We start from the raw sequence: 144,179 nt of genomic DNA, 5'->3' as shown, positions 1-144,179 counted from the left end.
TTGTTTGGATGCTGAAAAGGCCTTTGATAACGTTAATTGGCAATTTATGTTACAACTGAAAGGATGAAATGTGGTGAAAATTTCTTGAGAGCAATAGAATCAATATATTCTTCCCAAAGAGCAAGGGTGATGGTGAATAGTGAACTAACAGAAGCAATTAATATTCTGAAGGGGACAAGACAAGGCTGCCCACTGTCACCATTCCTTTTTATTTTATGTTTAGAGATATTGAATAATCAGGTAAGAGAAGATACAAGTATCAAGGGAGCGGTCGTAAAAGGCGAACAATTCAAATTGACCTAGTTTTTATATTAGAGGAACTGATAGACTCAATAGACTGTCTTATAAACAAGATAACTCAATTTGGTCACTGGGCAGGATTGAAGATCAACTACCACAAAACAAAATTTTGACAAAGAATATGACAATAGAACAAATTCAATCTTTTCAGCAAAAATCATGGTTTTTGTATGAGAAAAGAATCAAATATTTAGGTGTACTTATTTCAAATAAGTGTAGCAGTTTAAAAATGGACAACTATGATAAACTAGTCAAAGAAATTAAAAAAGACTTGGAAAAATGGCATCATTTGAATTTATCCTTAACGGGAAGAATAACTTCAATAAAGATGAATATCCTCCCAAGACTATTATTTCTATTTCAAACTATCCCAGTATTCTTAAATGGTGGGTTTTTTCAAGAATTAAATAAGATGGTTTCTAAATATATTTGGCAAGGCAAAAAACCAAGAATCAAACTAAAGATACTGCAAGATTCTAAATTGAGAGCAGGTATGGGCCTTCCAGATTGGTAATTGTACTACAAAGCTTCTGTGCTCTTGTGGGTAAGAGACTGGATACTATTGAATGATAAGAGGCAATTGCTGCTAGAGGGACATGATCTTAATTTGGGCTGGCATGCATATCTATGGTATCAAAGACTTGAAGAACATTCTTATTTTAAGAATCATTGGTTCTGGAAATCTTTGTATCACACATGGTCATGGTTAAAAATGAGAATTTATCAGAAAATTCCAAGATGGGTATCTCCAGTGGAAGCATTCACTCATCCAAATCTTTTAAAACCTAACCAGAGTTATAGATATGATGACCTGCTGGGAAAAGACAATCAACTGAAAACCAGTGAAGAGTTAGAAAGCATGGACATTAAAATGAATTTGTGCTTGAGAATGCAAGTCGAATCTAGGTATGTCAAAGACAAGATGATAGGCTTCAACACAGAACAATATCTATTTGATAAAATTTTTCTAGCTCCTCAAGAAAAGCTAATCTCCAAACTATATGCATACCTACTACAGATGAAGATGCAAGATGAAGTTGTAAAAGATTGTATGGTCCAATGGGCGAAAAACTTGGGTCATAATATTATGTTAGAATAATAATAATATAATAATAATAATAAAATTTTATTTATATCCCGCCCTCCCCGCCTAGGCAGGCTCAGGGCAGCTAACAGCATTCATAAACATACAATACAATAAATATAGAACTTTAAAATTAACATTATTTAAAAACCAGTCAGTACATAATTAAATTTAACTTAATCTGACAGTGGCAATGGTATTTCTGATGCTATTTCTGTCAGTTTACATAGTAACACGGGCCCTTAAACAGAACCATATTGGCAGGTCCCATAGAAGAATGGGAAAGATTGTGGAAATTCAATATTAAATTAACCAGGTCAGTAACCTTTAAAGAAAACTTGTAGAAGATGTTTTATAGATGGTACATGACTCCACAAAAGTGTCAGGCTCTGTAACTCTATCATACTGAAATTATAGAATACTAACCAAATGGACTCTCCATAGTAACCCACAACCTTTTGTTATATTGTAGCTAGCATGCATATCAAAGGGGGGACGTTTGAAGTGTTAACTTTGTTTAGGTTGTAAAGGGAGCAAAGGCATGTGACCGTTAATAGATACCACCGCTGGCTAGCATCTTCCCAGAGGCAAAGAGATAAGCAGAAGCTCTCATGTGAAAGTTTGCACCTTCACTCCCTGTTGTTTTGAGAATAGTGTCTTTGTTTAGATATCGCTTTGATGTAGAGTCATAAGACTAAGAGACTCCCATTCCCAGGTATTAGTCTCAACTTTTGTTTCCAGCTATGAGTTTCCAATAAAGTATTACATTGTCTCAATGAATACCGCCTTGAGTCTCCATCGCCTGACAAAAAGTTGTGTAAGATGTATACTAATATGTCTAACAAATGCTGGAAATGTGCTAAAGAGGTGGGTTCTTTTTATCATATGTGGTGGTCATGTGAGATGGTGAAGGAATATTGGAAAATGGTTCATGAATTACTACAGAAGATTATGAAGAAACAGATTCAGTTCAAACCAGAACTATTTTTATTGAACATATTTCCTAAGAACTATTCCAAAGAGATGAGACATTTGTTGGCACATTTCAATACAGCAGCCAGGATTCTTTTGGCACAGAAATGGAAACTTCAGGAAACTCCCAAGAGAATAGACTCAGTGGGGAAAATTCTGGAAATAGCAGAGTTGGATTTTTTATCCCAGGTGTTGGCTGGGAAATCTAAGGAAGAAGCAAGAAAATATTGGTTGAAATTCTATGCCTGGCTAGATACTCAAGGCTCTTAAGATTCTCTGGTGTGAACTGATATCTCTTTTTTCCTGTATTCCATATTATAAGATTGCTTCTACTGGAAATGTTAAGTCCAATAAGTGTTTTAACAAGAAAAATTGTGATATAAAATATCAAAATGTTGATGATGTAAAGATAAGAGATAATAATATGTGACAATCCATATATTTTAAGAAAGTATAGCAGATGCAGATGTATTTTTTTTAAAGTACACTCTATGCAGATTAAGACTGGTCTGTAACCTTTATTTCTTATCCCTTCTTTATCCCCTATTCCCAATTCTTAAAGCTAATAAAAACTTTTAAAATCCATAATGCATCTTTCCTGTCAAGCAAGCTGGGTGCCTGTTACTGTCCTAGAAAGAGTGTCCATCTAGTCCTCCCACCCTTCTGCTGTTATTTGGTGCATTTGGTCAGTGAGGAGGGGCCAAACTGAAGAGACGATGAGTGCTGCAACAAGCCTGAGGTATTTGTTGGAAATCCGTAACTGTCCTGCATGTCTTTGCAATGATCTAAGTTCCAGTCATTATAGGGTTAAAATGTTTACCTGTTCTCTATTGTCTGCCTGACCTAGGAAGATGAACTTGGCTGTCTGCCAAAGAAGAAAAAGCCATGAAAGGACTGTTTGTTTGTTTACACTATTGGTCAGTTAGTCAGATGACTTCCTTTGTCTAGGTAGAGAGAGGTCAAGAAGAAGAAGAATCTCCATTAGCAATGTGACTTTCTTAGTGATAAGATGTAGCTGATAGTGTTTTTTATTTTCTTCCCGGGTCCCCATCCCTATAGAAATGTTTTGTTTTATACTAAAGAACTCCCAATCTCATTTTGATCCAGCAATCCATTGAACTGTTTTGGGATATATAACCCTCTTCCGGCTGGCCTATGACTAGCTGGTACAGGAAATCCAGGTGTAGTTATATTAGAGGTTGCTGTCCCTAATGTTTTAAATGGTTTAAAGGTTTTATAATTTTAAATATTTTATAATTTAAATGTATTAATTAATTTTAACTGTTTTATGCTTAAATGTTACTATGTGAAATCTTATGCTGTGAGCCGCCCTGAGCCACTTGTTGGGAAGGGCGGGATATAAATAAATAAATAAATAAATAAATAAATAAATAAATAAATAAATAAATAAATAAATTGATTTTTCAGACAAATATTTCGAACAAATTGGTAGCAGAGGTGACTGCACCTGGAGAAGCCTGCATGCTGACTCTACTATCAAATGCAATCAAATGCAAGACTGTGATCAGGCAGGCAAAAAGGGACTATGAGGAGCATATTCCATTATGAACACAACATCGTCTGCAAATGCCTTATATTTATAAGAAAATCCTCTAATTCTCAGTCCTTCTATCTCTTTATCATCTTGTATTTGCATTAACAAAATTTCAAGAGTCATTATAAACAACAAAGGTGAAAGCGGACATCCTTGTCTTGTACCTTTGTTTACCTTCATTAAGGTCTGCATTTATACATAATTTTGCATTTTCATCCGTATATATTGCTTTTGTCATTCTTATAAAATATTCTCCCAAATTTATTTTTTCCATTACTGCAAACATAAAATCCCAGTTCAAATTATCAAAAGCTTTTTCTGCATCTACAAAAAATAATGCCGCCTCTTTTTCTGGATGCTTCTCATAGTATTCTACAATATTTACAACAGCTCTTACATTATCAAAGATTTCAGGTTTTCACGGCTGGTAACATCATTAGGATTTGTAGAATCTTTCGGTCTCAAGTGCCGTGTTCTACTGGAGAAAGTTCTACTGGCGAAAGCTCTTACATTGTCTCTTATTTGCCTTTTAGGGAGAAAACCCGCTTGATCTTTCTTTATAAAATTGGTCAAATATTGCTTAAGTCGTTCTGCCAAGATTCTTGTATATATCTTATAATCATTATTTAATAATGAAATTGGTCTATAGTTCTTTACATTTGTGAGATCTCTTTCCAAGTATTTGGAATTTCCCCTTTTATTCTTATCGTATTCATCAATTTTTGCAATTTTTGTATTATCTCATCTTTGAGAATTTTATAAAATTTAGTTGTATATCCATCCGGCCCGGGAGCCTTACCTACTTTCATTACATTTATTGCCGCTTCAATTTCAATTTTTTCTATTGGATCATTCAAAATCTTTTTCATATAGTCAGTCAGGGGTGCTATTTTAATATTTCATAAATACTCTTCTATTTTTTCTTTTTTAGTTTTCACACCTTTAAATAAATTTGTGTAATATTTAAAAAATTCTCTTTTGATTCCTTCTTGGTCTACTATCTCTTTTCTGCTGGCCACAATTTTATTAATAATTTTCTTTTCTTTCTTTTTCTTCAGTTGCCAAGCTAAATATTTCCCAGGTTTATTCGCACCCTCAAACAATTTCTGTTGCAAACTTTTTAAATTCCATTCTAATTATTCAACAAATGTCTTACTTGAGTTTGTAATACAGTAATTTCCCTTATTAATTTCTTTTTCCCTGGTCTTTTTCTTAATTCCCCTTCTTTTTTCTTTATTTCATTTTGTATGTCCAACATCTGCTTTTCTTTAGCCCTCTTATCTTTGTTATTCAATGTAATCAATAGACCTCTCATTACTGCTTTGTAAGTATCCCAAACCGTCTGGAATTTTATTTCATCAGTGTCATTTATTTGGAAAAACGCTGTAGTTTCTTTTTCTAAAAAAGTCACAATATCTTTGTCTTGTAGCAAATCCTCATTTATTCTCCATCTTCTTATTTTCCTTTGCAATTTTGTAGTCCAAAATATTGGATTATGATCTGCACATATCTTTGGTAAAATCTCCACTTTTCTAGTTATGAGGCCCAAACTTTTAGAGCCCCATAGCATATCTATTCTGGAAAAAGTATTATGTCTTGCTGAAAAGAAAGTATAGTCTCTTACTTCAGGGTTAAATTTTCTCCAAATATCTACCAAACTTTTTTGTTTAACCAACTCAAAAAATGATTTTGGCAGTCTCCCTTCTTTATTATTATTCTTTTTGCTAGACCTATCTATATTGTTTTGTATTGTACCATTGAAATCACCCTTCATCAAAATCTGATCATAAGACACTTCATCCAATGTCACTTCATTAATGTCTTTTAAAAAAGCATCTTTTGCTCCATTAGTCCTAACAACAACATTTTCTTTGCATCCATCATCACTTCCACTGCTATATATCTTCCATCTTTATCTTTAAATATCAATTTTGGTCCTAATTGTTCCTTAATGTAGAAGACCACACCCCTTTTCTTTTAATCCGCCAATGAAAAAAATTCTAATCCCAATTGTTTATTCCACAAAAATTTATAATCCTTTTGGTGTATATAAACTTCCTGTAGACAAATTATATTACATTTTTGTTTTTTAATCCAATGAAATGTTGCTTTTCTTTTTTGTGGTGAATTTAGTTCATTTATATTCCAAGATAATAATTTGTACTCCATTATGATGCAGTCTTTATTTTCTTCGAAAAAGCTACACATTTCCTGCTCATTTCTTATTGTTATCCTTCTTCCACGTAACTCAAAGCCCAAACTTTTAGGTATTATCCATCTGTATCTCGTTCCCTCTGCACGTAACCTCTCTGTTAACCTCTTGTATTTCTTCCTGTCATTTATCACTTGTCTTGGCAGTTCTTTCATTATTTTTACTCTGCTCCCTTCCACTATCAAAGCTTTTTGAAAATTTTTATTCACAATTTTTCCCGCCATGTCTTTTGTTCTTAGTTTTATAACTATATCTCTTGGTAGGCCTTTGTCTTTTGCATATGATGAATTAACTCTATAAATACTATCAATCATATTTCTGGACCTTTCAGGATCTTCCTCTAAATAATCAGCAATTATTTTCACCGTATAGTCCATTAAATCAGTTCCCTCCCCTTCAGGTATTCCTCTCAGATGCACTTGAGTTTCCATTAATTTGCAGTCATAAACTGTCACCTTCTCTTGAAGCTTTAGTAAGGTGGAAGCATGCACATCAACTTTCTCCTCAACCTCCTTGACTCTGTTTGTAACCATACCCAGCTCATTTTTAAAATCTTCAACTTCTTTTTTAAGGTCTCCAATGTCCTTCTTGAGTTCTTTTTTGCAAGCTGTTAACATCTTCTCCACGCCTTTCATAATCCTGGCTTCCATGGTATCAAACTGACTTTGCATTTTGTCCAAAGAATGAGACCTTGCACGAGTAATCTTTCTTCTGACATAAAAAAAAAACCCTCCAAAAAATCCAAAGACTCAAATTCTAAATCCAGCACCAAGTCCAGTAGCTTAAAACTTGCTGTTTAAAATAAGACTAATTTCGCCTTTCTCCTACCTTCCTGGGCTGAGATATTGATTTTTAACAGTTTTTGGCACTTTTCCCTTTTTCAAAATGGCGATCACAATTTCTCTATGGCTAAAAATCCCTAGCCAAGACCTTCTTCTTGCTCCTCTCACCTTCAGTTTTTTATTTCCTTGTTCACTGAGCCCAGTTCACGTTCTCCAAATATCGCGTTCTTTTGCCAGTGCACCTCCAGCTATTACTTCCTGGTTCACTGAGCCCAGCTCTCATTCTCCAAATATCGCAGTCTTTAAAGGCTTGTTATGTTAATTGCAAGTTCGCAGCCATAACACCACAGCCTACGTCAGTGACCTCAGATATTCAAAACAATTCTTTACTTTCCCAAAATCTATCAAAGTCTTTAGTTTAACAGAGTCCAAGTTTCAAATTTCCTTTTCCACCCCTTCCTTTCTTAATTATTCAAGTCTTCCAACCTTCCAATGTTATTTAGATTAGTTTAGAAAAGTCACAGAGTGATAGATTAAGATCAAAGTACCTTAACGGCTATGCCTCTTAACTTCGGTCTTGATGCTTCTCAAAAGTTAATCAGTCCCAAAAGAAAGTGGGTTCCAAACAGGCTTATGCCAATTAAATGGCTCTTAATCCTTTGTAGATGCTGAACGACGCCACTGTCAAAGCTTCAGAAAGATCCCCTCTGGGACCAAACATCAGCTGAGATCACACGGCTCAAGTATTTTGCACATAATCCTGGGCAAATCTCTATCTGAGAGATGCAGGCATGAAGTCTATAAAAGCTTCTTTCTACCCCGAACAAAGAATTAAGTTTTCTCCTTGTTCAGGAGATGACAGCTCTGTTGGAATCTCCCACCAGAAGTCCTCAGTCCATTAATCCTGATTAAAAAGTAGCTCAGAGTCTCAGATAGCCCGTCCTCAGTTTCCTCCAACTGAAGTTTTAGATGTTAACTTATGAATTTCAGATCAGACAACAAGGAAAAATACCTCTAACAGGTATCTCATCTTAGATTCCCACCAGTCCGGCTTTCGTCCGGGTTATGGGACGGAGACCATGCTGGTCGCCTTAGTAGATTACCTCCAGCGGCATCTGGATCGAGGCGGCGTGGCGGTGCTGATGCTGTTAGATCTGTCAGCTGCGTTCAACACGGTCAACCATCAGTTACTGACCTGCCGGCTTACTGACGCAGGGATTAGGAGGTTGGCCTTGCAGTGGCTTTCCTCCTTCCTTGATGGATGGGGACAAAGGGTGGCAATTGGGAGAGAGCTGTCCCAGAGGCACTCACTAGTGTGTGGAATCCCGCAGGGAGCAGTTCTCTCTCCGATGTTATTTAACATCTACATGCGCCCCCATGCCCAGATTGCCCGGAGATTTGGGCTTGGGTGCCATCAATATGCAGATGACACCCAGCTCTATCTACTAATGGACGGTCGGCCTGACTGTATTCCGAAAAATCTGGACTTAGCATTGCAGGCTGTGGCAGGATGGCTCAGGCTGAGCAGGTTGAAGTTGAATCCAACGAAGACAGAGGTCCTTTGCTTGGACCGCGGTGCCCTGGGAAGGGAAATCCCTCTTCCGGTTTTTGACGGTGTGCCGCTGAAAGCAGCCCACAGGGTCAAGAGCTTGGGGGTTCTTCTGGAGCCTACATTGTCAATGGAGGCACAGATAGCAGCCACTGCCAAGTCCGCGTTTTTTCATCTTCGCCAGGCAAAGCAGCTGGCCCCCTTTCTTGAGCGCCGGGACCTAGCAATGGTGTTCCATGCAACGGTCACCTCGAGATTGGATTACTGTAACGCCCTCTACATGGGGCTGCCCTTGTGCCGAACCATGCGGCTGCAGCTGGTGCAGAACGCGGCGGCTAGGCTGTTGTTGGGACTCCCGGGATGGGAGCATATACGGCCGGGGCTGCGCGAACTGCACTGGCTGCCAGTGGTATACCGGGTTCGTTACAAAGTGCTGGTCATTACCTTTAAAGCCCTATATGGCCGAGGACCTGCCTACCTGAGGGACTGTCTCTCCCCATATGAACCCCAGAGAGTGCTGAGGTCAGCTGGAAAGAACCAGTTGAATATCCCTGGGCCAAAGGAGGCCAGACTGAAGACTACCCGGGAACGGGCCTTCTCTGTCACAGCTCCACTACTGTGGAACCAACTCCTGGAGGAAGTGCGGGCCCTGCAATGCTTGGACCAGTTCCGCAGGGCCTGCAAGACCATTCTATTTAAATTGGCCTTCACTTAATGCTGAGATAAGATAGATACGCTGAAGATGTTATTAGCCACTAAATTTCATAAGATCTATGTTATAGCACCTTAATGTTAATTTAATTTAATATAAGCTGTTTTAAATGATGCTTTTATCTAAATGTATTATTATGTATTATGGTTTTATTGTATACTGTATTTATGTGTTGTAAGCCGCCCTGAGCCTGCCATGTGGGGAGGGCGGGATATAAATAAAAAGTTATTATTATTATTTTGTTCAGACTGTATTGCAGCCAAATAATAGTCTAATAAATATCCAATTATGATCTGGGTCGATTTAAATGTCCATATTCCGATTAATTCAAATTGTTTTCAGTATTTAAAGGTGTTCTTTGACTTTCCACGGCCTCATTCACAGGGAAATTAGAGATATCGATCTCTTTCCCTTCCTTTGAACTACTAAGTCATTAGAATGTAAAAAGGACCTATTAGCCCTTGGCAATTGGAAGCAAACTTACTTTCATTGCAGATTTGTCATGCTTGGGATAGAGGGGTGATAGATCAAAAGCTTGTTAAAGAAAAGAAAGGCAAGCAATCGAGCGTTCGCCTCTTGCTACTGTATTAGCGGTCGCAACGGGAAGAGCATCAGAGGACACAGAAGGAACAGGAGCAACTGCTGTTGTGCCCCCATTCCACTGTGAAAGCCCCATGCCTAAGAGACCCCCCCAGGGTCTCTTTGGGGGTGTCACATCTGTGGCACCCGTCCCCCTGCCCAATCAGGGGGAGTTGCAAGCAGGAAAACTCACAAATCCACCTGCTAGCAAGGCGATGTAGCCTGGAAGTCTCCGATGCTCACTGTGTGTTTAATCTCTGGGCCATCCCTCAAAATGTGGGTGGAGAAACTTTGTTAGGTGGCTGCACTTCAACCTTAGTGTTGTGCAATATCAGGTCTATGAAAAAGGGCCGGTAGCATTTATTCTCCATGAACATTTATCTGTCACTAGGTACCTGGTACAGACAAGGGCTGGTTTTGATTGTATGTACCTTGTGTTGAGCATGAGGGACAAATTAGGGATCCTGCTGGAATACCATCCGCCTAGTTTACAAGCAGGACCTCTGGCTAAGCTAATGGAGGCATTATAGGACTTGGTGATTGTCCTTGGGGGACTATACTTCAAGACAGACAGGCTCAGGACCTCATGGCACCATGACAACTATGGGTCTGTCTCAGAGTAATGAGCCCAACATGTGAAAAAGAACAAGAGCTGGACCTTCTTTTCTGCACTTTTCTGCTAGTGATCTGATTAGGGGGCTTATCATGGTCAGATCACTGTTTTCTGAAGGTATGGTTGCTTTTGTTGTCTCCTCCCTGCAAAGGCAGTGGACTGATTCAGATGATACACTGCCTTAGTTTCCAGGTGGCTCTGGAAGATTTTGAAAGCCTCCTTACTGACTCTATAGAAGCCCTTATAGCTGTAGAGAATGATGGGCTGACTGGGGCTATAAACAGAGTTTCTTCTTGGCATCCTTTCCACACTCTGTGAGGTCCCCAGCTCTTTGATTTACCATGGGTGACATGAAGTGGACTGGAAGACAACTAGAGCAACATTAAGAGAAGACTCAGGATGAATCAGAGCAAGTTATAAAGCCAATTTTCAGGCCCATGAGGTGATGGTGATGGCAATGAAGGTTTTCTTCTCTGACACCATTGTGTTAGCAGACTCTCATCCCACTCAATTGTTTGAAGGGGTACATGACTTTATAACACCTCAGTCCAACCCTGCAGGCAATGAAAATTTGGCCCTCAGCTGTGATGTTTTTGCAAGACTCTTTGCTAACAAAATCTCTTTCATTTACACCAACACAGAGGCCAGGTTGAGGGCAGATCCAAGATCTGAGGTGTCAGAAGCATTTCCTTGTCCTTTTGTTATGGATAGTTTCAGATTGATCCTGCCTTTGGATATTGACATGTCCTTGGGAGTGTGTTCTGGACTCATGCCTATTATGGCTTTTAAAGTCTTGCCAGGAAAATGCATTGAAATCATTAGTGAAAATCAACTCCTCTGTGACTAAGCAGGCTTCCCTTAACCCTTTGAAGGAGGCAGTTATTAGATCTCTGCTAAAAAAAATCAGTTGTTAGGGATAAGCTGGCCAATTATAGGAGAGTCTCCTGTTTGCCTTTTCTATGGAAGTTATATAGAGTATCTGGTGGCAGAACAACTCTAGGGTTTCCTGGATGACATGTCTGCCCTTGATACCTTTCAATCTAGTTTCAAGCCTATGTTTATACTGAGATGGCTTTTATCATACTGTTTGATGATCTTCATTTTAAGTTGGACAGGGGACAATCTTCACAAACCCTTCACAAATTAGGGTCCACATATTTGAAGGATTATGTCCTTCCATATGTTCCCTGTGCGCCAGTTATGGTCATCAGGCAGACATCTTCTGGCTATCCCATGACTTAGGGTGTCCTATATAGTACTGACTAGAGCTTTTCCAATCCTGACTTTGGCTGTTTGGAATGGGCCAAGGAAGGAGGCTCTCTCACCTCTTCAGGGAGATTTTTTAGAAGCAATGCAAGGCCTGTTTGTCAGGACATTTTAGTGGGTTTGAACTGCAACAATCTTTTAAGGTGGGGAGGGATTTGGGGCTTGTTATTTTATCTTTAGTTTTAGCTGAGGATGTTTTAATTATGATTGTAAGCCACCTTGAACCAAGGAGAATGCCCCCCCCTTAAAAACAACTACAAAAAAAATCCACTTCAGTTTAGCCCTAAAACTGGATCAAAACTTTCATGCATAAGCAACCTTAAATTGCCATTTTCAACACACTGGAGAGGTATAGTAAGAAGGAACTGGAAGAAGGAGATGACAAATAATTATCTCAGTGATGAAAAAGACTTCAAATGGAATGGGGTAAGCTGAAAACTCAAGTCGTAAATAGCTAAACTAATATATAATATACCTTGAACTATACTGTGGCCTTAAAATGTAAAGCCAATTGATAATGTCTTGGCATAACAAATATTTACTTTTAAAATATTCTATTCATTATGCCCATGACTTTCAGGAAGATTGCTTGCAAAAATCTGTTGCCTTGGGACTGATTAGCTGTATTTAGCAGGGCTGCATGTTGTGTTGTCATTTTTCTAATGTGTTTAATACTTTACTGAGTTGGCCAAATGCTGTTAGAGTGCTCAGATCATGTGCATGCTGGCCATGAATGTTTTCTTTGTCTTCACAGTCAAACCAGCAAACCTGATAGAACTGCTTTTCATTGTTTCATTGTTCAGCACAAGTTGTAATAGCAAAGTCATGCTCAATTTAACATGTCTTGATCTTGTTCTTACTTAATAACAGCTAGCAGCTACTGAATATGATAGTTATTAAGACAGCATGTATTATGAAAAAGAAGAAGAGAAGGAGGAAGAGATGGAGCGGATTGGATTTATACCCTGCCCTTCAATACCCCAAAAAGTTTTATAATCTCCTTTCCCTTCCCCTCCCCACAACAGACACCCTGTGTGGTTGGTGGGGCTGAGAGAGTTCTTACAGAAACCGCTCTTGAGAGGAACAGCTTTGCTGAGAACTTGTGACTGACTCAAGGTCACATCAGCAGGTGCATGTGGAGGAGTGGGGAATCAAACCTGTTTCTCTCAGATAAGAGTCCGCGCACTTAACCACTACACCAAACTGCCATGATGAACCTACTATCTAAACAAGAGGCATAGTTGCAGATAAGCTGTTCTTTGTGTACTTCCTTTGTGTGTTATATATTAGTTTAGCTATTTCTATGATTCTATATTTCTATGAAGGTGGCCATGATAAAGGACAAAAACGGTAGGGACCTAACAGAAGCAGAAGAGATTAGGAAGAGGTGGCAAGAATACACAGAAGAATTATGCAAGAAGGATCTCAGTGTCCTTGACAACCATGATAGTGAAATCGCTGACCTCGAGCCAGACATTCTGGAGTGTGAAGTCAAATGGGTCTTAGAAAGCATTATTAACAACAAAGCGAGCGGAGATGAGCTATTCAAAGTCCTAAAAGGCAATGCTGTTAAAGTGATGAACACATTATGTCAACAAATTTGGAAAACGCAACAGTGGTCACAGGATTGGAAAAGGTCAGTTTATATTCCAATCCCAAAGAAGGGTAATGCCAAAGAATGTTCAAACTATCGCACCATTGCACTTATTTCACATGCCAGCAAGGTCATGTTAAAGATCCTACAAGCTAGGCCTCAGCAGTATGTAGATCAGGAACTACCAGAAGTTCAAGCGGGTTTCAGAGAGGTAGAGGTTAGAGGTTAGAGATCAAATTGCCAACATTCGCTGGATTATGGAGAAAGCAAAGGGGTATCAGAAAAACATCTATTTCTGCTTCATTGACTACGCTAAAGCCTTTGATTGTTTGGGTTAAAACAAACTGTGGCAAGTTCTTAAAGAGATGGGAGTACCAGCCCACCTCACATGTCTCCTGAGAAACCTATATAAGGGTCAAGAAGCAACAGTCAGGATATAGAGCAACTGATTGGTTTAGAATAGGAAAGGGGGTTCAACAAGGATGTACGTATATTGTCACCCTGCTTATTTAATTTATATGCAGAATACATCATGCAGAATGCTGGCCTGGATGAAGCACAAGCCAGAATTAAGATTGCTGGGAAAAACATCAACAATCTCAGGTATGCAGATGACACCACTCTAATGGCAGAAAGTGAGGAGGACCTAAAGAACCTCTTGTTGAGGGTGAAAGAGGAGAGCACAAAAGTAGGCTTGAAACTCAACATCAAAAAAACTAAGATCATGGCATACGGCCCCATCACACCTTGGCAAATAGAAGGAGAAGACATGGAAGTCATGACAGACTTCACATTTCTGGGATCCAAGATCACTGCAGATGGTGACTGTAGCCATGAAATTAAAAGACGTTTGCTCCTTGGGAGGATAGCTACGGCAAACCTGGATATAATTAAAAGTAGAGACATCACCCTGCCAACAGAAGTCTGTATAGTCAAAGTGATGGTATTCCCAGTAGCAATGTATGGCTGTGAGAGCTGGACCATAAGGAAGACCGAGCGTAGAAGAATAGATGCTTTTGAGCTGTCGTGCAAGAGAAGAATCTTGAGAGTCCCTTGGACTGCAAAAAGATCAAATCAGTCATTCCTAAGGGAAATCAACCCTGACTGTTCCCTGGAAGGTCAGATGCTGAAGCTCAAATACTTTGGCCACCAAATGAGAAGGGAGCACTCACTGGAGAAGACCCTTATGCTGGGAAAGATAGAAGGCAAAAGAAGAAGGGGACAGCAAAGGATGAGATGGCTGGACAGTGTTACTGATGTAATTAACACGAATTTGAGCAGACATCGGGGGATGGTAGAAGACAGGATGGCCTGGCGTGACTTTGTCCATGGAGTTGCAAAGAGTTGGCTCAACCGTGCGACTGAACAACAACAAAACAAATATTTCTACTACTGTTATTATTACTACTGCTGCTGCTGCTATTACAAGATGGTGGTGATGGGAATCGAACCATGCCTAGATTACATCTGAGCAGGGGTGAGAGTACACAGGTATAAGTTGGTACAGAGTAAAGCCAAAGTCAGGGCTTTTTTGGTAGCAGGAACTCCTTTGCATATTAGGCCACACACCCCTGATGTAGTCAATACTCCTAGAGCTTACGATAGGCCCTGTACTAAGAGCCCTGTAAGCTCTTGGAGGACTGGCTACATCAGGAGTGTGTGGCCTAATATGCAAAGGAATTCCTGATACAAAAAAAGCCCTAGCCAAAATGGTAACATCTTCTGTCAAGAGCCCCCCCAAGAGAGACCATATTGGTAAGAAAAAGTTACTTTCATCTCTGCTAGAAAGTGAAGAGTATCTTTGTGAAATAGTCTCATGAATCACCCCTGCTTCACCAGTGAGAGATAATAAAAAGCCCCCTGCTTCTTGTCATGATGAAGAGGTAAGAGAAGATGTGCCCTTGTTTTCATGTTGGATAAATTATATAAAATGAAATAGAGCCCCATGGCACAGAGTGGTAAAGCTGTAGTACTGCAGTCGAAGCTCTGCTCATGACCTGAGTTCGACCCTGGTGGAAGCTAGGTTCAGGTAGCCGGCTCAAGGTTGACTCATCCTTCCATGTTTCCGAGGTCAGTAAAAATGAGTACCCAGCTTGCTGGGGGGAAAGTGTAGATGACTGGGGAAGGCAATGTAAAACACCCCACAAAAAGTCTGCTGTGAAAATGTGATGCGACCTCACCCCAGAGTTGGAAACGACTGGGGCTTGCACAGGGGACTACCTTTACCTTTTTTAAAAAAAAACCCTGAAATGTACTAAGATAACATATGACATTGCAATTTGCAGCTCTCTCTTGATTTAGTATTGGTATATTTACTTGTAAAAAACGAAGGAATTTATACTTTTTAGTGCCTTAAATATGCCAAGTCATACAATTGTACATACTTATGTTATACATTGTGCATTTTATATTAAAGCAGCAAAAATAAAGTTAGGTTTGTTAGAAAAGTGGAAGCAGCAAAATAATTTTAGGCTTAATATGAAAGTGAGTATTACATATATTTCACACACACCCCATTCCATTTCCCTCTCTGTCCCACATCTGCAAGTTCCTTCAAAAATCTAAGTTGCAGCAACATCATTTCCAGGCAAAGCAGTTGGTGTTTTTGCTTGTTTACAGTATTTGCAGTGTTTGAACTATGTTTCCTTCATAACACACACACCTTTTGCCATCTTGTTGGGTGAATGCTGAGTGATTCTTTTGTAATACTATTCTTTAGCTTTTGCCAGGCGCTAACAGTGATCTAGGTGTTGATATCTAAACAATTTATATAGTAATACAGCACACACATACCCATACTCTGTGGCACAATTTTAACTTACTTAAGTGCAACAGTTGAATAAACATTTTAATGTGTGTTAGCATTGTGTGTTTTGTTGAAAAAATATTCTTGTCCCTGAATTGTTCTGCAGAGCTGGGGGGAGGAACATCCCTCCCATAAAAATCAACTACCTATTCCAAAAAACAAATCTTAGATTGTGCATGTTGTATGTGTTTAAGTATTCACACAGCTGATAATTAGATTGCAAACTGCTTTAGGCTTGTTGCTATCTTCCTTGTCCTTCTCTGAAAGCATTATCAGTGTTAATATTTATTTATTAAAAACCCCCAAAGAAATAACAGATAACAGACATTACATACAGTACATACATACTAAAACTTCCTTCCTTCCTTCCTTGTTTGCTTCCTTCCAGGTCTCAGGTATATATATATATATATATTCTGTCAGTCTTTTAAAAGGCATTAGTATGTAATCTTCAAATGTGGTATGAAATTTTAATGGGATACCATCAGGCCCTGGTGATCTCCCTTTCTTCATAGAGGATAAGGCTTTAATTTCTTGTATCGTTATCAGGTTATTTAATATCTTTCTTTGGTCTGCATTTATGCTAGGAAGGTCCTGGGTTTGTAAATATTCAATCTGATCATTCACCTGAATCTCTGTTTTCCCATACAATTCCTTGTAGAAGTCTTTAATTATTTCAGTCATCTCACTATTTTTAAACTTCTCTTTACCCTTTTTATCTTTTAATGAAAGTATTTGGCTTTTCTCTTTCTCTTTCCTTAATTTAGCTTTGACTGTATATTTAATCTTTTTTGCCATTTCATCTAGGTACAAGAAGTTCATCTGGTGTTGAAGGAATTGAAAACAAATCAGCCAGTATCATAATGCCTCTGTATAAATCGATGGTGCGGTCTCATTTGGAGTACTGTGTGCAGTTCTGGTCGCCGCACCTCAAAAAGGATATTATAGCATTGGAGAAAGTTCAGAAAAGGGCAACTAAAATGATTAAAGGGCTGGAACACCTTCCCTATGAAGAAAGGTTGAAACGTTTAGGGCTCTTTAGCTTGGAGAAACGTCGACTGAGGGGTGACATGATAGAAGTTTACAAGATAATGCATGGGATGGAGAAAGTAGAGAAAGAAGTACTTTTCTCCCTTTCTCACAATACAAGAACTCGTGGGCATTCGATGAAATTGCTGAGCAGACAGGTTAAAACGGATAAAAGGAAGTACTTTTTCACCCAAAGGGTGATTAACATGTGGAATTCACTGCCACAGGAGGTGGTGGCGTCCACAAGCATAGCCACCTTCAAGAAGGGGTTAGATAAAAATATGGAGCAGAGGTCCATCAGTGGCTATTAGTCACAGTGTGTGTGTGTGTGTGTATATATATATATATATATATATATATATTTGGCCGCTGTGTGACACAGAATGTTGGACTGGATGGGCCATTGGCCTGATCTAACATGGCTTCTCTTATGTTCTTATGTTCTTATGTTCTTAAGGAGCTTTATCTCCTTCTTCAGGTTCTTAATATTAGGGTTCTTTTTAAGGGAAAAAGGACCCCCTTAATTTTGACAGCAGCGCATAATGCTTCATATTTTTTCTTCTTCAGTTTCTTCTGCCATGAATTATACTTAATCGCCAGTTCTCTAAAATAAACTTTGCTGGTAACCCAGATTATATTTGGCGATGTCTCCTCTGGCGTGTTAGTTTTAAAGAAGAATCTCATTTCTTTTCCCACTTCAGAAACAAATTGTTCATCGTGCAGCAGTAAAGTATTTAACCTCCACCTTGTATTTCGAGGTTCGCCCTTCCACCTTAATAGCAGAGGGTTATGGTCTGCAAATGTTCTTGCCAAAATCTGGACATCTAAAAGATCTCTCATCATTCCCATAGTGAGTCATGCCATGTCAATTCGGGGCCAAGATTCATGCCTTTCTTGAGTAAAACGTGAAATCTCTTGCTGACGGATTCTGGGTTCTCCAGGCATCCAACATCTTATATTCTTCCGCCATTTTCATAAAATTTTTAGATAATAATTGACCTTTTGTCTTTACTTGTCTACTGTGCTTTCTGTCTTGATGTTATCAAAAACAGCATTAAAGTCCCCTATTACACAAATATTTTCATAATCATACAACTGTAATACTTGTTGCAATTTGCTGTAAAAAGGTTTCTGGTTTTCATTTGGTGTATAAACATTTACAATCAGTATTTTTTGCTGTCCTCTCTGTAATTCAACAAAAAGAGATCTCCCATCCTCTGCAGCGTAGACACATTTTGATTCAAATCTTTCATTACCATATATGGCCACCCCTATTTTTTTCTTTTTAGGGTTCAATGCCATGTGTATTTTTCCTATTTTTTTGTTTTCTAATAGGTGTTTATCCTTTTCTCTAATATGTACTTCCTGGAGGCATATGATATCAGCTTTCAGTCTAGAAAGTTGTAAAAATGTCTTCCTTCTTTTCTGTGGTACATTAAACCCATTGATGTTAACCGACAAAAGTTTCAATTGGCTACTCTCCATTATGTCTGGTGCTCTTTATTACCGTTTATGTTCGACTTCTTCGTCTTTTGCAGTCTTGTTTCCATAGATCTGCATGCTCCCCTTTCTTTCTCAGAATCTTTTCCCTCTTCTGATGATTCTTCTGTGAAGCCTTGTCTCTCTCCTTTCTCCTGCCCCTTCTTAGTATCTCTATGAGTCCTTCCCTCTTTGTACCTGCTCTTTTTAATGTTGTTTCTATCCATAAATTCCTCTAATTTAAATATAGAGTCAATTTTATATCTTTGTTCTTGGTATGTAAATAACAGCTCTTCTGAGAAGAACCATCTATAAGATATTGATTTCTCTTGCAAGAACTCTGCCAATTGCTTGTAGTCCTGTCTTCTTTTTCGCACCTGCCATGGGACTTCTCGTAAAATTCTCATGGCTTTTTCCTCTACTTTTAAATCTTGGCCTTTACAGACATTCCCCGCCTGCTTCGGTGGGGAGGGCGGGATATAAATAAAATGTATTATTATTATTACTATTATTATTGTCTCTTTGACTTGTCTTCTGTTGAACCTGACATGAACCTCCTTAGGGAGTGAGTGATTTTTTGAATAAACCGTGCTGACCCTCTGTACATGATCTATTTCTTTTCTAACTCAGAGGGCTCTAGATCTATTACTGGTGCCAATGCGTCACACATTTTGCATGTTAGATCTTCAGATTTTTGTTCAGGAACATTTTGGAATCTTAGGACTAAGGCTGCACTGTCAAGCTCTAATTTAGTTATCCTGTTTTGTACTAGTTTTTGTGTGGATTCCACCATTTCCAGCCTTTTATTAACTATCTGGTCAATTATATTACTCTGTACTTGGTTTAGTGCTGCCATAAAATAAGCCTGCATGTTACTCTGCATTTCCTTAAGAGTGTCTTGGGATATTGAAGTCCCTACTGAGGCCCCAACTGATTTTTGTGTCCCAGGGGAAGGGACTGGCTTATTAGGTTTGCTCATTTTAATGGAATGATTAGGTCAGTATCTCTGATTGGAAATATAAGGGGCTTAAGCATCTCTAGGTACCCTAATTACCAGCTCCAAAATTGCTTCAAATTCTCTGTCAGGTGACAGTATATATTTAACCACCAATATGTACCAATATTGTTAATATGATTACCTTTACTGCAGTAATTCAGAAATTTCAATATTTCACCGGGTTTCAATATTTCAGATAATCCAATATTTCAATATATCCATGTATCAATACCTCAGCATAGTTTTGGTATCTGTTTTATAGCTCACCAACTCTCAAACTGTGCTTATAAGCATCTCTAGCTCCTCTGACAATTCTTTCAAAACCCCTTAAACAGTCACACACACACAAGAGAAATAAAAGAGAAGCAAAAAACCCCCAGAAAGTAGTAATGGTACCAAGACACACCCACATTTCTTATCTCAGTCTTCGTCCCAACCTTGTCTCAATTTCTAATTACTTTCTTTTACTTCACGTTCCAGTCTCAAATTTCTTTCTTTTTTGTATGATCATGTATAATAGAAAAGAAACACTGTGGTATGCAGCCAGTCACGAGAAAAGGGCTGGTTTTTACAGAACTCAAGCGGTAAATTCGATTTTACCATACATTGCATGATACAAGTTTAAATGCGTTGCTGCCACATTTTATACACCTAATATTCTTTTAATATAACTTGCATGTCCTGATGTAGTAGATTATGATTCTCTCTCGGCTTGACTTCGCGAACGAAGATTTAAGAAGGGTGCAGTAGTCCACGTCTGCTGCAGGCTCGCTGGTGGCTGACAAGACCAATGCGGGACAAGCAGATCCGGCCACAGTGGCTGCAGGGAAAAGTCTGATTTGGGGTTGGTGCTGTAGCAGTGCGATTCTTCCTCAATCTCCTTTTGTCCTCAAGACCAGCTATGCGTGCTTTCTCAAAGGAAGAGACAGCCTGGTGGATGGTGTGCCTCCATGCTTTGCGATCTGAGGCTAGGTCAGACCACTGGTGATGGTTGATGCGACAGGTGCCAAGGGATTTCTTCAAGGAGTCCTTGTACCTCTTCTTTGGTGCCCCTCTATTTTGATGGCCGGTGGAAAGTTCACCATACAGAGCAATCTTGGGAAGGCGGTGGATTTCCATCCTAGAAATATGCCCTGCCCAGCGCAGCTGCGTCTTCAACAGCAGTGCCTCAATGCTTGTAACCTCCGCCCTCTTGAGGACTTCAGTGTTGGTCACAAAGTCACTCCAGTGGATGTTGAGGATGGTGCGAAGGCAGCGCTGATGAAAGCGCTCAAGGAGTCACAGGTGATGACGGTATAAAACCCATGATTCGGAGCCGTAGATGAGGGTTGTCATCACAACCGCTTTGTAAACATTGATCTTTGTGCACAAAAGATTATGATTATAATACAGAAAGGGTTTCCCTGTCCCAAACCTTCAGCTGCCTCCTACCATTCTCTTTTTAAAAGCAAGCTGGGAATTTGGCAACCCTTATACTAAGCAAACAGAAAAATTATAAAGACAGCACCATGTTGGATGCTGACTACTTTCCAGCCCAGTTAAATATATCTAAATGCTATAACTTTCTTCCCCCCCCCCCTGTTTCAAACAATTATATTAGTAACATATGGTAATATATTCAATTTCTTTCATCATTAATAACTACTTTTCCCTCTATCCCATATATTATTTTCTACCCACCCCTCCCCCTGTTACTTGACCCCCGCCGGTGTACTATACTTAAAATATTTGTATTAAAGGTAACCTTAATTAATAAGAACCAAAATTCATATCCTCCTTCCTCTTATACTTAATCATTGTCAAAAATTGTCCAATGTCCTTTTATTTTCCACTCTTTTTCTACGTATCTTCTGAACTTTTTCCACTCCATCTTAAATACTTCTAAATCATAGTCTTAAGGTTCTTGTTAACTTGTCCATTTCACTCCATGTCATAACTTTAACAATCCAATCCCATTTCTCTGGTATTTTTCTTGCTTCCACAACTGCACATACATTGTCCTAGCAGCTGAGAGCAAGTACCAGATTAAAGTCCTATCTTCTTTTGGAAATGTTTCCATTTGTAATCCCAACAGAAAAGTCTCTGCAACTTTGTTAAATTTGTATCCCAAGATCTTAGAAATCTCTTGTTGAATCATCTGCCAATACTTTTTCACTCTTTCACAAGTCCACCACATATGGTAGAAAGAACCTTCATGTTTTTTACATTTCCATCATCTATCTGGCATCTTATTATTCATCTTTGCCAACTTTTTAGGAGTCATATACCATCTACACATCATCTTAAAACAGTTTTCTTTGATACTCTGACATGTTGAGAGTTTCATAGAGTTCTTCCACAAATATTCCCGTGTATCCATCTGTATTTCTTTATTTACATTAATTGCCCACTTAATAATTTGAGATTTCACTACTTCATCTTCCGTAGACCATTTTAAAAGCAACATAAATTTTCGAAATTAATTTTTCATTATCTCCAAGCAGAACTTTTTCCATTTCTGTGTGTTCTCGTCTTATTCCTTCAGTTTTAAGATCACTTTCCACCAAGCTCTTTGTTGCATTTGAAACCAATCATACTTATAATTCAACTCCTCAGCAGTTTTCAACTATATTTTACCGCTTTGTATTTTTAGTAATTGATTGTATGACATCCATTTTCCTTCTAACTCAGCTGGTATTTTTATTACTTCTGTAGGCACTATCCATAGTGGTTTTCTCTCATCACCATGTTTCTTATACTTCATCCAAATATTTAACAAGTTATTTCTTATGTAATGGTGAGAGAAAAAACCTCCATCTTTTTCTTCCCATAGTACATATAAGCATGCCAGCCGAATTTATTTCCATGACCTTTCAACGTTAAAAGTTTTTTATTCAATAACGTCACCCAATCTTTTATCCACATCAAACAAACTGCTTCATGATATAGTCTTAAATCTGGTAATTGGAATCCTCCTCTTTCTTTAGCATCTGTTAAAACTTTCATTTTAATCCTTGGTTTCTTTCCAGCCCTTATAAATTCTGAAATCTTCCTTTGCCATTTATTAAATTGTTTGCTGTCTTTCACAATCGGGATAGTTTGAAATAAATACATTATTCTCAGCAAAATGTTCATCTTAATTGCAGCTATTCTCCTAAGCAATGACAAATTAGCTTATTCCACTTTATCATATCTTCATCCATTTTACGCCATAACTTTTCATAATTATTTTTAAACAAATCCATGTTCTTCATTGTTATTTCCACACCCAAATATTTTACTTTAGAGGTAACCTCACATCCCGTTAGCCTCTGCAGTTCCTTTTGTTTATTTACTTGCATATTTTTACATAAAAGTTTTTATTTTTCTTTATTAACATAAAGTCCCGCCAATTCTCCAAAATTTTGTATTTTAGCTAACAACAAAGGTGTTACTTGTATAGGATTTTCATTTATAAACATTATATCATCTGCAAATGCTCTATATTTATAGGTAAATCCTTTAATTCTTATTCCTTCTATTTCTTCATCATCTTGTATTTGCATCAATAAGTTTTCAAGAGTCATTATAAACAACAATGGCGAAAGCGGACAACCTTGTCTTGTGTCTTTGCTAATTTTCATTTCATCTGTAAGATCTGCATTTATACATAGCCTTGCACTTTGTTCAGTATATATTGCCTTTATCATTCTTATAAAGTTTTCCTCCAACTTATTTTTTTCCATTACTGCAAACATAAAGTCCCAGTTCAGATTATCAAACGCTTCTCTGCATCTACAAAAAATAATGCAACTTCCTTCTCTGGATATCTTTCATAATATTCTACAATATTTACAACAGTTCCAATATTGTCTCTTATTTACCTTTTAGGGAGGAAACCCGCTTGATCTTCCTTTATAAAATTTATTAAATATTGTTTAAGCCATTCTGCCAGCATTCTTGTGTATATCTTATAATCATTATTTAATAATGAAACTGGTCTATAATTCTTTACATTCATGACATCTCTATCTTCCTTTGGAATCAATGAAATTACAGCTTCTTTCCATGTATTGGGTATTTTCCCATTTAATCTTATCGCATTCATCAACTTTTGAAGTTTTGGTACTAATTGTTCTTTAAGTATTATAAAATTTTTTGCCGTATATCCATCTGGTCCAGATGCCTTCCCAATTTTCATTACATTAATCGCTGCTTCAATTTCTATTTCTTCAATTGGATCATTCAAAAATTTTTCTATATATTCAGTTAACGGCGCTATTTTAATCTTTTGCAAATACGTTTCGATCCTTTCTTTCTTTACTTTAACACCCTTAAATAAATTAGCATAGTACTTAAAAATTCTCTCTTTATTCCTTCTTGGTCCACCATCTCTTTTTCATCAACCACAATTTTGTTAATAATTTTACTTTCTCTCTTTTTCTTCAATTGCCAGGCCAAGTACTTTCCAGGTTTGTTTGCTCCCTCAAAAGATTTCTGTTGTAATTTTTTCAGATTCCATTCCATTTCCTTATTTAACAAATGTCTCATTTGTGTTTGCAGTATTGTGATCTCCCTTATAATTTTCTTTTTCCCTTGCCTTTTTCTTAATTCACCTTTTTTCTTAATTTCATTTTGAATGTCCAATATCTGTTTATCTTTTACTCTCTTATCTTTGTTATTCAGTGTTATATATATTCCTCTCATTACTGCCTTATAGGCATCCCATACTGTCTGAAATTCTGTATCTTCTCTATCATTAACTTGGAAATAAGCTTTAGTTTCATTTTCTAAAGATGTCACTATTTCTTTATTTTTGATGTAAGTCTTCATTTATTCTCCATCTTCTTGACTTTTAAGACAATTTTGTAATCCACATTATTGGGTTATGATCAGCTCCTATTTTGGGTAAAATCTCTATCTTTTTTGTTATAAGTCTCAAATCTTTGGTACCCCACAACATGTCAATTCTAAAAAAGGAATTATGTCTGGCTGAGGAAAAGATATAGTCCCGTACTTCAGGATTGAACTTCCTCCATATATCCTCCAAATTCTCTTGTTTAGCCAACTCAAAAAAAGATTTTGGCAATTTCCCTTTTTTGTCAATTTTTTTCTTCCCAGATCTATCTATTGTGTTCTGAATTGTTCCATTAAAGTCCCCCATCAACAAAATTTGATCGTAAGTCATTTCATCAAGATGTTGTGTAATATTTTTTAAAGAAAATGTCCATTGCACCATTTGGAGCATAAAGTCCCAACAATAAAGTTTTTTTAGCATTCAATAAAATTTCCACTGCTATGTATCTTCCATCTTTATCTTTAAAAATCAATTTTGGGTCTAATTCTTTTTTAATATAGAAAATTACTCATCTCTTCTTCTGTTCACCCAATGTATAAAATTCTAGTCCCAATTGCTTGTTCCATAAAAATTTATAATTCCTTTTGTCTAATATGCACTTTTTGTAAACAAACTATATTACACTTTTTTTTTTATCCAATGAAATGTTGCCCTTCTTTTTTGTGGTGAATTTAGTCCATTTACATTCCAAGATATCAATTTGTAATCCATCATGGTGCAAATTCTTTATTTTCTCCATAAAATCTACACAGTTCCTGTGTGTTTGTAATTGTAATCCTTTTCCCTTGAAGTTTAAAGCTCAAACCTTCAGGTACTATCCATCTGTATCTCATTCCATTGTCACGTAGTTTTTCTGTCAGTTTTTTATATGCGTTCCTGTCAGTTAACACTTGTCTTGGCAACTCTTTCATAATTCTTATTCTACTACCTTCCACTATCAATGTCTTTTCAAATTTTTATTCATGATTTTCCCCACCATTTCTTTTGTCATAAATCTTATGACCACATCTCTTGGCAGATTGTTCTTTTTTGCATAAAGTGAGTTCACTCTATACATATAATCATACATATTTCTATTCCCTTCAGGATCTTCCTCCAAAAATTCTGCAACTATTTTTATTATGTATTCTTTCAAATCAGATTCTTCATCTTCTGGTACACCTCTCAGACGAATCTGTGTCTCCATCAACTTGCAGTCATGTATTATCACCTTTTCTTGTAATTTTAACAAGGTGGAATCATGTGTTTTCACTCTCTCTTCTACCTCTTGTACTTTTTTTGTTATCACTACAGTCTCATTTCTGAGATTCTCTATCTCTTTTTTAAATTCTTTTTTTGAGTCTTCAATATCCTTTCTTATTTCTTTTTTAGAGACAGTTATCATTTCTTTCACCCCCTTCATTATCATGGCTTCCATTGCATCTAATTGGATTTGCATTTTCTCCATTGAAGCAGACCTAGCACGAACTTGCTTTGGATATGACATGTAAAAAAGATCAAAATTTTTTATCTCCCCAAATTAAATTTGGACCATCAGGTTTAATAAAGTGAAGCTTGCCCTTTCCAATGAACCCAATTTCACTATCCTCTGGGCCTCCCAGGCTCAGATATTAATGTTTAAAGTTTTTATTTTCCCCAAAATGGCGGTCGCGACTTTTGCTTCACTTTAAAAAAAATTCCTTCTTTTCCCTTTATCCAATTCAAATCTTCTTTACCACTGTCCAATAGTCCTTATTTTAAAATTACCAACTCAATTAACTCCACCAATTTTTATTGTCCCAGTCACTTTAAAAACGTTGTTAAAACTTTGTCCTCCCAACAATAGCCACCAATGTTTCTCTCTGATATTATAATCCTAGAGTAGGCTGTTTACTTCTCTTCTCTTCCTTCCTTCTTCTTCCTCTGGTACTTCCTGTTTTTCCTGCCACTAAGTCTCATTTCACTGGTAGAGAAATCTCGCGATGTCTGATGTACTTCCTGTGTTGACTGTGAGTGCTGCAGATCTATGATGATAGGGCTACTTCCTCAACCGCAGATAGATTAAACAATAAATTCCTTTCTCCTTTTAGCACAGTTTTTTAGATTTACAAAGTTCAAATTTAGCCCCTTTTCTTCTCCTTTCAGGCTTCCATTATATCCAACTCCCACCTTTTAATTTTGTTTTGTTTAGCTTTAATTAGTCCTGGAGTGAAAAGATAGCGATCAATACCTTCTTTTTGTAGTTTATCCAAATCGACACCAGTCTTTTGTAGATTAGATGTTTAAAGTTGTAAAAGAAGACTCGGATTCTGTTGAGCTTAAGTCAAATAAATGACTCTGGAAACTTTTGTAGATGATGAAGATGCAACTTCTCTCTGGAGATCCCTCAAAGGAGCCCCTTCCGGGACTCCCTTTCAGCCAAGGTAAGTCTCCTCAAAGTATCTGTGCATATCTTGGACAATTCTCTAGCTGAGAAAAGTAGGCAGAAGGCAATAATTTGCCTTTTACTACCCCGAACAGAAGTGCCAGCCTGCCCCCATTAAGGAAAGCAGCTCAGCTTGCCATTTTCCGATCCCGGAAGTCTCAGTCTCAAATTTCTTTCTTCATCCACCTCCCATCTGCTTTCTCTCTACTGCTAAATCTCCGTCCTTCATCTTCTCCTTTCCTTCTTTCTAATGTTCATTCTCATTTTAAGTGTTTAAATGTCAAATGTTAGGTTAAATGTTCTTTCCTTCTCTTCTTCCAACTTTCGGCTCCACTGTCTTCTTCCGCCGTTGCATCTTTCAGCTGCTTTTTCTTCTCCGCCACTGCCTCCTCTTGCCTCAGCTCACACTTGCCAGCTTTGTCACCAACCCCCATGCCTCTCTCCATCTCTCTCCGTCTCTCTCTCTGTGTCTCTCTCCGTCTCTACACTCCACCCCAAATAACTGGATTGGCTCGAGATTTTATGGAAGCATGCAGAAGAAACAAAAACAAACAAAAGACCATGAACAATTTTAAAGTAAGAAAAATACTATATATCTCCCCGTTCCCCCCCCCCCTCCTGCAATCGCATCTGTTCACTGAAATGGTGTCCGCCCAACCCGGGCACGGGGAAGTGGAAAGGGAAAGCTCAGTTTGTGACTCCCGTCACAATACTTGCCTCCCCAAGCAGCCCTCTGCCTCTAGAAACCCCCGACTGGGTTTCAAATGGGTTTTCAAGTTCCTGAAGACCCCCAAAGTTGAGCGGTCCGGAGCGTTCTCACAGAGCCCTGTTGAACACGTCTGTTTGGCATCACGCTGAAACCGGAAACCCCCTTCCTTCTCTGAAAGCAATGCTGGGAGGAAAGGAATTTTTAGGGAACTAGGAGACTGCTAAGCAAAACTAGTTATAGGCAGCTTCTTCAATAACTAAAACAGACCATTTTCTTCCTCACTAGCCTCTTTTCACTACTCTATCACTACCTTTCATCCAGTATACATATCCAGTACAGTATGTATTGATTAGAAATCAAGATCTGAATTTCACAGTTCTTTGAAGACAGGCAGTGCGTTTGACTTGGTACACTGCATGTTAGACATGCTGGTTATTTGCACCCCTGTCGGAATAAAGAGTCAGACAACCAAAAGTTGATAAATTAAGGGTCACTTTATTTAAAACTCAATGGCAAGGGTAAACATTAATTGGCAGCATGGTCAAGGCCAGAGGTCATTCCTAGACCCCTCACTTGCTGAACAGTTGATGAGACACCTTGCCACAGAGTGGAGCCAACTCCAAGTGGCTCTTGTCCAGCAGACACAGTGCTCAGGATAAGCCCTAGAGATCCCCCCAACCCCCCCCCCCCAGCTTAAGTGGAGATCTATCTTGGCCATCCCAAAGGACAACCAATTAGCCCAGGTCCTGTCTACTTTATGCCTCTTCACCTTCTCCTTGTCCTTATCATCTAACCAGGCCTCAGATATAATGGGAGCTCACAGGAGCACAGCTTTTGAACCTTTCTGAGAGTTCAACCCCCTCCTTCTGAGAGTTTCACCTCCTTGTCCATTGAATAATATGTGCAGCTGCATAACAATCCCTGGATGAGCTCGACCACCTATTTTTCTACAAAACGACCCCTGCATCTAAGTCATCCTTATTCTTCTTTTCCAGCTCATGGTACAGAAGGAAAACATGTCAACAAACCCTTTACAATTTTTTTCCTTGCTTGCAGGCAATAAATGATCCCCTAATGGTAATGCTACATCCCCCAAAAGCATGGCATTAGCTGGTACTGCCACATAAGGGTTAGTCCAAGGGGTGGGATAGCTCCAAGCCTCCCAAGTTTGGTGTAGTGGTTAAGTGTGTGGATTCTTATTTGGGAGAACCGGGTTTGATTCCCCACTCCTCCACTTGCAGCTGCTGTTATGACCTTGGGTCAGCTGTAGCTCTCACAGAGTTGTCCCTGAAAGGGCAGCTTCTGTGAGAGCTCTCTCAGCCCCACCCAGCTCACTGGGTGTCTGTTGTGGGGGAAGAAGGTAAAGGACAGGATATAAATCCAATATCTTCTTCTTCAAGGAGCCATTGCTGGTGGCTAATTAGGAAATCCATCCCAGGGTGCTGGGATGGCAGGCAGTGAAGGGCCCCAAGTCCAGGGCTGCCCTGTTCCCATAGCGTTAGATGTTGTGCCAGGTTGACCAGTGGCTGGAGACCTGGAGGCAGCAGTCTGACCTGGCAATGATTTGGTCCTGTTGTTACTGAGAGGTGCTGCCTGCTACAAACAGAGTACCCCAGTGCAGAAAAAAAGAGAGAGAGGGTCTCCTATTTTCTGGTAAACTAAATGGAGTCCGACCAAAGACAGGCCAAGACAACATTCCATCTAAAAGGGTGGAGTGGACCCCCACAGAGAGCTTGTTCTGGTTGGCGCCTGAATTCTGTCTCTCAGTGTAATCTCACCCATTCCCCCTCCAACACCTCTGCCCAAACAGGATGCATAATAACATGGGAACTGCTGGTATGTATTGTTCACACCCTAATTCTCAGCTACTGATCAATCAGCCACCTCCTTGGCTCTTCCTGCAACTCAGTTTCTGTTTGTTTACTGCTATGGTAATGTCTGATATTTGGGCAGATTCTTTGTCTTCTATGCTGGCCTCTCTCCAGTGGGTATCTTTGCTGAACCGCTCAAACCATTAATACATATCCTGACCTTTTGTAACCTATTGGGACGACATTACTAAATCAGCCCCACTATTGTTACCTGAAGATCCATCCATGTGACCAGAGTCTGCTCTACTCATTGGCTTAAGGTGGGCACCCAATCAGATACCCAGAATAGACTAACCAATGCCCACCACACAAGCCAGCCCCTTTTCTGGGTTGGTCTCACCCCCTCCAAAGATTATGTACAGGACTGCAAGCTATGCTTGCTCTCTTTCTTCCTGCCTGGACACCATGTAACCAGATTGTTCCCCCTCCATTACCCTAAGTAATGGGGGTGGTGGTCTCTCAGTCATGGCACATGGCTGTGCATGCCTTCATCTACAAGGTCCCAAATGGACCTCTGCACATCTGGGAAGGTAGTATGCCCTGTGTGTTTTCCCTTTGACTCTGCTATATCTCACTTCTTTATTTCTTAGGTTTTGTGTGTATGCTTATATTATTTATGTGTAAAGGAATGATTGTATTGCAACACCTACATTTATTTGAGTAAAACATTATAAAATACAATTGCTTGGACTATTCTTGGCTGAAAACCTGAACTCCATATTATTGAAAGCAAAGATCTTTGCTCCTAATTCGCTCTACCAAGTCTCTTAGCTAATTTCCCCATAAAAATAAGAGACTTAAAAGCATTGCCGGTAACACTGCAATGCATGCCATTAATGCTTGCTTTGAGCCTCATCATTAAAGCTTTTTTTTGAAGCAACCTACGGAGCTTCATGATTGAACTTGGGCAAAACCTTACACCAGAGGTGGCCAAACTTGCTTAATGTATGAGCCACATAGAATAAATGCCAGATTTTTGAGAGCTGCAAATAGGAAGGAAGGAAGGAAGGAAGGAAGGAAGGAAGGAAGGAAGGAAGGAAGGAAGGAAGGAAGGAAGGAAGGAAGGAAGGAAGGAAGGATGAAGGAAGGAAGGCAAATAGATGTGTGGAAGGAGGAGAGGTGAAAAGAAAGCAACTTTAACTTTAAATGCATTCTCCAAGCTGCCAGCTGGCTTGGCTTGGAGAAGTAACATAAAGAAAAAAATGCCTTCTCCAAGCCAGTTGATGATGTAGTGAGGGCTTCAAGAGCCACACAATGTGTGTGAAAGAGCCAGTGTGGCTCCCAAGCTGCAGTTTAGCCACCCCCGCCTCACACAAACAAGAAAATGGCTGCTACTTGCAGGAAAATGTGGGAAGGAGCACCACCAGCCTCATGGCCGCTGCAGCTTCGAAGAGTGCCAAGAAACTAATCACCATCTCCACAGAAAGGCTTTAATGTGGGAAGTGGAGCGTGCTGCCCCAACCCCCCTCCCAAGAAACCCAGGGTCCAGAGGGAGAAGGTAACAGACCGTCAAAGAGGGAAGCTTTCACCAGCACTGTCCAAGCCTATGCCATGAGCTGTGCCATCCAAATGGGTCCACAGCTGCCACAAGCCTCCAATGTGATCTGAGCTGCCCAGAGCCTTCTGCCACTGAGCACTCCCTGCTGACTCAGACAGGCTTTCCCTGATGCTCCTTATGTCCCTACTTAGACAGGAGGAGAGAACTGACTTGATCCTTGCTCCCTCTCAGTGCAAGCATGAGGCAAGAATGAGAGGGTGGGGGCAAAGTCAGCTGATTCAAACTGGCTCCTCCCTCTGCCAGGACCCGGCTGCAGCTTGCAGCTCTGCTCTTCCTCCTTCCAAGGAAGGTAAAGGTGGCCCTCCTGAAGCACGACGACGATGTCCAGCTTCAGGTAGGGGCCAGATTTCCTCAGTGTCTTGTCTGACTTGGCTCTGATACTCTGTTCACTGCTGAGCTGTTATATCTGTTGAATTTTAGTACGTCTTTATTTCCTCATATTGTAGGCTCCCATTTTCTATTACCATGGTTAGCAATCTTCCTTCCTTCCCCAATACTGAGATTTTGAATGCTGAAATTTCAAATTTAAATCTTGGATATCTTGGCAAGCTTTAATGATATAATTTTCCCATACTGACAAAATTTTCTAAGAAACAGAGACTGCTGTTTCATTCAACTACAAAATGCAGATTCAGTGAGAAATGTGCTTTTGATAATATCTGAGCCATGGCCTTCATAGAGATGATACTGTATTTCCTCAGATTGGTGGTTTTGTTTCAAGCTTGTTGACAGTTTACTGCCATTTTGGAACTCCATTAATCAATGTTTTTATAAATCGTTAATTATTATGCAGGAAACGCAACATTAAAGCATGCATGCAATTTTTTTTTTAAAATGTTTTCATTTCTTGCAGAGCTCTGAAGTTCATGGTAGCATCCTCTGTTAGATCAGCGGTTAGTTATCCTTCTCACTGGTTTTAGAGCAGAGGTGTCAAACTCATTTGTTATGGGGGCCAGATCTGACATAAATGAGACCTTGTCAGGCTGGCTGGGCCATGTGTGTACCTAATAAGATTAAATAGCAGAGATATAAACTTTATAAATGACACAAACACAATTTCTTTTTTTTTTAAAAAACACCTTAAAACATTAGCGCTCGGTCTTAAAGGTGCTTTCTTTGTGTCTCTCCCATGGGATCCAGGGAACTGGGCAGAGGAAGCTCTGGCTCTTTCCTTTCTTCCCCAGGGGACCAGGAAAGGAAGGAGCCTCAGCCAAGGTTTAAGGTTTATTGGATTATATTCCACCCTCCCCGCCAAAGCAGGCTCAGGGCGGCTCAAAACCAGTAAAATCATAACAATTGAACAATTAAATAGTTAAGCAAAGCAAATGAAATAGTTAAAAACAGTTAAGAACAATTAAAACAGTCTTGGGCTAATCATATTTCCAGAGGAGATCCGGAAAATTACAGGCCAGTCAGTCTGACTTCAATACCGGGAAAGTTGGTAGAAACCATTATCAAGGACAGAATGAGTAGGCACATTGATGAACACGGGTTATTGAGGAAGACTCAGCATGGGTTCTGTAAGGGAAGATCTTGCCTCACTAACCTGTTACATTTCTTTGAGGGGGTGAACAAACATGTGGACAAAGGAGACCCAATAGATGTTGTTTACCTTGACTTCCAGAAAGCTTTTGATAAAGTTCCTCATCAAAGGCTCCTTAGTAAGCTCGAGAGTCATGGAGTAAAAGGACAGGTCCTCTTGTGGATCAAAAACTGGCTACTTAATAGGAAGCAGAGAGTGAGTATAAATGGGCAGTTTTGCAGTGGAGGACGGTAAGCAGTGGGGTGCCGCAGGGCTCAGTACTGGGTCCCATGCTCTTTAACTTGTTCATAAATGATTTGGGTTGGGAGTGAACAGTGAAGTGACCAAGTTTGCAGATGACACTAAATTGTTCAGGGTGGTGAGAACCAGAGAGGATTGTGAGGCACTCCAAAGGGATCTGTTGAGGCTGGGTGAGTGGGCGTCAACGCGGCAGATGAGGTTCAATGTGGCCAAGTGCAAAGTAATGCACATTGGGCCCAAGAATTCCAGCTACAAATACAAGTTGATGGGTTGTGAACTGGCAGAGACTGACCAAGAGAGAGATCTTGGGGTCATGGTAGATAACTCACTGAAAATGTCAAGACAGTGTGCAATTGCAATAAAAAAGGCCAACGCCCTGCTGGGAATTATTAGGAAGGGAATTGAAAACAAATCAGCCAGTATCATAATGCCCCTGTATAAATCGATGGTGCGGTCTCATTTGGAGTACTGTGTGCAATTCTGGTCACCGCACCTCAAAAAGGATATTATAGCATTGGAAAAAGTGCAGAAAAGGGTAACTAGAATGATTAAAGGGTTGGAACACTTTCTCTATGAAGAAAGGTTAAAACGCTTGGGGCTCTTTTGCTTGGAGAAACGTCGACTGCGGGGTGACATGATAGAGGTTTACAAGATAATGCATGGGATGGAGAAATCAGAGAAAGAAGTACTTTTCTCCCTTTCTCATGATACAAGAACTCGTGGGCATTTGATGAAATTGCTGAGCAGACAGGTTAAAACGGATAAAAGGAAGTACTTCTTCACCCAAAGGGTGATTAACATGTGGAATTCACTGCCACCGGAGGTGGTGGCGACTACAAGCATAGACAGCTTCAAGAGGGGGTTAGATAAAAATATGGAGCAGAGGTCCATCAGTGGCTATTAGTCACAGTGTGTGTGTGTGTATATATATATAATTTTTTTGGCCACTGTGTGACACAGAGTGTTGGACTGGATGGGCCATTGGCCTGATCCAACACGGCTTCTCTTATGTTCTTATATTTAATGTTTTCTTGCTTTAGATGGCGTTCAGTATGTATTAGATATATTGACTCTGTAGACCAAGGCTACAGGATAAAACAATTCATAGTAACCAAATTCACAGCACTATGAAGAAATGTAAGTCAGCACTTTGCATTTTATCTCTGCTGGATATGAGAGACTGAGCAATGTGTCTTAGCACCAAGCACACCAGTACTTATGGTCAAGGCCAGCATGTCCCAGTAGGTCAGGTAGGCAGCTGCCTAGGGCACCACCTGGCCACAGGGCTGGCTGGTGGGTACCCCTCCCTATCCCACATGCCCCCTGTCTCCCCCAGTGCCGACTCCCCATCACCACCATGCTTGCCCTTGCTGCCCACCTCTCCACCACCCTCCTCTGCCTTGATGCCTACCAGGGTGGGTGGGCGATAGTGGGGAAGGGACACCAGGGGCAGCAGGGTGGTGGGTGCACTCTGAGGCACTCAGGGCCTGCCCTCCCTTGCTGTGGAAGGCTTCCGTGGCAGAAGAAGGAAGACTTTGAGCACCTCTGAGCGCATATGCCGCCCCACTAACCCTGCTCTGCCTTCCCACATCTGTGCTTCCAGCTGAAGGAGCAGGGGTGGGGGAGGATCTAGGGGCCTAGGGCACCAAAAACCCTGGTGCCAGCCCTGCTTATAGTAGCCATCCTCCAGAATTACAACTGCTCTTCAGACAACAGAGATCAGTTCCTCTGGAGAAAATGGCTGCTTTGGAGGGTGTACTCCATTGCATTGTACACTGCTGAAGTCCCTTCCCTTCCCAAAGTCTGCTCTCCCTCAGGGATCACCCCCAAATCTTGGCGTCTCATTGACTCCTATAGAAAGCAGGCAAGGCTGCTTGCAAGATGGGGAAAGTGAAATCTATTTCTCAGACAGCCTGGCCTGACTTCTTGAGAATGGAAACTAAAACATTTCCCAGACAGCCTGCCATGGACAATAGTGGGGATAGACAGCTCATTGTCCCCTGATTGGAGTTGCCATGGTTTTGGTAGGGGAGAAAGGGATGGGTGAGAGCAAAGCTTGTGAGTGATGTCTGTCTGCACTTACAAAATCCTGGAACAGGCACAGACGCTGGAAGGTATAGTCACATTGGTCCTTTCCAACTGAAAGGCAGACATAGCTGTTTATATTATTCACCTGTTATCGCCTATTTGTCGTGGACCTGCATGCTGTAACAGTGTTCCTTTCTATGCACCTCAACCTACTTTTGATTTTCTCTCTGCTCCTTAATGTATATTACGAATAAAATAGATTAAATATTTATTAGGAATAAAATAGATTAACTTTTGCATCTTTTTTGGAGGGGGATACTTTTGGGTAATGGTTTTAATAATCTGCAATCACTGCTGTACATTGATCCTCACAAAATGAGCACTATTTCCTTACCAGTGATACGCAGTGCTTTGTCTTCTTCATGTGTTGGACAAGTTGTTTTCCTCTATTTAAAAATAGCCCATAAAATACCATGATTAAAAAAAAAAAGATATTGCATATATGTTATTATAACAGGAACCAGGTTAGGTGGCAAATTAACTATTCCAATTCACCTTTCTTTTTTGGTTTCAAAAATAACACACATATGATCAAGATGGGTAGCCATGTTAGTCTGTAGCTGCGGAAAAGAGAAAGAGTAGCACAAATTTTGTTATTCTTTAAGGTGCTACTGGTCCCTTATTCTTTCACCATGTGATATGAGTTTTTGCCCCTGCCCTTGGTTGTTTCACTTGATTCTCCAGATTCTCACAGGTGTGGTAATGCAAGATATTACTGTTTCCTCAAATGACATTTAATCTCTCACTTGACCACCTTCAATAAAAAAGACCAACAGGAGCCAAGAGTGTCTTGACATAACCTGATTAATCTTCCTAATTCCTTCAGGAATTCCATCTGGACTTCAGCTTCATTAAGATTAGATGAATGATGTTTCAAAGCTTCGTGACTGTGGTTTTATTCTGGATCATTCTTTTTCTTGAACATGCTCCTTGTTTCGTTTCTATAACAGCATCATCTTTTTGTAGCAATTCTGCCACCTAATGCTCCTTAGGTTTGTTTATAGTCCCTTCTCAGTGTTACAGGGATATTGTTTCCTTTTTTATTGGTTTTTCTTCTTCTAAGGAACAAACGTTTGCACACATCTTGCCAATGTTAATATATTATATTTCTTGTTTCTGAGTGTTTCCTCTCACAATTGGCTTTGAATTTAGTATCAAACTGTAAAACAAGGGACCCCCCCACCAATGTTTCCTCTAATGTCCACAGTGTTGTGAGCAAAAATTTTACCTCATGAGCAAAAAAAGTTAGTAGCATTAAAGTGTGAGTCAGCCTACATTTGACTATCGCATACATTAGTTTTTAGAAGTTTATTTCTATAACCTTGTAAAAATTTCAGAATGAATTCTTTTGAACTATATTTTAAGAATAATTTAAATATTATAAGAGAAAACAGAATCCAGTCAAATTTCATTACTGAAAAAGTTGTTCTCTCTATGTAGTAGACCAGGCCTCGGACCTTTGCCCTGTGCTGAGCCTTAAAAAACGTATCAGCGCTTGAGGAGGGAGGAACTCTTGCAATCCACTGTTTTGAAATGTGAAATATGATAACCAACATTACAGGTAGTATAACAGAGGAGGAACAATCACTGAAGAACCGTGCATAAGATAACAAGCAAGAAGTTGCTTAAATGTTGTCAACCTACTCAACCTACTATTTATTCAAATATTCATATCCCACTTTCCTCTGTGACTCAAGGCAGCTTACAAATCATACTGAAAAGCCTAATAGAAGTACGTAAAAATTGATTTTCCACAGCACCATTGTAGCCTATGGGCCTCATAGGCTATAATGGAGAATTGATCCAATGTTATCTGGGGCTCTGGGGGCCTGTTTTTTGAGGTCAAGGCACCAGATTTGCAGCAAATGTGTTCCTGGTGCCTCTCCTCACCCCCCCCCCCCAGTTTAAAAAAGATTGAACCAACGAGTCCAATTCTATGGCCCCCAGATGGAGGTGCTCCCATCCTCCATTTTTTTCAATGGAGTGGAAACTTGTGGGCTGAGGCAAAAATCCTGTGCTGCCAGCTAAAATTTTGTGTGCCAGCACCCCCTAGCACAGCTTAGAGAAAACTTTGCCCCAACATTGTTCTAGTAGTATATAGCTAAAAATACATGCATCCTGCCTTCATTCTTAAAAGGCCATACATACACATTTTGCCCTTGGGTATTCTGCAGTACCCACAGTAGCTTAGGACACACAGTAGAACCCAATTATGTTTTTGGCCTAGAAAAGTAACCTCGGGAGAGGTGTAGAGTTGAGACACTAAGGGTGATTAACCCTTCCCTACATAATTTCCTACCCCACCCTATTTATTCTAAATTACTTCCTCCTAAAGAGAATTCAGTCTCATATACCTCAAAGGAATGTTGTGAGGATATAATGTAGAAAAACAGAACCATGTACATAACCTCTTGGTGAAAGGGCAGAATAAAAGTGTGGTGGACAGATAGAATTTCGAGGGCTTGTATTATTGCTGGCGTTTGAGTTATATTATCGGATATATTAACTTTAATTTGTTGGGTTTATTGATACTAAATCTTGTTTTGCTTGAAGTGTTTATTGGTCACCTACAGGTCATTAAGGCTTTCTACTTACTTTGGAAGTAAGGCAGGGTACTAACATTTTAAACAAATATCGTGTGTCATTCTTGTCGGGTTATACCACACTTTTTAAAACAAACAAACAACCAGATGCTCACACCACAATGTTGTCAACTGAGCTACCGGTTCACCATCTATAAAATAAAATAGTTTATATAGATCTTTACAGCCAAATGTGGAAAAAAATCAAGATGTAAACAAAGACAAAAGGTAGTCTAGTAATAAAAGAACATTCTTGTATTACAGGAGCTAGAGCTTTCCACACCAAAACAAAAAACTAAAGCAACATCATACTGTAAGAACAAATTTATCTGCATCAAAAATGCAACATTTCCCTTTTGCAGCACAAGGACTTACAAGTTGCAACCATACAATTCTGTAGTGAGTTTGTTTAAAATATGGTTCTCTATATCAGGTCTAAAGTTATACATATCCCACCCAGTTGGACATACTAGTTTTAGTGTCTTCTCCTGAAACATCTATTTTTCTTTGCAGCTTGCTCGTCTGTCTGTAGTGTCTGGGTTTGGTTTATCATATTCTGTCTCACTGTGCGTAGTTTCTACACTGGTTAATAATATCCCATTTCAGACCACAGCATCTAAAAACAAGTAGCACTAACACAAGGTAAAAAATGCATCCATATTTCCTTCATAATTTAAAGGCTGTCACCTACATGCAATCAGCTTGGCTTTGGAATATGTTTGTTATACAGTTACAAGCTCAGCTGCTCTACAAAGCAACTCTCTCTCTCTCTCGCACACACACACAGCCTGTCTGAAAACAGACTTCCGCAAAGCTGCCTCACAGAGGGACTCAGAGCACTCAGAGAGACAGAGTAGCTGCTGAGTACTTGCTAATGGCTGACAAGAGCTACATTGAGGAATCTGAGCCCTTGCCTGAGAAAGAGGAGACTGTGGAGTGGGGCTATGAGGAAGGTAAGAGTCTGTGAGCTGCTAGAGGTCTGAAGGAGGGAGATATTTCTTTGTGTGAGACAGAGAAAGTTGTGTGAAGGTAAAGTACACATTTATTCTGGCCATCAATGCATTTTGGTAATGCTGTCCTAGTGTCAGGTGTAATTTGAGCATATCAACTTGTATTCTATTTATGTTAGCCACAATGTGCATGTTTTGTATTGAGGTAAAAAAGATTTGAAAGCTATATAACGGATTCCTTTTTTAGTTCTCTCTTTCAGAAGGTAAGGCAAACAGTAGCTTTTGTACAAATAACTTACACATTCCGTTGCAGTATTTGAATCTCAAACACTGTTGCTCTGAGAACCTGACAGTGCTACCATCTGCACACACACACAAAGATGAATGGCTTTTGTTGCTCTTTCACTGCTCAGTGAACACAGACCATGGTGAAATAAAGGGATTTCTAAGCTCTCTGTCTTTTAATAATCCAAACAGTATTTCATAACATAGCTAAAGAAATGGGTATGACTTGGACTAATGATGTTTAATATGATAGCCTTGTTTAAACAATTGTTTGTGAGACATGGTGACAGAGGGCTATATCTTTTAAACAAATGAACAAAAAACACCTAGATGTACTTGGGCGTTAATAGATTGACATGATTGTGGCTGAAAAGAAACTTTTACTCCATCTCAGGTTGGCTGGAGAATACGAGGTTTTGTGTTTCCATAGAATGGCCATTTGCTTAAGAAATCAAGAATTCTTATATCAAATGCATTCCCTGGTGTACAGATATTTCTGACATGGTGTACCTAAGGTTTGCTTTGCTTCATGCTGGAAGGACCAGAATGATTTTTAGAACTTTATATGAACTTTTCTATGAACTATGCATTTGATTGAGGACAGTGACGGGGCAGCGTACAGCCTGCACTCTCACACTCTTCCGCACTCCTAAAACACCCCCAAGGAGGTTCAGGAACTATAACTCCCCCCCCCCACCATCTTGTAATGAGACCTGATCTTATTTGGACTTGGTTTTAATGTCTTTAATTTAAAACATGTTATATATAGTTGTAAGTCACCCTGAGCCTTGTTCACAGGGAAGGACATCCAATAAATTGAATTAAACAAATAAATAAAACTTTTATCTGTACAGTGATTGGTCTAAATCTCCATTCCAATCTGTAATATGTGAATATATGGAAATACATTTGTTTTTCATTATTTAATTTCTTTTTCAGGAGTTGAGTGGGGATTAGTCTTTCCTGATGCTAATGGAGAATACCAATCTCCTATTAACCTGAATTCAAGAGAAGCCAAATATGACCCTAAACTGCTGGAAGTACGTTTATCACCAAACTACGTTGTATGCCGTGATTGTGAAGTCATCAATGATGGTCACTCAGTCCAGATCCTTTTAAAATCCAAATCAGGTATGCTTTCCCACTATTTATGAGTTTTTAAAAGAATATGTCTAGACTATCACATTGTCATCATCACAGTATTAGCAGCAGTAGTAGTACTACTACTACTAGTTGTAGTTGAAATACAGTATTTAGAGTAGTCAAAAATCATTCTCACTTATAGAGTAGCTAGAATATTTCTCAGACATTTGTGCAGTAATGTAAGTTAGTGTAACTTTCTCCACTCATGTTGCAGATAAGGCTAAGGCTCAGGACAAGTTGTTGGTTGGGATGAATTCCTAGAGTTCCCACCAATTCCATGAGGGTGAATTGTCTCCATTTATAATTGTTTAGGTATCCCAATCTCTTCCCTGGTTTCCAAAACATGCTGACCTCACTATTATTGGTTTCCCATATATGGACACTTCCCTCCCCGAATTTATGCAGATGTAGTACTCAATCCACTCTTAATGTGACTACATGCTTCCTCGTGTAAACCCTTAATACTCCTACATAAATTATCCTCATTATTCCCTTTAAAGGGGTGTGTGTCAAAAAAAGAAGGCAAAGGTAGGATTTCAGCTCAGTCAGTGATGGAGCATACACTGTGTGCAGAAAATCTCAGGTTGCATTCCTAGCATCTCAGGTATTGGGAACTATCTTTCTCTGCCAGAGATCCTGGAGGGCTACCATCAGTCAGAGTAGAAAGCACAAGAGGAGTATCATCAAAATGCAGGACCAGCCAATAAAAAATGACTGTATATAAAACAATAGAGGCAGAAAAATCAACAATAAAATGATCAGGAAGAAGCTCAACTTAAAACCCAAGCAAATAAAATTGTTGACAATAGCATAGGCACAAGGTACACTTTCAAACAGAATTCCACAGACAAGGTCCTGTCTTTGGACAAGCCCTGTCTTTTGTTATCACCTACTTCACCTTGAGAGGTGGGGCACAGAAATAAGATGACCTTAAGCAGTTTGAGGCTTTAAAGGTAAAAAAATCCACACTTTGAATTATGTCCAGAAGCAAACTAGCAGTTCATGAGTTCTTATCAGATCATATGAACTGGCCTTTCTTGTGTATGGGCCTCCTCTGTGGAATATCCGCCTCAGACATTAGTATCCTTGGCCTTTTATTTCTAAATACTGTGGTGTAGCTGGAGAAAAAGAGGGGAAATTTCTATTATGTATGTAGCCAGCTGGCCAGCAGCATATTCTGAGGATGAAATAGATAGATCCCACATAATAAACTTGCAGCTCAGATTTGGACAAAGGTTTGGTGCACTGATTTAGGGTTGCTTCACACATCCTTCAGAAGCTGCAAGAGAGGAAGTATGAGTGGTTTTACACATCCTCTCACTTCACAGCCAGATATAAAGGGAAGAGACACATATGTATCTCCATGACAAAGTGGAGATATCAGTTCTACTGATATAGACATAGAATATAAATCTTTTCCTGGGTTTGTATATATCATCAGTCTTTGAAAGAGATACAGATGCATGGGAAGATGAAGTATAAGTCACTTATTCTTCTTTTTCCACCTCATCTGGAGAATTTCCACCTCATCTGGAGAATGTCTGAAGTGGTCACCATTACTACAATAGCAGGAAATTAAAGATTTTTAAACTGGAATTCACTATGGCCCTTTTCACACTTACCAGTGGAAGCCGGAAGGGAGTCGGTATTGTGCCGCCTTGCAGTAATCCGAGACAGGGATGGGAGTTTTCAGACACATGTTTTTTTTCTCGGTAGGATTCCGTGATTGAAGCAAGCCATTTTACACTGTTCCGCTTTTATCTCGCTTCCACCAGCGCTAGCCATTTTCGCCTGCTGGCGCGCGATCTCCGGCTTTTTTTTTTTTTTTGGAACGTCCGGCAAAGATTTTTCTGCCTCTATAGTGCTATAGCGCTATAGCGTCGTATCACAACAGCACCACCATAGAGATGGCTAGGCTCCATTGAGATAAGTTTCCATGTTTCAGCGGCGGCGATCTATGGTGATGCTGTTGTGATATGTCACTATAGCACTATAGCAATCTTAGCCGACGTTCCCCCCCCCAAAAAAAGCCGGAGATCGCGCGCCGGTGGGTGAAAAAGGGCGCGAAAACTGCTCCCGGGTTAGATACTGGACATTTCACACAGCGCCCCATAGCGATTTCAACCTGGAAGGAGGGGTTGAAAAGTGGAAGAAGCTGCTCTTTGTTAGTAACGACTCAGGCATGCCTCACTACCGGGACAGCCGCGGGACTGTGTGAAAAGGTGAGAGTATTCCGGTAGCAACCAGTTACTGAATCGGGTCTGTCTGAAATGCCAACAGAAACCCGCTACTGTTCAGTAACTGACCAGCTGCCATACCGGAATACTTAGGCTGTATGAAAAAGATCTATATTATTTTGCTGCTAGCATCTCATGATCTTTCAGTAGAAACAAAATACACTTAAATCCATATTATACCAGTCTTATTAGCATTGTTCATTTATATAAAAGTCTCTTATCTCAGAAGAGATTAGCATGAAGGATACTGGCATAGAATTATACCTTCTCTCCAAATAATCATTCAGCAATGAAGAGAGTTACTTAGTGTAGCAGCAGGTGGAGATGTGCATATTCTGCAAACAGAAGACACTGAACAGATACTTCATCCACTTTCTCAAAAGTATTCTTTTAGTGGGTTACAGCAAAGAAGATGGAGGGTCCTGTAGAATCTTAAAGACTATCTAATTCATTGCAGCATGAGCACCCACTGAAGCAAGCCCTTGTGTATGAAAACTCCTGCTGCAATAGATTAGTTAGTCTTCAAGGTGTCACCAGACTCTTCTTTATTCAGTTTGGCATTTTCCCACTGAGGGATTTTATCAAAGGAAGAAAGAACTGTGAGGAAGCACTAAGACTCTCTGCTTCAAGGGGTGATGTTTATAAACAGGATCCAAGGCAAATTGGCATTTTGCCTCAGACTATGAAAAATCTCCTCAGCAGGAAGTAATAAAGACCAGAAACCTCAACATCTTTTATCCAAATGTTTCACACTAGCTTTCCCACAAAACAAATTATATTATTAATACAGGCTCAAAGAAAAAAAAATTGATGCTGGGAGAAAAGTTAATATAGTCAAACTTCTACATACACAGAGTAAAGCTTGGCTTTCTTTCCCCTCTTCATTCAGTCTTACTGTTTCCTTTACAGATTGCACTGATATTCCTTATTTAGATTTTTGTCCATTTTTCTGAAAACTTGGGTTGGATTTTATTTTAGTGTTTTTAAAGTATAACATATGAACGATAAAGAATTTAAAATAAAACACTGTACTAAAACCTCTCTTCTACTATATCACGGGCACTGTTCAATTTCTTATTCATTACATCTTACCTCAAGTCACCACCAGAAATCAGGGGAAAGTTCTGGAATAATCAACCTGCCCTCAGTTTCCAGCCTCCTGCCTTTCTCCCCCCCCACCACCTTTGAGGTCTATCATGCCCACCTAATTAAAAGTAACTCCCCTCAAAGACTCCTGCTGGTTGATTCCTACACTAGATCACTTTGGTGTCAAGGCTTTCATACATGTTCACTTCCACTTAGAAGAACATCGATTTCTAGATCACTCGTTCAGATCAAATCTGTGCCACAGGTCATAGTCCCATCTTACATGGGGAGGGTTCTGGCTCTGCCACAACTTATTCATAATTAAACTTCCCCCCCCATGATTACTCTTGAAAGAAGAGTTTAAACTATTAGACCCTTATTTACCCGGCAACTTTTGCGTTTTCTATTATGGAGGAATATACAGAAGCCCCCCAAATAGATAGCAAGTGCCACAGGATCAAAGAGATCACTCCTTATCACTAGACTAGAGGAACCTTATTTCATCCTAGCTTGACACTTGCAACTGCCATATAATTTACTCTGTGTATTCTAGGTACAATTCTAATTCATAAATTATCCACTCTCTACTATAGCCACATGGCTGAATCCTATATTTGGAGAAGCCAGTTTAAGGGTTCTCTAGACTTTACCTCTTCCCCATTGTAGGCTTTAGCAGCAGAAGCCCTTTAAACTGATTATCTGCTAAGGGATCGTTATGTTTACTTTCTCTGTTCTGTTCCATCCAGTCAGTATCTCTCTCAATCTGTGTCAGTTAGGCCTCTGTCACTATGATATTTTCACATAAGCAAGTAAAGTACCTGTTGTGTACTGGGCTGTACTGGTGATATTCACATTTATTGCTTTAAAAAGTTGCTCTGTGTGCTATAGGCCAAGGCTAAATTGTTGAGAAAAATACTGTTATGTGTGTTTGCTTCTTGTAGAAATTACACTTTGTTCTTTCCTTTGCGCAAATCCGGAAGCCAGTTCCTAAAAACAATAAATCTAAAACATAAACATGAAAACAATGCAGAATTATAAAAAATACTTGTATTTATTACATAATTTAAAAACAGTTATGGGTTCAGCTGTAGCATTACAAGATAAATTTGTAAAATGTACACAAATGAAACTTGATATGACTCAATCCAATTTTTGTTGTTCAGTCGCACAGTCGAGTCCGACTCTTTGCGACCCCATGGACAAAGTCATGCCAGGCCCTCCTACCATCCTCCAAAGTCTGCTCAGATTCATGTTAGTTACATCAGTAATGCTGTCAAGCTATCTCATCTTTTGCCGTCCCCTTCTTCTTTTGCCTTCTGTCTTTCACAGCATCAGGGTCTTCTCCAGTGAGTGCTTCCTTCTCATTTGGTGGCCAAAGTATTTGAGCTTCAGCTTTAGCATCTGACCTTCCAGGGAACAGTCAGGGTTGATTTCCCTTAGGACTGACTGATTTGATCTTATTGCAATCCAAGAGACTCTCAAGATTCTTCTCCAGCACCACAGCTCAAAAGCATCTATTCTTCTGTGTTCGGCCTTCCTTATGGTCCAACTCTCACAGCCATACATTACTACTGGGAATACTATCGCTTTGACTATATGGACTTTTGTGGGCAGGCTGATGTCTCTACTTTTTATTATACTGCCTAGGTTCACCGTAGCTGTCCTCTCAAGGAGCAAATGTCTTTTAATCTCTTGGCTACAGTCACCATCTGAAGTGATGTTGGATCCCAGAAATGTGAAGTCTGTCATGACTTTCATATCTTCCCCTTCTATTTGCCAAAGTGTGATGGGGCCGGATGCCATGATCTTTGTTTTTTTGATGTTGAGTTTTAAGACTACTTTTGCGCTCTCCTCTTTCACCCTCAACAAGATGTTCTTTAGGTTCTCCTCATTTTCTGCCATTAGAGTGGTGTCATCTGCATATCTGAGGCTGTTGATGTTTTTCCCAGCAATCTTAGCTCTGGCTTGTGCTTCATCCAGGCCAGCATTCCACATGATGTACTCTGCATATAAATTAAATAAGCAGGGTGACAATATGCATCCTTGTTGAACCCCCTTTCCTATTCTAAACCAATCAGTTGCTTCATATCCTGTTTTGACAGTTGCTTCTTGACCCTTATATAGGTTTCTCAGGAGACTTGTGAGGTGGGCTCCCATCTCTTTAAGGACTTGCCACAGTTTGTTGTGATCCACACAATCAAAGGCTTTAGCGTAGTCAATGAAGCAGAAATAGGTGTTTTTCTGATACTCCTTTGCTTTCTCCATAATCCAGCGAATGTTGCCAATTTGATCTCTAGTTCCTCTACCTCTCCGAAACCCCACTTGAACTTCTGGTAGTTCCCAATCTACATACTGCTGAAGCCTAGCTTGTATGATCTTTAACATGACCTTGCTGGCATGTGAAATGAGTGCAATGGTGCGATAGTTTGAACTTTCATTAGCATTACCCTTCTTTGGGATTGGAATATAAACTGATCTTTTCCAATCCTGTGGCCACTGTTGCATTTTCCAAATTTGCTGACATAATGTATGCATCGTGTTTTAGGACTTTGAATAGCTCAACTGGGATACTGTCATCTCCGTTCGCTTTGTTGTTAGTAATGCTTTCTAAGGCCCATTTGACTTCACACTCCAGAATGTCTCGCTCGAGGTCAGCAATTTCACTGTCATGGTTGTTAAGGACGTTGGGATCTTTCTTGTATAATTCTTCTGTGTATTCTTGCCACCTCTTCGTAATCTCTTCTGCTTCTGTTAGGTCCCATTTTTGTCCTTTATCATGGCCATCTTTGCATGAATCCAATAACTAGTTGTAAATGTAAAACAGTATAAAAATTGACTGATTAAAATTACCTACTAAGGTTGTAGACAATGATGTGAGGCAAAATATCTACATTGACTAGATATTGGATACAAATTGTTAATAATTTTTTTTCCCTTTTCAACAGAACTCCTTTTTGGTCCTGCATTGATTAACTATTTGTAATATTATGCAATACTGAGCCTGACAGTGCAATCCTAAGGAGAGTTACTCCGTTCTAAACCCATTGAAATGAATAGGCTTAGACTGGAGTAACTCTCCTTAGGATTACACTGTAAGTGTACTGTCTGTGCTTGACCACTGAAGAAGGCCAGTCTGAAATGTGTCAGATTGCATTAGGTTTCAGGTGTAAAAGGAAGAAAAACCTAAGAGCCCATGGTGCGGCTATGTACACCTAAGAGACATAAGCACACAACTTTTGTCTTTCATTATAACAAGTTGTTCTACCTTGTAAATAGAAGAATATAACATCACTATAAAAGAATATAGCCTTGGAAAGAAGAAAAGAAAGCCCTACCCTGGAAAGAAGTTTGCAGCCACAGAGCAAAAAGAGCTAAGGTTGTTACTCTAGGTACAATTACCTGAGTGTAAACCCTACTGAAATCAGTGGGATTTGCTTCTAAGTAAAAAGACATAGCTGCAAGTTCATTCAATAAAAATCCTCGCTAGGATTAAAAATCCTCCCTAGGGTTGCCAGCCCTTGGCAGGAAGAAAATTGGAGGGGGGGAGGGATTCCCTTGGCTAGCAATCCTTGGGAGATTTATGGTGGCAGGACTTACTTTAACAGTGATCTTCTAATGCCCTGATGTCACTTCTGTCCACATAACTGGAAGAGATGTCATCATATTGCCGGATGCTGTAGGATTCATCCAAAACTCTTGTAAAAAGCAACAGTTTCAGGTGACTCCTAGAGTATTCTGTGACATGATGACATCATTTCCAGTTATGTCACCAGAAGTGACACTGCAGTGTCAGGTCACCATTTCACAATCCCCATTTCCCCCCTCCTGCCCCATTGAGCGCTGTTAGAGGACTGGGGAATGCTGATGGGAGTTTCTTCACTAGTGGCAAGCAAATGGCAATTCTATTCCCTGCCACAGTATCCACTTTCATCATCTCTTTTGCTTTTTCCAGTAACACCAGCAACAGGGAAACCACACAAGTCTGCCCATGTGGAAAGTATCTTTAAGAGGAATAACTGTGTTGCTGTTTACTGAGAAAGTTTTCAGAAAAGTGCTGGCCACAAATGTCACTTGCTGCAATTTGTGTTCTTTTGCAGTGCTAGTAGGAGGACCATTACCTCGGGGACATGAATTTGAACTGCATGATGTTCGATTTCACTGGGGTAGAGAAAATCAGCGTGGCTCTGAACACACTGTTAATTTTAAAGCGTTTCCCATGGAGGTAAGAGAGTTCTTACCCTATACAGCCCATGCTTCAGAACATTGCCCTCAAACCTGTTGGTTTCATTTTAACTCTACAGCTCATTGATTTATAGTAAAACTTAAAGGCAGTCATTTGAAGGAGGCACTGGGAATTTAAATGGACATGTATAGTATTGTGCCTCTGGTGGAAATTCTATTGCATGATTAATTGGTCATAAAGTTAACCTACAGTACTATTAACTTCTGCATTAATAATATTCTAACGACATTGGCTGTGTTAGTGCTTCTTGTGTCACCTTGACTAATAGCTGGAACAAACAGGTGCTGGCATATATTGCTATGGTGTGATAAATAAATCAAGCTCAAACCATCAAAGGATTTGTTCAAAAACAGATTTGGTTCTTGAGGTCATGAATGGCACAACAACATCCAGTTTTTAGAGAAATGCAGACTTTCAAAAACAGGCAAAATCACTACCATAGTCTTAAATTCAAACCACTTCTGCTATTACAACACCATGTATTCATCTGTGATGCCGGCTGGAGGTACTGAAGTATTTCCTCATGCTATGCAGTTAATCTTTTATATTATAAAAGTTCTTTCAGTACATATTTTTTTGGTTTTAAATATTTTCATGCTATTTATCTTAATCCCTTTAGAAGCTTGAAAACAAATTTCCTTTCCACTTTAATTCTTTGTGGGATTTGTCATTAAGCACCAAGCTGCTCTGATAAATGCTTGTTTTTAGCCCTGTGCCAAAGGAAATTTGGGTCCATGTGATAGACAGGAGGCTAACCTGCCCCTGCCAACCAGCTGTTTTCCTCCTGAGCCTATGGGAACACTGCTCCAGCATCCAATCAGCAGTGTGTGTGTGTATGTGTGTAAGACTGGAGGGAAGCACAGCCACAGTCAGTTTTGGTCTGCCTTAGCAGAAGAGCAGATAGTTCTGTCTGGTAATCTGACAGAGAAGTTTAATTCTACTAGTGGGAGAGGACAGTATACCCTTGAAACCTGTCTCTGGTGATGAGCAGGTCTGGTGCTGTTTAGTCTGAATTTTTGGAAAGGGCAGGCTGATGTGGGTGGAATGCCCTCTCTCTCTCTGTGTGAAAGGATCCAACCTGCTGGTGACTAGTAACAACATGAACAAATTCAGACTACAACATGAATTTATAACTAGTTTAAGTGAAGCTTCTCCTGTGATTGTCTGAGACCTGTGCTGCTGAATTGTTCTTTAAAACAACCAATGCTTAAATAAATCTTTGTACTTTTTATTCCTGCCTCAGTGATTTTCATGTTCTTCTTGCTCATACATACCTCATGGCAGTGACTCCAAAGCACAAACTAGTTGTTCTTCACCACTAAGTGAAAACTACAAAAAATTAAAAATCTGTGCAAAACCTTGATTTTTTAAATTTAAAAAATAAGCATTGGAAATTCAAATTGGTTTCTTTAGAAATTCACATTACCTTCTGCACCCCCCCCCCCCGGAAACTGGGCATTTGTTCAGAAAATGAACATATATCTCTGAGGTATAGATTTAAATTAAACATAAATTCTGATATTAAAAAAGATTTGAGCTTTTACATGCATTTTTTTGCCACAGTTTAATAGTACAATGCTGGCATTCTTAGGGAATCAAATCAATAATTGTTTTCTTTTGCATCTTTTCAGGAATACCTTCCATCATATAATATAGCCTTCTACACAACTATTACTTGGCATAATGAGGAGATTTAGTCAAAATGTAGGGCACAACAATGGCCTGTATCAGCATCTCTTAGCTCCCATGGTCTGGTCTGTTTCCTAGTGCCTGCTCCTCTCTGAAAATAGTTCTCAGGGTTAGGGTTCTGGTTAACCTGTGTCCCTACAGTCATGGTGGGTAATAAGAGTTACTTGTTAACCACAGTTCTCCATGCAAGAAAGGAAGGGCGAGGAAGGAGAAGTGAGGTGCACATGTAAGCCTAACTTGCCTGGATTTTTGCATGTTGTTACTTTCTACCAGTACCAGGGCTTTTTTTTAGCAGGAAATTCACAGGAATGCCGTTCCAGCTAGCTTGGTGTCACAGCGTGTGTCCTAATAAGCACATGAGTTCATGCTGGACTTTTTCTACAAAAAAGGCCCGACTTTCTACTATTGCTGAGAGTGATGTCTGAATGGTCCTATGTCTTTTGTAGTAAAAAATAGAGTAGTGAAACTCACAAGAAGCTCACAAGATTGCAAACTCAAAATCTCAGAACTAGAAAGCGCAATACATTGTATATGTTATTATTAGAAACTGGAATATAGGTAATTAGATAATATGTAATTTCAAGGACAGGTTAGCTATATAGTATTAAAGGTATTTAACTAAAGCTGCAATCCTAAGAGTGTTTTTTAAATGAGAGTAGATTCCTCTGAATAAAATGGACTTACTTCTTAGTAGATCTGTTTAGGACTGCTGTCTATATCTGTGAATGTCTGTTATCTGGGAACCACAGTCTTAAGCAGCTGATTTGAGTTAAATGGCTATCTAGGTCCACTTAGGCCAGTGGAACAAACAGATGACATATTAGCTTTGCAGATGCATTCTGTAATATTTAATTGACTTGAGGAGTTTGCAGAACACCTAAAATGAAAATACAGTAATTTATGAAGCATTTTTGAGAGAACTGTTGTTTTTCAAACTTTAAGAAAGACAATTTTGCCAAGTTCTATCTTTACCCCCAGTTTTTATGTGTGAAGGCGGGGTGAGGAGGTAAAGTTGCCAGTTCCCAGTTGGAAAACTCCTGGAGATTTGGGGGTGGAGTCTGGGGAGGACAAGGACCTCAGTGGATATCAGTGGGGTACAATGCCATAGAGTTCCAAAGCATCCATTTTCTCCAGGGGAACTGATCTTTGTAGTCTGAAGATGAGCTGTAATTCTGGGGGATCCTCAGGTTCTACCTGGAGGCTAGCATCCCTATTTGCAAGAACTTGTGGGAATCACCACAAACATTCACCAGTAGCTAAAGTCTACAATGTATAACCATTGTAGGCTCCATCTGTAAATTTCTTGGAGTCTGGTTGGACCCCATCCCAAAAGTGATAACAGTTTTTAAGATTGTTAGCTCTTTGGAGTCCGGTTTGGTCCCACTTCAAGGTGATAAAGGTAAAGGTAGTCACCTGTGCAAGCATCAGTCATTTTTGACTCTGGGGTGACATTGCTTTCACAACATTTTCACAGCAGACTTTTACAGGGTGGTTTGCCTTCCCCCCAGCAAGCTGGGTACTCTATGGCATTGTACCATGCTGAGGCCCCTCCTCTCCCCAAACCCCACCGTCTCCCAGATCCATGCCCAAAATCTCCAGGTATTTTCCATTACAGACCTGGCAACCCTATGACTAGCCGCCACCTGCAGGTTAGCTATCCTACTGAGGCCTCTGTCCTCAGCTGCCACTTTATGAGCATGGATTAGCTTAATCCGAAAGAGATACACTTGGTGGGCTGTTGAGAAATACAGGAAGGAAATTTCCAATCTAGTTTTAGCATAGCAACTGGCAGAGACTGACCAAGAGACAGATCTTGGAATCGTGGTAGATAACTCACTGGAGCTAAGTAATGTGGACTAGTAAACAAGGCACTCTGGATTGGTGTTTGAACAGGGTTACATTCTCATTTTCTTAACTCACATTGTTAATTTTCAGCAAAAGGCCAAATGCATATACTATACCTTTCTCAAAAATAAGGAACCATGTCACAATCCTCAACAGTTTTGAGTAGGGTTGCCAAGTCCAACCCCAGAAATATCTGGAGACTTTGGGGGTGGAGCCAGGAGAAACTGGGGTGGAGCTAGGAGGGAGGGGGGGGAAACGGCACCGGGGAGCGTGGCGAGCCGCCCCGTTTCAGAGCGGGCGACGCCGCTGCGCAGCTGCCGCCTCTTCTCCGCTCGCCGTGGCTGCTCCTCCGAGATGGGCTCAACCTGAGCCCATCTCGGAGGAGTAGCCATGGCGAGCGGAGAAGAGGCAGCAGCGGCGCGGCGGCCTCGCCCGCTCCGCCTCTGGGGTGGAATCGGAGGGGGGGGTGGAGGTGGGCCGGGGGCGTGGTGAGCTGTGAGTCCGGGTCCTAGAAGGGCCCGGATTCGTGGCTTGCCATGCTCCTGGCCTGCCTCGCCCTCCCCTTCGCTGCTGCCGCCTCTTGGCTGCTCCTCCGAGATGGGCTCAGCCTGGGCCTATCTCGGAGGAGCAGCTGCGGTGGGCAGGGAGGGGGCAGCAGCGGCGCAGAGGCCTCATCCGCTCCGGGTGCGGAGGCCTCGCCTGCACCGTTTCCCCCCTCCCCCGGCTTCCTTTTTGGGGGGAGCGGGGGAAGAGGGTGGAAATCCTGGGGTCCCCCGCCAGGGCGGGAGGGTTGGGAAGCCTAGTTTTGAGACAACATAGCATAGAGTCATAACCATGAGCTTACTGTATTTGTAGGAACTTGGATACCTCTAAACAAATAATATTCAGCTTGTAAAAGAAGCTTTTCTTTTTGAATTTATAATACAGAGGGCCAGTATTTTTGTGTCAATCTGTACACTTCTGTAGATGCTTTCCCCTCCTTCCTTTGCCTCACTGCCTTGATTTAGAGGAAGTCCTGGAGGAAGGATGATTCATTCTTCCACAGCCCCCTTTTCATTCCTTTATACAACCCCCTATTATTCAGGTTTTCCTTCAGAAACCAAAATAAAGAGATGGGAAAGAGGGACTCATTAATTACTTGCTATTGCTTTCTCAGCCTCATCAATAGACTAAATAAGCCAAGTACGTTATCTCCCAGTAACATATTTTATATTATACTAAATTTATATAAATTGATCTACATAGGACAAAAGATCATTTCCCTTAAAATGAATATCTTTTCCAATTTTTGTTTTGATGGGATGATGATGATGATGATGATGGATATATGTGTGTGTGTATATATATCAGTAGGACTGTAGCATTTCTTGTACTCTGGGACTGTTCTGCTTTGAAAGTTACAGACAGATCAGAGTACTTAATTGATTTTTAAAAAAATTTCCCCTATTCTATCAGCTTTTCTAGGACAAGATGGTCTAAATGCTTTCCTAGAAATCCCAGTCAATACTGCCACTTCCTCCAGCCTCTGCAGAACAGGCACCTAAATCAGAAGTGCTGTTATAATTTGTCTGATTTATTAAATGTCTGTGCTTATCCTTCAGTGGGCTCAAGGCAGCTAACATCATGTATATGCATACACACACACATACATAGAATCATGAGAGTTGGAAGGGGCCATATAGGTCATCTAGTCCAATCCCTGCTCAATGCAGGATCAGCCTAAAGCACCCCTGACAAATGTTCATCCAGCCACTGCATGAAGACTGCCAGCACTAGGGAGCTTACCACCTCCCTAGGCAGGAGAGTTGCCAGGTCTGACGCAGGAAACATCTGAGGACTTCGAAGGTGCAGCCAGGATACTTTGGGGGTGCAGCCAGGAGCAAGGTTATGACAAGCACAATTGAACTCCGAAGGGAGTTTTGGCCATCACAATTAAAGGGACCACACTCCTTTTAAATGCCTTCCCTTCATTGGGGAAGAAAGGGGAAAGGAAGAGGAAGAAATGGCAGAAGTATTTGTCTTTTTCTGAGAATATATGAATTACTTTTATGGAAGACGTGAAAGTATTTGAATCAGAAAGCAATAAAAGGGATACATGTTTGGGGTAAATCTAGACAAAATATAAAAATAGAAAAGAAAAAAATTAGCTGTGGTTATATGATGTTTGGGAGTATGTGTTTGTATGTATGTCATAACCCAGGGATGTTAAATTCATTTGACAAAAGGGCTGGATCTTACATAAATGGGACTTTATTGGGCCGGGCCATGTTTGTCATAAAATGTAATGCCAGGTAGTGGAGATAAAAGAACACAAATAAACACAATTAAAGATGCAATGTAGCACTAAAATGATACCCCTGTATTGCCCATTTCCCCAGCCTGCTCTCATGGTCAGTTCTCTGAGTCAGTCTGGGACCCAGGGGAAAACATGACTTCTGCCATTTCTTCTTCTTCCTTTGCCCTTCCTTCCCCTTTCTTAAATGCTGTGTATAATATTGGCTTATCTTTCCACCTAAGAAATATATTTCCATTAATCTTTTTGGGTATTTTTTGTATTGTTTTTTATTCTGTAATCCACATTAGGCAGGTCCTGGAGAGGCAGCTTAAAGATTTTTATAAATAAATAATAGATAGTGTATGTGAAGTCTACTTATAGCAATCCCAGTAAGGAGTTTCCAAGGCAAATTTGAAGCACTTTCATTTGCTAGGGATACCAGCCTCCAGATTAGACCTGGAGATACCCTGGAATTACAGCTCATTTTCAGACTACAGAGGTCAGTTCCCTGGAGAAAATGGATGCGTTGGAGGGTGGACTCAATGACACTATACCCTGCTGAGGTCTCTATCACCCCTCCAGGCTTCACCCCCAAATCTCCAGGAGTTTCCCAACCAAGATCTCACAATCCGACCTCCATTCCCTGCTGGTGGCCGGAGGGGGGGAGGGGACCTGACAACCCTAGTCTTCCTTGGAGATTTCCCTTCTAAGTACCAACCCTGTTTAGTTTCTGAGATTTGATGAGATCAGGCTATACCATGTTCCCTTCCAACAACAGATTACCCTAATATAAAAACACAAAGATATATGATGGGAAAACTAAACATGTACTAACTTTCAATTAATTTTCACTTCTTTTATAAGATTAATTTCCTGAGCACTGAGAAAAAGTTGACTTCAGTATTTCATAAACAGGAAGTATCTTTTATATATGAACTAAGCTGCGTAGAGAATGATTATTATGCTTTAAATTAGTCAGCCATTTGTAGGGGAGACAGAATCAATCTCTGCCCACACTGAAACATTTTCATGCTCACACTGCATGCACTAATGTCTTATTCTGGGTTGGATTCAGCCAGTTTTTTATCTCAGTCTCAAGAAACTCCTTTCTTTATTGCAGCCCCTATCTTACATTGCTTTTGTGTACACAAGTCTGATGATCTCCAGCATAAGTCCTTTCTCGGGGCCTTTTTCACTGGAAGAAAAGCTCATTGGATCCTGTCCTGTGTAAGAAACACTCAACCTGTGCTCATGTCAGTGAATAATTTGAACGTTACTCTAGTCATGATGGAAACACTAAGGGAAATAATCACTCCCATGAAATTGGTTAACATTTAATACCTCACACATTTTTACGCTACAAGGAAAACTGCAAGAATAGCTTGGACACTAAGGACCTGCATGAAATCCACTCCAACTGATTTAAATAGTTAAGCTAGCTCATTTGCAAATAACACTTTTCATTACACATTCCCAAGCTTTTTAGGCTTTAGAGGTCCAAGCCAGTACCTTGACTTGGGCTTGTTATCTCAGTGTCATGCAGACAGAAGATCTGCTAAATGTATTGTATCTACCTACTCTGCTCAAGAAATAAGCTGCCATAAAATCTGGAAGTGGAGCATCATCAGTTGTTCCACCCAAAATTCGGTAAACTGCATCAACTTTTCCAAGAACATCTTTGGAAAGAAGCACACCTGAGGATCTCATTAAACAGCACATTATATCTGCTGTGTGCAAAAGCATTAGATCATTATTAGCAAGTAATATCTGCTGTTTTTAATTAATTAATAGCTGTTAGCATTGCTGAATTACCTGAAACTGAAATCCATTTCAAAGCCTGTGAATGTACCACTTGTATCAAATAAAACCTAACAAAACAAACTCAGCCTCAGAAGACCTTATCAGTGGGTAATGAGGTAATTGGTGCCTCTGTCATGTAGTTTTCAAAAGATGATATCAGTTGCTTTCACTGCCTTTTCTTTTTATTCTGCGCTGGAAGGTTAAGGATAAGACTTCAATTTTATAAAGCAAATAAGTTCACCTATCTGCCAGTGGGAGAACACTGAATGCATTTAGTGTTTTAACAGCTAAAAATGACAGCTCTTTGTGAAACATCTGCTGTAACCCATTACTCATGTAACAGCCATGCTGCTTTAAGAGTGGGGCTGATGTGATAATCATATAAACTGAAGTTCTCAGTTTACATAGTTGCACATTGATCCTAGGAACCCTGGCCAGGACTGAAAACTCTAGTAAACTTGTACTGCTGCCTCTTTGGTCCCACACACTCCTAAGAACTGCTGAAGTGGATCAGACCAGAGGCCAATTAATCTAGCACTTGGTCTGTACCAGTGGCCAATCATATACCCCGAGGAAGTTCAAAAACTGGTCACAGAAGACCCTGCCACTCATTTTAATTTCCCTGGCAGATACAGATAAACAACATCTGTGTTTAGAAGCTCCATGAATATGTGTAGTAGTATTTTTAGAATCCATGTGAATTAATTCCCATCCTACATTTTATAGCAAGACATTCCTTAAATGAATAACATGGACACTGATTGTCTGAACTTACTGCTGATCAGTTGTGTTGACTGACCAAGAATTGGTTTCACAGAAAAAATAAGCTCTCTATTCTTTCTCTCTTCATGTGCTTTTTACTTCACTTTTCTACTGACTTTGGCAGCTTTTCTCTCAAGTAGTGTGGTTTCCAGCCTGAAAAGTCATTACCTGCAATTCTCTATTTTGAACTCCTGACCAAGACAGGCACTTTATATGCTCACCTTCTATCCGGGGTGGCCAACAGTAGCTCTCCAGACGTTTTTTTGCCTACAACTCCCATCAGTCACAGCCAGCATGGCCAATGGCTGGGGCTGATGGGAGTTGTAGGCAAAAACATCTGGAGAGCTACTGTTGGCCACCTCTGTAAATCTATGCAATGCTATTACCTGCAGCCAACCAGAGAATAACACTGAAGCATTCTGACTATAATCTGACTGGCTCTTCTAATTTGTTTCTCCCACTTTTACAACTGATCTCCAGCTGGCAGAGATCAGCTCCCCTGCAGAAAATATCCTTCAATCACCGGTACCTGTGCTATTGTATTACCCCTGCAGAAAATGGCTGCTTTGAAGGGTGGACTCTAAGGCAGGGTTTACCAAACTTTTTCCCCGTGGCCCAGTTATTTTTACACTTCTCCTGTGTGGCCCACTAAAATTTGGGGGTAGAGCTAGGAGACAAGAATTATGTCATTTTCTGTGGTGTCAAGGACCAAGTGATGTCACTTCTGGGGCACAATGAACCAAAACTCCACCTTTTCCTGTGATGTCACTTCCAGGGCACTCCCCCAAACCTGCCTCTTCTTTGGAAGTAAATTCATTTTCAGAAAAATCTCTTCTTTGGAAGTAAATTCATTTTCAGAAAAATCTCTCTGAAACTCATGCTGAGCCAAAATGGGGGTGGAAAGTGGGCGGTCCTCTCACCCCCACACCTGCATGCACCTATCTGTTTGTGTATTCTTCTCCAGCTTGCAAGCACTCCTAATGCACATGTTCAATTGCCTGCACCACCTATGCATCCCTTCGTCAACAGCACTGGCCAGTGTATGCAGTTGGGAGTGCTGTTAAGAACATAAGAGAAGCCATGTTAGATCAGGCCAATGGCCCATCCAGTCCAACACTCTGTGTCACACAGTGGCAAATATATATATATATATATATATATATATATATATATATATATATATATATACATACACACACATACACACATACACACACACACATATTTACACACTCTGTGGCTAATAGCCACTGATGGACCTCTGTTCCATATTTTTATCTAAACCCCTCTTGAAGGTGGCTATCCTTGTGGCCACCACCACCTCCTGTGGCAGTGAATTCCACATGTTAATCACCCTTTGGGTGAAGAAGTACTTCCTTTTATCCGTTTTAACCTGTCTGCTCAGCAATTTCATCGAATGCCCATGAGTTCTTGTATTGTGAGAAAGGGAGAAAAGTACTTCTTTCTCTACTTTCTCCATCCCATGCATTATCTTGTAAACCTCTATCATGTTACCCCGGAGTTGACATTTCTCCAAGCTAAAGAGTCCCAAGCGTTTCAACCTTTCTTCATAGGGAAAGTGTTCCAGCCCTTTAATCATTCTAGTTGCCCTTTTCTGGACTTTCTCCAATGCTATAATATCCTTTTTGAGGTGCGGCGACCAGAACTGCACACAGTACTCCAAATGAGACCGCACCATCGATTTATACAGGGGCATTATGATACTGGCTGATTTGTTTTCAGTTTCCTTCCTAATAATTCCCAGCATGGCGTTGGCCTTTTGTTATTGCAAGCGCACACTGTCTTGACATATTCGGTGAGTTATCTACCACGACCCCAAGATCTCTCTCTTGGTCAGTCTCTGCCAGTTCACACCCCATCAACTTGTATATGTAGCTGGGATTCTTGGCCCCAATGTGCATTACTTTGCACTTGGCCACATTGAACTACATCTGCCACGTTGACGTCCACTCACCCAGCCTCAACAGATCCCTTTGGAGTTCCTCACAATCCTCTCTGGTTCTCACCACCCTGAACAATTTAGTGTCATCCGCAAACTTGGCCACTTCACTGCTCACTCCCAACTCTAAATCATTTATGAACAAGTTAAAGAGCATGGGACCCAGTACCGAGCCCTGCGGCACCCCACTGCTTACCGTCCTCCACTGCGAAGACTGCCCATCTATACCCACTCTCTGCTTCCTATTACTCAGCCAGTTTTTGATCCACAAGAGGACCTGTCATTTTACTCCATGACTCTCAAGCTCTCTAAGGAGGCTTTGATGAGGAACTTTATCAAAAGCTTTCTGGAAGTCAAGGTAAACAACATCTATCGGGTCTCCTTTGTCCACATGTTTGTTCATCCCCTCAAGGAAATGTAACAGGTTAGTAAGGCAAGATCTTCCCTTACAGAACCCATGCTGAGTCTTCCTCAATAACCTGTGTTCATCAATGTGTCTACTCATTCTGTCCTTGATAATGCTTTCTGCCAACTTTCCCAGTATTGATGTCAGACTGACTGGCCTGTAATTTCCCGGATCTCCTCTGGAACCCTTTTTAACGATGGGGGTGACATTTGCTACCTTCCAGTCCTCAGGAATGGAGGCAGATTTCAATGAAAGATTACAGATTTTTGTTAGAAGATCCACAAGTTCAACTTTGAGTTCTTTCAGAACTCTCGGATGTATGCCATCCGGACCCGGTGACATTAGTTTTTAATTCGTCCATCAGTTGTAGGACCTCCTCTTTTGTCACCTCAATCTGACTCAGGTCTTTCAACACCCCTTCCAAAAGTAGTGGTTCTGGGCGGGCAAAAAGTTCTCATCTTCCACAGTGAAGACAGAAGCCATTGCCATCAGGAATGCCAGCACTGTACCACCCACACTGGGCCCTGGCAGTTGCTGTACCTCAAAATATAATGACACATTTAGTAGGCCCTTCCTTCAGCTGCTGCTACTGGAACCCTGCCTCAAGCTACAACCAAGCTTGCTTGGTTTCAAGAAAATCTTTCAACAGCTATTTTTCATACTTTTCTTTGGTTGAAACACTGGGAAATTGCTGTGAAAGGTAGCAGAATTGTACTGCAATTAATGAATTAATTTCAAGTTATATGAAGTTTATATAAGCTTTTCTGCAGTTATCCCAAAAATAATATTTATGAAGGGCTTGCAGCTTTTTACTGGCTGTGTTTCCCATGCCTTTAAAAGCAACCTGTTGTGCAGATACTTAGCCAGTGAACTACTTTCATCCTTTTTAATATCTACAGGAAGAGTTTAATTTTGGTGTCAGACAAAATCAGGACCAGTAAAATGATGCCAAGTTCATAGTACCATCTCTTCCAGTGCTGTTGAGATATACCGCAGTAATCTCCAATAATCTCTTTCTGCCCCACACCTCTTACTCTCACTCACTCACACAGAAATCTCATAGAAGGCCACCTGGCTACAATTGGGGGTGCCAACTTTTAATTGGCAGAGCTCCTATGTCTGCAACAACAGTATGATGAACAGAAAAGTTTCATCCAGCAAAAATGGAAGGAAAGAAAGAAAGAGAAAGGGAAAGAATGAAATGGAAGGAAAGAAAAGGAAAAGGAAAAGGAAAAAAAGAAGAAAAGAAAAGAAAAGAAAAGAAAAGAAAAGAAAAGAAAAGAAAAGAAAAGAAAGGAAAGGAAAGACATGGAAAGAAAGAACATAAACATAAGAGGAGCCATGTTGGATCAAGCCAGTGGACTATCCAGTCCAAAATTCCCTCATACAATGCCCCAAAAGCATCAGAATGTCCACCAGTGGGGCCAAGGCACTAGAAGCCCTCCCACTGTTGCTTCCCCCCACCCAGCACCAAGAATACAGACAGGGCAGCATTTGCAGGGAAAGAAAGAAAGAAGGGGGCGGCCAAAGGGGAAAAAAAAGCCTTCCTCACCATCAGATGACCCCAGCCAGTAAAAATTCTGCCCAGGGGTCATTTAGTAAAAAAACCCCAGCTACTGGAATGCTCACTCCCCACCCCTCCCAGCTGAAAAAAAACACACACCCTTCTTTGCTGCCCAGGCCTCCTGGGGAAATCTCCCTAAAAGAATGTACTGCAAGGCACATGAAAGCTCATACCTTGAAGAACACTTCATGGGTCTAAAGTGCCAATGAATGCCAGCTTTTCTCTCAAACACTAGGAGCGGGGGAGAAGGAAGGAGAGGCAGCCCAGCTCCTCTCTGCACAACACAGAGACGGGGTGGAGCTAGCTTTGCTGGAGGTGGGGCTAGCTTTGGCTTTTCTTGTGATCCGATTGTGAGGCTTCTGTGGCCTGGTATCGGGTCACGACCCTGCAAATGTGAAACAGTGCTTTAAAGCATTGTACCACGCTGAGGCCGTTCCCCTCCCCAAACCCTGCCTTCTTCCAGATACACCCCCAAAGTCTCCAGGTACTTTCCAACACAGACCTGGCAACCCTATAAAACAACCATGGGGCAGCTAACATGGATTGATGTATGGTGCTGGGAGAAGGAGTTAACTTCGCCCACTCAGGCCACTTTCTCAATTTAAAATATTCTTCCTACTTTTAGCGTCATCAGAAAAACAACCCTAGGTCCCCCAAAAACCTAGTCTAATACCTTTATTCACTAGTGGGAACAAAGTGCAGTCCTGGAGGTCATTTAGGGTTGCAAAGCCCAATTCAAGAAATATCTGGGGACTTTGGGGGTGGAGCCAGAGGCTTTGGAGGTGGAGCCAGGAGACATTGGGGCGGAGCCAGGAGCAAGGGTGTGACAAGCCTAATTGAACTCCAAGGGAGTTTTGGCCATCACATTTAAAGGGACAGCACACCTTTTTAAATGCCTTCCTTCCATAGGAAATAGTGAAGGATAGGGGCACCTTCTTTTGGGGCTCATAGAATTGGACCCCCTGGTCCAATCATTTTGAAACTTGGGGGGTATTTTGGGGAGAGGCACTTGATGCTATACTGAAAAGTTGATGCCTCTACCTCAAAAAACAACCTCTCCAGAGCCCCCAATACCCGCAGATCAATTCCCCATTATTCCCTATGGGAATCGTTCTCCATAGGGAATAATTGACATTTAGAATAATTGCTGTGTAGACATTTTCCCCCCACCCTCCCGCTGCTTTCTGATGAGGGGTGGGAGTTTCTTAAAAGTGAAATATTGAAGGCATAATTGCAAACAATTCCTATGTGGTAGGTTTTTCAGTCTCCTGGTGGGGCATGGAGATTTCCCGCTTTTACAACTGATCTTCAGCAGGCAGAGATCAGCTCCCATGGAGAAAAGGGCTGCTTTGAAGGGTAAACTCTGTGTCATTGTACCATGCTAAGGCCCCTTCTCTCCTCAAATCCTGCCCTTTCCTGGCTCCACCTCCAAAGTCTCTAGGTAGTTTCCAACACTGACCTGGCAAACTACTATGAGAAGGAAAATGAGAAGATCCTAAAGAAGACAAGGGGCCTCCATAAACCACAAAAAGCTCTCTAAATACTTGAGAAATAAAAAAGACTTATTTAGGAAATGGAAGGAGGGTCTTATAACCAAGGATGAATACAAATAACCAGTGCTTGTAGAGAAATAGTTAGGAAAGCTAAGGCTCAGTATGAGCTGAGGCTAGCAAGAGATGCTAGCCTAAAAACAAGAAAGGACATGGTAGGCCCCTTGAGAGGACAGGAAACTGAAACTGTAACAGGTAATGAAGAAAGGGCAGAAGTGCTTGATTTCTACTGTTCCTTAGTCTCTCTTGTGAGGAAAATGGTGCTTAACATGGCAAAAACAGAACATATGATTAGGGGTGTGCAAAAAAAAATATTCGGAATTAATCGGATTCGGAAATATATGGGGCCAAAATATTCAGAATACCGTATATTTCCGAATACCGGTACTCGGAATAGCCGTATATACGGTAGATGTACGGCTATTTCCAGCTCTCCAACCCTGCCCCAAACAATGCGAGGAGAGCTGGCCAAGCACAATAAGCATGCTGGTACTGGGTCCTTCACCCAGATGCTGTCAGACAATGGAATATAACTGTGATGAAATGATATGACTGTGATGAAATGCTTAGCCTGACTGACTCCATCTTATAACCTATGCTACTAACCATGGGAACAACCTTGCATATCAAAGTAGAGGCCCGAAATGTTACTAACAGTTAGCGTGAACATTCCTTTCCCTGAAACTAACAAAAGCTACCTTCCTTTGAAGATAAGCGCCTCCAGGGATGGCAGTTCAGCCGTCCCTGTGAAGTGGCAATAACAATGAGATAAGAAGAAATGACCATGTGAAACCTTGCACCTTGAACCAGCAATGTTTAGAAATGTGGGTTTTGCATAGTAACCTTTGATGTAGAATTCCTTAAGACATGCTCTAGTAAGCAACACTGTATCAGTTCCAATCTTTCCTTGTTCAGTCATGCTATGGACTCTCGAATAAACTTTGTATCAACTCAAGGTCTGGTTGATTTGAAGTTCCGCTGTCTGACAGATGCCAGCTTCCCTGCCACAGAACACACAATCTACATATGCCAGCTCTCCAGCCCTACCCCAAACAACGTGGGGTGAGCTGGCCAAGCACAACAAGCATTCTGGTTCTGGGTCTCTCACCCAGATGCCAGCGTCCCTGCCACAGAACACACAATCTACAGATGCCAACTCTCCAGCCCTGCCCCAAACAACACAACTCTCAAACAAGAGAAGCGGTGGACCACACCTAGCTCCACATCATTCTGTATCTGACACAAAGCAAGAAGCATTTAGACTTACCTTGAGTGATGGATGGTTGGCTGGTCCAGGCTCTTTTGCGTTACCCAGAGTGCACCACGAGGAGACAAGCCAGAGTTGCACCCCTAATGAGGAAGATCACTGGGAGGGCCTCAGATTCTGTGAGAGGAAGGGAACCATTCCTTCTCTCTCAGCTCAGCAGCAACACACCAGCTATCATTGTCCCATTAGAGGGACCTCAGCATTGGTATGGCTGCTGGCTGCCTGGCATCATCACTGGGGACTGGGGAAATCTGGATTGCTTTGCAGATTTTAAACCAGCGTTTACTTTTGGTTTGGGGATGGATGAGGGGTGGGGGTGCACTGCCAATCAATTTGTGAGTGAGTTTTTGGGCTGACTTTGGACTCTAGTCTATGTTTAGTGGGAGAGTGTTTTATAACCACCTTCCAAGCGTGGGCCAAGAGAGGATGCAGGCACTAAGTAGGTGCTCACTTCATTCACTCTCAAAGTCTACGTTCAGGGAGCCGAACAGAGGCAAGTTGACCTTCAGGAAGACCAACTGCTCAACTGTCCAGGGTTAGGCTCTGAAAGATAGTCCCTCACAATCGCAGCACCCGTCTCCACTCTCAGGGGCCTACCACTCCCAGAGGGGCCAACGAGCCACCTGATGAGTGTCGTCTCGGAACTCTTCTTGGCATGAATCTGGTGGGAAACACTGCCTAGCTGGGGAGGTTGGGGATGAACAGCAGTGGAAGTGGCAGATGAGCTGTTTTCACCCCCCTCTTCCTCAGTTACTGACTCTGCAGCGCTCGACCTTCTGGGAGAGCTCGTCTCGCAGCAATCGAGCTCGTTAGTCCGCTTGCCGATCGTGTCCTTAAGGCTGTGAAGTGGCCCTACACACAGGTGGGGGGGAAACCTGGGTCCTTCCCCTCCCCTCCACCCCTGTAGTCTTCTCCTTGGCCTTGCCCCCAGGGCCCCTCTTCTGCTGCCTGTCACTCATGTCACCCTTGGCCAGTCTCACACAAGCTGAACTGAGAGTGGGGTTTTTTACAAACCTAACTCACTATACTGTACCCTGAACCAACAGGTGCCCTGACTTCTTTTTAAAAACCCTCCCACCAAAACTTGTTTGTTTGTTTTTTTGGTCCCTAACCTGTCCTTCTTTGGGTTGGGGTAGTAGTAGTCTGGTAAAGTTTAGGAGACTAGGTGATCCTGCCTCTATCTGGCTACAGTTTTTAAAAGGCTACCTTGAGATGAAGGCAATCCTTTTTTTATCCTCCTAGTTAAACTTCCCCTAACAAGATCCTGGGACAAACCGGATTTCCTTGCAAACTAGAAATCAGGTGTCCCCTATAACTAGAGAGAAGCTGTGGTTTACCCTATGGAAATCTAAGGATGCACCAGCTTTCAGTAGCTGAAAGCAAGATGCACTGCAACCCTAGTCTCTTTAAAAGGGAGCCTGAGGTGGCCTAGTAGTCACACTGCCTTTTATGAGAAACTTAAAATCTTTTTAAATTGCCCCTATCTGGCCTAATTGAATTTTGAAAGAAGATAAAGCCCTAGACTGGATTATTTTTGTTTAAATTTCAAAAAACACAATCCCTAAAAACACCCTTATTAGTGAGGCAGCCTATTTAGTGGTCCTAGCCAAACCGAAAGCACCCTCAGACTCCAAAAATAACTCTATAAAAACATGAAAGTGACCCACCCCACACAGTCCACATACCCCACACACCAACCAGAGGTAATTTAAAAAAACCCAAAAATGTGACAGAAAGAAACTTAGCTTTTAATTCCCCCCCCCCCCCAAAAAAAAACCAGAACCAAGAAAAGGGACAACAAAATGCAAAACCAACAACTGTTTAAAAAGTGACCTTTTAAACAACAAAAATCCTCAGGCCAAATCAATCAACAACACCCCCCCCCCCCAAAAAAAAAAAACAGAACCAGGAAAAGGGGTAATAGGACACAATGCAAAACCAACAACAACAGATCCAAGCAGATCACTGAGAAAAGGCTAAGAAACTCAACTGTTAAAAAAGCGACCTTTTCAACAATAAAAAACCTCAGGCCAAATCAGTCAACACCCCCCCCCCCCCAAAACAAACCAGAAACAGGAAAAGGGACCATGGGACACGATGCAAAATCAGCAACAACAGATCCAAATCACTGAGAAAAGGCCAACAAACTCCACTGTTTACAAAGTGACCTTTTAACAATGAAAATTAGGCCAAACACGCCCCCCAAAGAACCAGAACCAGAAGAGAAAAGGAACAACAGCTGCACAACACAGCAGCAACAAATCAAACACAGAATCCTTTTAAAACAGTAAAAAACTTGACTTTTAACAATACAGGAACTTTACCAACCCCTTCCCCCAAAAAAACCTTCACCCTAACCCCAAGAAATCCAAGCCACCCAAATCAGAAAAAGTTAAAGGACACTGCACATTTAAAAGTCCTCTCACTAAAGTAAGATATAGGCAAATTGGTAACTCCCCCATCCCAGGCCCCCACCCCCAGCAGAACACCCTAACCCCAAGCAAACTACCCAGTACCCACCCACCCAAATCTGGATAAGTAAAGGGACTCTGAGTCTTAAAAAGTCCTTTTACTTTTATCCTAACTAAAATAAAAACAAGAACCACAAGACTGTCTTACCTTAGATGTCTTCTCTTCTCCAGGCAGGTCAGGCAAGGCTGAGAGAGAGCAGCAGCAGCTGAGGCCAAGGGCCAGCGCAGCACAATCTCTCTCTCACACGAACACCAACACAGCGGCAATGGAATGGAGTCCTGCCAGGCAGACTCCTTAAAAAGGTTCTCTGGCCCTACACAGACCAGTTTCAAAAAATTCCACTGCTCTGTGATTGGCCAGAGAACACTGTTTACTTGGATATCCAAGTAAACAAAAGAACAACAATGTTGCTGATGGCTGGGGGATTAGCCCAGCCATCAGCTACACAACAGCCCTGCAAAGCATGCATTTACAATGCATTTTGCAAATGCATGCTTTGGATTGGCTTCTGGGACTCCTCTCCCCCTCCCTCCCTGATCCCCGTATAATGGCTTCCAATTGGATTTGGAAGTATATGCCGCCATATACTTCCGAATCAGGGGTGATTCGGAGATTTCTTCAATTCGGCTGAACCGAATGCACACCCCTACATATGATGAGGGAAGGGAGTTGCATCCTAAGATGAGCATAGAGGTAGTACATAAACACCTAGTTTCTTTAAATGAAACAGTCCTCAGGGCCAGATGAACTGTATCCAAGTCAGTCTTGGAACATTTAGAAAAGATGGCTGTGATTAGTAAGAACCAGCATGGGTTTCTCAATAACAAGTCATGTCAGACTAACCTGATCTTTTTTTGAGAATGTGACCACCTTGCTGGATCAGGGGAATGCTGTAGACATGGTTTATCTTGATTTCATTAAGGCTTTTGATGAGGTTCCACATACTGTTTTTGTTGACAAGTTGGTAAAATGTGTTTTGGATCCAGTTAGGTGGAACTCTTAATTGGTTGACAGATTGCACCCAAAGAGTGCTCGTGAATGGTTCCTCATTCTTTTAGATAGGAGTGACAAGTGGAGTACCTTCAGAATCTGTTCGGGGAGCTATTTTGTTTAATATTGTTATAAATGATTTGGATGAAGAAATAGAGAAAATGCTTATTAAATTGGCAGATTATATTAAATTGGAAGGGGTTGCAAATACATACAAGAAAGAGCCAGGATACAGGCTGATCTTGACAGGCTGGAAAACTGGACTAAAACAAAGAAAATGAATTTTAACCAAGATAAATGTAAAGTTCTGCATTTAGGAAGGAGAAATCAAATGCATAATTATAGGATAGGGAGGCTTGTCTTGGCAGTAGTATGTGTGAAAAGGATCTCAGGGTCTTAGTGGACCATACACTGAACATGAGTCTGCAGTGTGATGTGGTGGCTAAAAAGGTAAATTCAATTTTGGGCTGTATTAACAGAAGTATAGTGTCCAGATCACATGAAATGATGGTATCGCTTTACTCTGATTAGACCTGTGATTAGACCTCACCTAGAGTATTGTGTTCAGTTTGAGGCAACACAATTGAATGATATAGACAAGCTGGACAGAGCCGACATGTGGGAGTAGGCGAGGTAGGCAGCTGTCTAGGGTGCCACCCCGTCTGGGGGTGGTGCTGGGCAGCCCCCCTCTCCCCTGATGAGCCGGGCCTAGGACTTGCATACCGCACTCCTTGCAAGGAGCACGATATGCAAGCATCAGCTCTCTCCGCCCCCGATCAGACTTCCTGCAATGCAAGAAGCCTGAGTGGGGCTGGGACCATCCAGCACTTGAGTACCATGCTCCTTGCAAGGCATAGCTCTTCCCGTCCCTGATCAGGCTTCCTGCAATGCAGGAAGCCTGAGCAGAGCCAGGGCTTGCATACCATACTCCTCATCCCCTGGCCTGCTTGATGACATCATTTTTGTGACATCATAGTGCCACACATGTGTGATTTCCAATCCAAAGGAGCTGGGGGGGGGGGTGCACGGCAATCTGCCTTGAGCAGCAGAACCTCTAGCACCGGCCCTGAAGCTGGAACATGTCCAGAGGAAGGCAACGAAGCTGGTGAGGGGTCTGGAGACCTAGTACTCTGAGGAAAAGTTGAAGGAGCTGAGTATGTTTAGCCTGAAGAGGCGACAACTGAGAAGTGATATGATCACCATCTTGAAGTACTTGAAGAGCTGTCATAAAGAGGATGGTGCAGAATTGTTCTCTGTTGCCCCAGAAGGTCAGACCAGAACCAATGAGTTGAAATTAAAAGAGTCTTCAGTTAAGCATTAGGAAGAACTACTTGACAGAGTGGTTCCTCAGTGGAACAGACTTCCTCAGGAGATGGTGGGCTCTCCTTCCGTGGAGATTTTTAAGCAGAGGCTAGATCATGAGAAGGAGGGCAGGAAGGATTGCATCTGTGTAGGTCTTGTGGCCCTTTCTTACATTCCCAGGGAAATACTGATTGCCACTTCAGGCTCAGTCAGCAATTTTTCTCCAGGCCAGTTTGGCAAGGGATCCTGGAGGTTTTTGCCTTTTTCTGGGCATGAAGCAGGGGTCACTGAGGATGTATGTATGTATGTGTGTGGTGGAGGTATTTGTGAAGTTCCTGCATTGTGCAGGGGGTTCGACTAGATAACCCTAGAGGTCCCTTCCAACTCTATGATTCTATGATTTCAGCATCCCTGGACTGGTGTGTTGACTATTATAATCCAATGTGATTCCTACTTCCCCTATAGGCACCCTGATGCCTGCCTCTGTGTTCTTGGCCACCACTTCCTTCATCCTCAAATCAAAAAGGCAATCGTAGCTTTCTTTCACCACAGTGAGACAGGAGATGCTTTAGGAGAGCCCAGGAGGAGGTATCAGATTTGTATCTGCAAAGAGCACCCATGTGAACTACTTTTGAGCTAGATCATGATGGGTAGCTGTGTTAATCTATCTGTAGCAGTAGGAAAGAGCAAGAGTCCTGTAGCACATTAAAGAAGTGAGCAGTGACCACAAATTTTGTTAATCTTTAGGGTGCTACTGGACTCTTGCTCTTTTTTACTACTTTTGAGCTATGTGCCCTCCATGGCACAGGCAAACTTCACTACAGCAAGGAATCAGGCCATTTCAGATACTTTAATTCCTATGATTATTTATCAAGAAGAAGTGTATCCTTTCTTGCTTGATAGATGACCTAATCTAAACTGCACTCATGAGCCTCACTTTTTTCTATTATGGTAGAATGATGCCACTCACATAGACGGTGGAGATTTCTGCAGCCATGAAAAAAGGAAAGCAAAAAAATGCCGTCCATGTTTGCCTCAGAATAGTGCCTTTTCAGTTTAATTTCCCTGGGCCAGAGTCACTTGTTGAAAGCATGCATCTTTAGCCCTGCTGAACTTCTGTCTCCTCTTATTCTCTCTTTGCCTATTTGATGTAGAATTCCTATTCGCTTGTCATGCTGACATTTTGCATTCCTACTAAGCTATTTTCTTAAGCCATTCGCATACTGCTTCTATGAATTTCAATTTCCTTCTTTCCCTCTTTCAGCTGCTAATGGCTAACATACATTATTTTAAATCACTATTACTGAAATGGAACATACCAGAACTACCTGTCAGAATCTTCCCCTGCAAAGACACGGGGATTAATTATCATCTTGCTGTTCTTTCTGAGTGGCTCAGCTCCACTTTCTCAATTGACCTAGCAGACGTTCTCAACATAGTACTTATGTAGGTACTTATAAATTACTGCATGTAATTTTTATTTGAGAATAAGAGATTATTTTTCCAGCTCATACTTTGCTAACATATTAAATAGCTTATAATAGCTGTTAATCAGTAGATATAGCTTTCTCATCATTTCTTCTATTAGGCTAAATACTCTTCAGTGTCTTTTAAAAATAATATAACTGTACAGCTGGAACAGTTTGACTGTTATCTACTTCCTTTTCCTACATGGAAATGTGATCCTCCATTGATTTCCCCAATGGATAGTTCACATCCAGTAGTTAATGACCGCTTCCACACAGGAATTTTTCTTCAGGTAGAATGCATCATGTTTCTGCTTTTTCAGGGAGCTTCCACACAACATTCTGGAAGTATGTGTGCATATGAAAGCTCATACCTTGAATAAACCTTTGTTGGTCTTAGAGGTACCACTGGACTCAAAATTTGTTCTACAACATTGTACAGTTTTTGAGCACTCTGCATGTGGCACATGGGACTTCCCCTTTTAACTAAAGAACCCTCTCCCCCTTATTCCAACTTCAAGGTACTATGGAACCTCTGTCTGCAGCCATTTGGAGAGGGGGACAGATCTAAGCTCCACCTGAGCCAGTTTGGTGTAGTAGTTAAGTGTGTGGACTCTTATCTGGGAAAACCGAGTTGGATTCTCCACTTCTCCATTTGCAGCTGCTGGAATGGCCTTGGGTCAGTCGTAGCTGAAGTCCTCTGCTGAGATGAGTTACCTTGAGCACTGGGGCTCAACTGTGAATCAAGGGTGGGAGGCATGCTGAGCCACAGGTGCCCTTGTGTTGACACTTCAGAACCAATGCGATGGATGGGTGAGAGGCGGGTGGGAGCAGCAAGGAACAGAACAGGAATGGGGTGTGTTAGCACTGTCCCATGTGCCTCTGCATTGCCCACTTCTGCTTTCACAGAAGAATGCATTTTTATGTCTGATCAAGAAAATTCAAATATTGTTCCCAGGGGTCATTTTGTAAAAAAAATAGGTGCTGGAGCTCATCCAGGGATTGTTATGCAGCTGCACCTACTATTCAATGGACAAGGAGATGGAACTCTCAGAAGGAGGAGGTGGAACTCTCAGAAAGCTTCAGAAGCTGTGCTCATGTGAGCTTCCGCTGAATCCGAGGTCTGATTGTTCCCCTACACATGCACATTTGGTTTTATCCAACAGTCTGTATTATACTGTGATAATAACCAATGTGAACATGCAAATGCATATGTAGCTTTAGTAATTTATTTACAATGCTTCTCCTCTGCATCATACAATACATCAAAGAAGAGACATTATAAACACAGGTCACTGCATTTTCCAAACACAGGGAAGGGCCCATACATGAGATCACTATATATACTTAAAATGTGTGTGTGTATGTGCATATTTACAAAGCATAAGCAAAAGAACAAAAAGTGTTCTGAACAAAAGGCTTTTATCACCTTATTGTCTTAATTTCTTACTTACGGTCTCCTTTTTTCAGAAGGATTCTTTTCATTGCTGGGAGATTTCTGGACAGCTAATTCCATCAGCAACTGTAGCTCTAAAATGAAAGCAAAACCAATCTGTTCCTTGAGGGAAGAACCATGTAGGATCTACTACTATCGTCTAGCTCTATGCTGGTTTTGTGCCCAAGTTTTTCTGTTGTCCATGCTAATCCTGCCAGGCCATCCAGACTAGCAGCAATCAAACACAATCATTGCCAGAGTACTCACATTAAACTGTGGTGTTTGGTGTCTTAGTTTAGGGTAAAGGTATTCTTACAGATCCTGCTATCTTTGTATCTAACTTATGCAGCTAAGCGAAAAGCAGCTGATGTTCATACAGCAGAATACAACAGACAATAGCAGTGATGTAATTCCTGTCTAAATGGGTTAGTATGCCCAACTGCCAACATCAGTCTCAAAGTTCTTGTATTCATACATTAATCATAGTACAAATTCCTTTCTCTGCTGCATTATTGCTGTTGCATCATAAGCAGTTAACAATTTTTATAGGGGCATTACTCCATCCAAGTTCAAAAAGGCTACCTCCTCTTTGAGGATGACAGAAGGAAATAGGAAAGGCAGGGTTCATGTTGACTTCCCTATCCTCTGGAAGGGTGTGGTCTGCTAACCATAGTTTAAAGGAACAAGAAGGTTACATTGTAATCTGGGATTTTGTATTCCTGGATGTGTGGGTTCAGGTACCTGATACAGCATTTCCTGAAAAGATTTCTTTTATATCTGTCTCAGTAACAGAATTAGAAATTCTGACCTTTTGATCCCAGTCAAAAGGAATATTTTTAAAGCAAAGTTCCTATCTTTGCTTTTTCAAAGCTGCCCCCAAAATACTAATAGAAAAACCAGTAGTGCTGAAGAAGACCATGGCAAATTCTGCCTTCACAGATCTACTAAAGTAGGACAGCCAGGTTGGCATAGTGTTCTGAGCAGAGACTCATGTTCAAATCTCCACTCAGGCCTGAAGTGCACTGAGCAACTTCAGATCTCTCTCTATCTGAAATTATTATAAAGAATTCATGTTCACATTCACATCTGTAATTGACTTCATTTACCAGCTATATATACGCTAGATAGAAATCAGTGTGAAAAGAAAAGAAAAATAGACTTCATGAATCTAATCTGTTAATATTATGTTTTAAAAAGTGAAAATAATTCCTTTCTCTTCCATAGAGTTGCTAAATCAAACAATGTAGCAATTGTCACAAATTGTACATAGATCTAGAGTAAATATTAGTGTTCATTCTGTCCTATGGGCTCATAGGATACAATGCAGTCCATTCTGTCCTATGGGCTGATAGCATAGAATGGAGTCCATTTTGTCCTATGGACCCATAAGATACAATGGAGAACTCTGTCCTATGGCCCCATGAGATGGAATAGACTTCTTTTCGCTTTCCCGCTGCCTGCAAGGGGAAGGGAGCAATAGGGAGGCTTGCAATGGCTCCCTGTTTCTTACAGCCATCAGTCGAGTGGGTCCACCTGAGAGCTACCTTCCTGCCTGCTGTAAGCCGAAATGCCCTCAAAACGAGGTTGGGGAATTAGTCAGGTGGGCACCTGGCTCACTAGGGATCGTTTTCCCAATGTATACAAGATTAACCAACCAGAGAGTAATGCTTAAATAATGGGAACTCTAATTTAGTAAAACCAATTATAATTTATTAAGAAAAATATAGTCTTCCATACAAGATAAAAATACACATACAATCACACATACAGTCCTAGGAAATATAGATAGATGGATAGGGGAACATAAAGGGTAGACACACAGGGTAATATTTACCTATCATAGTCTTCGAGGAAGGCTCCAATTGGCGACGAGTGAGGAAGTGGGTAAGGGACCCGAAACTGATCAGGAATCGGGGATGGATCTATGCAGTGGAAGGTGGGATACTGATAGAAGCACACCTGTGGGTAGCTAGTCCACAGGTTATAAGGACTCTCTTGAGCCCTCAGGGGATGGGAGGTATGAGGGAGGAGAAGGGGGAGGCTCTGCAGTGACCATAAGGGCTGGACTACTGCAGTAGCCAATAGAAAGTTCTTTGGCGGCACCTAATTGGATACCTGCTCTTGACCAATGAACTTGCCTGGATCCTGTATACCTGAGAGAACTTTCAGATTGAAACAGGCCCTGGGGTGGCTCCAAAGTGACAGTTGGGAAGAAGAATAGAAGTGACTACTGGGTGGGGGACACTTAAGATTAGATGGGCTTATCTAAAAAGGTGACAATAGAGAATCAAATATTGGCCTAGGTATCACCCAGATCAGACAAAAGACTTGGCTCTGGCATGAGATGGTCTTCTTCTTTTTCTATCTTCTTTGGGTATGAGGCTTTGTCCAAGGTTCCATTGGACAAAGGAAATGACAGTTGAGTTGATGGTCCATTCATTGGGCAGATGGGTTGCTTGCAGGCCAAAGGTGACATCTGGTGTGTACGTGAGCCTTCTATTACGATGAAATGGAGTCCAGCCTGGCAGGAAGATGGCTACGTGTGGTGTTAGCCTTCCATGGTGGATTCCATGTTCAGCGCTTCATAACGTTCGCCTGGATAGCTCCTTGGCGGCGCAGTCCCTTCCGCTCCATGGCTGGCATACGCGACGATGGGAAGACATCCGTTGTGCTAGTGGGCACCCTGTACTGGTTTAGAGTGCCTGCATAACTTGTGGCTGCTTGTACACATAAGTCCCTTATGTCCCTGGATAGGTTTGCCCACACTCTCTGGCCAGACGTGTGCAAGCTCACTTCTCCAGGCGGCCTGGCAACCATACTGGTGACTACGATGTTCAGAAAGGGGGCTTTTCCTCACACTGCTTGCCTGTCTTTGTGTCATTTTATCTCCCTATCATTTTCCTTTCTTTCACTCCTTTCTCCCCAACTTTTCCATAACCTACCCACCTTTCCTTCCTTCCTTCCTTCCTTCCTTCCTTCCTTCCTTCCTTCCTTCCTTCCTTCCTTCCTTCCTTCCTTCCTTCCTTCCTTCCTTCCTTCCTTCCTTCCTTCCTTCCTTCCTTCTTTCTTTCTTTCTTTCTTTCTTTCTTTCTTTCTTTCTTTCTTTCTTTCTTTCTTTCTTTCTTTCTTTCTTTCTTTCTTTCTTTCTTTCTTTCTTTCTCTGTATCTCTGTCTTTCTGTTTGTTTCATTTGGTCTACCTTCTTTCCTTTCCTTTTTCTTTCTTGCACTCCTTTCTCCCCATCTTTTTCCTACTGTTCTTTCTCTCACTTTCTCTGTCTGTCTCTCTTTCTTTTTCTTTCATTCTGTTTGTCTATCTTCCTTCCTGCTGGAATGGCCTTGAGTTAGCCATAGCTATTGCAGGAGTTGTCCTTGAAAGGGCAGCTGGGGTGAGAGCCCTCTGAGCTCCACCCACCTCACAGGGTGTCTGTTGTAGGGGGAGAAGATATAGGAGATTGTAAACCACTCTGAGTCTCTGATTTGGAGAGAAGGGAGGGGTATAAATCTACATTTTTCTTCTTCCTTCCTGCCATCTACACATTCATCAACCCCCACCCCATATTTTTCTAGGGCCCATTGTATTTCTTCCTACAATGGACTTTACTGCTAGTAAAATATAAGTAGGCCTGGACTGACTATTCTATTACTTAGTGGCTCTACAGTCATTTGCTGGATATTCAGGCTTGACATGGGGGCAATAAGCCTAGGGCGGGACTGAGCCAGGAGAAGCTTGATCTGAACCTGGGCTGAAGCTAGAATGCGGACATGAGATGCAGTTAAAGCAAATTATGTAAGAGTATACTTTTTAGTTCTACATACCTGAAGGAGAAAATAGATTTCACCCCCATATATACTTTTAACATGTTCTCTTATAATGCAGATGACACTTTCTCCTGGGGAGAAAAGGACTTGCTAAGTTCACTAAGAAAGCTCCAGGTGTCACCAAAGGCATTTCTACATTGTAGCATAGCTTGTTTCAAGTATAGACAGGTGGTGAGCTACAATATCTGCAGAGAGATTTCTTACTTCTCTTAGCTTTCTTCCCCCTGCACTGGATCTGCTGGGGCTCCCGCATCCCCACACAATTGCTGCAGTTCCTGGCATCCACGGCTAGTCCTGGTGTGGCTCCTGGTCTCCCTTGCCAGAACTGCTGCAGCTTGTTCCCTTCATCACTGATGCTTTTGGGTCCACTTGGCTCCTGGCCATCCCTCCAACATGGCCGACTGCAGTTTCTGCTCACCTCCCGCCATTGCCAGTGCTCCTGGGTCCACTGCAGCTCACAGCTAGACTCACCAACAGAGGTGAGCGTTGTCTGTACAAGTGGTTTTTGTTGTTGTTGGGATTAAACCCCATACACACACACACATTAATTATTTCAGATTTTTCTGCAAACCTGGAGGAATCCCCCAAGTTTGCAGATCTATTTAGTTTGTGTCACTGGCCCAAGTCAATGGATTTAAGTAACCACAGATTAGGCCACACTTGTCTATTAGAATATAAAATGAGAGCCACATGTCATCTGCCCTATTTCATCAGAAGCTGATTAACATTTATTAAAATAATATCTTGGAGACTGCATTTGAGGTAAAGATTTTTCTCTCTCTCTCTGTCTCTGGCAGTGAGTGAGATACTAAACAAACTCAGGACAAGTTCAGACAAGTTTTAAAATATGCAAGAGCAGCTAAGGGGGGTGCAGCAGGCAGGTGAATCAGGAGAAACTCTGGTTCCTGAAAAAAACTGTGCTTATGGAGACCTTTTTCTATTCACTTACACAATTCATGCCACAGAGTCTCTGCTCCATTAAAAAAAAATTAAAAAGCCATTAAAAAAAATTTCCCCTGTCACTGCTTTGAGTGATGGTGAGAAAAAGGGGCTTTGAGGAGGGGATCCTCACTTCCACTAGGATACCAGCAACCCTACAGTGTTGAAACTGTCATGGAAGATGGAGTGTATGTTTTGTAGTCTAAGGTGAGGCACTGGTTGTGTACAGGTTTTAAAAGTAGAATGTGAATAGTGTCTCAGGTAGCCAAAATGACTTAAGCTATCCTTAAATGGAAAAGGAAAGGAAAGGTCCCCTATGCAAGCAGCAGTTGTTTCCAACTCTGGGGTGATGTTGCTTTCACAACGTAATGACAGACTTTTTACAGGGTGGTTTGCCATTGCCTTCCCCAGTCTTTTACACTTCCCCCTCAGCAAGCTGGGTATTCATTTTACTGACCTCTGAAGGATGCAAGGCTGAGTCAACCTTGGGCCAGCTACCTGAATCCAGCTTCTGCTGGAATTGAGCTCAGGTCGTGAGCAGAGAGTTAAGACCACAGTACTGCAGTACTGCTGCTTTACCACTCTGCACCACGGGGCTGATCCTTATATGAGGATTATAATATTTCCACCAATTCATTGAATACAAAGCAGCTGCCCTTAAGAGACAACACCATTTTCATTGGATATGTCATGGAATAACTGCTGGTGGTATTTGCTTTTTAGAGAGCAAGAGGAAAAAGTTGGCATGAAATATTTACCTCTTTGAATGTTACCCCCATAATGAAAGCCATTAAAAAGGCCTAGTGACTTAGAAGTACGGTCACTGTAAACTTATCTATTGTGGCATTGTTATAACTTTTGAAGGCAAGGTAATAGATTGACATTAAAAGAAGATAATAGTGGGAGTGATTTGGTCATTGTTTTCCCAACAGGGCCAGTTGCTGGGACTTAATTTTTTTTTTATCAGAAGTTTCCATGGATGGCTGCAAACAAACTTCTTGATTCTTTCTTTGTCATGTGTATTATGCTCATGAGATAGCATGAGTACCCTCTAGTGGTGAATAGCAAAATAAATTCTTTCCTGAAAAAAAAAGAGTATATAGGACAATTTGACATCAATAACAGGGAGTATCCTGCTCGCTGTTTCCTTTTTAAAAATTAATTTTGCTGTTACACTTGAAGAGACAGTGTCTGAAATGTCAACATATGCTTTGGTAATTAAATGAACCATTTAACATTAGATGGAAGTAGCATTGTAAAAGTGAGGAATCCTTGGAAAGAACATTGTTAAACAGTATAATTTGTTTCTTTATAGTCATCCAATATGTAAAGCTTTTTGAATACCAAGCTGAGTAATAAACAACTTGTATCTAATTGTACGTGGTTAAATCTGAAGGTTTTTCAGTACCTTGCATTTAACTGACCAATAGTCTTTAATTTTGAACAAAGCAAATAAAGTTTTGAAATTGTAGTAGATTTTCCTGATGGTTTAAAGTTATATGGTACATATTTGATTTAAATACCTTTGTGTCCAATTATTAGAATAGAAAATGTTGGCTTCAATTCCTCACACATTTTACTCTTTTCCCCAGGAATTCAGAGGGTGTTTTCGCACTCACGTTTTACTGGCGCCACGACCCTCCTGACGCCGGCGAATCTGCATGGATTTCGCAACAGAAGCGCCGGCGCTCCCAGAAGCGCCGTCGCTTTCCGTCGCTAAGCCAGCGCAAACGTTTTCCTGCATCTTTGCGATTTCCGTTTGCGCTGGCTTAGCGACGGAAGTAGCCGGCGCTTCTGGGAGCGCCGGAGCTTCTGGTGCGAAATTCATGCAGATTCGCCGGCGTCAGGATGGTCGTGGCGCCAGTAAAACGTGAGTGCGAAAACGGCCAGAGTAGTATGGTTCCATTTTCCCTGCTTAAGACATCCTTGTGAGACATCCTATGCTAGTCAATAGGCACCAAGTCAGAAGGGGGTTCAATGTCAAAATCTGCCCCAATTATGCAACAGTATAGGCTGTGCTTTCACCTGTGTTTTTATCTGTACACAGATGGTAGTATTTTGTAATGGTGTGTTTCATATTTCTGTGGGTAAAATTTTGGCACAAGGCCATATACTTGGATCTCCTATCACATACCACAGGCTTTGGTCCTTTCTGGTTAGGCTGCTTAAAGTTGTATTGAGGTCAATGGGATTAGGTTTCTTAAATGTGATTAATGAAGCAGTTTGTACACTCTTCTGCCATTGGTCCCTCATCCACTCTCCTTCCTTCCCTGCTGTGGGCAAAAGTAGAGATCTGCTAGTTAGAGCAGTACTCTGTTGCAGGGTAGTGGACAAAGAGCCAGTGTGGATAGAATACTGGATGAAGAAGAGAGAACCTCAAATTCAGTCCTGACTCTTGTGGAAAATTCACTGGATGTCTTCATCCTAGTTACTTTCTCCCAGCCTAAGCTACCTGGGAGGGCAAAACATGTGGAACTATAGGCATCACTGTAATGCCCTGGAAGAAGAGTGAGACCTGGGTGAAGCCTGTTTATAACACCTGACTGCTCTGTTTTATAACCATGGATTCCTTGCAGCTATTTGAAAGAGTATGTGGGACTTGCAGAGGATGTTGAAAGGTCCATTTAAAAGTAACCCTGATGAGGCATCACAAAAATGTCCACAATGGCAACTGACACAGTTACAAATATAGTGGCAGTTAGGAATTCTCACATAGGTGACCATTTATTATCTTATATAAATGGAAGATTATCAAGAATTGCAGATAACCAGTTACATTCATTTGTCAGTTTTTTTTATATAAGCTCCCTAAATATCCAGACCTAAAAGAAGGTTAGTGCTGGAATACCCCCTTCCCTCCCTTCCCTGTGACTCTGTTTTTTTTATTATCTTGATTACAAAACAGTATGAGGAGGAACTTCGTCCTCCATAGTTATAGTAAATGAAAAATTCTTCCATTATTAGGAAATGCATTTATTTTCTTTCATTCTATCTCTGCAGTCAAAGCCTTTGTATCAATATTTAACATGTGTAAAAATGTGTAGTTTCTGAACAATGTCTAGAAATGGCTCCAGTGCCCCAAATTTAAGGCAAACTTAGTCCATGATCATGTTGTTTTTCTATGGATGATCTTCTCTCTTTCTTTCCTTTTTTTCTTAGCTTCACCTAATTCACTGGAACTCCACAATGTACCACAGTATTGATGAGGCAATTGGGAAGAAGAATGGCATTGCCATTATTGCTTTATTTGTGCAGGTAATTACAACTTTTCTTGTCACAGTCCTGAAATGTTGAACAAAACAATGGTTGTAAATTGCTTTCTTGAACAGCTATTATGATACAGAAGATGGCAGTCCTAAATCCAGTAACAGGCATATTGCTTCTGTGATTCCTGTTTCACACAACATTGAACTCCTGGAGTGCTGTGTATGTCTAGCTTGCAAGGTATCACAAAATATATTATAGATAATTTGTGTTATATTGGGCTTTTGGAAAAAAACTCTGAATATAATACAGGACAGTTCTATATTGCCTTTTAAGACATAAGTAATCTTGTTAGGAAATGCAAGGGAATTGGTGAAAAATCAATCTATATTTTGATAGACTTAAGCATTTATTGCTAAACTTTGGGAAGATCAAGGCAGATCAGATGTAAATTATGTAGTTGAAGAAATGTTAGGATCTTTCAGTACTGGAAATGATTGTTACTATAATTCAAGTAAGGGAATAATAAATGCATATGGATTCAATTGTGATAGTAATCTTTACTTACTTTTTAGACGTTAAGAAATATGTGTTTACAAATATTTATGGGGGAAGTACTTGCAGTTAATTTCAGCTTGTAGAAGACATAACAGTGTTAAGTATGATTAATATATATGATTAACAGGGCTGCCAGACCCGCCCCCCCCCCAGGAAGGCAGGGGTCTCCCACTGCCAGGTCTACCTCCCTCCACCAATCAGCTGGCCAGCAGGAGGGAACTTACCCTGAAAAAGATGGAGAACCATCTAATGTACAGTGATGTCTCTGCCACTGGCCACATTTCATCACATCTGGGACACTGAGGCGACACTCAGGTATTTGGGCAAAAACTCTATGGTAGAAGCCAAATTTACCATGGAGTTTTTGCCCAAATGCCAGAGCATTGCCCTGACATCCTGGGGGTGAGGACATCACTTCCAGGTCATGTGAGCATCGAAATACACACATTGCTGTATGTTGGCTGGGCCTCCTTGCTGCTCCCAGTAAGTCCCCCATCTGCCACCAGTTGCCCTAATGATTAATATTTATCATTTACCTAATTATGCTATAGAAAACATATTTTTTCATTAATATATTTCTTAGAACAAATGTGCAAGGTCTGTATATGTTGCTGATATGTGTAAGTGCTTAGAATTTAATGACATCAGAGAAAGAGAGAGAGGTTTGGACATATATGACAACACAGAATTTGGAGGTACTGGACATCTTGAGCTACCGAGAGAGGAAAAAAGTTTTCTATAAGTTTTTTTTTTTGGCAGGGGATACCAGCCCTCCCTGAGAAGTATTTTATGGCCGATATCACATTTAAGTACTAGATTAACAATGAAGGGTAGGTGCAAATACCTCTAAGAACCATACTTGTATGCATGGTTCTAACAGGGATAACTCTGAGTAAAACTCATGTTTTTAAAGGACTTTAGAACACTTTGGAATTATTGTGAGTGAACTTGAATGGTTGAACTGCTAGTTATTTAGCATAACTGAGAGAAAATTAATTCTTTCATTTCTCGGGGGGGGGGGCAGGAAGAAAGTTGTTGTTCTTATTCTGTTTTGATTTTTTCAGCTGCTATTAATTTGTCTTCTTTCGTAATATGATTATAAATGGCTCCAAGACTTGAATGTAAAAATATATTGATAATGGTTATGACACAGAGATAGAGTTGGTAAAAATAATGAAAGTAGCTCTCATTTCTCTCGGTTCTGTATCCTAGAGGACTGTTCCATAATTGCTTTGTAAGCTGTCTTCCAATTTCAGCAAAGCTAACTTTGCAGTTACTCAAAGTTATATAAAAGAGTTAAATAATTTTTTGATTCTTTCTTTTTCTGCTTCTGAATTTTTATATTACTAGAGTTCTTTAGTTTAATTGAAACTGTCTGTACCATATCCTTAAATTTAATGAAGTGTGGTGCACTCTTTGATTTATGGCCTAATGGAAGAAACCCAAACTATATCAAAGACTTCGATTCACTTGCAGTTTTGGGCAACTAGATTCTGACAATAATTGGTGGCTGTAGGTGTGAATGCATCAAAAGCTATATCTAGTCAAATCAATAGGGCTTACCTAAGCATCCTTATGGGGTGGATGTGTGCATCTAAATGAACATCTGTTACTTCAGAAAAATGTAATCAATAGGTTTCTTTTCAAGCTATAAAATTGGTCAGCCCAGAAGAAATTGAGATTTCTTTTGGCTAATGAAAATAAGGCTATATTATTCAGCTTGTGGGATTTTATTGTCTTGGCCACAGTTTAAGTATAGGTAAAGGTATTACACGTTAAATGTAGTGGATTATAAGTGATATACACATTTTTAAAGAGTTCTCTTCGTTACGAATAAATTACTACATATGTGACAACAAGGCTTTTTTCCTAGGGGAATGTGGTGGAGCAAAATTCTTCAAAAATGTTTAAAAATTCATGAGGGGCACCCATTTTCCTCTTGAAAGTTCTGTCACCTCTTTTTCCAGAAAGAAAGCTCCATGTGACAGACTTCACTTTAAAAGCTCATAAGTGCTGTGAAACATGTAATGTGAAGGGTCAATGCCTCACAGAGGCAGAGAGCCTTGAGTGACAGGCTGCTCAAAGGAATTTGATTGGTTAGCATCAGTTGAGCAGAAAGACTTGGGAATTGATTGCTGAAGAGAACTCAGTTGAATGTAGCTCTGCATTGGAAAGTTTAGTACTGACTGAGAACTGGAACAGTTTAGCTTTGACTGAGAGCAGTTAACAGTGACTGAGGACTGAGAAGGTTGGCAAGGAGGAGGATCAGTGAAGACCCCCATTTGGGTCAGAAAAAGGAATAGATCTTCTAGTTAAAGTGGTTCCCTGGCCAGTTGATAAGGGCGATAGCTCAAAGATTGGACTGATCCCCCTGAAGGGTTCAGAGAAAGAATTTGGGTACCATATTTTTCGGACCAAAAGACATACTTCCCCCCCCCAAAAAAAAAGTGGGGGGGGGAGTGCGTGCGTCTTATGGAGCAAATACTAAAAAAAAGGAGACGAGGCGGAGGGGGAGGGGGTCTGCAGCCCCCGGGAGACAAGCGCCGGGATCGCTCCCTCCGCCCCCACCACAAACCCAGTGCTTCGTGGGCGCCAGCATGCTTCCCCCGCGCCTGCGTGCCTGGCTCCGGCTGTGCGGCTCTGACGCCCCTGGGAGACAAGCACCGGGATTGCTCCCTCTGCCACCACCGCAAACCCAGCGCTTCGTGGGCACCGGCAGGACACGTGGCCCTTGAGCAGTGGAGGGGGTGGTGTGCTTCCCCCGCACCTGTGTGCCTGGCTCCGGCTGTGTGGCCCCTGGCTGAGGTAGCCCAAAGGCTGCAATGGCGCCCACATCCTCAACGGCTGTGCTGGGAGGTGCGGGCAGCGAAAGATGGCTAATACCTCTGTTTTCGCACGTAGACAAAGGTGCGTCTTATGGTCTGGTGCGTCTAATGGTCCGAAAAATATGGTACTTGATAGTATATCCCTGCCTTCTGAACCTGAAGAGTCAGTTAAAAGAAAGTAAACTTTTGGCTAATGAAATAAGGCTATATTATTCAGCTTTATCGTCTTGGCCACAGTTTAAGTATAGGTAGAGGTATTACAAGTGTTTAGAAACACTTAAACAAAGCCCTCTTATCTCAAAGATTCTAAGACTGTGTAAAAAGTTTAAAGCTCTCAATTGCTGGAAAAATATGAGCTGTAGTTTGTGAAAATATTGTTACCTCAGAGTTCTTATTGAATTACATCAGACATTTTATCCCTGATTTCACCTGATCTTTTTCTCTCTATATTGAATAAAATATTTTTCTTATTTTTGAATGTTATAAAGCCTCGTGTGCCATTTCAGAAATGTTAGTAAAGAGAGTGATGATGTCTCTTCCCTCAAGTTCCTGGGCTGAGCTAGCATAAAAATACAATTATGTGACAGGGTGGGACAAGCCATAGATCTTCAGGAAAGGGGAAAAATAGATAAAGGGGCTTTTCAGTCAGAAAGGAAGAGGAAAATGGAAGGAAAATCCTTCCTCTGAGGGAGGGAAGAGAACAAGGAAATCATATACCTTTAAAACTTGCTGTTTATAAGTCTGTTCCATGATTGCTTGGATTTATTCTTTAAACTTCTTTGGTCTGGCATTTTTTTATTAAGGCTTATCATGTTTAATATAAAAACTGAACAGAACAGTTGTTCATAACTACTGGAAATACATGTAAAAGGGTGCTTAATAAAGAAGATCTTTCTTGCCTGATCAGGAGCCTGAATCAAATTATTTTAAAGTAGCAAATTCCAAGCACATGGGGTTGTGTCATTCAAGTAGAAGGTTTGCTACCTTCTACCATGATTCTCTTGGATATGGACACTACATGTGTGCAGTAGGATTATTGTGATCTTAGTGTTGCAGTTTTCAGCAAAAAAGGAATCCTATAAAATCAGCCACAGACATCTGTGTTACAACACTTTTGCACTTTTTAAAAAAAGTTATTAGACTTCACCACATTCCCTTTGGTAAACTGTTATCTCTGTATTTATCCTTTGTTGTGCATCACTTCAAAAGGTCATTCCACTTGATAGGGGTATAGATCTTGACTTGTTAATGAAGATTGTAGGTGGCCACATTGACCTACAAATAATTGCCAAAACAAGGGACCAAGAAAAAGATCACAAAATAGTATGCAAGCTTTGAATACTTCAGGACTATACATCAGGTTGGATACTCAGTGCAAAAAAAAAAAAAAAGGTATAGTAAAATATAAGTAAGTTATCTCAGGATTTATTGGAAAATATACTTTCCACCATGCCCATAAGAACTTAATTCCCTCCCCCCATCTGGGTTTTTAAAAATTGAACATCCAGCTTAATGAAACTTTCTGGAGACATGAAAGCTTGAATGCTGTTTTGTGATATTCTGGTAGATGCTAATAAATTTCCATAGGTAATGGCAAACTACCTCAGCTTCTTACTTGCCTTAAAAGTCCCCTGCTGGGTTGCTATAAGTTGGTTGTGTCTGGACAGCATATACAAACATTGTCTGCAAGTTCAGAATAAGAGAGCTGACACCTTCAGTTGGGTAGTAAATAGGGTTGCCAAGTCCAATTTAAGAAATATCTGGGGACTTTGGGGGTGGAGCCAGGAGACATTAAGGGTGGAGCCAAGATCAAGGTTGTGACAAGCATAATTGAACTCCAAAGGGAGTTCCGGCAATCACATTTAAAGGGATGGCACACCTTTTCAATGTCTTCCTTCCATAGGAAATCATGAAGGATAGGGGCACCTTCTTTTGGGGCTCATAGAATTGGACCCCCTTGTCCAATCGTTTTGAAACTTGGGGGATATTTTGAGGAGAGGCACTAGATATTGTACTGTAAATTTGGTGCCGCTTCCTCAAAAAACAGCCCCCCCCCAGAGCCCCAGATACCCACAGATCAATTCTCCAGGATTTTCTATGGGAATAAATCTCCATAGGGAATAATAGAGTTCCCAGCAGACATTTCCCACCCCTCCCCCTGCTTTCTGACAACCCTGAAGTGGGGGGAGGGCCTCCAAACCGGGGGATCCCCTGCCCCCACCTGGGGATTGGCAACCCTAGTAGTAAAAGGGGCCAAGTGTATTTTTTAATTGCATTTATCAAAGGGGATCTGTGGCACATGGAGGCCAAACCACATTACAAACCCATTTGCAGTGTGGTTAGTTGGTGGAAAACAGAAGAGTCAGGCATCTTTTTATCTGCGTATTTTTGAATTTATGGGTGAAGCCCCCCTGGCTCTGAGCCTTGAACCATCATATACATATGGCATATGCTTCTCCTTGCAAAGTCTTCATGATGCTTGGGGAAAGTGACCACTTTCTGGCCCTCTTGTTGCAGGGTCTATGGTTCAAGGATAATGACACTAAAGGGTTTCCTGTCCCAAGTCCATGAAGGCACCAAAGCCTCAGGCACCAAAGTCTCTGAGGATTAACCCTTCACCACAATGATGTCCCAGAGTTCTAATCTATCTGTACAACTTGACCTGCACTGCAGTGATCAACATGGAATACTAATACCTAGGCATTACTGAAACTAGAATAGGGGGGAAATTCCTACTTGGCCCCCAAATGGGCAACCAGATTGCACCCTCTCTGAAATAAAGAGAGGGTGGGTACCTTCTTATCCAATGGTCAGAAAGAGGAGTGAGGATGATGCCTGTTGTTATACAGGCTTCATCCCCTTGCCCCAATACATCACAGAAAACGCAATGTCATTTGGCTCTTTCTTTTACCTGCTGCTCCAAATCACACTGCTTTTCCAGCATCACTTTCAGTCACAGGTTCAGGAGTTATCTATGTAATAAGTTTCCATACCTTTTGGTTTACAACTTGTTGATGAGTTTGTCTTTACACATATTTCAGTTTTTATTTATTGCCCATTATGTTTCAGATAGGAAAGGAACATTCAGGCCTAAAGGCTGTGACTGAAATTCTGCAAGATATCCAGTACAAGGTATGGAATCCTTCAAAGGAAAAGGACATATTTATTAACAGAGAGACTAAGAAGAAGAAGGTGATGATATTGGATTTATATCCCACTCTTCTCTCTGAATCTCAGGATCTCAGAGCAGGTAGTAGGGGAGGGTCGGGTCAATGCATACGATAAGCAAGGGGAAAATGTAAAAAATATAAATGTTGCCCTGACCTGGATAGCCCAGGTAAACTTGCTGTCATCAGATCTTGGAAGCTAAACAGTGGCAAGTACTTGGATGGGAGACTGCCTTGGAATATGTCTGGTGACTATATTTAAAAATAGGGGTGCATGCATTCCCTCATCAAAAATATTAAAAGTTAACAGTGAATTATTAATTACAGTCAAAGACCAGTCCAAAAATAGATACAGTACTAGAAATGCTTACATACAAAACTATTACATAGATAATTACAAACAGCAAATCATATTCAATAAATTGATGCAGAATTATCAAACTAATATGCACATAATCTAGGAACTCTATCCATAATCCAGGTCCAAGAGGAAAAGGAAAATGTATGATTCCTCTTATCTACCAAGGGATTTCTGAAGGATAGGAGTAATGAAACCATATATAAGATCACCATAAAAAAGGGCAATGCAGTAAAACATGCCCAGCAGTTTCAGCTTCCCCATGTGCACAAGGCCATATATGTTCCTGGTACAGTACACCATGATACCTCCCTTCCAAAAATGCAGAGGGTAGAACATTAAACTATGCCAAAATAAAAACCTTCCCTATGTTTGGGAATTAGTAAATTAGCCAGATAGTTAGATGGAACAAACTTCTTGTTCCTTAAAAAATGTTTTGTAGCAATGTTTAAATTATACTATATATGGTGATGTCACTTCCAGTTACTGACCAGAATGACATTGTGGGATACTGCTCTTATACCTGCATTTCCCCCCTCTAATTGCCAGAATGAGAGTGGGAAAGGGGGTTGAGGCTGGAATTTCCCCATCCCCATTGGGTAAATAACAACCTTGGTACCAATTTCATTCCAGGCACACTAGTTTTAAAAGAACATGAATTCTTGGCTAACCTATGATATATTTTCCAACACCCTGTAACATTCAGTGGCTTGGAAATGCAAGGGAGTTCTGCTTGTGCAGCAGGACTTTTCCACCTGCTCAGTCCAGTATTAGGTTTTGTGTCCATCCTAAAGCCAATCCTAAAGGTTGAAGGACCCCTTACAATGTAGCTTGTGAGGTTCCTGTTCCAGCTTTGGCTCAGCAAGGCGGGGGATTCGCACCTCTTGTGAACTCCCCGAATGGAGCAGATCACAGGGTGTCTGGACATTCAGATACCCAAAGGGATCCCTGGAGAGGGAGCCCTGATAGCATGAGATGCGACATTCCCACAGATTTTGTCGGCGGGCGAAGCCTGGTTCTTTGTCTATCCTGAAGTCTCACTGCAACAATCACCATTTTGCATGGCACTAGCTGTGTCCAACAGTAACAAAATATTTCTTTCTAATCGTCTTTCTACTTCAACTAACGACCTTGCAAGTAAGTTTATTTGGCAATGCAACCTATCAGCTAAAGTCCTATTATAAACCAAATTCAACTGTTCAAAAAAGGGGGAGGAGGCTAAAACACCCCCCCCCACACACACACACAGACAAGAAAGGCTTCTAAAATGAAAAGAACAAGCTTATAACAACTGTCTTTATTTCAAGTAAAAGGTATTGGACTGAGTATATAGTTGTGGACAGATCTGGTTGAAAATTAAATAAACGATAATTGGACTATCAAAATACTAAATTTCCATCAAAGGTGGAAGGTGACTTTATATGAGAAGAATTGGATTTCTGGATTTTTAACCTGGCACTTTGAACCTACTTTCTGATTTCTACTATTGTACTGATTATAACTGCAAGGAAAATGATTCACCAAACATAGATTAATCATTCAAGAGATTTTATGGCTACAATTCTTTCCATAAGGCAAGGAATTGGTCATTTAGCAGAATTGGTCAAGGAGCAAATGAGAAAACTCCAGGAAAAATATGAAAATATGGAAAACATGCAAGACCACTTATCAAGGAGCACAAAATCTGCCTTAGAAGTGGGGAAAAGTGGAAAGACAACGGCTTGAGCCAGTGCTGCCTGATCTTAAAATAGATGCAGAAAATATACTTATGCAAGAGAAAAGGATCCTATAGTTCACTGAGACAAAGGAAGGGGGGAGTAACTTCAACCCAGCTCCAAAGCTTTTTGTAAAAATGTTTAGCAATGAAGGGGAAAAATCGTTTGATGCAATCTGCAGTCTCATGACAAGTCCAACAATGATTAGATCTTGGAAAAATTTTAAGAAGAAGAAATTATAATCTTTTACTATGCAGTGGGTTGATACTATGGATCTGATGTAATATTTTGGAATGATTATTCTGATTTTTTAATTAGGGGATTTACATCTTATATGAATTAAAAGGGAGAGACTATAAGATCATTTTTTAATGGGCATAATATTTTGGGATTTAATTTTGAAACTATTGGGGTTTTTTTTGAGGGAGTCTTCAAATCTAAAGCAGGACTATTTAATATATATTTTTAATTGAATGGGTAGCTTGTTTTGGCTTGCTGTGATTTTTTGCAAATCTCAAAACCATAATGAAGCTAAAAATTTTATTGTTAAAAATGAGGGTTTTTAATGACTCTAATAGTTTGCAAAATCTCTTAAAATTTAAATATATGCTAAGATAAGCCTAAAAAGTTAAGCTGTTTAATTAGAATTTGAACTATTGTAGTTAGAATTACTCATATACATACATATATAGGTATGCACACACATATAAGAAGGCATATGAAAGAGAATATAAAGAAACTGTGTACGTACCTTGCTTATTTTTGCCCTTTTTTAGAATGGTAGATGAGGAGTGCCCCTATCATTTATCCTTATGTATTGAAATGTCCACTAATGATATAATCCACTGAGAGCTTTTTCTTTCTTTTTTCTTTTGTATTCCAGAAAAGTTGGGAGTGCAGCTTGATGGAAGTGAGATGAATTATAGATCAAGGGTACTTTTCTCAGTTTAGTGTGAAGTTCTGGGAACAATTAGGGAGGGCGAGTTCTTGCCCTGTTCTTTGTTGTTGGAGATGAGTGCTGTAAAAACTCTTCTCCCTTGTTTATTTTTTTCTCTTAGAAAATCCACCCTTTTTGTTTGTTAAATAGAGCTAGCTTTCCAAGTAGGTCGCTAAAGTTATCAACATTTGCTAATAAGACATGCACATTATAACTGTACCCATTTAAATCAAAGGCCTTTCATGGTCAATGAGAAGCTGGTTTTAGTTTTGTTAACCTTGTGACTCCTTTGTAACTTAGATAAGAGAAAGTTGCTAATATACAGCTGTTGTTATATACAGGAGCTTCTTGCCTAATAAGATAGTATTGAAGACCAGAATTTGAACTTTTCTCTCTTTTCTTTTTCTTTTTCCTTTGTTGTTTGGTGTAGATTTAAAATATTTAGATGTGGTTTTGTATGAACACAAATATGACAGATAAAAATCCTGAATTTCCCACTAAATAGTAGGATTTTATAGTATATCAAAAAGTTTGTAGACTTTAAAGGTAATATGTACTGCTTTTGGATACTTGCAGGTATAATGAATTATACTTTTTTTTCTTTCTTGATGTAGTAATAAATGTAATTTACTCTTTTATTTTCGGTACCTTATCCCTAATCCTTCCCTCAATTCCCTAATCTTCCCTGTTAAAACTTAATAAAACTTGTTTATACTGTACAATGTAGCTTGCTCCATGCTGTAGCTACAGGGGAGAATGTTAAAATCCAGAGATCTCCCTTTCCATGAGCAGAAGTGCCTACAATAGCTTCAACACCATACAGCAATGATGTTAATCTCTCTCTCTCACACACACACACCTATCTATATCTAAAATGTATATATAAATATATAATTACATGTATTAATTTATAACCATTCATTCAATTATGAAACAACAAAAATCTTGAATTAAAAATCATTGTGTAACAACCCTTTCCCTAATGTACTCAATTGCACACTTTTTGTTCTTGGTAACTCCAGAAATTAATTGCAAGTCCAAATAAAAAGGCATTTAGAGAACAACTGTGTGCATTTTGGCAAATATACCATAAGGGAACTATGAAAAATGGCTCTCTATAAATTCTTGTAGTCTCAGTGTATAAATAAAATAGAGTGAAGGAGTCTTTTTTAGGTGATTTGTGCAATGATGATAAATTGCCCTTGAATAGTGATAAGGCATTGAAAAAGAAAGTGGTCTCTGATTTATAGTGTGCTCAAACTGTTTAGGTTGAAATCCCTTGCACACTTGAACTCAGTGGGATTTAACTTCTGAATGAACATGTAAATGACTGTGCTTCTCAATACAATCTCAGGTAAAATCTCTTTACATGATATATGAAATCCAAGTTAGGTTGGTTCTCTTTCCCCAATCCAACTCACATTTCATGTCTGACCTGGAAGTCATCTTAAAAACAGTTGGGAAGGGCCAAATCAACTCTCGATAGGGTTGCTAGCCTCCAGGTGGGTCTTATAACGAATATTTGTGACCGTAATTATTTTGGATAATTATTGGAAATTACAACAAACTTTACTGTAATAATTATAACCCAAGCAGTCCATAAAATATCCTAAGAGCTCAATTCCATTTTACAGACAAATCAATTGATGGATATTGAGCAAACAAACATTGGTGAACTCAATGTCTATATTGCTCCTATTAAAAGCCTCCAATCCTGATGCCCAAATTAAATCATAAAAGGACATGCACGTTTCTTAATCCCATGAAATAATATTGCAAGAGAGACACCGACTTTTCTCCTGTTTCCAGAATCCTTTCTCTGGCAAGGGATTAGTGATGAATTTAATATACAGTAAAAGCTCACTTGGGACCCAAGGTCTCCACAAAGTTTCTATACAAGCAATACACTCAAACACCCCCTGGAGAAAATGGCTGCTTTGAAGGGAGGACTCTATGACAGTGTGCCATGCTGAGGCCCCTTCCCTTCCCAAATTCCACCCTCTCCTGGATCCACCCCCAAAGTCTCCAGGTAAAAAAAAATAAAAATAAAAAAAATTAAAATATTATTATTTTCCAACACAGACATGGCAACCCTAATTATGAAGCATGGCTTAGTAGCAGGTGAGGCTTCAGCCTTCCCTCCTTTGCATTCTGTGCTGGTTTTACAGCGGGTGGTGGGGGGGAGAGGAACACCTGTAGGGGTAGTCATTTATGTCAGTGCTAGCTCCAATATGTCCTACTCTGAAGCTGATCCTCCCCCCCACTTCCTCTTTTTAAGGTCTGATGTGAAAAGTAAGTCAGGTTGGGGGAATCTCCAACAAGGGTTGCCAAGTCCAATTCAAGAAATATCTTGGGACTTTGGGGGTGGAGCCAGGAGACATTAGGGATGGAGCCAAGATCAAGGCTGTGACAAGCATAATTGAACTTCAAAGGGAGTTCTGGCCATCACATTTAAAGGGACGGCACACCTTTTCAATTCCTTTCTTCCACAGGAAATAATGAAGGATAGGGGCACCTTCTTTTGGGGCTCATAGAATTGGACTCCCTGGTCCAATCTTTTTGAAATGTGGGGAGTATTTTGGGGAGAGGCACTACATGCTATACTGAAAATTTGGTGCCTCTACCCCAAAAAACAGTCCCCCCAGAGCCCCAGTTACCCATGGATCAATTCTCCATGATTTTCTATTGGAATAAATCTCCATAGGGAATAATAAATTCCCAGAAGACATTTCCCTCCCCTCGCTTTCTGACGACCCTGAAGCGGGGGGAGGGCCTCCAAACCGGGGGATCCCCTGCCCCCACCTGGGGATTGGCAACCCTATCTCCAACCCAATTCACATTCTACATATTGTATAAGGAAACCCTCATTTCCAGGACTATACTTGTGCTGCTGTGTTTCTGGAAGTACATATGTATTGCTGCAGAAAATAACTCTGAAGAGTTTACCAAAGTTCTGGATATGCACATGGCACTTTGCTCTTAACTACTACTTACTCAAATCCAATTAATTGGGAGATGCATATGAAAAAACTGAGGAGACACTTATTAAGATTTAGCAAAGATGTGTATTTGACAAGGGAAATGTAAAGGTGATTTCTGGGAGATTATCATTAGGTGACAAGATTTATTGTTTTGATTATTTGCATTGTTGGATTTTTTTGTAAAGGGTTGCTCTTTGCATGCCCTTAAAATCCTTATTGTGGTATATTATAGAATAGATCCATGAATCACAAACTTCATAAATAGCTACTGATTCCTATTATCAGCTAGAAACAAGACTGGTTTTTGTTAATTTTTCAGGGGAAGAGCAAGACAATACCCTGTTTTAATCCTAATACATTATTGCCAGGTAAGTGTTCCTACATATACTGCAAAAACTTTGCTCAGAAATATATATGTATAGTTAACTTTTATTGCAGTCGTAAAACACTCAAATGCTTTCTGCCACCTTATATATTGTTTGGCAGCCTCTCTTTTTATAGAGCAGTTTTAATTTAATTGGATTACCAGAAAAGATATTTCTGAACATGGTGTATCCCACTAAAACAGCAGTGATGATGAATAGTGTTTGTCAGCACAATACATATTGAGTACCCACCAGGTAACATTTGTGTTCTTCATAGTGATGAGTCATAGTTCTCAAAATAGCTGTCTCTCTTGCAGTGAATTGTAACTCAAATAGGATCTAAGCAGCTGGCATTTCCACTGGTAGCTAGAGTCTACAACTTTGGCATGGTTAATTTACCAACATTTTTATTATATGGAATGTTTTAGAATAGTTGTTTGTTTGTTAAATACATACATACATACATAAACAAACAAACAAACAAACAAACAAACAAATAAATAAATAAATAAATAAGAGTGCCATTACAACCCAGGAAATACATGCTTGCCCTGATACAAATGGCCCAGACTGGCCCAATATCAGCTCTGGGAAGCTAAACAAGGTCAACCATGGTCAGTACATGGATGGGAGACCACCAAAGAAAAAGGTTGCTACACAGAGGCTGGCAAAGGCAGATTACTTTTGTTTGTCTGTTGCCTTGAAAACCCTACAGGGTTACCATAAGTCAGCTGCTACTTGACAACACTTTCCATCACAATACACAATCAGCTGAGTTCACTTTGCATGAGTAAATCAGTGCTTGAAAAGGAACTGGGGAACTCCATAAACTTGACACCACTGACATACTCAAAAGGCTATATACACCTGTCATAAACAAAGAAGAGGGAACTTCAAAGACATGCACCAAAAAGGATAACAACTTCAAATTGATTTAATATATTTGGCTAAAATATGAATATGGATGTCTTCATCAATCAATAGTAAAGCATCAGACAATTAGCATGATCTGCATATGGGTAGCTGGGCAAGTCCTATCCGTTTCAATAAGAGGTGTGTGGGTGAATTTCCCATTGGATCCATTTCTGCACATGACTGGATCATGATCAAGTCCTAATAAATGTTTTACATAGTAGGATATACATCCTATTGTTTGACTTTCATTTTGGGCCAAATTTGGTATAACTCAAACTGTGGGATCTTCCATGGGTTTTAAAAAGTTTTCTGTGCTTTGAATGTTAGGGAATTTTTACCTGAGAACCACCAGTGGCAACTCCAGGCTGAAGCAGTTCCAGGCATCTGTCATTTCTTCCTTTCTTGCACATCTCCAGCTGAGGAGTCTTCTCACTGCCCACTTGCTTTGCCCACTTCACTATTTACTCAAGAGCAGATGTACTTCCCTCTTTCCCTCAGCCCACACACAGCTCAATGGAAGACAGCTGCCCATTGACTCACTGAAATGGCAACACTAGTTGACTACAACTTGCAAGCAATACTCCCTCTAAGGTGTGGAGTCTTGTGAACAAAAATTCTACTTTATGAGTTACTGACATTAAAGTTGTGAGCAAAGTGATTTGGCTACTGCATAAATTAGTTTGTTCCGGGACCAGCCTTCCTGAGCTAAGACAAAAATGTGTGAGCCGGAGGCTAAAAAATAGTGAGCGAGCTCACACTAATTCAGCTTAAAGGAAATACTGCTTGCAAGATTGCTCTTCCTCCCCTATCAGGTTATCAATTTGTGGCAGTAGTTGCTGCCAGCAGACACATACAAGGCTTGGGCTGCTGACTCATGGCCATGACAGCTTCTCCTACAAGCCCTGTGCTGCAGGCTTCTGGCAACAGCAGCTCCTGCCCACTTTGGGTGAGGGTGAAGGCTTCTCCTCACTTGGGGCTGGTGTGGCCCCAGCATATATGTGAGAGCCAACTCAGGGGTGGACCCAGCAAGGGGCAAGTTGCCTTAATGCTAATCTGCCGATGCCCCCTTTGTGTCTTCCACATGCACTGCAAAAAAGGCAGTGTGTGTGTTATATGCTCAGTTTTTGGAATAAAAGGCATACTAAAGAATGGTTAATTACTGTTTCCAAACTAAGTTATCCATTTAATTCCAGACCCACTGTTACGAGATTATTGGGTGTACGAAGGCTCTCTTACAGTTCCACCCTGCAGTGAAGGTGTGACATGGATATTATTTAGATATCCTTTGACTGTATCTCAGCTTCAGGTAATGACTGTTCTTAGAGTATGATTCTCAGTGAAAGGTTATAGCGTGCAAATATATAGCAGGACATTATAGTTGTTTCATCTTGAAGATCTCATTAGATCAGCCAGTACATGGCTTTTAAAGTAAAGGTCAAATCTTTTGTGTCACTGAAAGAAATGCAAAGGTCAGAAATAAAAAAAAAACCCTGTTGTTACCATTTAGCCAATGCATTTAAAAACATTTACCATAGCAAAAGAAAAAAGAAAAAATGGAGCACAAGGAAACCAGTCTGTTGTAATAGTGTACCTTCAGATAATCACTGCTAGATGTTGACTGAACAAAGACACAAAACTTAATGTTCTGAACAGGGAAGAATAATGTTGCTTCAGGTTAACTATATTGTACTGAATTATTTTCGATATTAGTGGCTTTTCTTGATTTTAATGAACACTTGCAACTAACATTTACCTCCAAATATATATTTAATTTAATGAAAATAAGATTCCAACAATGGTATATAATGTCTCTTTTCACATTGATCATGATGGCTAATAGGAATCATAGTAGATGGGAGATGGTTCACAAATACATATGCATTGATAGCTTTCACTACTTCATTAGCAGTTAGATCTATGCAGGCGATAAATTATAAAACACTACTTTCGTGGTGATATAAAATATTCTTCTTTATATGGCCCATTCACATATGCAAACCATTGCTTTTGTTGCAGTTATCATGTGTCCCGCACAACTATTTGAGAGTGATTGAGTGTAGTTTGAAAATGTAACCCAAGGCTCTGAAAAATCTACATTGTAAATTTAAAAACTATCTGGCCACCAGAAGATAATGCAATCATAACGTACTGACTTTTGCTGCTTGTTACATCATATGGTCAATTTTTGTAGTTGTTTTTGGTTTGCTCTAAATGTTTTCAGCTTTGATACTTTTGATCATTTTATTCTTCTCTTTGTACATTACCTGTGTTTTAGTACATATATGCAGTTCTAGTTTCATTCATTTTTGAGCATTCCCTTTGTGGCCTGCCTGTCGCTTATCTATCTATCTATCTATCTATCTATCTATCTATCTATCTATCTATCTATCTATCTATCTATCTATCTATCTATCTATCTATCTATCTATCTATCTATCTATCTATCTATCTATCATACAGCTATTGCCTAAAGCAGAAATAGAATTTAAAATTAAAATAGAGAAGGCCTTATATAATGTTATTTTCCTGGTATTTAATTATTGCTTCTATACATTTTGCCACTGAAAGGGTGCCAAGATTTGTGTCTGATAGCAGCTATGTCACCTGAGCTCTTGTATTCCCTTTGTGTTCTTTTTACTGTAATTGCTTTGGAGTTCTGCATGAGACCTCTTCTGTCTTTATCTTCTTCCTCCTTGTCCAATTACTGATGCCTTAAATATTGCCACTTTTACACTGATGGCTAAATCTCTTGCTTTCTTTTCCTGTTTTACCTTTCTTTTGCTTTTCTAATACTTTGTCTTGCTTGTTGCTATTTCTGTTTTTCTGTTATCTTAAGTTTATATGAATTGACTGATTGGTTTGCTCTCTTTACTCTGTATCTGTACTGTCTTCACTTTCTCTCTGCCAAGGTAATTCCTCTTTCTCTTCAGATATGAAACTGTGATGTCCTCAGAGTAGATTTTTTTCTCTTTTTATTTAAGACACTGGATAACTTGCAACTTTTAAATACTGATTAGATCTGTTTGTATCAGTCTTCTACTGTAAATATATTGGTTTATTTTCTTATTCTCAGTCTGATGACTAATTTTCTGATCCTTTGATGCCTTTGTTTCAAAGATTAAAATTCTATCCTTCATTTTCTAACTGTTCTGCTAATTTGTTTTTATCTCAATGTTGTTTTGCTCACATTTCTTGTTTGTTATGTGCTTTCTACCAACTTCCATTTGTTCCTGCAGTGGGGATTAGATGGAAAAAACAGGGAAGGAACAAGAACCAAAAGATCTGAGTCAAAATGGCCACAGTATTCTTTATTATGACTTTCACAAGTTAAGATGAATACATAGGAACTGATAACTGAATTATGCTTGTTGAAAACATAAAGAATCTCCACTCTACCTGCTACAAATCCAGAGAATGATGTGTGGCTAAAGCCAATGGGTAGCCAGGGCTGATGATGCCATCTGCCAGCATTCTGTGTTGCAACTGGTGAGTTAGTTCCCCAAACCAACTGACTTGCCCCCAAACCCTTATCTCTACTCCCTTTAAGCCCCCCCCCCCTTAGAAGCCATGGGTGAAGCTGGCTACATTAACCTGTTGACTATGATCCCTGCACATTGCTCAAGAACCAGTCCAGTTGTGACATTGATGTCTTCTAAATGGATAATATGCCCCAAGTTCAATGCATTTGGGTAGCAGATATTTTTTTCTGCTTCCCCACAGTATCATGGTGTATTTGTGTTAGGGTGTTTTCCTGGCTTATCTCTAGTCTTTCTCAAACCTTCTTTATGCTGAAGTTTTAGGAAAGCTTGTAGTAAAACTGGGATGGCTGCTGTGTGTGTGTGTGTGTGTGTGTGGGGAGAATCTGGGTTTTCTAGTTTTCAAGGCAGTCAGTTTCCATGGCCTTGCCCCCATGTCAGCCATTTCACCTATCATTACAGCAATATATTGATGTAATAATGCCTTTTTAAAAAATTGCAAAAGCCTTGGTGGTCCAGGAGAGGAAGAGGTAACTACTTCTGGGGAACTGGGACAGGGAAACTGTGGGGAAACCAGCCATGTGTAAGCCCTGTTGCTGCTGCACGCCTGCAAAGGAGAAACCACAAAATTCTGTCCCTGTGTGGAAAACACCACAGACAGTAAAAACATTTTACAGAATCATCTATTTGTAAAATGGAAGACCATTTGCTAAGACGAAGGTAAAAACCATTCAGCTCACATATCTGCTGGTACATTCTACCCCTGCACCTAATGCTAACCCTACAATTTAATCTACAACTTTTTGTAGTTAAATCTCTGCAAACTTCCCTCCCTCCATTTCTCTTCCCCACTCACCAGCTCTATTCTAGTAATATTTTCCTTTTAGCTAAAGCACTTTTATTTCAAGCTTCTGTTTATTTTCTCTTGCTGCTTCAGTTCTCTGGAAGTCACTGGTTTTGGGAGGGAGGGGAGAGACTTATCTGCATATATCCCTCCTTTCAACTGCTTACACAGTGTTATAAACTGGACTTCTTTCAGCCTTTTCCCTTCTATGGCTATCTTTCTTCCTTTTATGCCTCCTTTTATGCCTTCTTCCTTTTATGCCTACACCAAGGAGAGCTAGTTTGGTGTAGTGGTTAAGTGTGCGGACACTTATCTGGGAGAACCGGGTTTGATTCCCCACTCCTCCACTTGCACCTGCTAGCATGGTCTTGGGTCAGCCATAGCTCTGGTAGAGGTTGTCCTTGAAAGGGCAGCTGCTGTGAGAGCCCTCTCCAGCTCCACCCACCTCACAGGGTGTCTGTTGTGGGGGAGGAAGGTAAAGGAGATTGTGAGCCGCTCTGAGACTCTTTGGAGTGGAGGGTGGGATATAAATCCAATATCTTCTTCTTTCCTTCCATCTTTCCTTCTCTCCAGTCTGATGTTCTTTCTGGAACATAAGCCCTCTATTGAGAGCCTTGCTTGTTTAATAGCCATTTTGTAAAAGAGCCTAGCTGTTCAGATACTTTATAAATAATATACATTATGATAATTTTGAGCAATGCCAGTATTTTTTCCTTCTGTTGTAGCATGACTCCAATTCAGCTTCCAGAATTCCAAGGTTTTTTTCTGGCAAGAAGATGCATGTTAAACCTCCTTTTGTTCATGACTATATTTTTTAAAAAGAAAAATATGGGATAGCAGAATGAACCTAACCTATCATTACTAATATAACATAATAAAACTTGTGTGTTTTGAGATGAAGCTCTTGCAGTGCAATCCTGACAGTGGGGAGAGCACTTAAGTTGCCTTCCAGCCACATCGACAATGTATCCCAAAGATGTCCTGCTATACCAGGGCCAGCCACCAGAGAAACAATGCCCTGGACCTCTACCAGAACATCACCAGTATAGCTCTATGAGCTAGTGGAGAAAGGGGCAAAACAGGGATGTAGCATGAGTTCGTTGGGTCCCTAAGCCACCCCTGGCCAGGGAATGCCCCCCATAACTGACATAAAGTTATACCAGCAAAACCCTCCGCATAGCTCATAGGCACTCATGCAGCAAAAAAGGCAAAATGCCCCTCCCCAGTATAATCCCACCTAAAAGCCCCACTGAAGCACAAGATGTTGAAGCACTATGATCACATCAAATCACATCCTATCCAGTGGCAGCAAAATCCCTGCCCAGTGGCATCAAAACCCCTACCCTCCACCTAATCACAAACCTACAGAACTACCTAACTTCAGCCGGGTTTAGCCCAGATGATAAAGAAGGCAGCACGGGATGTTGTCTCTAACTTGCACACTTTAAGCATCCAGTGGTTCATCTTGGCAATGGGAAAGGCACAGAGAGGGCACTTAGCACTTATAGAAAAGGGAGGAAGGCAACCTCTTTTCTGTGTGATTAAGTTGTCTCAGTTCAGAACCCTTGCAGGGATCTCATCTCTGGAGACACGCTGCAGGAGAAACTGACAGGTAAGTGGGGGCAGGAATCCAGCAGGCTGGGTCCAGGAGTCTGCACCTCTTCTTCCCCCTCACACATACCTTGGGTGCTACTTCAACAATGCAAACTCCTGTAGTCAAGGATAGCAATGTTTGTATATCGAAGCAACCCAAGACAGCTGTTTCTAGCTTTACGCCTCATGTCATGTAATGTAGCTAGGAGTGCTAGCTATGATGCCAGGGGCAGAGGTGGCAGGGATGTTGACAGTCCCATACCAGGTGTTTAGCATGGTTCCTTACCAAGGTGTCCCTTCCCCCCAGGTGGAGGACTGGAAGAAACTGGAGTTTGGGGAATTAATGGCAGCTGTCATGCTGTGTCCTGTGGACCAGATGGCCAAGCATCCTGACTTAGGCAGCCATCTTTTGCCTTGCAGGACTGGAGCCCTGCTGGATGGAGTAGATACATTTGAGGTGCAACCCACAAAGCAGATGAGTAAATGTCATTTGGATGGTGTAATGTATGAGGACCCAAGTGAGAACTGAAAGCATGCTCCTGCTGGGCTCATTGGAGCCAGACGGCCAGAGCTTGGGGACTTGGGAACAATGGGCAGCAGGATCCAAAACCCTGCTGCCCTGCTCCAATCACGGGCCCCCTGCTGGTTTGAATGGTCCAGTCAGACGCACGGGAACACGAGAGTGTATATAGTTGGCCCTGTGGGTCCAGTTAGCCAGTCTTATGTGTATGCCTCAAGATGCTGTAATCAAGAAAGAGCTGATGATTCACTACCACCTCGCCTCTACCATGCATTGAACCCACTATATTATAGTGGCGACAAGAATGGGATCCTGGTGCGCGGCCCAGCTGGCATCGCATCACGCATCGCTGTTTGGATACAGCATCGTGCTCGGCCCATCGCCGCTGACAAGATGGCTGCTACGCCAGGACTGATTCAAGCCTTCAATGTGGGCCGCCCAGAGAGATGGGAGACCTGGTTAGAGCAACTGGAGAACCACATCGACTACAACGAGGTCATGGGGCGCAAAAAGAAGTCACTGCTGTTCAGCTCCTGTGGCATGGACGTCTTGGAGCTGGCCCAAGGGCTAATGGTGCCTGTGACCCTCAAGGCAGCCACCTTCAATGAGATCATCACGGCCCTCACGACGCACTTTGCCCCACAACCAACCGTCCTGGTCCTCCACTTTGAGTTCTTGGAGCGCCACCAACAACTGAATGCTTTGGTGTCAGAGTTCAGTGCCGCCCTCTGCCAGTTGTCACTCTGCTGTGAATTTCCAGTCCTCGATGAAGCGTTAAGGGACTGGCCTGCAGGACAAGAAACTGAGACGAACGTTTGTGGGAAAGGACGACACCGACCTAGCCAAGGCCGTCAAGGAGGCTATGGCATAAGAGAAATCGAGAAAGGAGCAAGCCACCACCCCTGCTCATCGAGCAGCCGCCTCCTCATCCAAGTCAGAGGACTTCAGGGAAGACGACGCACACAAGCTACAGAACACGGCACAGAAGAAACCGCCAAATTGTTCATCTGAGACAGCACCTGCTTGAGAGTGTGCCAGCTGCGGGGACCCCCACGAGTGATGTTCTGAGATACAGTCTGCCACCAATGCGAGAAAATGGGCCATCTTGCAAAGGTCCGCCATTCCCGGCCCAAGCGCTCCACCCCGAGAGATGCTAACCGATGGGACCCGGGCAGAAACCAGGATGCCGCCATGGTGGAAGACCTCCACTACATCGCCACGTCGGAAGAGCAGATATGCTAACTACCCCTGCCCTCCCTCAGGAAATTGCAAGTGACTGTTAACATCGAGGGCAAACCATACAAAATGGAAGTAGATTCGGGGGCCGGACAGACTATTATTTCTCTGAGGGCTTTCCAGAAGTTATGAACTTTTACCATGCCTTCCTTTCCCACACGGCAGCGGTAGCGGATCCCCTCCACCACTTGCTGGACAAAAGGGCCCCATGGATGTGGGGCTACCGGCAGGCAGCCGCATTCCAAGTGGTGAAAGACCTGCTGACGTCGAACAGTCTGCTGGTGCACTTCGACGAGCGGCTGCCCGTGGTCTTAGCCAGTGATGTGTCTCCTTATGGAGTGGGTGCGGTCTTAGTGAATGTGCTGTCGGATGGCCGAGAGGGTCTGGTGGCTTACTATTCAAGGACATTGCAGAAACTGGAGCGCAACTACGTGCAAATAGATAAGGAGGGGTTGGTTATTGTAGCTGGGGTTAAAAAATTCCATGATTATCTGTATGGTCAGCCCTTCACCATACTCACTGATCATAAGCCCATCCTGGGATTGTTTGCCCCTGACCACCAAACGCTCCAGATGCTGTCGCTCAGGGTCCTAAGGTGGTCCATTTTCCTAGCGGGGTACCAGTATTATTTGCAATACCATCCCGGAAAGGCTATGGGGTGGTTTGCCATTGCCTTACCCAATCATCTATACTTTCCTCCCAGCAAGCTGGGTACTTATTTTACCGACCTCAGAAGGATGGAAGGCTGAGTCAACCTTGAGCTGGCTACCTGAACCCAGCTTCTGCCAGGTTTGAACTCAGGTTGTGAGCAGAGCTTGGACTGCAGTACTGCAGCTTTATCACTCTGCACTACAGGGCTCTTTTTAAATCTCAGTTAAAAGGCAATAAATCTGATGTTTTTGAAATTAATTGTCAAAGGTAAAAGACAAACCGTATGCAATCAAATTTCACCAAGAAATGAACTGGTATAAAAACATGTAAGATCAGCAAGAAAACCTGTGATTTAATCAAAACTCTGCCACAATGGCAGGAGCCATGGGAGGGGGTGGTGGTTATCCCAACAAAATGAGCTCCTCTTCATGAGTGTGAATCATAGACATTATTAGCGCCCCTCCAGCACAGCTCTGACCACTGCTGTTTTGTACTGTTTGTCATCATGGCCTACATCTCTGTTGAAGAAGAAGAAGATATTGGATTTATATCCCGCCCTCCACTCCGAAGAGTCTCAGAGTGGCTCACAATCTCCTTTACCTTCCTCCCCCACAACAGACACCCTGTGAGGTGGGTGGGGCTGGAGAGGGCTCTCACAGCAGCTGTCCTTTCAAGGACAACCTCTGTCAGAGCTATGGCTGACCCAAGGCCATGCCAGCAGGTGCAAGTGGAGGAGTGGGGAATCAAACCCGGTTCTCTCACATAAGAGTCCGCACACTTAACCACTACACCAAACTGGCTCTTCCTGTTTGGCATCTGTGTAGGTGGTGATTCATCTGGGAGGACACCTGGGAAGCTGATCTTCCTAGTGCAGTATGGTCTGGCTGCAGTGACCAGTGTGAATCCTGACTCTGCCATGGGGCTGCCATCTCACTGGTTCCAGCACAGCTCCTGAAGCATCCCAACTCAGGCAGCCATCTATCAGAGAAAGTCCATCCCACTCACAGGCATGCTGTGACAGGGAGGGCTTGCCTCATTCCCCCATGGCTTCCTGGAGCAGCTTGCAAAAGCAGAGAAGCTGTATTGGATTCTTTGTTATTATTTCCCTGCTATTGTTCTGTGAGGAAAAAGCCCCCTTTTCAAACATCGTAGTTACCAACTTGGTTGCCAGAGCACCTGGAGAAGTAACTCACACACGTCTGGCCAGAGAGTGTGGGTAAACCTACCCAGGGGTACAAGGAACTTATGCTGGACAAGCAGCCATAACTTCACAAAGGCACTCTAGACTGGTACAAGAGTGCCTACCAGCAGCATGACCGTCCTCTCGTCGTTTCGTGTACCAGCCATGGAGCGGAAGAGACTGCGCCGCCAGGAGCTATCCAGGCGAATGGTTATGGAGCGCTGACCATGGAATCCACCGTGGAGGGCTAACACCACACATAGCCATCTTCCTGCTAGGCTTGACTCCAGTTCATCCCAGCAGAAGGCTCACGTACACACCAGATCATTTTTGGCCCACAAGCAACAGACCCACCCCAGGAGTGGTTAATAGTCCAACTGCCACTTTCTTTGTTTAATGGAACTCTAGACAAAGACTGGTGCCCAGAAGAAGACAGAAGAAGAGGAAGACCATCTTCAGCCAGAGCCAAGCTCCTTTGTACATGCTGGGTGTTACGTAGGCCACAATTAGACTCTCTATTGTCACCCTTTCAGAAACGTTCCCCAATCTTAAAGTGTTCCCCACCCAGTAGTCACTTCTATTCTTCTTTCCAACTGTCACTTTGGAGCCACCCCCTGGTCCGTTTCCACCTGAAAATTCTCTCAGGTATCCAGGATCCAGGCAAGTCCGTTGGTCAAGAGCAGTTAGGTGCCACCAATGAACTCTCTATTGGCTACTGCAATAGTCCAGCCCTTATGGTCACTACAGAGCCTCCCCTTTCTCCTCCCTCGTACCTCCCATCCCCTGAGGGCTCAAGAGAGTCCTTATAATCTGTGGACTAGCTACCCACAGGTGTGCTTCTAGCAGTATCCCAACTTCCGCTGCATAGATCCATCCCCGATTCCTGATCAGTTTCGGGTCCCTTACCCACTTCCTCTCTTGTCGCCACTGGAGCCTTCCTTGAAGACTATGGTAGGTAAATATCACCCTGTTTGTCTACTCATGTGTTCCCCTATCTCTCTATCTATGTTTCCTAGGACTGAATGTGTGTTTTGATGAGTATTTTATCTTGTATGGAAGCCTATATTTTTTTCCTGATAAATTATAATTGCTTTTGCTAAATTAGAGTCCCTATTATTTTAAGCATTACTTTCTGGATGTGTATCTTGTATACATAGGTAAAAAGATGCTGAGTGAGCCAGGTGCCCACCTGACTAATTCCTCAACCTCGTTTTGAGGGCATTTTGGCTTACAGTTTAATAAAATATGTTAAATAAAGACTGATCTACAACTCTGGCCCTGTCTGTTTGTTGTTCAGCAGATTTGAATTGATCCCCAATCCCTCCCAGACACTCCCAGCACACCATTACCTGCCCTTTTCTCTGATCTGCTCATAGTGCCTTCCAGGATAACCTCCCTTTCACATATCTGAAGGGGTGGACTCTGACTCAGGGAAGCTCATCCTAGGAACAATGTTGTCTGTTGTCATGGTGCCACTGGACCTCTGTTTTGTTTAGCTGCGAACTATAACGACAGCTCAGTGGTGTTTTACAGGCTGATGGCATATAGTTCACTGAGTTTTCATGTGCTGCAGCTCACCTCTTCAGCAGACTGACACAGCCACTTCTCTGCACTCCCCACCCCTTTCCCACTCACATACTCTGTTGGCTGCTGTATATAGTTCTCAGGGGAGTGAATTGGGGTTGGTCCAAGGGGAGAGGTGTCTGCTCTAGAAACGGGAAGGTCTTTACATCTGACACTCACCCACAGCACTGCTAGAATCTTATAAGCCATTCAGGTTGGCATTGGGGGCACATAGGAGGAGCAGGGTGGATGGGCACCATTGTGTGTCACAGAGGGATCACAATGGGTGGGGGGTGTCAGTCCAAATGATGGATGTCTGAGGTGGCCTTTTATCTAGGCTATTCTGTTTCCCCTTTTCCTGTTCTTGGGGTGAAATGTCATCTCTTACTTTTGTCTGCCTCTGGCCTCTCCCCATGTGGGGGCTGAACTGGAAGCCCTAGCCATGTTATCCCAGTGCCTTTCCACTGAGCCATACCTGTCTGCATAATATTGTCTGTTTGGCCCTATGTGGCTGGTAGTGATGTTAAGGCAGCAGTGGAATGCCTAATGACTGATGGCATGTATATTTTTCATTTGCCTCTTTGTGCCAGTGTTTAGGCTGTTGGTCTTGGATGTGGAGACTGAGATTCAAGCCCAGTGTCTCTTTCCCCCCATTTTTTTTTGGGGGGGGAAACTGTGTGTCTTGGAGAGATAATGACTGTGAATGACCAACACTTTTGCTGGGGGCAAGTGGATGACCTGTCCATTATATGGGTGGCCTTCTCCTGTGGGCTGTGGAGAGACATTGTCGTGTTCCTCTGTTGAGGCTGCACTGTTGCTGAGTCTTTCCTCCCTGTACTCTGGCAGTCTGGGGAATGGGTTTCATCAAGGGGCAGTGGCTGCATTGGCAGATAGTGATTGGCTACACCTGTGTGTGCTACTCAGAAGAATGTTATTGGGAACCACTGCATGATTGGTGGGTATTGATGGTGTTGCTGTGGATTCTAGCATGCTTGCTATGTGGTCTTCATTTTGTGGAGGGACATGGGTTATTTCCCTATCCACAGAATGGCCAGTCCATAGAGATCTGACCAGGACTAAAAATATTACATGGGTAGCTGGGCACTGTGACCATGGCAGCCCTCAGGACTAGGCTGAAAGCTATCCACCTTTCTTAGAAAAAAGTATTTTCCGACTCTGTCACTAGTTGCCACTTCAGTCAAGCATATTTAAATAATAGTCATCTCTAATTCCAAATTATATGAGGGAAGGAAATGGCCCTACTTCATTGGTTTAAGTACAGCTACTAGGAATTCTACAGATTTTATTTTTTCTGAAAATGATCTAGAAAAGAGACTACCCACCATAATCTCAAGAATTTTAAAGTCTCTGCTATTCATTTGTTCTTCCAAAATGTACAGCAAAAAGCATGTTTTTCAGACAGACCTTAATATTGAAAACATTGTAGCATCAATTTTTGTTAAAAAGATGGGTCATTTCAGTGTGCATCACAGGACATTTATCTGAAGTTCTTCCAGCAGTACCCAGAAATACTGGAAACATGAAGGAAACATTTTCTTCTCTCATTTCTTTTGCTTTACCTCTCCAAGACTTTAAAGATAGAAAGCTTTGAAATGTGCTAGAGAAATAATATTATACCACAATATCCTCATGCTGTCTTGGGGAACAGTTCAATTGAAGGGTGCTACCTTTCTATGAGACACTTAAGCCTCTATCTAGGGACCAGCATAAAGTGAATCATGGAGCAAAATTCATCACAAATTTTGCCCTGTTGTGGAGTGCAAATCAAAGTTCATGACAGGTGAACTTCCATAAACTTTTAAAGCAGTTTATGGTGGCTTGTGGCAGTTAGTGGACAGAGCAGAAATCAGGGGTTTAATTTACCCTCAAGTCCCTTTAAATACCTGCTTTTGTTCCCCACAAAAGCCATAAAAACAGCTGAGCAGCTGGGAGCACCTGCTCCCCACTGCTCAGCTATTTTTGCTCAAAAAACTGCTAAGCTATGGGGAGCGCCTACTCCCCATTGTTCAGCTAGGGCTCCCCACCTTAGCTGTTTTTCAGTCTGTCTTGTGCAGCCCCTTTAAAGAGACTGTACAAGACAGCCCCTGCCACTCAGCTGTTTTTCAGTCTTTCTGCAAACCTCATTTAAAGGGACTGCAATCCCATGTAATGGGGTTTCCAAGGCCATAAACTGGTTTAGCCACGAACCAACATGAACCCCATTCTTCTGGCTCATGACAATTCTTACTTCTATCTGCTGTTAAGTTTCTCAGAGATTCTTCAGGTCTTAATGTGTTTATTATTGAATTTATAGCAAATGGATATAAAATCAATGAAAAAACCCCTTCAAAAATATATCATTTCATTTCATTTTCATTTTATTCAATTTATATCCCGCCCTCCCCACCAAGGCGGCTCAGGGCGGCTCACAACATAAAATTCTAACAGTAAGATTAATGAATATTAAAATACATTAAATAGTTTACAGCAGTTAAAACAAGAAAACAAGAAAACGATCTATCAATGTGCTAAACTACAACCTTTGGGGTTTTTCAGGTATCGGTCAGTTATATGCCAACCAGAAGAGGACTGTCTTACAGGCCCTGCAGAACTGCCCAAGGTCCCGTAGGGCCCTCACCTCTTTCGGTAGCTGGTTCCACCAGCAAGAGGCTGTTATCGAAAAGGCCCTGTCCCTGGTTGACTTCAGATGGGCTTCCTTCGGCCCGGAGATTGTTAGTAGATTTTGAGAACCAGATATAAGCACTCTCTGGGGAACATGTGGGGAGAGATGGCCCCTAAGGTAGGCAGGTCCTAGGCCATATAGGGATTTAAAGGTAATAACCAGCACCTTGTACCGAACCCAGTATATTATTGGCAGCCAGTGCAGTCCCCAGAGCTCTGCCTGAATGTGCTCCCACCTGGGGAGCCCTAATAACAGCAGGGCGGCGGCATTCTGCACTAGCTGCAACTTCTGGGCTTGGCACAGGGGCAGCTCCATGTAGAGGGCATTACAGTAGTCCAACCTTGAGGTGACCGTTGCATGGATCACTGTTGCCAGATCGTTGTGTTCCAGGAAAGGGGCCAGCTGCCTTGCCCGCCTAAGATGAAAGAATGCAGACTTAGCAGTGGCTGCTATTTGGGCCTCCATTGTCAGGGCAGGCTCCAATAGTACCCCCAAGCTCTTGACCCTGTGTGCCGTTGTCAGTGGCACACCGTCAAAGGCTGGTAGGGGAATTTCCCTTCCCGGACCACATCGACCCAAGCAAAGGACCTCTGTCTTCGCTGGGTTTAATTTCAATCTACTCAGCCTGAGCCATCTAGCCACGGTTTGTAACGCCAGTCTTTTAAAACATTTTCCAAGATCTTCCCAGATTTTGGTTCCAGTCATAATGTCAATGCAAGATGCTCCACTCTTTCAATTTTAGAAACAGAACACTACAGATTTTAGAAACAGCATTGCCAGAGAAACCTAAGTCTTAGCAACACAGTACCTTAAGCTATTCATCAAGTAAGCAAGCATAACCAAAGAAAATTTGATTTTTGCTCACTCCTAAACAAAGCCATTAGATACCAGGGAAGATTGACTATTAAGGCCACCTGGAAAACTCCTGCATGGAGCTGTCCTGCCTGGGCCACATTGGCTCTGAAAGTTGTGTGACTTGTCTTCTACAGAATGGGAATCCCCCACTGCAAGTTGGTGGCCCTCAGCACATGCAAGGCAGATGTGAGCCAGCACAAGCCAGCAGTCTCTGCCTTGCAGAAACTTTCTTGCAAAGGTTTCCTGGAGATTGGAAGAAGGGTTTGACTTCTTAATTTCTATTGAGCACATTTGAACAGTGCTGAGAAAATTGACTGAATTTGGAGCTTTTTGTTGTTATATGGTTTTATGCAGCATTTTGCATTTCAAATTTTAAAGCAGATGCTTTGGACTATAAGATGAAGAGGGATGTACATTTTAAACAATTCTGACCCATTTATTTCATGATCATTATATTTCTTCCCTTTAATTGTTCTCTCTCTCTCTGCTTTGAACAGAACACTATAGTGGACTATAGAGTACATAAATAAAAAAATATTGTTAAAAACCAGTATTTAGAAGTTGAAAATGCTTTCCCCAACTATGAGGTTGAAATCCTGTCAAAAGGGCTTATCTTTGAGTATATCTGACCAGAATTGCTCTCTTTTTTGATACTGATTTTGAAGTATACGATATGGTTTTTACTTGTTTTGTCAGATAGAAGAATTTCGAAGACTGAGGACACATGTTAAAGGGGCAGAACTCCTAGAAGGCTGCGATGGAATTCTAGGAGATAACTTTAGGCCTACACAGCCACTTAGTGACAGAGTCATAAGGGCAGCCTTCCAGTAGTAGAGAGAAACAGTGAAATAATCCTGATGTAGGTAAGTAATAAAATATCATTAATATGTATAAAGTAGAAATTTCTGCTAAATTTGGTAAAATCTACACAACATACATGATAGTTACCTTTTGAGGAGGGGCATTGCATTTAATTACAAAAGTACTTCTGCTTATTTATAGCTAAGAATAACAGGGATACATAACTAGTACATGAAATACTGATCTGTTAGTGCTCAACAAAAATAAATATAATTTATATTTAATAAATATAAATTATTAATTCTGGTTGCACATGCTAAGAGGTCTGACTTGACAATATCTCTATCCTGAACTCTGTTTTTTCAGTGACTCCAAGAGCTTACAGGGCTCTTCTTACAGGGCCTACTGTAAGCCAATGGAGGATTGGCTACATCAGGGGAGGGGGGGGTTAGCCTAATATACAAAGGAGTTCCTGCTACAAAAAAAGCCCTGGCCAAAGGTATCTTTAAACTTATCCAAATTGTATGTACTCTTATCCAGTATAAATAAGTCCCATAACTTCAAGTGCCATTCTTGGAGCAATAGAATTGAAGTAGTCTTCCAATGTGATACTATAAGACTTTCAGTAGCAATTATCATTATCATAATTAGTTTTTGTTTTGCTTTGGAAATATTGCAAGATTGAGAAGAAGAATTAATTCCAGGGCTACGGGAATCAAATGACCAGTCATAATTTGGTGTTGGATTTAGGGTTGCCAAGTCCAATTCAAGAAATATCTGGGGACTTTGGGGGTGGAGCCAGGAGACATTAGGGGTGGAGCCAAGATCAAGGCTGTGACAAGCATAATTGAACTCCAAAGGGAGTTCTGGCCATCACATTTAAAGGTACTGCACACCTTTTCAATTCCTTCCTTCCATAGGAAATAATGAAAGATAGGGGCACCTTCTTTTGGGGCTCATAGAATTGGACTCCCTGGTCCAATCTTTTTGAAACTTGGGGGGTATTTTGGGGAGAGGCACTAGATGCTATACTGAAAATTTTGTGCCTCTACCCCCAAAAGCAGCCCCCCCCAAAAACCCCAGATACCCGCAGATCAATTCTCCATGCTTTTCTATGGGAATAAATCTCCATAGGGAATAATAGTTCCCAGCAGACATTTCCCTCCCCTCCCCCCGCTTTCTGACAACCCTGAAGCGGGGGGAGGGCCTCCAAACCGGGGGATCCCCTGCCCCCACCTGGGGATTGGCAACCCTAGTTGGATTTGAGTTCAGCTATCAGTTTACAAGACCACCAGACATGAAAAAAAGTTTCCCCTTCCCCACATTGTCTCCAGCAGGTCGGAGGCATCATGGGATTGTAGGCAGGATAATTGATACCTAAAGCATCCATAACGGATGCTGATTAAAGTTGCAACAGGTTGTATTACATGGTTGTTTTGACAGAGCTAGTTGCCTATCATTCTCCAAGTCATACTGATATATTTTTTCCTAACCAGAATGAACATGTTTATTACGAACACTTGAACAGAAATGCTGCTGATACACAAATAAGGCCATAGCTACCTGCAGTGGGTTTACACATGGAAGACTATTGTATGGCAAGAAGACAGTGAATCTTTACAGAACTCTAACTTTGAATTCAATCTATTTGCTTGTTTTCACTCTGTCCCAGGCTTCAGGCCTGCACTGCTCAGCCAATTTGTGCATCATTAGATAATGTTGAATGCAGTAAACAGCTTCCTGGGAGAAAGCATGTCATGGACAGGTGCTGGCACTTGTATGCAATCAGGCCATACTTCTAAAAAGTTAGGCAAGGCTCAGATCTTGCTGGTTGATTGAGAACTTTGTAGATGTGTGACCACCAACTTTCCCCAAGGGGTTACACCTCAAAAGGACTGCTAGGAATCCCCCAGTCTTCAGTGAGGGATGTAGTAAGCTTATCTTTGCTTGAATTTGCTTTGTTATGTAACCACCACCCTCCATATACCACCTTTTAAAATCTTAATAAACACCACCTTATTCACAGGCAATTTGCCTCCTTTGGTGTATCCTGGGAACCTAGGGTTGCCAATCCCCAGGTGGGGGCAGGGGATCCCCCGGTTTGGGAGCCCTCCCCCCACTTCAGGGTCGTCAGAAAGTGGGGGGAGGGGAGGGAAATGTCTGCTGAGAACTCTATTATTCCCTGTGGAGATTTATTCCCATAGAAAATCATGGAGAATTGATCCACGGGTATCTGGGGCTCTGGGGAAGCTGTTTTTTGGGGTAGAGGCACCAAATTTTCAGCATAGCATCTAGTGCCTCTCCCCAAAATACCCCCCAAGTTTCAAAAAGATTGGACGAGGGGGTCTAATTCTATGAGCCTCAAAAGAAGGTGCCCCTATCCTTCATGATTTCCTATGGAAGGAAGGCATTGAAAAGGTGTGCTGTCCTTTTAAATGTGATGGCCAGAACTCCCTTAGAGTTCAATTATGCTTGTCACAGCCTTGATATTGGCTCCACCCCTAATTTCTCCTGGCTCCATCGCCAAAGTCTCCTGGCTCCATCCCCAAAGTCCCCAGATATTTCTGGAATTGGACTTGGCAACCCTATGGGAACCTAAAAGAAGAGTCCAGAAGGTCCTGATTCTAAAAAAAGATGCTGTTCATTATATTTCCCTGGGTTGGCTCAACACCTACATTTTTGAGTTTTGAGTTTTTCAGGCATGCATGGGGCCACTGGGGAAGACATCTGTGTCTATCAGTATATGCAGAATCCTGGAAGAGAACAATTCTTGCTTCCTGGGGCTATTTCAGAATGCTCAGAGAAACAGTGATTCTAGCTTCTCTAACTGTCATAACAGACTAGAAGCAGACTTTAAATCCTACGATTAATTTGTGGGCTGCAATTCAAAAATGTGTTCTAAGCCAATTTAAAGTGGGATGCCCCAGTGGTGCTGCTTGTGTTTTCTTTGTTAGCATAGGTTCTTTTAAAGAGAAAGACAGACAGAGGGACAGAACAGAGACAGACCAAAGCAAAGAAGGATAGAGCTCAAACTATGTTATAATGTGTGGAAACTGGATTTTATGCTGTAATAATTTTTCATACTGCTGCATGATACAGTGCAATCTGCCAGAATTTTTCCTCTTACTCTACTGTTAATCAGTCACCTTTGCATGTGATTAGCCACTAGAGATATGATGCACATTTATGGTAAAATTAACAGTGTACACCATGTTGCAGTGTGTAATTAAAGGTGGGTCCTGGGTTGGACAATATCGGAGACTGCAGCGTAGTCCAAATTAAGCAGACACTGTCCACTCATTGCCCTGCAGAGTTGTTTGTTTGATTGCTCTCCTGTTGTCAACATGTCCTTTACCCTACTGGAATTTCAATTATGTGATACTTTGCTGCAGTCGCAAAATGCCATTATTTTATTTTTGAAATGGATGATTTCAAATGCATCTTGATTTTTGTATAGAGATTACTTGGGGGAAGACACAAACATATCCATGTCAATTTTATTTTTATGGGACTGAATAATATCTTAAGGCCAATGCTAGTAATTCAGATTTCAGCAGCACTGAAATTGTTTGATGTGATCACTTTGAATGTTAAGCATGGAAGAGGTACCTCTAAAACATATTGATCTGAAATGGGAAGCTACTTCAGCACACTTGACAATGCTTAAAACTAATTGTTTGAAACATTTTTATTACTGTAGTTATCATTTATAAAATAACATGTAATTTTATAGCTCAGAACTGAACATCTAATAGATTAGGATTCACTGGAAGGCTGCTCTGAATGTGGGTCTTTCCATTCTATTATCCCACAAAGACTGAGTTTCAGTTTGAATACCCACGTTTCAGTCCTGTTTCTCCTTTGTGAGAAATGAACCTGTAAGTCTTTATTTTTACATTGGTTTTTCTTTCTTCATACTCAGTTTATTCCTGTTAAAATTAACACTGGCTTCAATGTTCTTTTTGCATTTGTTACATGATATATAATTCTTATCTGATATATAAAAATGAAATACAACTGACAAAAAATTGAAAAGAAACTTAAAACACTCACATCCCTAAATCAAGAGTTTCAGCCCATATAGATTTGCATTTTTGTCCAGAGCATTTTGCTGAAGGACACTTTATTTTCCATTTTGGATACACATCACAAAAGCCTAAGCAAGAGCTCAGAAAACATTCTCTTTGCTGAATTTTTCTCTCATGATATGAATTTCATGGTGACCTCAAATTATTCTTTTACAATGAAATTCACATCCTTGTCCTTTGGCTTCAATCTGATCTCTCATTAAAATTCCATTAACTGATTTGAAGCCTCTCCCTCATCTAAGTAGAATGTTAACTTCTTAACTAAAACATGCTTTGAAGGCCAAAAAGAGACGAGCAATTTAATATCCTTCGAACATATATGTAAAAAACCAGAAACAACTCAAATCTGGTTCTCTGAAGTACAAGAAAGATTAATGTAAACCAAGAGTCCAGAGGAAAAGTGGGGTATAAAAATTTTAATTAATAAATGACACTCCTAATTTTTCATGTAGATTGTTAGCCTTTTTAAAACTGAGGAGCATAATTTTAGAACTCATTTGGAGTTCTCTTGCTAGATAGGATTATAAGAACATAAGAAGAGCCCTGCTGGATCAGACCAGTGTTCCATCTAGTCCAGCATCCTGTCTTGCTTGATGGCCAGCCAGTTCCTCTGGAAGGCCAACAAGAGGGCACAGAGGATGAGGTCTTCCTCTCATCTTACCTCTTGGTTCTGGTATTCAGAAGCTTATTGCCTTTGAATATGGAGGTTTCTGTTAGTCAACATGGCTATAAGTATCGATAGACATATCCTCCACGAATTCACCTAATCCTTTTCTAAAACTGTCTATGCCTGTGGCCATCACTAAATCCTCTGGCAATGAATTCCACATTTGACTCACTCTCTTTGTAAAGAAATATTTATTCTCCCCCTCTTTCTTGAATCTACTGCCCATCAGCTTCATTGGATGCCCTCAAGTTTTCAGAATGATAATTAATTTTGTGTCATCTACAAATCTGGCCATTACAGTATTCACCCCCAATTCCAGATAATTTATGAACAAATTAAATGGCAACCCATTGTTTACTTTCCTTTATTTATTGAAACTCTGTTTTCTGATCTAAGCAATTCTTAATCAATAAGAGAATGCATCCTGTAATCCCATGTTTACTCAGGAGTCTTTGGTGAGACATCTTCTGAAAATCCATTTGAAAGTCCAATTATATAATGTCTACCATGTCACTTTTACCTACATGTTTGTTCACTTTCTCAACTCCCAAAAGTTGGTGAGGCATGCTGATTTTCCATTAGAAGGCTTAGTTCCTGCATGTGTATACTTATTCTATATTCTATATTACATCTTCTGCTAATTTTTGTGGGACAGCAGTTAGGTTAACAGGCTTGTAATTTCTTAGTTTCCCTCTGGACCCTTTTTAAAAAATTGTATAACATTTGCTACACTCCAGTTTTATGGTACAGTGGTTGAATTTAGTTATGTTACATATGTTTCGTAGATCAATAGTCTCACATTTGAGATTCCTAAGAACTTTTGGGTGTATGCCTTCAGGAGACTTAATGGCTTTTAATTTCCCCAATAGATGTAGAACTTAATCTCTCATCACCTCAATTTGATTCAATTTTTCAGACTTCCTTTCTGAAAATAGTAGCAGTAGCCCGGGTACATTCCCCACAGTTATTGATCTCCAGACACAAGAAAATTAGCAACTCTGGAGGTTAACCCTATGGCACCCTATCACTGCTGAGTATCTTGTCCAGAAACAAATGGGTGAAGGGAAGGGAGGGTCGCTGGAAACGTAGGCATTTATATTCCAATGCCAGAAGCCTCAAAGCCAAGATGAGAGAGTTGGAGCATTTGGTGTTAAATGACAATTTAGATATAGTGGCTATCACAGAAACATTGTGGAATGGGGAAAAATCAATGGGATATAGTCATCTTTGAGTATAAGCTCTATGGGGAGGCTAGAAAGGCACATATTGGTTGCTAGGGATGGGCATGAACCAGTGCACAAAGTAAACTTTGTGCTGAACTTGGACTGCTTTGGAGGTCATAATGCAGTCTTTGTGGAAGCACGTTTCCCAAAGATTTCCCCAAACTTTGAGTTTCCTAGAAAACCCAGCATCAATTGAGCAAACTCCCAGATGACAGTGAGGTGCAATTTTCTCCAACTTTGGAAACACCAACAGGGACCTTTCAAAGCTTGACAGGCATTGCTGGCTGCCAGTTACAGAGTTCCCATTTGTCTCTATGGGATCTGAAAGCTCTACAGACCTAAGGTGCAGCCCAGCTTCCCTTTGTTGGGTTTTGCAGTAAGTTGGAGAGGACCGGAATTAGAGAGAGATAAGAGGAAGCAGGGCCAGCCCAGCCACTAGGCAAACTAGGTGACTGCCTAGGGGGCTGGGCTTCTGGGGGTGACAAAATGGATGCCCCCCATGTGACTCTGTGTTGTTATCAGTGCAGAGGGGGTGCCAGAAGCTAGCCTTGCCTAGGGTGCCAGACAGTCTAGGGCTGGCCCTGGGAGGAAGTTGATCAGCTTTGCTGGGCAAAGGATTGCTCTTTGCTCTGTGTGTGCCACGATACCCAGCTTTTCTGCTCACACTGAGCAGTGGGGCTTCACTACTGGGTTCCTCTGAAGACAGCCAGCATTTATATACACCCCCTCCTTTTTGGGGTCAAATCTCTGGGCTGTGGTGTGTTTGTTGGGCCAGGATTTTGTGTGCTACCCAACCTGGGGCTTTGCTTTGGGTTCCTATTCTCTACCCACTCCTTTTTTTGGTTGTCTCTCTGGGCTGGGGTGTGTTTGTTGAATTAGTGGTCTGAGTGCCACACAGCCTGGGGCTTTGCTTTGTCTCTGCTATAGGTTCCTGAATGTAATAAACAGATTAATTACCATTATGTATTGCCTTTGATTAATACCTTAATTGGGTAATGTATACACTTTTTGTTGTGATTCAACCTCCAGATCCCTTTGATAGTGACCTTGAACCAGAAGATCCTCCCCAAAGGACATGTTGTCCCTGAACCTGCCTGAAACAGACCAAGGGGAACACTCCTTATTTTTATAAGAAGGAGGATGTGATGCTGGACTCTGATCTCAAGAGCAAAGACTTTCTAACAAAGAATCTCAACTTCTTTCTAAATTAATGCACCAAACTACACAAGACTGCTCATTGTCCTTTAGGCAAATGGTTGAACTGACTGAAGGTATAATTTGAGGACATTTAGCAGTTTCACAGGGTTAAGATATAACCCAGAGCATTGTTCATTTTAGCTTTCACTAAATGGCAGAGCTCTGACAGATCTCAAGCTCCCATTTGGATATAAGAGCTTAAACGAGTTCTAGTCTTTTTCAGATCAACATCTAGTTTACCTGAGGGGCCATTCTTCTTCAAACCCCTTGGTATCTGCTACTTTGCTGCTTACTTAATTCAGATGACTTAAAATTGTCTATAATTTTCCATCTGCTACCAATGACCTCCAATGTACCAGATCAACCCTTTGTGGATTTGCACAGTATCTGTATGTTTTTCACTTCATCTGGAATGGGAACCCTGTGATTGGTTGATTGTATCATAAGAAGATTTGTTTTCCTGTACTGAATTTTTTGGAGGGAGATGTGGAGGATTTCCTGCTGATGTCTGACTATAAGGGAAGGTCCAGCTAGCTATGTTGACTTCCCTGTGTATGAACCTCACTTGAATATGAACCTCTATCTGTTGTGTTCTTCTGTTGCAACGAAGATGGAGTTGCTGTGCTCTGGAAATTCATGGACCATATTTTTGTTATATGTACCTAACAATCACTAAAGTTGAGGTTCAGGAAACTATTCTATTCTAAAGGTCTATTGACCTTTAATGGCAATTAGTGTTTTCAACACCATGAATTAGTTGCAACACCATGAATTTCTTCTCCTAGCAACACTTTATTTTTTTTTACATTTGAGTCCCTCCTTCCTTTCCAAGTGTTAAATAAATGGCTGTTTGCTTAAATGTATACACATCTTTGAAAAATAAAAATATAGGTTCCCTAAAGAGCAAGGGATAAAGCACACAAATCAATCAACATTTGATTTGCTGATAAGTACATCTAAAGGAGGAGGAAGGGATGCAGCAGGCTATTTTAAAGGTATGTATGTATGCTTCCTTGTACTGTGTATTTCCTACACCACATCCCTTTACAACAGAGGTTGCAGTTTTAGCATAACCCACACATTATGTAGTTTTTCCTAAAATCATGAATATTTTGTATTGTCTATGTGCAATTCATATGCTTTAATAAACTATGAAATATATTGCAGTATATCCCTTTTATATAAGTTTGAAGAAGCTAATTTCTGCAGGCTTGGCATGATCCTAGTCAATGTTTATAGTCACCGTTTCTATTCTCTCCTGGTTACTTGAACCCTTTATGGATTTTCCGGGTTTCACTAAAGAGGTGCCTAAAGGATGAAAAAAATCTCGACACCGTCCGCTGCAGACACGAACAGCCCGATGCGGCCCTCCTCCGCTCTCGGCCTCAGACGCTGGGAAACCTCCGACCTGGGCGAGAGCGGCAACGAGCCTGAGCTGGGAGGGCGGGGTCGAGGCTATAAATAGTTCTGACGCTCCGCCCGCCTGCACTCCCGGATGGACGGGAAGCTCGATCGCAGCCTCCCCTCCTTCCAGGGAGGCAAAAAGTGGCCCCGTGGCGCGCAGCCGCTTTGCGGCGCGGTCTGTGCGGGGCCGAATAGTTTTGATCCCCTCCTTTTTTTGCTACATTAACTTAATTGCTAGAATCATTTTTCACAAATTCTTTTTTGTTTCTGTTTTTTTTTTAAATGCCTACTGGAAATATAAATATTGATTTCTAGTAAGCAATGTGAAGGAAGAAAATTGTGTATTTTATAGGGGTCCCAAATCCCCCGCCTGGGCGGGGGACCCCCGGTTTGGAGCCTCCTCCCCCCGCTCACCAAACATCTGGAAAGCGGGGGGGAATGGCGGCCCTTCCCACCAAGATGAGCCGAGCGCGAGCGGGCCTCTGGCTGGGTTGGCTGCCCACCGAGGTCTCACGCCGCTGGAGCTGGGCGCTCCTTCTCGGAGCCCTTTTCTTTCTGGTGGGGCAGCTTCCCTTCCCGCCTCAGCCCAGCTGGCTGGGGGCTCTTCCGCACCCTGGTGGTGGAGGGCCGGCTGTCCCCGGAAGGAAGGAGGGAAGCGCGCTTGTGGCGGCAAAATCATCAAAGCTAAGGCAGGCAAAAACATCAAAGCTAAGGCAGGCAAACAAATGAAAGAAAAGTGAGCTCCGTTGCTGCTGGCCGTGCTCGCTGCCTTGGCGCCCGCAGCCACTCAGCAGGCGACGACGGCTCCAGCCGCATCACCACCCCCCGACGAGCCAGCGGGTGGGCAAAGGCCCAAGAAGAGAGTCGCTGCTGCTGGGGTCTTCCCGAGAGGAAGGGCAGCTTTCCCAGTGGGGCGACTCGCCTCCAGCCCTCCCCGTCCAAGAGCAAAGGAGCGGCGGCGGCTGCAAGCTGCGCGCTCGGCCAGCCGGGCTTGGGTTTCTCCGGGGCTTCTTGCTCTGAGTGGGCTTTCTTCTTTTGCTGCTTGGTCGCCGCTCGCCTGCCGGGTAAGAGACTTGCACGTGGCCAAGATCCCCGGAGAGGAGGCGGCTGAGAGGGGAGAGGATCGCCGTCTTCAAGTCCTTGAAGGGCTGTCCTAGAGACGATGGGGTGGGATTGTTTTCTGTGGCTTCGGAAGGCAGGACCAGAACCAGTGGGTTGAAATTAAATCAAAAGTTTTCAGCTCAACATTAGGAAGGATTTCCTGACAGTTAAAAGTGGTTCCTCAGTGGAACAGGCTTCCTTGGGAGGTGGTGGGCTCTCCTTCCCTGGAGGTTCTTCAACAGAGGCTAGATGGCCATCTGACAGCAGTGAAGATCCTGTGAATTTAGGGGGAAGGGTTTGTGAGTTTCCTGCATTGTGCAGGGGGCTGGACTAGATGACCGTAGACGTCCCTTCCAACTCTGATTCTGATTCCTCAGTGGAACAGGCTTCCTCCGGAGGTGGTGGGCTCTCCTTCCTTGGACGTTTTTAAACAGAGGCTAGATGGCCATCTGACAGCAATGAAGATCCTGTGAATTTAGGGGGGATTTGTGAGTTTCCTGCATTGTGCAGGGGGTTGGACTAGATGACCCTGGAGGTCCCTTCCAACTCTATGATTCTAAGATCCCTCCTTCCGCTGTCTCGTCCTCATCGGGTTGCCAGTCTCCAGGTGGGGACAGGGCATCCCCCGGTTTGGAGGCCCTCCTCCCGTCTCAGGGCCATCAGAAAGCAGGGAGGGGGGGAAATGGCCGCTGGGCACTTTATTCCCTATGGAGACCGATTCCCATAGGGTATAATGGAAAACTGATCTGCAGGCATCAGGGGCTCTGGGTGGGGTGGGGGCTGTTGTTTTAAGATGAGGCCCCAAATTTGCAGCATAGCATCCGATGCCGCTCCTCAAAAGACCCTCCAAGTTTCAAAAGGATTGGACTAGGGGGTCCAGTTCTATGAGCCCCCAAAGAAGGTGGCTCTGTCCTTCATTATTTCCAATGGAGGGATGGAGGGAAGGCATTGAAAAGGTGTGCGGTCCCTTTAAATGTGATGGCCAGAACTCTCTTTGGAGTTCAATGATGCTTGTTGCAACCTTGCTCCTGGCTCCGCCCCCAGAGTCTCCCGGCTCCACCCCCAAAGTCTCCTGGCTCCACCCCCAAAGCCCCCAGATATTTCTTGAATTGGACTTGGCAACCCTAGTATTTTATAATATTCAGCTAATTATCTTCATTTTTTATCTTCTCTTGTCTTCAAGGAGGCTGGCCTTATTGCTTACCTGGATGTATAGCAGTCCCCTGCCTTCCATACAAGGGCTGCAAAATCAAAAGATAGATAAAATCCAGCCTGTATGCATGCAAATGTAAATTAAATTGCTAACAGTGTTGCTTATTCATATGCAATTCACATCTATCATTACCAGAAAAATCAGAATATCCTGAATACTAAACCAAGCAGAGAGAAATACTCAGTATATGCTCAGAGACATTGATCTTCAATATTTCTAAAATATTCCAATATAAATTCCTGGCAAGGAAAAGATTCTAGCCACACAGAATCTCCATAAAATAAATGTTTTAACGTAATTTTCTGTTTAATGTTTTGAATTTTAAATTTCAACCCATTAAGCAGTGGTGTCCAGTAAAGGCTTCTGGGAAATCATAGAACTAATTAGGCCATTTAATACTCAAAGAACAGTTGTATTGGGAAGCAACCACATTAATAAGTGCCTTCAGGGGTCATTTTGTAGAAAAATTGGTGGTGGAGCTCATCCAAGGATAGTTATGCAGCTGCACCTACTATTCAATGGACAAGGAGGTGGAACTCTCAGAAGGAGGTGGAACTCTCAGAGAGTTTCAGAAGCTGTGCTCCTGTGAGCTCCCACTGAATCCAAGGCCTGAGTACCTTTATCAAAGGGAGCATTCCTCTTTTGTAATTATATTTGACACAATAAATATTGGGAGACATACTTTTTTCTCTTTATTTTATTTATTTATTTATATTGGGATTTATACCCCGCCCTTCGCACCGAAGTGTCTCAGGGCGGCTTACAACATGATAATTCAAATACTACAATTTAAAACACTTACAAGTAAAATTAAAACCATAAATTAATAAAAGCAAGATAGATAAAAACCGGCGGTCTACAGATGCATTTTGTTCCATCCAAAAGATTTCCTTGTCAGTCAGTATTATAGGCCTGCCGGAAGAGGGCTGTCTTACAGGCCCTGCGGAACTGCCCTAGGTCCCGCAGGGCCCGCACCTCCTCCGGCAGCTGGTTCCACCAATAAGGTGCCGTTATTGAGAAGGCCCGATCCCTGGTGGATTTTAGACGGGCCTCCTTTGGCCCGGGGACTACCAACAGGTTTTGTGAACCCGAGCGTAGTACTCTCTGGGGAACGTGTGGGGAAAGACGGTCCCTAAGGTAGACAGGTCCTAGGCCATATAGGGCTTTAAAGGTAATAACCAACACCTTGTACCGGACTCGGAATATTACTGGCAGCCAGTGCAGATCCCGGAGCCCCGGCTGAATGTGCTCCCGTCTTGGGAGCCCTAATAACAGCCGGGCAGCAGCGTTCTGCACCAACTGCAGTTTCCGGGTCTGGCACAAGGGTAGCCCCATGTAGAGGGCATTACAGTAGTCTAACCTCGAGGTGACCGTAGCATGAATCACTGTTGCCAGGTCGTCACGTTCCAGGAAGGGGGCCAACTGCTTCGCCCGCCTAAGGTGAAAAAACGCGGACTTGGCAGTGGCTGCTATCTGGGCCTCCATTGTCAGTGAAGGCTCCAACAGCACCCCCAGGCTCTTAACCCTGCCCGACGCTGTTAGTGGCGCGCCGTCAAAAACTGGCAGGGGGATTTCCCTTCCCGGGCCGCAGCGACCAAGGCACAGGACCTCTGTCTTCGCCGGATTCAGCTTCAGCCCGCTCAGCCTAAACCACCTAGCCACTGCCTGTAATGCTCGGTCCAGATTTTCTGGGGCGCAGGCGGGCCGGCCATCCATAAGCAGATAGAGCTGGGTGTCATCAGCATATTGATGACACCCGAGCCCGTACCTTCGGGCAATCTGGGCAAGGGGGCGCATGTAGATGTTAAATAACATCGGGGAGAGCACCGCCCCTTGAGGCACCCCGCAATCAAGCGTGTGTCTCCGGGACAGTTCCTCCCCAATCGCCACCCTTTGTCCCCGACTGTCAAGGAAAGAGGAAAACCATTGCAAGGCCAACCCCTGAATCCCTGCGTCGGCAAGGCGGCGCGCCAGAAGCCGATGGTCGACCATATCGAACGCTGCCGATAGGTCCAACAACATCAGCACCGCCGAGCCGCCTTGATCCAGATGCCGCTGAAGGTCATCCACCAGGGCGACCAGCACCGTCTCCGTCCCGTGGCCCGGGCGAAAACCAGACTGGTAGGGGTCAAGGACAGAAGCGTCCTCCAGGAAGCCCTGTAGCTGCAACGCCACTGCCCTCTCGATAAGTTTGCCCAAAAAGGGCAAATTCGATACCGGCCGATAGTGTGCCAATTCGGTCGGATCTAACGATGTTTTCTTCAAGAGGGGACGGACCACCGCCTCTCTGAGCGCTGATGGGAAATGCCCCTCCAGTAGGGATCTATTTATGATATCCCGTATAGGATATCTTAGCTCCCTCCGGCAGGTCTTAATAAGCCAGGAGGGGCATGGGTCCAATTTACAAGTTGTTGGGCGTGCAGATAGGAGGATCCTGTCAACTTCTTCCAGGCTGAGCGCGCCGAAGCCGCCCAGGACGCGATCCGAAGACAGGCACGGAGCCTCAGGTTCGCTAACTGTATCTAATATGGCAGGAAAGTCGGAACGGAGCGATGCGATTTTATCCGCAAAAAAATCCGCAAAAGCCTCACAGCCAATTTCCAATTCATTAAAATTTGGTCTGCCCTGTGGCAGCGTTGTAAGGGTCCGGATTGTATTGAACAGTTGTGCCGGGCGCGAAATTGCGGACGCAATCTCCGCCGCAAAGTAAGTTTTCTTTGCGGCCTTGACTGCCATCTCATAGGACTTCATAACCTCTCTATAAGATGTTCGAGTCGCTTCGTCTTTAAAATAAGAGGGGGAAAACATAATGTTTCTTCAATGGGCACTAATAAGGTATTTCCCTGAAAGTTGAGAATCTTTCTACAGTTCTTGAAATGTTATTTCATAAATGGGGGGGGGGGGCGGGCAGTGCAGAGAAATCATTTGAACCCATTTCAGTTTGAGTGTGCAGAGAAAGAAACTGACAGCTGAGATACTTTAGCTGGAAAAAGCTGCTGTTTGGAGAGCTGATGGAAGATTAGTGGGTCTGCTGCTTGCTTTTAGAATCTTGCTTGTTTCTAATATGTAATAAGTGTGTGTTTGTGGATCTGAAATATTAAAATCAGTAGCACTGATGCTGGATTTAATAACCTGGAGAAGCAAGGGTAAACAGGTAACCATATCATTGCTGCATTATGATTTTAGTAAAACAAAGAAGAAGATATTGGATTTATATTGGATTTATATCCCGCCCTCTACTCCGAAGAGTCTCAGAGCGGCTCACAATCTCCTTTACCTTCTTCCCCCACAACAGACACCCTGTGAAGTGGGTGGGGCCGAGAGGACTCTCACAGCAGCTGCCCTCTCAAGGACAACCTCTGCCAGAGCTATGGCTGACCCAAGGCCATTCCAGCAGGTGCAAGTGGAGGAGTGGGGAATCAAACCCTGTTCTCCCAGATAAGAGTCCGCACACTTAACCACTACACCAAACTGGCTCTCAAAGAAACACATTAAACAAACTGGAGATAGTATACAAATTACAGCTAGCAAGGGAAATTTAAACTAGGAATTGTGACAATGTAAAAGCAAAATGTCTCTACTACAGAGGTAATTTTGTAGGGGGGGAAACTGCAGGAGCTCAGTAGCATATCTCATTTGCATATGCCCTGGGATCTGTTTGCAGCAGGGAGAGAACTCCCCACTGCATGCAGACCCTGGCTGGAGAGTTCTGAGAGAGAGCGGATAAGAAGGCTATAAGGATTGGCTTTCTAAACAGCTGGGGAAATTGCTGAGAATTTCTGAGTTTGTGTGATTGTGTGCTTGCTGAAAATTCAGAGTTTGTGGTTGCGGGGGAACTGCTGTTTGTTTGGTTTGAGTGGGCTGGAGGTGATTGTTGCTGATTGACTGGGAATGGCTGTGTTCCTGGGGCAGACTGAGGCCTGACCCTCTTTGCATTATTAAGCTCCACCTTGCCAGAAGCGCAAGCCTTTGGCGCGAGCCGAAGGGCGAGAACTAAAGGGCTCTTGACCTGTGGCTCTTAGCCTGAGGGCTCTGTAAGGACCAGGAACCCAGATCCCTATTTTCCTTGTGTTCCCAATAAGGTAAGTGGATCCTCCAGAAGGAAAGCTGCATAAACACAACAGGATTTAAAGGGGGACTGTGTATTTTAAAAAGCTATCGTGAAGGTAGAATGCCAGCAGTGGGGTGGGGCTTTCCAGTGTTTTGCACTGAGTGCCACGTGTATGACTATCTGTCCACAGGACAGAAGTCTTGGGTGTGTGCTCGATGCAAGGAGCTCCTGGTCCTCAGGAAACGAGTTCGTACCCTTGAGGCCAAAGTGGCGGACCTGGAGAAGCAGAGACAGTCAGTTAGGCACTCAGAGAAGACTCTTTGGGATGTGTTAGATGAGCCCCACTCTGAACATGGCAGCCCTGTTACTGCCATGGAGCATGAGGGTCGAAAGGGGAATCAATGTGCTGAGGACAAGGGGAATGCACCCTCAGAAGGGACCTCTTCTTCATTTGGTGAGCGGGTATCCTTTCACGCCAAGGAACCATCCCTGGGTGGGGGGGGGGTCTTGGTAGTTGGTGATTCGATCCTTAGGCAAGTAGACAGCTGAGTGGCAAAATCACATACCATATGGTGACTTGCCTGCCTGGTGCAAAGGTAGCAGAAATTACACGTGTTGTAGATAGGCTGATAGACAGTGCTGGGGAGGAGCCAGTGGTTGTGGTGCATGCTGGCACCAACAAAGTTACGGAAGCTGTAAAAGGTAAGGATTCCTTTAAGCAATGGAAAGCTAGTCCAAGTGAGATTAATAAAAGGGAACATAGGCTGTGGCAAATCAAATGCAAGACTGTGATCAGGCAGGCAAAAAGGGACTATGAGGAGCATGTTGCACAAAACATAAAGACCAACAATAAAAATTTCTTCAAATATATTAGAAGCAGGAAACCAGCCAGGGAGGCAGTGGAGTCCTTGGATGACCAAGGGGTAAAAGGATTACTGGAGGAGGATAGGGAAATGGCTGAGAAGCTGAATGCATTTTTTGCCTCCACTGTGGAAGAAGAGAAGTGTTTGCCCACTCCAAAACCGCTAATTTTGGAACTGGTGTTGAAAGACCTGAGTCAGAATGAGGTGACAAGAAAGGAGGTCCTACAACTGATAAGACGAATTAAAAACTAATAAGTCACCAGGTCCGGATGGCATACATCCAAGAGTTCTGAAAGCACTCAAAGGTGAACTTGTGGATCTCCTGACAAAAATATGTAATCTTTCATTGAAATCTGCCTCCATTCCTGAGGACTGGAAGGTAGCAAATGTCACCCCCATCTTTAAAAAGGGTTCCAGAGGAGATCTGGAAAATTACAGCCCAGTCAGTCTGACTTCAATACCAGGAAAGTTGGTAGAAACCATTATCAAAGTTGGTAGAAACCATTATCAAGGACAGGATGAGTAGGCACACTGATGAACACAAGTTATTGAGGAAGACTCAGCATGGGTTCTGTAAGGGAGGATCTTGCCTCACTAACCTGTTACAGTTCTTGAGGGGGTGAACAAACATGTGGGCAAAGGAGACTCAATAGATATTGTTTATCTTGACTTCCAGAAAGCTTTTGATAAAGTTCCTCATCAAAGGCTCCTTAGTAAGCTGGAGAGTCATGGAGTAAAAGGACAAGTCCTCTTGGGAATCAAAAACTGGCAAATTAATAGGAAACAGAAAGTGAGTATAAATGGGCAATCTTTGCAGTGGAAGACGGTAAGCAGTGGAGTGCCGCAGGGCTCAGTACTGGGTCCCATGCTCTTTAACTTGTTCATAAATGATTTGGAGTTGAGAGTAAGCAGTGAAGTGACCAAGTTTGCAGATGACACTAAATTGTTCAGGGTGGTGAGAACCAGAGAGGATTGTGAGGAACTCCAAAGGGATCTGTTGAGGCTGGGTGAGTGGGCGTCAACGTGGCAGATGAGGTTCAATGTGGCCAAGTGCAAAGTAATGCACATTGGGGTCAAGAATCCCAGCTACAAATACACGTTGGTGGGGTGTGAACTGGCGGAGACTGACCAAGAGAGAGATCTTGGGGTCATTGTAGATAACTCACTGAAAATGTCAAGACAGTGTGCGATTGCAATAAAAAAGGCCAACGCCATGCTGGGAATTTTTAGGAAGGGAATTGATAACAAATCAGCCAGTATCATAATGTCCCTGTATAAATCGATGGTGCGGTCTCATTTGGAATACTGTGTACAATTCTGGTCACCGCACCTCAAAAAGGATATTATAGCATTGGAAAAAGTACAGAAAAGGGCAACTAGAATGATTAAAGGTTTGGAACACTTTCCCTATGAAGAAAGGTTAAAACGCTTGGGGCTCTTTAGCTTGGAGAAACGTTGGCTGCGGGGTGACATGATAGAGGTTTACAAGATTATGCATGGGATGGAGAAAGTAGAGAAAGAAGTACTTTTCTCCCTTTCTCACAATACAAGAACTCGTGGGCATTCAATGAAATTGCTGAGCAGTCGGGTTAGAATGGATAAAAGGAAGTACTTTATCCAAAGGATGATTAACATGTGGAATTCACTGCCACAGGATGTGGTGGCAGCTACAAGTTTCAAGAGGGGTTTGGATGAAAATATGGAACAAAGGTCCATCACAGCATATTATTGGAACTGTCTGGGGCAGTGATGCTCTTTATTCTTCGTGCTTGGGGGGGGAGAGTGTAAGGGCTTCTAGCCCCACTTGTGAACTTCCTTTTTTTGGGCCACTGTGTGACACAGAGAGTTGGACTGGATGGGTCATTGGCCTGATCCAACATGGCTTCTCTTATGTTCTTATGAGGTTCAGGAGCTGTGCTCCTGTGAGCTCCTGCTGAATTCAAGCCCTGCTCTACTATAAAAAAGGATAAAGGTAAAGATAGTCCCCTGTGCAAGTACCAGTTGTTTCCAACTCTGGGGTGACATTGCATCACAACGTTTCTACTGCAGACTTTTTACGGGTGGTTTGCTTTTGCCTTCCCCAGCTGGATAGTCATTTTACTGATGTTGGAAGGATGGAAGGCTGAGTCAACTGAGCTTCCACCAGGATCAAACTCAGGTTGTGAGCAGAGCTTGGACTGCAGTACTGCAGTTTATCACTCTGTGCCATGGGGCTCTTGTACTACTATAAAATAAATACAGGGGTTTAAAAAGACTGTAGCAAATCTGGGCTATTCTTTTAGTTACACAAGGGACTTGCCATTGGATAGCCTGGTACTTGCTTTAATATTAAAAAAGCAATTGGGGGGTGCATATCCTTTCTTCTGTAGCTAATAACAGCTCTGACGGGGGGGGGGGGGAGGACTTACAATGGGAAATGGTGTGAAAGAAAGGGTTAAAATCTCTATATCACAGCACCATTCTCTCAATCCAAATATCTCATCCCCACAGCTAAATTTTTTAATTTTAAGGAAAACACTGGGAAATCTGATCAAGGTTATAATGCTTAGTTTGGCACCAAGTCATCAGACTTCACAATAGTATTACTTACTGGCAGAACAAAATTATGGATGAAATACATTTGGCAGAAAGGGTTATAAACAGACTCAGCAAGGGAGATAGCTTAGGAAACATGAATGGATGTGAAATTACGAAGTTCCTTTTTCAGCAATGCAAAGAAAAATCTAAGCATATTGAAATAAATGTAATGTGAAACAAAACACTTTATAGATCCAAAAGGATTTGAAAATCAAGAAACATGGTAATTGGGTTTTTGAATCTGAAAAAGATTTTGGGGTTTCTGTGTGATTAAAAATGAGAAATTAAAGATAAGAACAAAATCATTAAATAAAAGGTTATTAGGGAATAAAATATAACATTTTCTTCTCTCTGCTGAAGCAAAGGAAGTTTTCTGTTCATTTATTTCGGGAATCTAGAGGAAGATGGGATGGTCCATACTGAAGAGCCACAATACAAACCAGCTAACACAGAGAACTCTGCCTCACACAGCTTGTAGGAAAGAGAAGAAATAGAGATGTACCTGGGATGAGAATCAACTATTTGCCAACATCACCAAGAGAAAACAGGACTTGGGAATGAACATATCTGACTCTGTTTAGAAAACATCAAAACAGACAGGAATAAATATACTAAAGATATATTCTGGAACATTTGAAAAGAATATTGGCTACTCTCAGATTAATGAAGGCAATCTTAGCCAAGTACGTGTGGAGAGTAATACAATTTATGGAATGAAATGTGTCAAGAGTCTGTAAGGAAGGATTGGAACTGTTGAACATTATGGTATCACCGTTTTGTGAATGACAAAGAAGGACTGTTGGAGGCCAGTAAACTGGAACTAGCATCCTTCCAAAATGAGCTCTTTCCACTAGAGAAACAATTTTTCATTGAACAGGATGAGGCTTCTCATCTAGCCAGCTGGTACCTATTGGGACTAGTGGAGAAGAAGGCAGCATGGTGAACAGTAGGCAGAACCAGAGATAATGGTAGATGGAGTCTTCTAGTTTTTGTCCAATTATATTAAACAGATTTAAGCACTACAGTGTAGTTTATTACCACTTAACTGATCTCAATGCAGGTGCCAGCGATTGCAATATTTCCTTTTATTACAGTGTTTGCAACAATAGTAGGAATGAGGGTTTGTAGAATCTTTCGGGCTCAAGTGCCGTGTTTTACTGAACACGGCACTTGAGCCCGAAAGATTCTACAAACCCTAATGATGTTACCAGCTGTGAAAACCTGAAATCTTTGATAATAGTAGGAATACCTAATTCAAGGAAGAAATTCTTCCACGTCCAACACTCCTCCTAAAACTAACTAAGGCTTGAATGACAAAGAAGGATATAAGCAATACAGATCTCAGTTTGATCCAGAAGTAATCAATACCCTAGTTCAATAACTGATTTCCCATGTGGAAAAATAACACAAAATGAGGCCTTTGGCCACCTGTAGAAGCATTACCATACCACTGAGTAGCTACATACAACTAAACAACCAAAATTGAGGGTTGCTGGTTCCCAAAGACAAACTTCTAGGATCCCCAGTGCTTTTCCTTTTAGAAGGTAACACTTTCAGAAGTTATAGTAACAAAATGAGAACATGTGCAGAGTGCTTTTAGTTTACCACTAATAGTACAATGGGGGGTGGGGGGGTGGGCTCCCTCTGGGAATCCTACCCCCCCAGGGAAAGTGCATGCGCAATACATAGCCTCTCCTCTCCCGGTGTAGTGAACGCCGCATGGTCACTGTCTAGCTATGCCTGGCAGATGGTCACTGCAATGGCCTCTCCTGCATTACTGCATCCGTAGCAACACCTTCTCGCTGGTCCCCCCCGTTTTCACAGAGTTTGCTACGTCATGGTGCGACCGAATGTCCGGCGGTATAACCGGATGGGCAGGCTGGGCCCACCAACCTCGCCAGCCTAAGAGAAGGAAAACTCTAACATCAAACCCGGGCAGATAGAGCTCGTTAATGTAACACCTACCACCTGGAGGACTCGCTGCCGGCGTCCCGGCTTACTGGGCCATGGCAGATGACCCCCAGGTGAAAGGGTGGAGCCAGTACCGCGCACACTGCGCTTCACCTAAAAAATTCCTCTGCGCAGGCCTGAAGGGCATATCCACATACACAACCCACAACGCATCAAGTCCTGCAGCGATGGGCAAGGGGCGAAACGGCAGGTGGAAGGTGCCACTGGAAGCCGCAGTCCCGATCCTGCATGTAGGCGGTTCAGGGTATTGGTCGCCTGATGCTAACCCGGAGACGAAAGCATTTTTCGGCAGCACCCTGAACGACCAAGCAGCCTTATCTAGGGACAGCACTGCTTGCTCCACACGGAGAGGGGCCTAGAAAAGGTGGCCTAAACAAAGCTCGTCTCCCCCACCCCAGTTGGCTAGCCGCGGTCAACGGGCATCCTTACTTGCGGTCGAAAAATAACAACAAAGAAAAGGCATGCACCTGCCTCACAAAGTGTGCAAAGACTAAAGCTTGCGTGTTGGAACATCAGAACCATGCTTGACACAGTAGGCAGTGGTCGCCCTGAACGACGCTCTGCTCTAGTTGCCCACGAACTTCTCAGGTTGAATATCGACATAGCAGCTCTCAGTGAGGTCCGTTTCCCTGAGGAAGGTAGTCTTCAAGAACACGGTGCTGGCTATACCCTCTACTGGTCGGGTAAGTCAAAGGCTGAGAGCCGCCTTTCTGGCGTTGGCTTCATGGTCAGGAACTCCATTGCCTCCAAACTCAAAAACCTGCCAACAGGTCACTCAGATCGCATCATGTCCATGCGCCTCCCACTTCAAAACAAGCAGCATGCAACACTCTTCAGTGTGTATGCCCCAACCCTTCAAGCAGATCCTGCAGAAAAGAACAAGTTCTATGCTGATCTACGCAACCTCGTACGGAAGACCCCTACAGAGGACAAGGTGATCATCCTTGGCGACTTCAATGCCAGAGTAGGTAAAGACTCAGAAGCCTGGAAAGGAGTACTTGGCAAACACGGCATTGGCAACTGCAATGACAACGGGCGCCTCCTACTAGAATTCTGCATGGAGCACCAGCTCACCATCACCAACACTATCTTCCAGCAGAAGAACAGTCTGAAGACAACCTGGATGCACCCACGGTCCAAGCATTGGCACCTTATCGACTACATTCTGGTGCGCCAGAGAGACCTTCGAGATGTCTTACACACCCGAGTAATGCCCAGCGCAGAATGTCATACGGATCATCGTCTTGTACGCTGCAATCTCCGTCTTCACTTTAAACCCACACCCAGGAGAGGAGGTATCCCTCGGAGGAAGTTTCAGGTTGGCAGCCTCCAGTCAGCCAAAGTTAAAGCTGCCTTCCAGGCAAAACTCCAGTCAAGAATTGAGGACCCCAGTTGCCCCACAGACCCTTCTCCAGAAGCACTCTGGGAACACCTAAAAACTACCGTCCTGCAGATCTCTGAAGAAGTCCTCGGGTTCTCCACAAGGAAGAACAAGGACTGGTTTGATGAGAACAATCAAGAGATCCAAGAATTACTGGCAAAAAAGAGATCTGCCTACCAAGCACATCTTGCTCAGCCCTCCTGTCCTGGGAAAAGAGCAACCTTTCGCGCTGCATGTAGCAACCTCCAGCGCAAGCTTCGAGACATTCAGAACGAGTGGTGGACCAAGCTTGCAGAGAGAACCCAGCTGTGTGCAGACACTGGTGATTTAAGAGGGTTCTACGAAGCCCTGAAGGCAGTATATGGTCCATCATATCAGGCTCAGAGTCCCTTGCATAGTGCAGACGGCCAAGTGCTCCTCACAGACAAGGCATCCATACTGAACCGGTGGTCGGAGTATTTTCAGGTTCTCTTCAGTGCCAACCGTGTAGTTCAAGATTCAGCAATCCACCTCACCCCACTTCAACCGGTGAAAACAGAGTTGGATGAGATCCCCACCCTAGAAGAGACTGTTAAAGCCATCAAGCAACTGAAAAGTGGCAAGGCAGCGGGAGTTGATGGAATTCCACCAGAGATCTGGAAGCATGGGGGCACAGTACTACATAGCTCACTTCACAAAGTACTTGTCACCTGCTGGGAACAAGGCAAATTACCACAGGACTTTCGCGATGCAATCATCATCACCCTATACAAGAACAAAGGGGAAAAGTCAGACTGCTCCAACTACCGGGGGATAACCCTGCTCTCCATCGCAGGCAAAATCCTTGCCAGAATACTCCTGAACAGACTGGTGCCCGCCATTGCAGAAGAACTCCTCCCAGAGAGCCAGTGCGGCTTCAGAGCTAACAGGAGCACCACCGACATGGTATTTGTTCTCAGGCAGCTCCAAGAGAAATGCAGGGAACAGAACAAGGCTCTGTATGTGACTTTTATCGACCTTACCAAAGCTTTCGATACCGTTAGCAGGAAAGGCCTGTGGCAAATCTTGGAACTTTTAGGATGTCCCCCAAGGTTCCTCAGCATGATCATCCAGCTACACGAAGACCAGCGAGGCCAAGTCAGACACTGCAACGACCTCTCGGAGCCCTTCCCAATAGGCACAGGTGTAAAGCAAGGCTGCGTTCTCGCGCCAACTCTCTTTACGATCTTCTTTAGCATGATGCTTCAAAGAGCCGCAGTAGATCTAGATGATGACGATGGTGTATACATCCGCTATCGCACCGATGGCAGCCTGTTCAACCTGAGGCGACTAAAGGCACACTCCAAGACAATGGAAAAACTCATCCGAGAGCTACTGTTTGCTGATGATGCTGCACTCGTCTCCCACTCGGTATCAGCTCTGCAGCATATGACGTCCTGCTTTGCAGAGGCTGCCAAGCTATTCGGCCTAGAAGTTAGTCTGAAGAAGACAGAAGTTCTCCACCAGCCTGCACCCCAGGAAGATTATCACCCCCCCTGCATCAGTGTGGGTGAATCAGTTCTGAAGACAGTCCAGCAGTTCAGCTACCTGGGGTGCATCATCTCCTCAGATGCCAAGATCGACAAGGAGATTGACAACAGGCTGGCAAAGGCAAACCGTGCATTTGGCCGACTGCACAAAAGAGTGTGGAGCAACAAGCATCTGAAAAAAGGCACAAAGATCAATGTTTACAAAGCGGTTGTGATGACAACCCTCATCTACGGCTCCGAATCGTGGGTTTTATACCGTCACCACCTGCGACTCCTTGAGCGCTTTCATCAGCGCTGCCTTCGCACCATCCTCAACATCCACTGGAGTGACTTTGTGACCAACACTGAAGTCCTCAAGCGGGCGGAGGTTACCAGCATTGAGGCACTGCTGTTGAAGACGCAGCTGCGCTGGGCAGGGCATATTTCTAGGATGGAAAACCACCGCCTTCCCAAGATTGCCCTGTATGGCGAACTCTCCACCGGCCATCGAAATAGAGGGGCACCAAAGAAGAGGTACAAGGACTCCTTGAAGAAATCCCTTAGCACCTGTCACATCAACCATCACCAGTGGTCTGACCTAGCCTCAGATCGCAAAGCATGGAGGCACACCATCCACCAGGCTGTCTCTTCCTTTGAGAACGCACGCATAGCTGGTCTTGAGGACAAAAGGAGATTGAGGAAGAATCGCACTGCTACAGGACCAACCCTAAATCAGACTTTTCCCTGCAGCCGCTGTGGCCGGACCTGCCTGTCCCACATTGGTCTTGTCAGCCACCAGCGAGCCTGCAGCAAACGTGGACTATTGCACCCTTCTTAAATCTTCGTTCGCGAAGCCAAGCCGAGAGAAATAGTACAATCCTGTGAATGTTAATCAGAGGTAAATTCTGAATATTCAATATAATGTGTTTAGTGTTTCAGACTCAAAGTTTGTTTTCTTTGGGCAAGAAAGTTTATATTTGGGAGAGGGAAAACTTCTGGTTACTGATAGGGGTGCTGGATTACCTGCCACAGTGGGCAACCTTCCATTCCCATCTCTGCACTCATCACTTGATGGAACCAAAATGGGTAGGAGAAACCAGCTTACATGATACCATTGCATGACTTCCACTTGTGTGCCTAGAAATGTAGTGTCATTGCATCACACTATAGGAATTTCCAAAATCTCTATTTCCAAAATCACAATATCACTTCCCCATTTGCAATGAGAAGTAATGCCACAGCATTCTGTGATTCCAGTTGTCCACAGCCTCCACCTGTTCAGTGCTCCTGGAGGTTGCCAGCAAAGAGTTGGCAAACCTAGTTACTGAAGACATTACCTTCCATCACTTCTTCATCTTCTCAGAGCAGATAAGAGGATGCCATTTAATTCCCTTTTCACACTAAGAGAAATTGCTAGGACAGCAATATTTCATTGTGATTTTGTATGTGTATAGTGTATTGTAGGGTCTGTTATGGATTAGGGGAAGAAATAGAGGCTTTAAAGGAGTAATACACTCGCTCATTGGGCCTTTCATAGCTATAAGAGTTCTTTAACTCTGATGAGTGAATTTGTTCTCCATTCCCCCACCCCACCCCTGTGCCGGGGGAAGGAAAGAAGTGATAGACCTTGTCAATAGAGAGCCAGTGTGGTTGTAGAGGGCAAGAGTGCTAGACTTGTATCTGAAAGACCCAGAAGATTCTGGAAGCTCACTGACTAACCTTGGGCCAGTCACACTCTCTCAGCCTAGTCTACCTCACAGGATTGTTATGACAATAAAATGAGGGACAGGAAAACAATGTAAACTGCTTTGGAGAAAGGCAGGGTATAAATAAATAGTCCAATGGTCAGGCACCTATGTTGCAGCTGCTTATTCTTGCCTTCTGCTTTGGAATGAGCTCCTGGCTGAAGTGTGGAGTCCTTGGTGCCTTGAGGAGAGAACTTTGGAATGGAGGGGGGAGATTGTTTCTAATGGATGACCCATACCTGGCTCTTGGCAATAGCAAAACACCCCTACCCCTGGAGAGACCCTCAAATAGGGTGTTTTTAGGAAAATGCTGTCAAGAAAAGGAGTTCCTGCGCTCTTCAGTGAGTGCAGTTAACCATTTGCAAGTCAGACAGGACAAAACTGGGAAACTGAGGGAGAAGCCCCTCCCACTAGGAGCTGTAAAATGGTTAACGGCCCTGACTGCCTCCCAGGCAAAGCTTTTCCCCATTGTTTGTGACTGCCTGGCCCTAGCACCTCCAAGAATGGAATGTCGAAAGTTAAAGCTGTATGAATAATTTCCATCCAAATGTTCTTGGTGTCTCTTTTTTAAAAAGCAAAGCGGAATTACTCCAGTCAAGGATAATCTTGACCAACAACTGACCCAGCTTCTCCTGGCTGGTATGGAACCAATCTATGACGCATGTGGCATCTTTCACAACTTCAAGCAACATGTTCATCTAATCATACATTCAGAATCCAAGGAGTTTCCGATGCAGAACTGAAATCTGTATAGAAATTCATTAAAGTATTCTGAAACCTATGTTTGATCTTTGCATTTACAAACAAATACTCAGTTTTTCACTAGTATAATAAAAGTTGCCGTGTTGGAAGCCTTGCTATCAGACTCCGAAAACTTCTCAATAGTATGACAGCTTACTGCATAGAAGTGGAAACAGATGCATGCAACCAGTTTATTCTGTTGATATACTGAAATCAGTCACTCACTCTTAGACTACCCTTGTGATTTCTTTACTCATGTTATTTCAGATACCAAGCATAGAAAAAACAGAACTTTTTTTGTTTTGAAGGAAGTGATCTCTGTGGAAATCCACAGGCACTACAGTGGGGGTTATTGTGCGTATTAATTGTGGAAGTAAATGGATACACATTTTGTACCAGCTTATGTCCAGTTTTGTTGGATTTCAAAATATATCCGGCAGTTAAATTAGATAATTTTCGCTTCTGGGCTTAGTGGTATTATTGGCCCGTCATCATGATATCTGATGAATTTTAGGTATACTAATGAAGTTCACACACCCTTTAGCTTGAATTACAAAATGGGATTCTCACTGCTGAATTCCTTTCTTGAACAGATGATAAATCCAAGACAGAGAATTTCCCCACATTCTCTGCCTTATATCCCACCCAATTAATTTGCTCTGTTGATGGACAGCAAGGTAGTGTCAGCAGGACGCAACCAATCAGGGCCATAGCTAGGATTTTAAAAATCAGGGCACTTTTTAAAAAGTCAGGGGGCACCCCTTCCCATCATTTCATAATAGTACCAAGTTTTCTGGAAACTACATTTCTCAGATTGCACTGAATGGTGGAAATTAAAAATTAAAAAATGGAGGTAAAACCTACAATTGAAGAGTCCTCCTAGCTGTAAGGGACTTATGTGAGTAACTATAATTACTATGTATGGTTTTATTGTATTTTATATTCGTATGCTGTGAGTCGCCCTGAGCCTGCCCTGGCGGGGAGGGCGGGATACAAATAAAAAGTATTATTATATTATTACTAGCTCTAAAGTCAGACAGATAATCAAAGTAATGGGATTACACAAATCTTTCATATTAAATATTGTGTGGAAATGTGAGAAAAAGACCCCTAATTTCAGAACATCGTAGTCACCCGTTTGGTTGCCAGGGTGCCTGGAGACTCAACTCACACACATCTGCCAAGAAAATGTGGGTTTTGTCTACCAGACTGTAAGGGACTTATGTGAGTACTAACAGCCACAATGTTGCAGCAGCACTCCATGTCTCTGGAAAAGTGCTAACCAGGAGGAAAGATGGGTTTCCAGTCACTCCGTGCGCTCACCATCTTGGCCGTTGCAGCGGAAGAAGTTGCGCCACCAGGAACTGTCCAGGCAAGCGGATTCCAGCCTTGACCATAGAATCCATATGGGAAGGCTAACATCACCAGCAACTATCTTCCTGCAGTGCCAGACTCCACTACAGCGACGTGGGAGGCTCACGTACTCAACAGATGTCACCTATGCATAAGGCAATCAAGCTTATCTTAGGCATGGATCCTGTCAGACTACATAAAGCCTTTGTTCAACGGAACCCAAGACAAAGGATGGTGCCAGTAGAGGAATTAAGAAGATGAAGAACATCTTCACCCAGGGCCAAGTTTCTTTGTATAGATCAGGTGTTACCTTGGGTAGCAATTTGGCCATCTATTGTCACCTTTTAGATAAGTTTTGATAGCTTTTAATCACCTCCACCCCTATAATTTCACCCATTCTTTCCCTTAATGGTCATCCTGGAGCCTCCCCTTTTGGCCCATTGTTACCTGGAAGTCCAATCAGGTAACCAGGGCCAGGTCTGCTCATTGGCCAGGTATGGGCATCCAATCAGGTGCCCCCAATAAACTGGCTATTGGCTACCGCATAAGTCCAGCCCTTATGGTCATTGCAAAACCTCCCCTTTTTCTGAGGTCATGTACCAGCTGACCACCTGTCATCCACCCCTGTACCTCCTACCCTCTAAAGGCTCAAGGTAGTTCTTATAACCACTGTCCCAACTCTCCACAGGTGTGCATCTAGCAGTACTCCATTCCTGCTGTTTAGATGCATCCCCAATTCTTGGCCAGTTGAGAGAGTCCCCTTCTCCCTAGTCCTCGTTTGTCACCATTGGAGCCTTCCTTGAAGACTGCGATGGGTAATTATCACCCTGTTTGTCCATCCTTATGTTACCTCTATTCTTTTCTCTCTATTTTTTATTAGGACTGTATGTGTGTTGTATGTATCCATTACCTTGTATGCATGTTCTATGATTTCTGTAATAAATTTTTAATTGTTTTACTTAATTAGCATCCTTGGTAAATTTAGCAATAATTTCTGAAAGTGGAATCCTGTATACATAGATTCTAGATCATTTTTAAGCCAAAGGTGCCCACCTGTCAATTCCCCAACCTCTTTTGAGGGCATTTTGGCTTACAGAAAAGAGGTATAAATCCATATCTTGTTCTTAAAATGGAAAAGGTAAACCTTTTAATGTTAATGTGTATTTATTAAAGAAGAAGACAAGATCTACATCACAGTTCCCCAGCATGGTGCCCACAAGTGCCATGGCACTCACCAGTAGTTTTTCTGGAGCCTACCAAGTTTTTTCAGAAAGCATATGTGACCATTTAAAGATAGAGGTTGTTATCATCTGTCCTCATTCAAATGAAATTGTTTTTTTCATGGTTGCAATAGCAGTAGCTGCCACTGAAGGTATAATATAGTGGGTTCTAGGCAATGATGAGGCAAGGTGGTAGCATAACATCAGCTCTTTATTGATTTCAGCTTAATCACAGCTAAGCATAAGACTGCTGTATTGGGCCAACGGGGCCAACTATATACACACCCGTGTTTCTGTGCAATTGTTTGATTGGGCGATTCAAACCAGCAGGGGCCCGTGATTGGAACAGGGCAGCAAGTTTAGGATCCTGCTGCCCATTGTTCCCAAGTCCCCAAGCTCTCGTCGTCAGGCTCCATTGAACCAGGCAAGAACAACCAACTCAGTTTTCCCTTGAGTCCACATACATTACAGGAGGCTTCCCAGTTCCCTGGTCCCAGTGGGATCCCCCAGTTTTGCAGGCTCCTCCCACTGCCAGACAGCTGGCTGGTGAAGGGAAGCCCCATCCCAACAGCCATGATGTGCCTTTCCACCTCAGAAGGGTTAGAAGAAGCTTGGAAACTTAGAAGAAGTTTGGAAACTTGGAAAGTGGAATTCACTGCCACAGGACGTGGTGGCGGCTACAAGATAGCCAGCTTCAAGAGGGTTTTGGATAAAAATATGGAGCAGAGGTCCATCAGTGGCTATTAGCCACAGCATATTATTGGAACTGTCTGGGGCAGTGATGCTCTGTATTCTTGGTGTTTGTGGGGGGGGGCAAAGTGGAAGGGCTTCTAGCCCCACTTGTGAATCTCCTTTTTTTTTTGGCCACTGTGTGACACAGACGGTTGGACTGGATGGGCCACTGGCCTGATCCAACATGGCTTCTCTTATGTTCTTATGTGCCTTTAAATCTCAGTAGGAGCAGGGGGCATTTTGTAGAAAAATAGGTGGTGGAGCTCATCCAGGGATTGCTATGCAGCTGCACCTACTATTCAATGGACAAGATGGGAAGGAGGATGTGGAACTCTCAGAAAGGTTCAGGAGCTGTGCTCCTGTGAGCTCCTGCTGAATCCGAGGCCTGAGTAGGAGCAAAGTTGAATGCTACCAGGTGAGGTAGCAGAGCCACGTGACTGTTCCCGGTAAGTCTATAAAGCTGTGAGAAAGGAAGAGTAACCAGCACAGTCTCTTCATTTATTTTACATTGCTTTCAGAGGTCATTTGATAGTAAAGAGTAAACTAGAGCCTTTCGTTTCCTGTGTTAGTCTGAAGAAGTTGGTGGAAATACAGCAGATGGTTACATTCAGCAACTCCTGTGAGTAAATTGCCCTGGTAAGATCACAAAAGTGTGTGCTTGCAAACTCTGTTTATTTTGGTTGCTTTGTGAGTGTGTTCACTTTCATTTAGTGAAAGTGCAGCCAGCTGCTAGGGGATGAATAAATGAAGGCTGTATTCAGGGGAACTATACTGCTGTATTTTTTTATTTATTTAAGGGAATGGGAAAGTCTCTTGACACCACTCCCAAAGTCTCCAGGTATTTTCTGAGTTGGACATGGCAACCTGAGATTGCGGTTCCATTCAGATTTTCCTTATTTTATTCCCCCATCAATTCTTATATTCCCCATGCCAGGACTTTTCTTTGTTTATCTTTATTTTCCTTCTGCAATTCTTTTGCAAAGCAAAGAGGGAAGTACTGTATTTTCCTCTGCCTCATAAGGTAACCATTTTTTGTTTGGTTCCACCTCCTGCAGAAGCCATTTGGGTTTGAGGTCTTCCTCCAGCAATAGCCATTTTGTGGTGGTGCCCACTACCCCCTTTCAAATTCCACAGACTCAAAAAGTTTGGAGATTCCTAGTATACTTGAATAAACATTTTAATTAACACAACTTCTGTTTGTATCACCTTGTGTTCCATATACCAATACAATAAAATATGAAATGGCCATGTTTGTTGTTAGCTATGTTTCACATCTTTAATACAGTGGGTACTCACATGCCAATACAGCTTAATTTCATTTAGTTAGATTCCTGAATGAGAATTCAGCTTGAATGTGAAAGTGTGTAATGTGTAAATTCAATTACAGAGTAATTAGATACTCAATCACTCTTACATCACACTTGGGACCAGCTAAGAAAGAAGGAGCTGCTGTTCTCAAATATATAGGAGAGCTGAGTTAATTAGTTTAGTGTTAATTGAAGCTGAGAAAGTATGTGCATTACCCAAGACAGATTTTGCCAGAAGCTGTCATAACAGCCCTGTTTCAGTTTCTGTGAGCTTATTGTAATATGGAACTTGCACACTAGGTTGTTCTGTTTGTCCACATACTAACTAATTGATATTGCGCTGTTTGGTTACATGGTTCTTGGAGTATTTTGTGCTTTTCTAATGTCAGTGCTAATGCCCTCATTTTTCTTGTTAAACAATGAACCTGTAATTGTATTATGGGTGAAATCATTAATAGGAGGTTCAGATCTCAGTCCAGTGAATGTGATCTGTGTTCAGAGTAGGAAATCAACATCCAGCATTGATGACAGGAATTCTCAACTGCTTTTAGCAATTTCTATTGTAATACAATTACAGGTTCTTTTACTCACTGTTTGATTATTAATTCCACAAGAGTTGTAAATGCAATTCTGCATGTGTATATTTGGTGAGCACCTTGTGGCGTCTCTAGATCAAGATTGATTTATCAAGATGGTTTGTCATGGTTGAAAAGATGGAAGAGGAGGTCTTGGTCTTTATTATTTGATCCCTAGTGCTATCCATTGTTGGGGGATAGGGATCAAAGTTCAGCTACCCTCCTGCCGTACAGTGGCCCAGGCCTGTTTTTATGCTGTTTATCTACGTAAAATGCCTGTGAATTAAAGCTGCTATTGGGATGTTCTGAGTGGACTTAAGAAATCCAGCTATCTTGTGTTTTAGTTAAATTTGTTTTAATAATTGTAATTTGTTTATCTGATGAATTTTAGGATGTCAATGCAGTTTTGTATATGTTTTTATGTTATAACACTCCCTGAGCCTGCCTCAGCAGAATGGGTAGGATATAAATCCCAATAATAAATAAAAAATTGATATATACCATTACCTAAGCAGGCAACAAAAAGCTAGGTGCGACAGAAATGCTGACCTGGGCTCAGAGCTACTGTGAGATAGCCTATATACACCTTGGGCATACCTTTTAAGCAGACCAGTAGATAGAGTAACCCATATGAAGGGGTGAGATATAAAAAAAATACCATTAGTTAATTATCTCAGTTTGATACAAATGTGTCTTCATTTGCACTAGCTGTTGATTTGGTATCTCCATTTGGGGTAGGCAGGCAATGAAGTATTAATTCTTCTGCTTAATTGTTTCCTGTGAAATCAAAGCCATTGTGCATACTAAACCCATACTGCTCAGTTACCAATATCCTTTTTAGGTACCCACTACCTAAAACTGGCTGTATATAAACTGGCAGAACTAGCGTCAAACATCATCAGCACTGTCAGATTAAACTATTTAATTGTATAGACTGGTTTTTAATGTTGTTAAATAATGTTTTATATTGTTTTATATTGTTAAATTTAAAGGTTTTATTATACTGTATGTTATTGAGAAATGTTGTTAGCCGCCCTGAGCCTGCCGAGGCGGGGAGGGCGGGATACAAATAAAAATTTATTATTATTATTATTATTATTACCAATATCCTTTTTAGGTACCCACTATAGTTCATTATTGGACTTCAAGGAATACAGAGGCAGAAAAAGGGAAGCTTAATGAAGAACAAGAATTCAAAAGGGGAATGATCCAGTACCTGTCCTTCAGCAACTATGTGCATGCACACACTCATGCAGGTTGATCTCTCTGTGTGTGGCACAAATGTGCTTGAGTTGATAACATGGGAGTCTTGCATGTAGAGCAGTATGAGATGGGGGTGGGGAGTGAAGTGGTTTGGAACTGGACTATTTCTGGCCCTCCCTTGCCATGGAAACCTTAGAGGCTCCAAGCACCTCTGAGCTCACCTGCTGCTGTGCCGCACCTGCTCAGCCCTTCCCTGCTGCCACTGCACACCCACAGTACTCCTTGTAGGTGGTGAGGTGGAGGAGGGCAGTGGAGAGTGGACAACAGCAAGGGCAAGCACAGCGATGGTGGGGAAGGGTCACCAGGGGCAGTGGGGCATGTACGGGGAGTGGAGGGGTGCCTGCCACCCACCCCCTGTGGCCAGGTGGCACCCTAGGCAGCCACTTACCTGGCCTACTGGGTAGCACCGGCACTGGGTATATGTCTCCAGAGAAATCATCTAGAATGTACAAAGGTACTTCTAGTTTATGTTGGAAATGTAATCATCATGAAGGGACATTTTTATCACATTTGGTGAACTTGTAAGCAAGCAAAAAATATGGACACAAATATTAATACAAAAGATTTTAAAGACTAATATACAATTGAAACCAGAGTCCTCCTTGTTAGGAGTAATAGACAATCATTTGGAAAGAAGCCATGGAACTATAATGTTATAAGCACAGAAATGGAAGTTCCTGACAATACCTACAACAGAAGAATGGTTGGAGAAGTATCTGACCTTTCAGGAATGGCAAAACTCACTGCATTAATTAGGGAAAAGACAATTATTGCATTTATTGCAGACTGGAAACCCCTTATAGACTTTTTGCAGCAAAAAGACAATAATAACTTGATGATTTATGGTTTTGATGATTTAGATATTAAGATACAAAAAAAAGAGAGGGTTTTTTGTATTCTACATATAAAGCAAGGAAAAACTTTGTAATCAAACTTACATTTGTTGTAGAGAGAATTGGAAGTGTTCTATTTTGTGTCATCTGCTTTCTTTTATTTTCTCAATAAAACATAAAATACCAAAAACAGAATGTGCTATATTGAGAAGACCTAGTTAGGTTCAAAGCAGGACTTGATATCTGAGATTCCACAGTTAGGACAATTATAGACAGTTAAATTGTCACTCATAAAATTCACATTAGCATGCATGCAAAAGATAAAAATCTTAGGTAATTGTGACCTCATCAGTGACCTTGAGGACAATAGAAGCACAAAACACATGCCCAAGGGAATAAATATCTGCAACACAAGCCAGTGATTATCAAAACATCTTCATGGGCTGCTGATAAAAGTTAGCAATTAGTGAAGTCTTTGTGCAAGACCAAGAATAAAAGAGATCAGTTTACAAAAAATCTGTGCAAAACTGATGACATGAGGCAAAAAGCAAGATAACTCATTATAAGCTTTTTTTAAAAAAACCATTTATGACATTGTGTTTTCCAATATAAAATAAATGGAAACCAGTTCTCTCACAGTCCCACAAACTATACATTCAAGCAAGATTATCAGTCAGCACCTGGATGAATGCAGGGTTTGTAGCACACATTCAGCTCTACATGTGCTGAATGTAACAACAGAAGTATTCAATGCATGTACAAAGAACAATCAAGTGTACACTGTCATGGATTGCACATGTGTTCACTGTAAATTGTGAACAGGACTACCATGTATTCAGAGTACAGCTAGACAAGATTTGGCAGATTTGTGTCTAGATTTCTTTTTCAAAATGCAGTTGCACTTTCTCCCAGTACTGATAGCATATGAAGAAAGAGTTATCCCTTCTGTTATGCTGTTCCTCAGAAGCAAATTAGAGACCCTTGTATCGGCTTTTAACCCTTAAACCAGGCTTTTTTGTAGGAAAAGGACAGCAGGAATTCATTTGCATATTAGACCACATCCTCTGATGCCAAGCCAGCTAGAACTGTGTTCCTGCTCAAAAAAAGAAAAAAAAAAGAAAAAGCCCTGCCCTTAAAATAAATTGAATAATCCATAAATTGAATAATCCAATCATGGATTTCTAACGCTTCTAATGAGCTAGGGGCAAAGCTTTCCTTCTTTCTACTGGTGGGCAGAGCTAAAGTGAAAGTTGGGAGGGTTAGAGGAGGGGGGGGGGGACAGACTCTGTCCTTCTAGTGATAGGTGATAATAGAAGCAAATGCCTTGCTCATGCTAGTTGGCAGACAGGCAGGCAATACTGCAGAGAAGACTGGGAGAACAGAGGCAAAGGTCCTCATAAACAATAAAAATGCATGCAGAAAGGCAAACATGACATAAAGCATCAGTGACAAGAAAGGATTGTATCATCTGTCTCTGTGTGAAAGAGTGTGACTTGGGGCAACTTACCAAACTTTCTTAATAAAAGAGATAATATTCTGTTTCTGGGTTTTGTTTGTTTTTCTTGCTAACTAACTATCAAACTGTCTCCTATAACATTTTTTCTTGAAAAAACATTTGTTTTCAATAAAAATCTTTCATATTTAACATTATCTATCTGATATCCAAGGCACAAAAATGGAACTGACATTCCCATGGATTTCTTGAGAATATCAGAAAATTGTTTAATGGAATATGGGCAGGGATGGCTCTCTCTCTCTTGGCCAACTGAGCACACTATTAAACATTGCTAAGTGTTGCAATGTGTGCAAAAATGCTTTAAATGGGTTTGTGTGTAAGTTATATGTTCAAAATCATTGCTAAAAGGTGGGGAGAATAGAAAGGATATTGAGTTGAATGGAAGGAGAGGGAAAACATTTGTCTAATGATAATCTCTACTACTAGGGTAAGATGAATGTCTGTTGTAAGGTATTCATTTTAATTGTGTGATACCTGGAAGTGCAGCACCTGAACGAGGATACCATGGTAGATGCAAGTTTCCTGTCTACTCACCATCACTATAATCTATAGCAGGGGTGGCCAACGGTAGCTCTCCAGATGTTTTTTGCCGACAACTCCCATCAGCCCCAGTCAGCACCGCCAATGGCTGGGGCTGATGGGAGTTGTAGGCAAAAACATCTGGAGAGCTACCATTGGCCACTCCTGATCTATAGAAGGATTCACAGAACACAAATAGGGAAGAGGAATCTGAATTATTTTTCTGGAATAGGAACTGCCTAAACTGCTTTTGAAATGGAGAGCATAAGCTTTTCTCCAAGTCCCCTAAATTGTAAACAAATTCCAGTGGACAAATTTAAATATCTGTTTGAATCCCACCTGATATTTGCTTGCATAATTTGTTCATAGATTACCAGTGTGGGAATTCATGCAAAAGTTGAACATTCTGCTTAAGAAAGCCATGCTGTGTTATGTATCCATGTATTTAGATATAGCATTCTTGGCACTAAAATAATATCAGGAAAGAGAGTTATTAGTAAAACAGACTGATTTAATCAACACCGACTCTTGACCTTGGAAGCTGCCAAGGAAATCTAGGTGGCTATTTTTCCTGAAAATCACAGATCATTTACTGTAGAAGGTGTGGCATGTGATTACCCTAAGCATGTGAAAAAAGGGAACTTAACACCCTGCTTCCAACAAACTTTACACAACTGGGCACATGTTGAAATTCATGCTTTCCATTACATTCCAGAAGGAAAACTCAGTATTATAAATTTATACAGAGGATTTCTTCAAAAATATGCTTGACTTTTTCACCATTGCGTATACAATTTGAAGTCTTACTGTTCTGTGAAATGTAGACTTTAGCTTTGGTTTGGAAAGAAGACATGCAATTGACTGACAGTAATAAAATCTCCAGAGTGTATGGTGGAGCAGTAATACGCAAATGTTACATGTAACTGATGCCTGTTCTTACTAGTTCCACACCATTAACATTTGTGGATTTTCTTCTGATTTAAACGACTCCAAGAAAGAAGCATCAGGCCCACCATACCACTGAAGAATATACCCCAAAACTTCCACCCCTGCTGTCATGAAACTCCTTTCAGTTTTCACTGTCTCCCTGGCTGGACATAAACAGTCTTTCAGACTCACTGTGGAATTTCAGTAACATAATTGTTCCATTCTCTTTTTAGAGAGGGGGAAGACAATGTTCCCACAGTGCCCTTGGATGAGAAATGGAAACTTTTGAGGCGACTGCTTCAGTTCCCCTACAAAGCCTGTATTGTCTGCCTTCATCTAATTCAGCTTTGACAGACAGTTGTGACAGTTGACCTGTCCACATGGTCCAGTGAAATTCTGGGAAGGAGCTTTATATTACAAGAAGAAAACACATTAAAACTTCCAAACTCACTACTCTTAACTTTTTATTGCTTATGGCATCCAGGTTTTACACAGTGGTATTCAATAATGGTCTAAAACTGATAGTGAATTTGGTGGGGAAATGAGTTTGAACAGACACCTCAAGTATTTCTTTGTTTTGATGGGTTTCAAATGTTCTAACCCACAATTTTGGAATAATGAGTAAATCAAAGGTGAATTAAATGTTTCTTTATGTAGATATGTACCATCAAGGAAAAAAAAAAGATGATCATTTATTATTTTAAAAATAAATCGAAACCTTCCAAAATTTCCTTGCAAAAATACAAAGATGCCTTTAGAAACTTTTGTTTTGAAGTAACTGGAAGATTAAGCTGAGCTAAATGTTAAATATTAAAAGGCAGACTTTTAAATATAATGATTTGTCTTGATTATTCTGTGGTCACTGAAAAGCAATGTTGCAAAGGGACAGTAGATAAATTTCACAGGGAGATTTTACGGGGTGTGTGTGGATTAATTAATTAATTAATTAATTTTATTCGATTAATATCCCGC

At 41.8% G+C, this 144,179-nt stretch overlaps 1 protein-coding gene across 2 annotated transcripts; it reads left to right on the top strand.

The window, feature by feature from the left end:
- The first annotated feature begins 38,138 nt into the window (after positions 1-38,138).
- Positions 38,139-114,861, top strand: CA8 (carbonic anhydrase 8). 2 transcript variants are annotated; one of them, XM_060242964.1, is made up of 9 exons: positions 38,139-38,293; positions 39,515-39,706; positions 47,139-47,263; positions 77,986-78,081; positions 84,483-84,545; positions 90,891-90,939; positions 93,045-93,157; positions 107,149-107,315; positions 114,261-114,861. In XM_060242964.1, exons 1-8 carry the CDS (start codon positions 38,215-38,217, stop codon positions 107,281-107,283), a joined length of 852 nt encoding a protein of 283 aa, XP_060098947.1. In that variant the 5' UTR covers positions 38,139-38,214; the 3' UTR covers positions 107,284-107,315; positions 114,261-114,861. The 2 variants fall into 2 exon arrangements, with proteins under 2 accessions (XP_060098947.1, XP_060098948.1); XM_060242965.1 differs by lacking the exon at positions 114,261-114,861 and adding an exon at positions 110,473-110,517.
- The last annotated feature ends 29,318 nt before the right edge of the window (positions 114,862-144,179 follow it).

Source organism: Heteronotia binoei, chromosome 7, assembly GCF_032191835.1.
Source record: "Heteronotia binoei isolate CCM8104 ecotype False Entrance Well chromosome 7, APGP_CSIRO_Hbin_v1, whole genome shotgun sequence".
In the NCBI taxonomy this organism is placed as follows: Eukaryota; Metazoa; Chordata; class Lepidosauria; order Squamata; family Gekkonidae; genus Heteronotia; species Heteronotia binoei.
This window is presented reverse-complemented; position numbering and strand designations above follow the sequence as displayed.

Bases quoted from the DNA above. Each gene is read 5' to 3' on its own strand.
- CA8 (XM_060242964.1), top strand. From the start codon at position 38,215: ATGGCTGACAAGAGCTACATTGAGGAATCTGAGCCCTTGCCTGAGAAA. The intron at 78,082-84,482 runs GTAATTACAACT...ATTATGTTTCAG, and splicing joins TTATTGCTTTATTTGTGCAG to ATAGGAAAGGAACATTCAGG. The intron at 90,940-93,044 runs GTAAGTGTTCCT...ATTTAATTCCAG, and splicing joins TCCTAATACATTATTGCCAG to ACCCACTGTTACGAGATTAT.